Source organism: Vipera berus (genome assembly GCF_964194415.1).
Source record: "Vipera berus genome assembly, chromosome: 4".
NCBI lineage: Eukaryota > Metazoa > Chordata > Lepidosauria > Squamata > Viperidae > Vipera > Vipera berus.
The window spans coordinates 67145945-67290123 of record NC_138206.1 but is presented as its reverse complement, the minus strand read 5'-3'; the positions used below and the strand labels follow the sequence as shown (position 1 = coordinate 67290123).

The 144179-nt window shown below is 40.9% G+C and overlaps 3 protein-coding genes across 5 annotated transcripts; 2 read left to right on the top strand and 1 right to left on the bottom strand.

Annotated features, from left to right (window-relative positions):
* The first annotated feature begins 75130 nt into the window (after positions 1 to 75130).
* On the top strand, positions 75131 to 83394 carry PRDX4 (peroxiredoxin 4). Of its 2 annotated transcripts, none has more exons than XR_014026423.1 (7): positions 75131 to 75498; positions 77673 to 77790; positions 78417 to 78533; positions 78908 to 79030; positions 79377 to 79507; positions 80817 to 80946; positions 83278 to 83394. XR_014026423.1 is itself a non-coding variant. In XM_081327547.1 (7 exons), exons 1-7 carry the CDS (start codon positions 75207 to 75209, stop codon positions 83326 to 83328), a joined length of 867 nt encoding a protein of 288 aa, XP_081183673.1. In that variant the 5' UTR covers positions 75133 to 75206; the 3' UTR covers positions 83329 to 83394. The 2 variants fall into 2 exon arrangements, 1 of the variants encoding a protein (XP_081183673.1); XM_081327547.1 differs by having other exon boundaries at positions 75133 to 75498; positions 80912 to 80946.
* Positions 83395 to 89247: 5853 nt separating this feature from the next.
* ACOT9 (acyl-CoA thioesterase 9) lies at positions 89248 to 114255 on the bottom strand. 2 transcript variants are annotated; one of them, XM_081327200.1, is made up of 16 exons: positions 114104 to 114255; positions 111321 to 111412; positions 110779 to 110805; positions 107385 to 107430; positions 106745 to 106915; positions 106612 to 106649; positions 105085 to 105168; positions 104406 to 104509; positions 103914 to 103987; positions 102310 to 102377; positions 101500 to 101611; positions 100206 to 100296; positions 96919 to 97004; positions 92195 to 92282; positions 90840 to 90990; positions 89248 to 90232 (listed from the first exon to the last, which is right to left on the bottom strand). In XM_081327200.1, exons 1-16 carry the CDS (start codon positions 114115 to 114117, stop codon positions 90168 to 90170), a joined length of 1311 nt encoding a protein of 436 aa, XP_081183326.1. In that variant the 5' UTR covers positions 114118 to 114255; the 3' UTR covers positions 89248 to 90167. The 2 variants fall into 2 exon arrangements, with proteins under 2 accessions (XP_081183326.1, XP_081183327.1); XM_081327201.1 differs by lacking the exon at positions 110779 to 110805.
* Positions 114256 to 123590: 9335 nt separating this feature from the next.
* On the top strand, positions 123591 to 132444 carry SAT1 (spermidine/spermine N1-acetyltransferase 1). Its single transcript, XM_081326338.1, has 6 exons — positions 123591 to 123855; positions 125912 to 125963; positions 128193 to 128276; positions 129820 to 129921; positions 130015 to 130055; positions 131930 to 132444. The coding sequence occupies exons 1-6, from the start codon at positions 123790 to 123792 to the stop codon at positions 132098 to 132100; spliced, it is 516 nt and encodes a 171-aa protein (XP_081182464.1). The 5' UTR covers positions 123591 to 123789; the 3' UTR covers positions 132101 to 132444.
* Positions 132445 to 144179: the final 11735 nt, after the last annotated feature.

Here is a 144179-nt window from a genome sequence, read left to right as displayed (position 1 = left end):
AATTTAGGATTGCATTGGCTTTTTTGGTTGCACTGTTGGCTCATGTTTAATTGATTGTCCACTATGACTCCAAGATCCCTCTCACAGTTGCTGCTGGTTTCACCCAATCTGTATGTGTACTTTTGGCTTTTCTTGCCTAAGTGTAAGACTTTACTTTTATCTACATTGAATTTCATTTTGTCAGATAGGGTCCAGTGTTCAAGTCTGTCAACATCCCTCTGGATCTCCAGCCTATTATCTAGGATGTTGGCTTAGTGTCATCTGCAAATTTGATAAATTCCCTTCTATTCCCTCATTTAGGTTGTTTATGAAGATGTTGAAGTGTACTGGGCGTAGGACAGAACCTTGTGGTACCACACTGGTTACTTCCCTCCATGTAGACATAGTATCATTAAGAACTACTCTTTGAATGTGGTTTGTCAGCCAGTTAAAAATCCGTCTGATGGTGATGCTGTCTATCCCATTATTTTTTAAGCTTTCCAAGAAGTAGGTTTTGGTCTAATTTGTAAAATCCCTTGCTGAATTCCAAGTATAACACTTCCACAGCATTCTGTTGGTCCACCAAATTAGTCACCTGGTTAGAGAATGAAATAAGATTGGTTTGGCATGATCTGTTTTTAACAAACCCGTGCTGGCTTCTAATTATAATTTTGTTTGTGTCTAGATGTTCGCAGATCTGTTTTTTATTATTATTATATTTTCCAGTATCTTCCCAGGTATTGATGTTAGGCTAATTGGTCTGTAGTTTCCTGTGTCTGTTTTTTTCCCTTTTTTGTAGATGGGAACCACATCAGCTCTTTTCCAATCCTCTGGTAGTTCCCCACTGCTCCAGGAGTTTTTAAAGATATGGTACAGTGATTCTGAGATGACATCTGCCAGCTCCTTCAGAACTCTGGAGTGTAGTCTGTCAGGTCCCAGTGATTTATGTTCATTAAGATCAGACAAGTGTTTTCTTACCATTTTTTTAGTTTGTTTATTTTTAGCTTTTGTTTTTAGTCTGTCTTTTTCACTTATGTTTTTGGTGGGTTCAGCTATAATTTCTTTTTGTGTGAAGACCGATGCAAAGAATGAGTTAAGCAGCTCTGCTTTCCCTCTGTTGCCTGTTACTTACTTGCTGTCTTCTCTCTTTAGTGGACCAACCGTTTCCTTGATTTTTTTCTTGTTATTTATATGTTGAAAAAAACTTTATTATCTTTGACTTTTGTTGGAAGTCTTTCTTCATTCTGAGCCTTTGCTTTCCTGACTTCTTTGCAGATTCTGGCTATCTGCTGATATTCTGCCTTAGTTATGTGTCCCTCTTTCCATATTTTGTACTTGTCCTTTTTGTCTCTGAGTTTATCAGAGAGATCTTTGTGCAACCATGCTGGTTTCTTGTTAGATGTCTTGTTTTTCTTTTTCAGTGGCATTGTGCTGGATTGGGCTTTTATTATCATATTTCTCAGAGTTTCACAAGCTTCCTGAGTTGTTTTCCCCTTTAGGACTTTCATCCAAGTAATCTTTCCCAAGTTCTCTCAGAGTTCATTAAAATCAGCTCTTTTAAAATCTAGGACTCTGATATCATTATGTTCTATTACTTGTATTTGCATTATATTGAATTCCAGTATGACATGGTCACACTTGTCCACGGTTCCTGCAGTTTCAACTCTCTCTATCACTTCTTCTCTGTTTGTGAGAATTAAGTCGAGTATGGCTGTTCCTCTAGTTGCCTCCTCTATCTTTTGGGCAACAAAGTTGTCAGCTAGTAAAGAATCTATTCAGTTTCTCACTTGATGCTGAATTAGTCTTACAGTTGATATCAGGGTAACCGAAGTCTCCCATTACTATTGTAGTGTGTTTCCTACATATATTTGTTAATTGGTTAGCAAAAATTACATCTATTTTTTCTGCTTGGTTGGGTGGCCTGTAGTATACTCCTATGGCAATGCCATTCTTTTTTTTCTTTTATATTGACCCATATGCATTCTAGGAGGTTTTCATCTTTGGTCTCGTTCATTTGTGTAGCAATATAGTGGTCTTTTACATATAGTGCAACTCCACCTCCTCTTTTATGCCAGTTGGGTATGGTTTTTTTAACAGTTTGTATCCTTCTATCAGTATCACTCATGTGTTTCATCCCACCAAGTTTCAGTAATTCCAATTATACTGTATCTACCTTCATGCATTAATAATTAATAAGTGCTGGTACTTACCTTTAAAGCCCTACATGGCTTAGGCCCGGAATACTTGCATGACCGTCTGCTACCAGGGACGACTTCCCATCGCCCAGTGCGCTCACACAGAGAGGGCCTCCTCAGGGTGCCGTCGGCCAGACAATGTTGGCTGGCGACCCCCAGGGGGAGGACCTTCTCTGTGGGAGCACCAGCCCTTTGGAACCAACTTCCCCTTGAGCTTCGGATGGCCCCGGACCTCCAGTCCTTTCGCCTCCGGTCCTTTCGCCGCGACCTCAAAACTTTTCTCTTCCATCAGGCTGACCTGGATTGATGATGGGTTTTTAAATATGTTTTAATTTTTAACTGTAGTTAATTTATTTTGGGGCTGTTATTTAATTCTTTTTTAATTTTTGTATTGTTGTTTTTATTGTTGTAAGCCGCCCTGAGTCCTTCGGGAGATAGGGCGGCATATAAGTCCCAAAAATAAATAAATAAATAAATAAATAAATAAATAAATAAATAAATAAATAAATAAATAAATAAATAAATAAATAAATAAATCTAGTTCACCCTGTTTGTTCCCCAAACTTTTTCCATTTATATATAGATATTTGAAATGTCTTTATGTCTGATTCTGGGTATGTTTCCCATGTCTCCTATTTGGTGTTTCAGTTTGTCTTCCTTCCCATCCCTCCTTGCCTCATTATTTGATTTGTTTTCTAGGGGTTTTTGCTTGTAATTAGGTCCTAGAGATCCTAAAGTTTGATCACCCTCCACCCTCAGTTTTAGTTTAAAGCCCTACTGATAAGTTGAGCCAGGCATTTTCCGAAAATATTCTTCCCAGATTTTGTGAGGTTCAACCCGTCCCTTGCCAAAGGTCCATCATGGAGGTACTGCAGACTATGGTGCAGGAATCCAAAGTTCTTTTGATGACACCAATCCTTTAGCCAATGGTTCACTTCTAGAATCCTTTGTTCTCTTACCGGATGTTGATCTTTCATTGGCAGTACAGATGAAAAAATTACTTGTGAACCTAACTTCTTGACCTTCTTGCCTAGCTGTTCGTAATCACTCAATATTGTTTTCAGGTCCATTTTCGTGTCGTTTGTCCCTACGTGTAGTAGTAGAAAAGAGTAGTAATCTGTGGGTTTTATTATTTTGATTAGGTTCTCGGCCACATCTTTGATTCTTGCTCCAGGGAGGCAACATGCCTGGTCTACATGTCTGGTCTACAGATGGCTGATTCTGTTCCCTTGAGAATTGAATCTCCTATTACCAACACTTCTTCCTAAGGAGTTTTCGGGTGCTTTTCTATCTTATCACAGGACCACTTGATTTTGTTACTATTTTAGGAATATTTGATGATGCTTCTTTTCTAGGTGCCTGCTTGTTTTCTTCCAGGGACAGTCTATGAAAATGATTGCTCAGCACCAGTGGGGCTGCATCAAACTGGGCTGGGTTGGACAGGGGCTTTGTTCTAGGTTTGTGTTTTTTTCTATGAGTGACATGTTTCCATCTCTTTTCTTCTTCTAAGGGGTTAATTCTTTTAGAAGTTGTTTGATCATTATTGTGTTCAATTTGGGCGTGTTCTTCTTGCAAGGTTTGGGGTTTCCCATCTTGTGGGTTGAGTTTCAAAGTGGTTAGAGTTTTCTCTAGACCTTTTACTTTATCCTCTAGTAGCACAATTAGTTTACATTTAGTACATTTATGGTTTGGTTCTTCTATGGGCATAAGCGTATGCATGGAACATGTTTTCCAGATCACAATAGTATCAGTTTCTTTTCCCATGAGTCTGCTAGGCCATTGCCATTTGCAGCCACCAGTCTACTGGTCTGCTGCCATTTACAGCCACTGGTCTACTGGTCTGCTGCCATTCGTAGTCACTGGTCTATTGGTCCGCTGTGCCATTGCCGTTCATAGTCACCGGTCTACTGGTCGGCTGCCATTTGCAGTCACCGGTCTACTGGTCTGCTGCCATTCGTAGTCACTGGTCTATTGGTCTGCTGTGCCATTGCTGTTCATAGTCACTGGTCTACTGGTCTGCTGCCATTTACAGCCACTGGTCTACTGGTCTGCTGCCATTCGTAGTCACTGGTTTATTGGTCCGCTGTGCCATTACTGTTCATAGTCACCGGTCTACTGGTCTGCTGCCATTCGTAGTCACTGGTCTATTGGTCCGCTGTGCCATTGCTGTTCATAGTCACTGGTCTACTGGTCTGCTGCCATTCACAGTCACCGGTCTATTGGTCTGCTGCCATTTGTAGTCACTAGTCTATTGGTCCGCTGTGCCATTGCCATTCATAGTCACCGCTCTACTGGTCTGCTGCCATTTACAGCCACTGGTCTACTGGTCTGCTGCCATTCGCAGTCACCAGTCTACTGGTCTGCTGTGCTGCAAAGTTCCACCACCCCCACTGACAGCTCAGCAGCCATGTGGCTCCCACTTGCTAGTCCATTGCACCAGTGTTGTGCTTCCTCCAGCAAACAGGGCTGCCTGGATGGTCCTCAGTAGGCTCCCCTCTCCTCTCCTTGGCTGGCTCTCCTCTGCACTCCACTATCTCTCCGGCTCACCTCTTTCTCTTCTCTGCTGGTCATTGCGCTCTCCTCTCCACCCCACAGTTCTTTAAGACATACTACTTCCACCACCTGTGCTAAAGCCATCAGTGAAAACATTGAAAACAGTGAAAACATTACAGTGAAAACATTTCCGTCATCTGAATTATTTTATTAATAGGACAGGGTTTAAAGAAATGAGGCTTGCCCAGGAAAAGGCTAAACGCTCTATAGTTCCCACTGTTAGAAGCTATGAAATGGATTTTCTGTAGAGGTGTATGCTTAGCCTTGCAACATCCTATCCAAAGATGTTTGTCCATTGCCTCTTAGGCCTTCCTCAGTGGATGCAGTTGGTGAACATTTTGGATTGCAACCAGTGGTAAGTGCTACTCTATTTATTCAAGAATTGATAGTTATAGATCCAAGAGTAATGGTTTATAGTAATATGTGTATAGTTCTGAACTCTTAAAAAAAACTATGAAGCAAAGAGTTATTAACTCTGTAATTCAAAAGAAGAAAAAAGAAGTCCATCATTAATGTATACCAAAGAAATAAGGAGGGACATAAATCCTTACAGAAGTGCATATAAGATTATTGTTCTTAGTGTAGCACAATCAGAGGACATTTGAAAGGGATCATTATTCGGTCAGCATTGATGTGCTTGCATGGTGTTAACTACAGCTCTTTTTCCCTCTCTGCACATCCCAATTCATCAGTGAATGTACTGCTGTCCAGCTATCTTTCCAGCCACCAAGGCAATTCTTTTGGTTGTGCTAAACACTCTCTTTAAAAAAAACATAGTTATATAGTTAAGCAATTGCACTGTTTATATTAAAGGGCCATAAGTGAATAAATAGGGTTGCCATCTTTGGTCCTGGATGGGATTGTACTGTCCCAGACAGACCCAGTGCATAATCTGGGGGTTCACCTGGACTCACAACTCCTGTTCAAGGAGCAGGTGGCAGTTGTGGTCAGGAGGGTCATTGCACAACTACAGCTTATGCACCAATTATACCTTTTCCTGGACCAACAATCCCTACACACAATAACTAATGTTCTATTCACCTCCTGTCTTGAATATTGCAGTGCATTCTATCTGGGGCTGCTCTTGAAAAGTATCCAAAATTTCAATTGGTTCAAAATACAGTGGCCTGCATGGATTTGGTAGGTCTATGTGTGCACTTATGACATATTTCCTGCAGGAACTGATTTGCTTCCAGGTCCAATTCAAGGTACTGGTTGTCACCATTAAAGCCTGACATGGCTTGGGACCAGGTTATTTGAAGGACCATCTTCTCCCAATCACATCTACCCAACCTACCAGAGCGGGAAGACAAGAAATGCTGTGGGTCCCCTCTCTCTACCTCCCTATGAGAAATGTGGTAGCCCAGATAGTCAATTCTATCTTTATGAGAGTTTGGCATACAGTTTAGCAGTGCGGAGCATTTTCAAAACTGCCCTGACTAATTTCACATGTTCTACCTTGGTTTCAGTGTAAATCAGGATATCATTCAAATACATCAGAACACCTTTATATAGGTACTCATGGAGGACCTCATTGATCAGTTGCATGAACATTGCAGGGGCTCCCTGTAACCCAAAAGGGAGCACCCTGAACTGGAAGCAACCTAAATGGCAATTGAAAGCAGTCTTCCATTCATCTCCCTCCTTAATCCTGATGTGGTAATAGGGTTCTCGCAGGTCTAACTTAGAAAAAATTATCCTTTTCACCAGGTGGGCCAACATGTCCTTCATGAGGGGCAAGGCGTACACATTTTCCACTGATACTGCATTCAAACATCTATAATCCATGCAGAGGTGACGAGACTTTTCTTTTCCCTGAATAGAACAGGGACTGCCACTCGGGGACTGGATGAACTCCCAGACTAAGTTCTTGTTGATGAACCTGCAGAGCTCATCTGATTCCCTAGGGATCATTGAATATAGCTTCAGCTTTGGCAACTTAGTTCTGGGATGATCTCAACAGCACAGTCTGTAGGTTGGTAAGGGGGAAGCTCAACCAGCCTCTTCTTACTGAAAACCTCGGCTAGGTCTCGTTACTCTTTTGGAATGTTCTGAAGCTCTTGCTCGCTCAGCAAGGAAGCTAGTTCCTGCTTCAGACCCACTATCTTATTTCCATGCAAACCCGGGGGAGACACTCTCTTCCTTAAGAACTTTAGCCACCCCTCTCTCCAGTTGATTAGGGGGTTCCACATCTTTTATCAAGTTCCATGCCAGGAGCCATGATGAATGCTAAAGTCTCTAAGTAGCTTCCCATGGTCAGTTCCAGGGGATCAGTTACAAAATTGGCTGGGATGCCCCCTGCTATGGACCCATCAAGCTGGCAGAAAGCGATAGTGTCCTTGATTTTTCTTAGGGGAGGCCCCAATTTTCCAACTAGGTTAGGATTTATCAAGCACTGTGTGCAACGTGAGTCCAGCAGAGTGGTTAAGGCCATTTTCCTGCCCGTGCCTGGGATTGTCAGTTCTATGGGCATGTTTATGGGGTCAATCAGCCCACTTATCAATGCATCGTCATTGTAATTGCTCTCTGACATTCCTGACTCGTCGTCCAGTGGGGTCGGAGCTCTACCCCCTCCATCTTTGGGGCTCGGGGGAGCTCCACAACCTCCTAGGACTTCAGGGCTGTATCTTTTGAGTACTGGCTGGATTTTCTGCTTGGTTTCCCCCCAGAGGTGCAATACGACTTCCTAACTGGGGTCTTTCTATGGCACTCCATGGCATGATGCCCTTCTTTGCCACACTTGAAACAGGTGGTAGAACGCTGTTGGGTTGTGGAGGCTTTGTCGGACTCTTCCTTTCTCTTGGGCTAGCTTCGTCTCCCCAGCTTCATGAGATGGTACAGGTTCTGAGTCTAGTCAATTTTCACCTCTTTCACCAGAAGACACCATTCATAGAGGCAAGCATGTGCCCCGCAAGCCACACAGACATTGTATAGGTCATCATTCAGCCCATCCTGGAAACAGCTTATCGTCTTCGAGCCTGCTCAGGTGACAAGCCAAATCTCAAAACTCCTCCATGTACTCGGCTACTGGTTTTCTCATGAAGGGGTGGAGATGGACCCAGAGAAGGTGCAGGATGTTATGGAATAGACACCCCCCCCTCCCTGTACCAGAAAGCAGCTGCAAAGCTTTTGGGGATTTGCCAACTTTTACAGGCAATTTATCCCCGTGTTCACTCAGATTGCACTCCCTATCACGAGCTTATTGAAAACTAAGGGAGGGAGTAAACTGAAGCCTGGCCAGCCACTGAAATGGACAGCTGAATGCCAAGCCACATTTGAGAAACTTAAGATACTTTTTTCTACAGAACCAGTGTTGAAACACTTGGACCTGGAAAAGCCATTTGTGATTCAGGCAGACATTAGCGATGTAGTAGTGGGGGCAATGCTACTGCAGAAAAACCAGCAGGGCCAGTTACAGCTCTGTGCTTACACATCCAAAAAACTGTCAGAGACTGAACAACATTGGGCTGCTTGGGAAAAGGAAGCATACGCAGTAAGATGGGCCCTCTTAACCTGAAGGCATTTCTTAGAAGGAAGTAAAATCCCTTTCCAGGTTTGGACTGATCGTAAGAACCTGGAAGCTCTGAAAACCCTTAGGAGGTTGTCTCCTAAGCAAGGGCACTGGACCAAGCACTTTCATCCTTTTAATTTCTCCATTCACTATTGGCCTGGGTGGAAGAATTTCCTAGCAGACATGCTGTCATGAATGCCACAATATGTAAAGGCAGAAGTGGTTAAACCTCTACTTTCCCCACAGCAAATGGCTGCCCCAGCCACTACAAGAGCACAGGTAAGGAAACCCCCACCTTTAGAAAATGTTGTGGTCGAGGAGTTCAGGAAGGTGCTGGAGAAAGATGTGTAGTTCAGCAGCCATAAAAATCTCTGTTCTGTGCAAGATGGGTTAGCTTGGGTTGGAGGAATGCTGTATCTGCCTGCGAATCAGAGACTGAGAATCATGCAGGCCTATCATAATTCAAAAATGGCAGGACACTTTGGGTTTGTAAAGACTCTTCACCTGCTCAAGAACAATTTTGGTGACCTTCCTTGAAGAAGGACATTGAAAGTTATGTGGCTAGCTGCCTTATTTGTGCCGCTGCTAAACACAGGCAGAGAAAAATGCTTGGCTTCCTGAAGCCTGTAGCAAGCCCTTCAGCACCCTGGAGAGAGATCTCTATGGATTTTATTGTCAAGCTGCCCGAAAGTGCGGGAAACACTGTCGTTTGGGTCGTCACCGACTTATTTTCTAAACAAGCTCATTTTATCCCATGTCAGAAGATCCTGATCACAAAGACTTTGGCTAAGCTGTTTGTGCAACATATCTATCACCTTCATGGTGCTCCAAAATGTATAATATCTGATAAGGTAAAGGTAAAGATTCACCCGCACATGTGTGCTAGTTGTTTCTGACTCTAGGGGCCGGTGCTCATCTCCGTTTCAAAGCCGAAGAGCCAGCATTTGTCTGAGCCAGCAGCAGCACTGTGGTGGCACTGGCAGCACACAGAGTCAGGGAAGCATTTGATGTGGACCGCCGGACATGCCTAGTCTGTCCCATCTCTTTTTGGTTGGACAGCTGGTCACCACTGTTCATCTCCTCAGCCCCCTCAAGGTCTTGCCCTTGGCCCACGGGTGGAATGCATTCCCCTCATGCACCTTGGTACCTACTGTGGCTGCCAGCTGCTCGTGCAAGTCCATTAGGCTGTCACCCAGAGCTGCAGGCCCACCCATCACGAAGGAGGCAAAGTAATCAGCTAGGAAGCCCCACGTAGAGGTGGTAGAGCACGCCCAGGGCCAGCAGGCAAAGGGCCATCCTGAGTGGAGAAAGCCAGATCCCCATCAGCATCAGGGCCACTCAGGTCCAGCAGAGATGGGGGGCAGGCACGCAATCCTAGCTGGGACTAGGGGGCCATGTCGCCAATGGGGATCCAGCTTTCCCTGCTCAGGGTGGGCTTTGGCTTGCTGGGCGTGGGTGTGCTCTACCACCTCTACTTAAGGTTGCTACCCAGTCGTGTTGCCTCCTTTGTGCTGGGGGGCCCCCAAGCATTCTGGGTGGTGGTGGCAGCCTAATGGACCCATGCAAGCTGCTGGCAGTGGGAGCCCAAGGCAGGGCCAAGGTTCATCGGGTATGTGAGGGGAACATGCTCCATGCACGGGCCAAGGGCAAGATCTGTAAAGGGGCTGAGATGTCCAGCAGCAACCTGCTCTCCAACCGCAAGCCAAAAAAGATGGGATGGAGAAAGCGCATCCGGCGGTCTGTATCATGTGCCTTCCCCCTCCCCTACTCCACCTGCTGCTGGCCTGGTATTGGCAGTGGGTTGCGGAGCCTCAGTGCGTGCCAGTCGAGGGGCCAACAGGTTATGTCTGCTTACAGACACCGTTGGCCCTCATGTGCTTACTGGCCTCTGTGTGCGGGGGCCAATGGTGTCAGGCAGCAGCCACCCCAGCCCCTGCCTTGCCTTGCCTTGCCTTGCTCCACAGGAATAGCACTCCCACCCTGCCCCCTGCCTCACTCTGCAGGACAAGCCTCCTACCTACTGCCCTGCTCACCAGAGACCCCCTGGATCTCCCCCAACCCTGCCTGGCCCCCACAGGCATCCCCCCATGAGCAACATTGAAGTGGCCATGCCCACCCCATCCATGGCCACCCAGTCTGCTGTGACCACCGCAGCCACACCCACCCAGTGGGCCATGCCCACCCAGTGGGCCTTGCCCCCCCTAGGGCACCACAATGCTAATGTGGCCCAGGCACTTTGTGATAAAGCAGTGGGCTGATGCCTCCTTAAGTAACACCAGCTGCCTGCAATTAGTGCAGGTTCGAGTCCCACCAGGCTCAAGGTTGACTCAGCCTTCCATCCTTCCGGGGTAGGTAAAATGAGGACCCAGATTGTTGGGGGCAATAAGCTGACTTTGTAATAATGCCGCTTGGGGGTGTGTGTGTGAAAGCCCTAATAAGCAGGCATATACATAGAATGAAGGCTACTGCTAAGCTTGTAAGCCGCCCTGAGTCTTCGGAGAAGGGCGGGATATAAATGGAAATAAAATAAAAAATAAAAATAAAAAAAATAAATAAGTGGGTTTTGGGTTGCAGTTTGGGCACTTGGTTTGCCATCACTGATCTAGTGCAGGAGGAGTTGAAGTCCATGAGTCATAAAGGAGCCAAGGTTCCCTACCCCTGATCTAGTGAAACCAAGAAAAAGGGCTTTCACCATCTTTGCTCCCTCCCATGGATTATCATCCCTGCAGAATTAAGATGGGCCTCCACTTTGACACTCTTTTGCAATGCCCTGAAGACCTGCTTTTGCCAACAGGCCTGGGGAACCCAGAGTAGGATGGAGCCCATCAAGTGGCTTATTTGACTGATAGTTGTCACCAGGGAGGTGGGAATTATCGCATTTTATTGTTTTTATATGAGATTTTTATCTTTGTAAGCATTCCTAGAGTCACTGTGAGTTGGATGGTCATATAAATTTTCTTAAATACCGTAAATAAATCAATAAAATAAGTAATCAAACTCATTTTTAAAGAAAAGTGATGTGTTTTAATATAGCATATTAGTTTTAAATTTTGCCATTCATTTGTTCCCTAATGTTCTTGGCCTAGACCCAATTAAGAGGAGTGTTTCTATCTTCTGACATCATGTTTTTTTAAGGATAAACAAATGGCAATATTGCCCCCAAAATAGCAAAACATAGAAAAATCCATTAGAAAAATCATAAGAAAATAATTACTTCAGTATTCACTTACAATTATATGTTTTAAATATGTATTCCATATGATCCTATTATTTTATCAGAAATATACAAGACATAAAACATGAATTCAAATCTGAATCAAATGGAAGATGTTACCATTTTTTGAGTAATGAAAATCGGTAGGGCTCCAAGAGAGGGATTCCTGGGTTTGATGGCTACTGCTTGTCATAATTTTTCAGCTCTTTTATCTACAATATAAAGTTAATAATATTAACACCCTAAGGGTTACAATAGATAATGCTATAAAGCCTGCTGAAAATAAGAAAATGTTATAAACTTTGATTTTGATATTTCTATCATTCTGGGCCTAAAATTTTTCTACCTATATTATCGAACTGTTCAACATAGCATTCCCACCATATTACATTTTCAGACTGGTTGTGGATACTGAATTGGACCAAGATCAATGGCTCATCCGCACTTCCTGATTGTCCCATCATATTGTGCAGGCAGCTGTTTCTGGATGTCAGAAATAGATGACATGCCCTGTATTAAGCCCACATTTGCTTTCAATATCAGAATTGCTCCACTTTTGCAGTACGCTTTTCCTTATCATGTTGCCTTGAATGTTCACATCTGCTTGAACCAGAGGACTTTAGTTTGTTCCAGACTAACCTCAGCAGTTAATTAGCTATTTTACAGGCTATTTTACCTAACTCTTCAACTGAGCCAGTGTTATTACACATTCTACTCCTTTCCGTACCTCCCTTTACAAGTACAAGTGGAAGCACACAAAAGTTAAGATCTTTGCTTAGCACAGAGAAAGTACCGGTAGCCAGTTCAAAACTAGCAGTTCATTTGGGAGCTGAGTTGAAGACCATACTATCTCAGTTAACTGGAAAAATTGTAAAACTGTAAATCTCTAGACTGATTTTAAAAACAAAATCCCAGAAGGAAAACTATATACTCAAGGAAAGAAAAAAATGTAATAATAATAAAAAATAATGTATTTCAAAACCACACCGGCAGTAATTGATATTGATGGGGCACAGTCAGATTGAACAGAAAGATTTATATAGAGACCATGCAATCCTGTTGGATAGGAGTTGCATATAAGCCCCAGAGGGGGAAAGTAAAATAAATATATTGTCCTATTAACTGAAGATCAAGTTTGTTTGTTTTTTTTAAAAAAAGGATTAAGTTGCTAACAAATCTAATATAGAATCTTTTTTTAAAAAAAAGTATATTATTGTGATGGATACAAAAATTTTATGTGCTGTATTCAAAGAGATAACTAGGAATTTACATCACGCCTGTCAACCTCTGCCTGAATTCCCCACCAAGAAACACACTGGAGTCAACGTGTCCTCTAATGTTATCTTTAATGGGTTGAATCATAGCGGCAAGTTAGAAAGCATAAGCTGGCTCTAACGAAAAGGTGGAAAGCGGTTAATTAAAAGAATAACTGTCCTCCTCTCTCCTCTAACTGGACTGGTCACATTGTCCAATAGAATCATAAATGTTTGTTATGTGAAGCAATCTCAATTCGCCAAAACAGAACTTTCACTTCTCCACTTTCTCACAATGATAAGCCACCTGTGAAGTCTACTCTCTCTCCGCATCCCCCCTCCCTCCCCGCTCTGTAGGCAAGCTAAAGGCATGCAGCAGTCCTTAAAGGCAGCGGGTTCAAAGCTTGACAATGCCATTAGTTGTCTTTTTTTATACGTTCCAGTGACCTTTTCTCATTGACGCTACTCACACCATCAGTGTAAATATTGGATATTTAGCCATAGCTGTGTTGTTAATTTTTTGCTGTTCTCAGACCAGTTTCATAGGTATTTAAATATAAATAAATAAACCTTTATTGTCAAAGTACAACATGTGTACATTGAGATTAACTGAGCCTTCCCCCCCTCATGCTCTCTCCCCCCAACACACAGTGACAACAATTTCATGGGCAGCTGGTGAGTCACTCTGTATACTAGACAGACAGCCATTTACCTCATCGTTTGATTTAAAGTATAGCTACGTGCAGAATATTTTGCAGAATTCTAGCCTTAACATGACAAATACAATAGCAAGCCTGCATTCTAAGATGCACTGCAATCTCTGTAAAAGATTTTTAAAAAAATGAAGAAAGTGTGAGAAAACTGAGAGCCAATATTTTCTGATGGTCTAGAAATCTCAAAGACTGGGTTGTTTTTTTAAAAAAAGAATATACGGTAAATAAATACATCTAAATGAAACAAAAGGAGAAACTTGCCATCAAAACTATTACGTATTCTTCTCCCTCCCTCCCTCCCTCTTCCTTCTCCTAAACTAAAGAGTTTTGTGTATGGGTACTAAATTGACAAATTCTAGAGATTATGAAGTTCAGGTAGAAGTAATTCCCATTTCAGTGTTAGAATCATAGGGCTGAAAGGGACCTTGGAGAATTTTGCATCTAATTTTATAGGCCAAGAGAGGTTGGATTCCAAGGCCAGATTTTATTGCTTGTTGCATCTTCTGTTTTTGCTACAAAACATATTTCAAAAACAAAAAGTTTTAGCTGCTCCCATAACATGGCAGAGGTACCCAAGAACATGTGCATAGAGTTCCAGAGGAGTTTAAGTTGAATTAGATATATTTCTGTTGTAATACTAAGTACAGAGAGTACATTTTAAGAGAGAGATGGGCAATCCTTTCTTTGTTTGGGCGCTTTTCTACAACTCATTGCCCTACCTTTTTTTTATTTCCTTGTGTTTTTAGCAGTGGTATCTGCAAGATCCACTACTTTCATCAAATGATGACAAAAAAGTTGTGATGACATGCCATAAACTCCACCTGTTTTGTGCATACCTGTGATATCATGATGCACGTACAAAAGGGATAGACCTTGCATCATTTGCCCTTTCTATAGACAGTTTTGGTTTTGAGGGATTTAAAAGCTTAAGACATCTAATTTTTCTTCTTAAAATCTCAGATGAGAGGGAAGCTGAATTTTGTGTGGGTTCATATTTTTCTATAATATATATGCCGATTTCTTCTTGATATGTTTGACTTGCAAGTTCATGACATACATGTTGATATACCAGTAGCAGTTACTGATTAAAGTTAAGAAATACTCTCCATAACAACTAGCATCTTTACTAACTTTGTCGGTCATTGTACACTTATTGCAAATAATGTTTAACTGGGGTGGGGGAGGGGGGCAGTCTTGGATGAAAGAATTAAGATTGCCTTGACACTGATACAGCTCATGCAATTGCAATATCATCAGGGACAGATTTTTACTCTGGGGGGAAAGGAGAGGTCAAGAGAAGAAACTTTTGTCATGATGTCACTTACATATTTGAATAGGCATTGAGACAACTTTGAAAGGGCAGGATTTGTGACATGACATCATTGCAGAAATGGTGTCATTTTGACAACCTCAATTTATTGTGTCTCCAAGTCCTCCTTCAAATCCTCATGTATTTTTTATTCACTCAAAGTTCCTACTTCTAAGTATGGATATTAAAGGAGGATTTTCTGTTGTAAGTCAAGGACTACCTATAATGTAGTTAACCAAACTAAGAAAAGTGTTGTGTATTATTTTGGTGTTTCAGACAAAGTACTTCTAAAGGTAAGAGCAAAGGCAACAACGTATCTTCAAGAAACAGGTTTATATTGGAAAAGACAGTTCTTCAAATAGTCATGTCTCCAGCCATTTTCAGATATTAAATGCAATAAATATTATTTAAGTTCACTTGCACTAGTGGACCTCAGGTACCTCAGAAGGATCAGCCAATTAAAATATTCTGTTTCTCACTCTATTGAAATGCAGTTATTAATACAACAAAGTTATATTAATATATAATAATCAGAGTTCCAAATAATGTAAAACTCCAGCTCAAATGAACTGCAGTCAGTAAGAAGGGTAGGAACAAGCCATAATATCTCCTAAACCTGGACCACTGCCATAATAAATACAACCTTGCTTGTATTTATGCAACAGAAAATTTACACCTTGCTAATATTTCTTTATTTAAGATTCCAATAGGGGACATACTACTGAAAAGAATATCAATATTTTATATAGAAGACAGAGAAGATCATTCATCATTGTGTAAATTGATGCAAATGTGTGTATTTCTTCAAATAAATAAATAGGAACAAGTATTCCTATTTTCAGTACGAATTATATGCTTGTGTATACCTATGTCAGTGGTGGCGAACCTATGGCACGCGTGCCAGAGTCGGCACTCAGAGCCATCTCTGTAGGCATGCATGCCATCGCCCCAGTCCTGCTTCCCCCCACAGCCTCCTCCTCACCAGCAGCCCCTCCATAGGAGAGTTGCCCCAGGGCGTGTCCCACATGGAGCAGCTCAGCCAAGGACATGGCAGTCGGGCAGCAGGGACAAGACTCCGCCCTTGTGCCCTGTCGTGCGCAGGTGATGTTGCGGGGTGTGAGCAGAGGGTGTGGCCACCATGGCGCTGCAGGACCACCTGGGCAATGTGCAGTGGGCCCTCGAGGCAGTCGGTGGCCTTGTGGGTAGGGGTGGGGTGGGGGTGTGGCAGTTTTGGGCACTTGGTTTCTAAAAGATTCACCATCACTGACCTATGTGCATGGGGCAAGGATGCCTAAGAATATTTTCTCCATTTATTTTCTAGATGATTATTATTGCACTGCAGAGAAGCAAGCAGATGACATTCTGGAAAGCCCAGTTGAAATCCCACTCTGCTTAGGCATGAAAATTAGCATATAAGCATCTAAAAGTATCCCTGTTATCATTTCTCTGATTAATATCATCTGTTCAGCAAGAAGGAAGGGAGGCAGATTTAGATATTCTGAATCTAAACCCCTAACCATCAGAGGAATTTAAGGCAATATATTTATTTTACTATATAATTGGTGACCCCAAAAACAGATTTAAATTGCTCCCATGTTCTGTTAATCAGCCTGCTAGCTCCAGGACAAATATATCTCTCTGGGTTGGCAATTAATACCTGGAGTTCTGAAGTTTTCTTCTATTGTATAAATTTGGTAGACAAAGCAGTGTCTTATTTCAGTAGTTATTGAATAGTTAGACCTATACTACATACTTTTATGACCACTGCTATGGTACCCATTATTTCTATCCACTATTCCTCTGCAACTCTGAATGATTAAAGAGACTACAGTGTGAAGCATAATGTACGGGTAAAAATGTTGCTATAAATAGGTAACATGCATTCATCTCTGCATGAACACAAATGTCTCAGACAGACTCACAAATTGATAAGCTGTCCTTGAATATCAAGATTTGTGTGCTCTTTTCAGAGTGAAATAAAGGACAAAAGCACTTGCAATTAGTCTAATACCTGGGAATAATTTTATTTATGATACATGCTGCTGCAATACTTTTAGAGGAGTAGAGCAACATCCTAGGTGGTCAACAGGTCACACATTTAGCAAACATTTACCAATGTAACTATCCATTTTTGCTTTTGAATCTTGGGAAAATATCAAATAATGAAAGCAAAAAGCAAGACAGCATCTTTTTTTTCAAATCAATATCATATGAATATATTTTACTTGTACCCAGAAAATTGCACCAAAGTAATTCCTTAAACTGTGAGAATAAAGAAAAAGAACAATTTTTCCTGGGAGGGAGATATGTCACTGATCAAAGAAATCTGCCAATAGTTATACCTGCTCTCCCATCCCAGCTTCACATACCCATCTGCTTCTTCTTCATCCTCTTAATGATTAGGAATGTTTGTACAAAGAGACTAATGGTTTTCACACTCGGGGTGTAATTTCAAATGGTTTCTGGCATACAATTCTGGGCATGAGCCTAGCAAGTGTAACTTCATTCTGCTTTCTTGGATTCAGTGGAAGACTGTAAAAAAGCTCATCTCTACTATTTTGAATTTTCAGCTTTTTTATGGTAAAGTAAAGGTAAAGGTTCCCCTGCATATGCGTGCTAGTCGTTTTCAACTCTAGGGGCCGGTGCTCATCTCTATTTCAAAGCCGAAGATCCAGCGCTTGTCCGAGGACGTCTCCGTGATCATGTGGCCGGCATGACTACATGCCAAAGGCACACAGAATGCTGTTACCTTCCCACCGTAGTGGTCCCTATTTTTCTACTTGCATCTTTACATGCTTTCGAACTGCTAGGTTGGCAGAAGCTGGGACGAGTAATAGGCGCTCACTCTGCTACGCAGCACTCGGGATTCGACCTGCCAAACTGCCGACCATCTGATCGACAAGCTCAGCGTCCTAACCCACTGAGCCACCACGTCCCTTTTTTTTATGGAGTATGCTTTAAATGCTGACATTCTGAATGATAATTAGATTAGTCTGACAACAGGAAGCATTTTAAATAAGAGCATACATACCATTAATAGAACAAAACAAAACCTTTTCTCCTATAACCATAGGGCACAATGGGCCAGAGTTAAGACTTAGGGAAGGAAATCTCCCCCACTTTTTTTGAAAAATAAATCTCCAGCAGTTTATTTTAGAGGAAGTAGAATGTGTGATTTTTATAAAACAATAGCTGGTATCATTTTAGTTATTGCGTCTCAGCTCCATCTTGGGCTTTTGCTGTATTCCTGTTTCCATTCAAATGTATCTTTTTGATTTAAGAACAAATTTGCTTGAGTACAACACACACATTTCAAAAGTTCAAGCTACCTTGTAAGTGTATATTGGGATTTTCAACAAGTCACTGTTTCAACTACATCTACAACTGCAACCCTTTTTCTTTCATTGAGTCATGCATCTTGCCTTTCTATCTACATGTCAAAATGAGAAATGAGATAGGCAGCAACTTCTTTAACCTTTTAGAGACATTCATAAAAAAACCCTATTTTGCTCCAGTTGAGGCAATGTCAGAGGCTCCATTCTGGACCAGACATATTAAAGAATACAGTTCTTCTAGCTTTAATTCTTATCTCTCTAGTTCTTGAACTTGGAATTGTAATAAAGCCATTTTTCTCTTTTCTGGGCAAGAAAGTCACAACTATCCTATTTATTGTGCTTTCACAGGAGGAAAATGAAAGCTTTCCATCACAGTGACTCAATTTCAGAAAAAAATACTTCCAAATGTTTGAAGCATTTCTTAACCTGGGGAGGGGGGGCGAGGGGGCAGGGGAGGGAGATACTAGGGGAGATCAATAAAGGCAAGTCAGGTAGTTTTCTTCCCAAACACTGCATACAAAAATGAATAGAACCGTCCAAATTAAAATTATACAAGAAAATAGAGAACTGAGCATAGAAAAGCTTCTTTAGATATGTAGGTATTAAAACATTCTTGCATACAACATAGCCAGGTATAGTAATTTCTTGTAGAAATTCCAGGTCATATGCATGAAAGGATATACATATGGCTCAAGAATTTTTTCCTCAACTTTTACATCTTGTCAGTCAGAAGTGGAAGAAGTATGCAAAGACATTAGAGTGAATGGAAGCCATCTGTACACCGTCCCCCATCTCTAGCATTCCTCTTTAAGGTATTCATGTTTTTCAAGAATCCCGGTGACAGGTCTGCATAATCCTCTTTGTTCCTGTAAACACCTGGAATGCTTAATGGAATGGAACTTGCATCATACTTCCTGTGTTGAGAAAACCCCTGAAATAGTGATTTCCTGGTATGCATTAAACCACCCATAACAAATTATTGTTTCCAATGCCTTTAGCTACCTCTTAAAGCCATATATCAAAATTTGAATATAGTTTTTTGGGAATTTATCAAAGAAATCTTCATGTGTCAGATAGAGTCCATATTTTATTTATTTTATATATACTGTAGAAGAAGATAAAAAAAATCTTTGGCATTTCCAAACAAGATTTGAAAAATCCGGTCCAAAATCCTGGGGTCAGTGTACTCAACACTGTACTAGGCAGACTGATGGTTGTAATTGGAGCAGGGTTTTTCTTATGTTTCTCAAAATCCAGCAGTTGGAAATAAACCGATCTATTTTCTCAATATCTATTCATCTGTGAGAAAAGAAAACCTTATCCATTAAAACAGCCACATTAATGATATAATCTGCTAAATTAGGGAGATAAAAAGTATTGCATATAAAAGCAATTGGACTTCCATAAAAAAGAGGAGAAATTAACCCTACAGAACTCTAAAACATATTATTTACATTCATTCTTGCAGTCTTCCCGTTAAAACAATAGCTCTGCCAGATCTGGATGGCAGCAATATAGGTGGATACTTTGACAGCAGCAAAGAATTAATGCTTTCAGAAAAATGGTAATTTTCCTGCTACATTGGACAACAAAGATTTTGCTTCCTGAACATCTCTAGAACTATCTTACAAATTTTTGACTGCTAATCATGAAAATAACCTGTAACTTAATCTATCATGTACCGTTTTATAGAAATATTATGTTTTTATACAATGGCAATGTACACGCTTCAATGCCTGTTGGCTATGCTGCAGACATGAAAGAAACATACAGAAACATATGCACCAACTACAACTGAAATATCTGTGGAGATGTGAAAATAGAGATTTTGCTGCTTGGAATTAGTATTAGTAGTAGTATTAGTAGTATTACGTATGTGAATTACATTAAAAAGAAATGGTCACTTTGAAAGAAAATGTGGCACAGAGAATTGGAGAAATGCCACAGAGAGTATCATAACTTACACAGTTCTGATTTTTGTATGTTTAGACACAACAGAGCTTTTGAATATCTTTTTTCAAGGCATGGCTTCTCTACCAACTGCTAAACTGCAATGTATTTCTTTACTATTGATGTTTGATCCTAAAAGACAGAAACTATCCACCACTTCTTCGTCAGTTCTAAGGCCAGTTGCTCCATGTTGTTCTTAGTTTAATCTTCTTTATGTTTAATTGTAATTCCATTTTTCACTATGGCCCTTGACTTTTATTACTAAAGCTTTGCATTACTAAAGTCCCTTTGCATTTTGGGTATCAGGTAGTGTCATCAGCATAGCATGGGTTATAGATGTTTCTTCTCCCAATTTTAAAATCATGCTCATTTTCTTACAATCCAGCTTCCCTTATATTTAATCTTGTAAATTAAATAAACAAAGAGGAAGTATACTATACAACCTTGTTGTGCTCCTTTGCCAACCTGGGGCCAGTCTGTTTCAACATATTGCATCTGTACTATGGCTTCCTGTACATATGTTTCTCATTGAAGAGAATGAGATTCTTTTGGCACTCAGATTTTTCTGAGCGTATTCTACTAGTTTGATATGATCAATACAATCAAAGTTCTTTCTGTAATCAATGAAGCAAATGAAAAATAATGCCAACTGATTGATCAGCAGACTAAATTTGGAAACCAAATTACAATCCTCCTTTGGATGTGTTATATTCCAAGATTTTTGCAATGTATTTCTTAGGTTCAAACATTCACCATTCTTAAAATAAGCATTGTTTAAGGTTGAACACATTTACATAGTTACCAGAATATAGTCTGTGGGTGTATGACTTTTAGTGAATGTGAGCAGAGGCTGAGAAAACCATCTCTTGGCCCATGCAGACAGTGAGAATGAGGGAAAGGTTTGTGTACTATTTGGCTGCCAGCTTGTCCATTTAATTCCTATGAAAACAGCTTTCTTACAAGATCAGACCTGGATCTATCATTCTGGCCTATTGTTAAAAGCTTGTGCCAGGAAAATAGGAGGCAACTGGAAATGGGCAATCCCAATACTACTGAAATATCACTGACATGGGGACATAGGATATGAAATAGGATCCTGACAGATAAGAATATCAGGGCAATGGGTGGCCTCTCTTCTATTCTGGTCTTACCAACTTAAAAATTCTGCTTTTTGTTGCCAGATGAGTTACTGGTAAAACATCAGTTATCTAGAATTAATCCTGAATTGAAATGCTGATAGGTCATATCATAGAGAACTGGCTGGCAAATGAGGAGGGATTTCGTTTATTAGAGTACAGAGTAGTATTAGGATAGGACCTTGCTTTTGATATTTCTTCTTTGGCCATCACCAGAAAATCAGCCTGATTAACTTCTTACAGTTTAGGGTTGTGCATGCTTTAAAAAGTATTAAAAACTGGTTAACTGTACCAGGCAATTATATGAGGCAATATCTTTCTAAAGCAGACATCTTTTTTTCAGATTAATGTTGAAACCCTAATTCTTCAGTTTGCTCAACTTCTAAATGAAACAATTGGGAGAGGTCATCTGGAGTTTGGGGCTTGGTTAGTTCTACTGAAGCTCTATTATTCTTTACCTCTGAGGTCTGAGGGAGACATACTCGGCTGGATGAAAAGGAAAAGGCTGCAATTCAATCCTGGTAAGATGCTGTTAAAATCAGATTCAACTTATTTTTCATGAACTTTTTTCCCCTTAAACAGCAGGTTCACAATGTAATTGTACTCCTTGGTCCTCAGATGTCACTAGATTCACAATAACTGCTGTAACAAAGAGCACTGTTGCACAATTATGCCTAATACACCAGATGTGACCTTTCCTGAGCTGGTTGGATTTATGAAAGTTACTCATGCCTTGGCAACATCTGATTTTGACAATTACAACATGTGGTTATCCTTAAAATTGCATAGACATTTGCTATTGGTATAATGAACCAGTTAGTTGCAGTGTGTAGGAATCATGATACTTCCACTGAAATGTTTGTACTGGTTTACAGTTATTTAATGGGAATAATTTGCTTGAGTCTCATGGCCTAGGGACTGCTAACTCTCCCATTACAAACCTGTTTGGCTCTGAAGATCTCCAGGAGAGAGCCTTTGTCAAAATCCTCCACTGTCAGAGGCTGTTTTTTTGGCATTCTGAAGAGTATCTGCAGAGTATAGACTACAACCTCCTGGGAATTTTATTTTATTTTTTTATTTTAATCCCATTTATATCCCGCCCTTCTCCGAAGACTCAGGGCGGCTTACACTCTAAGCACAAATTGTATTGTCTCACTCTCCGCATTCAGGAAATTTGCAAAAATGCATCTCATTCAGAAGGGTTTTAATTGTTAATCAATTTTAGTATTAATATTAGTGTTAATCTTATGTTTGTTGCTTTCTATATCCTTTTTTGCTTTTAGGTTTTTTTAATTAGCCATCTCAAGTTTTTGCCAATGTGAAAAGTAGGTTAAGAGAGAAAAATCAACTTGGGTGTTGGAAAATGATTAAAGGCAAACATAACATATGGAAAGCAAACAAGAGATGATACATGCAGTAAAAATGTTCCCTCTTACAATCAAACCTGGTTGCTTTATTATAAAATTGAGATAATGTTAATCTTATGCTAATTATATTGGATATGCATCTTTGTTTGTAGTTAACTACAATTTAGGGAGACAGATTGAAAGGGTGCTGCAGCATATTTTTCAATAGGGTGGTGACATGTGAATGGGTTTCACACAGTAATCTTAGACAATACAGTCTGTCCATACCTCACCTTCATCACATTATAGTCTTTCAGGATAAGCAATAATAAGCAACAAATAGAAGATTAAAAGGTAATAAGGAAATTAAACTCAATCAGACACAAAAAAAGAAAAACAAACCTAACCAAATATAATTTACACCAATCTAATTCATGAAACCTCTCCATATTTTTGTCCTTGCAAACCATGCTACAATTCTTTTACCAGAATTTAATTTATTTCATTTACTATATTATGTTTTGTTCTTAATCACCCTCTTTCTAAAGATCTCATTAGTTCCATATCAAGTTGACTCTCTTGGTCTTCCCCATCTCATCATGACTTTTCTGATGTTTCTTTTTTTTACCTTCTTCTAATTTTTCATTTATACATATTTTGTGATTTTACCCTCATACTCTGTTTTGACCAAAACAACCTAATGTAAATTAGCTCATTCTTTTTAGTATTCAATATGTCACTATCATCTATTAGGGTTGGGTCAATGACTCAAGCAACCAGGTGGCATCATAATGCAAGTCCTGCCCCATTCTACATTCCTCACACATTTACAAAGTGGTAATCCTGAAACATGATATCATAATGCTGCTTTTGCCATTCTAATAAAAGCAAAATGAATCTGTGGATACCACTGTAATACACATTCATTCTCAACCCGATTTCTTCTTGTTTCACCTGATACATATAAGTAACACATTATCACTACATTCAACAAACTTTTATGTTTCTTCTCACATTCCCAACTCTTCATTCTAACTCTTACTGCCACATAAAAAACAAGAAGCACCCTTTATACACAGCCAGTTTTGCTTTTTTTCAACAAATATTCTCTTCATTCAACAGAGCATATACTATCTACTACTTTTCTACCAGTATACATGTCTTGCAATTTCTCCATCTATTCTCCTAATATATACAAACTAATTATTTGCTCCAATTTATTGAGCTTTATATATAGCTTGCAATCTCAATGAATCACAATTAATTTGATTTTACATGGGATTTTTAGATAGAATTTTTCCAACAGAATCTTCAGGTTCATACTCCTGTTTCATCATATCATCTAGATAACATTCATTGCAAATAATTCAGATTGTCAAATATTATCTGCATACAAAAATACATGCACATTCACACTGTCAACATCACATGTAATATTACTGCAGATATTGTTATGTCTTCTATCCATAAATACATTCAACTGCCAGTTTGGTGTAGAGATAAAGGCTTCAGTCTAGAAACCAGAAAACTGAGTTTTAGTCCTGCTTTAGTCACAAAGCTAGTTGGGTGACTAAGCCAGTCACTCTCTCCCACTCCGAGGAAGAAGGCAGTTGCAAACCACTAATGAAAATTTTATCAAGAAAATTGCATGGACTTTATGCAGTCACTAGGAGTCAAGCCTGATTCAAAGGCACCAATGCCACAAAAAACACATAAACCTAAGGTTTTTTATTTTTATATTTACCTACAACACTTTAGATGTCTCAAATTAATCCTTTTTGATTAAGTTGTTAGCTTTTTTATTCCATGTATGGATTCACCTCTATTTCATAACAACAAATTATGTTGTTCATAATCTTCAGATCTATTACTTCATTTCATTTCCCTTAGTTTCACAAGTACAGAAAATAATAATAATAATAATAATAATAATAATAATAATAATAATAATAATAATAATAATAATAATAATAAAGTTGGAAGAGACCTTGGAGATCATCTAGTCCAACCCCCTGCTCAGGCAGGAAACCATATACCATTTCAGACAAATGGCTGTCCAGTCTCTTCTTAAAAACTTCCAGTATTGGAGCGTTCACGGCTTCTGGAGGCAGGTTGTTCCACTGATTAATTGTTCTAACTGTCAGGAAATTTCTCCTTAGTTCTAGGTTGCTTCTCTCTTTGGTTAGTTTCCCTCCGTTGCTTCTTGTCCTGCCTTCAGGTGCTTAATATTTATGGTATCATTTATTTAATGTGATAATTCATGCTTTTTAACCACTTTTCAACTATATTCTTCTTACATTCCAAGTCACAATCTCCTATACACCATGGTGATCAATCAACGGGTCCATGAATAGTGACCTCCATCACTCATCACGGTTTGGTAACTAAAGCTTTCACATATTGTTTAAAGAGCAGACTAGGTTCTCAGCCTTAGTCATAACAATGCCATATGGAACATTCTTTCCTAACAGCAGGTTCTGGCACAGTTTTACTGTCAAAACAGTAAAACTGTTTTATCACTCATATTACTCTAGGCAAGCTAGGAAATGTGATCTAGAGATTACCTTGCAAGCCAACATACTGCCCATTATCACATCCCATCAATTGGCCATACATTCAGGAATGTAAACATTTAGATGGAATGCCATATTTAGAATCCAAGTTATTTGGAGTATTTGGAATCCCAACCCTATTTACAAAAAGTGATATGCATCCAGTTTTGGTCAGCACGATGTAAAAAAGATGTTGAGACTCTAGAAAGGGTACAGAGAAGAGCAACAAAGATGATTGGGGGACTGGAGGCTAAATCATATAGGGAACGGTTGCTGGAATTGGGTATGTGTAGTTTAATGAAGAGAAGGGTGAGGGGTGACATGGGCAGAGTCTGACGATCAGGACATGGGCGGTCTTGTCGATGTTATCTGGGAGGAGTTCGATCCTGTGACTCCGGAGGAAGTGGACAGGATCATGGGGAAGCTGAGCTCCACCACGTGTTTATTGGACCCGTGCCCTTCCTGGCTGCTTTATGCGGCTCGGGAGGGGACACGAGGCTGGCTCCAGGCGGTGATATCTGCTTCCTTGAGTGAGGGTAGTTTCCCTGCTTCCTTGAAGGAGGCGGTGGTGAGACCTCTCCTCAAGAAGCCTGCCTTGAACCCAGCTGTATTAAACAACTTTCGTCCGGTCTCCAACCTTCGCTTTCTTGCGAAGGTTGTTGAGAGCGTGGTGGCGCATCAGCTCCCTTTGGTCCTGGAGGAAGCTGACTATCTGGACCCGTACCAATCGGGTTTCAGTCCCGGGCACAGCACGGAGACGGCATTGGTCGCTCTGGTGAATGATCTCTGGAGGGCTCGGGACAGGGGTTGTTCCTCTGTCCTAGTCCTATTAGACCTCTCAGTGGCTTTTGATACCATCGACCATGGTATCCTGCTGCGGCGTCTCAGGGGATTGGAGTGGGAGGCACGGTCCTTCAGTGGTTCTCCTCCTACCTCCTGGGACACTTGCAGTCAGTGTTGGCAGGGGGACAGAGGTCGGCCTCGAGGCCTCTTGTTTGCGGAGTTCCTCAGGGGTCGGTCCTCTTGCCTCTCCTGTTCAACATCTATATGAAGCCTCTGGGTGAGATCATTCGTGGTTTTGGAGTTGGGTATCATCAGTATGCTGATGATACCCAGCTTTTCATTTCGACCCCAAACCACCCCAGTGATGCCCTCGACATGATGTCCCATTGCCTGGAGGCGGTCCGGGTCTGGATGGGGAGGAACAGGCTTCGGCTCAACCCTGACAAGACTGAGTGGCTGTGCGTGCCGGCATCTTGGGAAACTCAGATCATTCCATCTCTTACTATGGGGGGTGAGTTATTACCCCCCGTAGATAGGGCTCACAACTTGGGAGTCCTCCTAGATTCACAGCTTTCTTTAGAAGATCATATAGTAACTGTGACTAGGGGGGCCTTTGCCCAGGTTTGCCTGGTGCGCCAGTTGCGGCCCTATCTAGACCGGGATGCCTTGCGTACAGTCACTCATGCGCTCGTGACCTCTCGGTTAGACTACTGCAACGCTCTCTACATGGGGCTGCCCTTGAGGACCACTCGGAGGCTCCAACTGGTACAGAATACAGCCGCGCGAGTTGTGTTGGGGGTCTCCCGATACTCCCATGTTACACCTCTGCTCCGTGAGCTACATTGGCTTCCAGTTGCCTTCCGGGTGAGATTCAAGGTGCTGATAATGACCTATAAAGCCCTACATGGCATGGGTCCGGAGTACCTTAGGGAGCACCTGCGGCCGGCATCAACTTCCCTCCGCCCAGTGCGCTCCCACACAGAGGGCCTCCTCAGGGTGCCACCGGTCAGAGAATGCCAACTGATGGCCCCCAGGGGGAGGGCGTTCTCTGTGGGTGCACCTGATCTTTGGAACCATTTACCGCTTGAGCTCCGGATGGCTCCCGACCTTTGCTCCTTCCAACGTGATCTAAAAACCTATTTGTTTGAACAAGCCGGCCTGGTCTGATGGGTTTGGGGTTTTAATTATTGTTTTTAAGTAATTTATTTATTGTATTTGGGCACTATGGTTTAATCTATTTTTAATTTTTGTATTTTGGTATTTTGGGTACTTATTGCCCTGTTCACCGCCCTGAGTCCTTCGGGTGAAGGGTGGTATACAAATTAAATTAATTAATTAAATAAATAAATAGCAGTGTTCCAATATCTCAGGGGCTGCCACAAAGAAGAGGGAGCCAAGCTATTCTCCAAAGCACCTGAAAGCAGGACAAGAAGCAATGGATGGAAACTAGTCAAGGAGAGAATCAACCTAGAACTAAGGAGAAACTTCCTAACAGTTAGAACAATTAACCAGTGGAACAACCTTCCTCCAGAAGTGGTGAATGCTCCAACACTGGAAGTTTTTAAGAAGAGACTGGACAGCCATTTGCCTGAAATGGTATAGGGTTTCCTGCCTGAGCAGTGGGTTGGACTAGATGACCTCCAAGGTCCCTTCCAACTTATTATTATTATTATTAGCCGGGAACGACTTCCCATCGCCCAGTGCGCTCACACAGAGAGGGCCTCCTCAGGGTGGTGTCGGCTAGACAATGTCGGCTGGCGACCCCCAGGGGGAGGACCTTCTCTGTGGGAGCGCCAGCCCTATGAAACCAACTCCCCCTTGAGATTCGGATGGCCCCGGATCTCTGGTCCTTTTGCCACGGCCTCAAAACACTCCTTTTCCATCAGGCTGACCTGGACTGACAGGGATTTTAATTATGTTTTTAATTTTTAACTTAATTTTAATTTTAATTTTAATTTATTCTACTGGGGCCATTAATTTAATTTCTTTTTAACTTTTGTATTATTGTATTTTATTGTTGTTAGCTGCCCTGAGTCCTTCGGCATATAAGTCCCAATAATAAATAAATAAATATTATCATTATTTATTATTATTATTATTATTATTATTATTATTATTATTATTATTATTATTATTATTATTATTCCTATTTGTAATTGAAATAAAGAAAGAAAAAGTGAAGCCACCTTTTTTTTCATATACCTGTCTTTCTTCTATCACCCTTGCATACCAATCAACAATCTCTTTCGAGAATAGTCTGTAGTGCTAGGTCTTGTTTCAGTTCTACATATTCACAGTGGTCATGGGAAATAACAGTAGAAACTAAACTATATCTACTGATATTAACAATTATGTTAATCTGAAGTGTCGCTATTTTGAGATGTCCTAGACATGTGAAGTAGTACATGAAACTGAAGAGCAATCATTCCATAGGCTTACTGTATATGATCTTACAATGCTATCAGACAGAGCTATGAAAATTTCTTTTTTCCAGGAATATGCTCTAAAAAGTCTTTTTTTGAAAAAAATAAAAATAAAATATCATTAAAATAATATTTCTACACCTGCCAATGTTTCAGAAGTTAAATGTTTCATATGTGAATTGAAACTCTTCTATTATGTCTGTGTGTGTGTGTGTGTATGTGTGTGTCTGTGTGTTACACAATCATTTGCCAAGTTACTCACCAATAGATAAATTACCTTATAATTAAATTATAGAAATGTTCTATAATAACAAACTACTAGAGGTCTTGATTTTTATAGATTATAAATAGTTAAGAGTCAGAATATCCTGCAGAGTAAGCAAGATTTTGGAATCCTTCACGATTAGTCTTTTTTCAGAGTACTGGAAAGCAGTATAGTGCACATAGATATGTGCTTGCTCCATCCTATACTCTCTTCATGCAATCTGTTTGCTTCTCCTAGTGCTGCAGTAATTCTACAAAGAAAGAAGCTGTTTCCATGACACTACACCCTTAATTTGAAATACGCATATAAACAGGCAGATAAAAAAACAATTGTACAATGTGCAACTGCATTTTCCCCCTCTTCAAGTTGATCTTTGGGCAGAAACAGAGGGTCCTTAGAAAATTAAATGTAAGAATAACTCTGTGCAATAAGCAATCATCACCACCTTGACTTTTGTTTCCTTATTACATTTCTAGCTGGGTTAGATATGCTTTGGCTTATAGAAAACAAGACCATTTTAATGAATTAGACCTGCGTGTATATTTGCCTTTTACCTTTCAGTCAAATTAGTCCCTCCGGTTAATGCAATTTTCTTCTTTATTAGACCTAAGCTCATTCCATTCCCTGTTCTGTTCCTTGTAATCTGTTATGCATATGCCATTTTCCATTTATTGCAAAGGGTAGAGGATGAGTAAGTCCCAAGACATAATTATTTGTTTCTTTCCTTCCTGAATCTTAAAAATGAATGTAATGGAAAATCCCTCTCCAAACAAGAGCTACAGTTGTAATACATAAATATGGTTTATTTCAGCAGCTAGCAAGGAAACATCATTCTATGGCTCAGACCCTATTAAAATCAAACTGGCCAAAGTGACCGTGTAATTTTTAAATCATATTCTCATTTAAATAAAGATAATAGTTATGTCAATTCTGAACAAAATAAAAAAAAATCTCTTTTGTTTAAAGTAGTGCAATAGAGTTAAGATTTAGAAATAAAGATTAATAAACCCGAGGACAGGAAGAGAATTACTTCAAGCCACAAATATTATTCATGTTCTTAGGTTTAGTAGCAAGCCCAAGACTTGATACTATATACACTTCTGCATATATCATATAAACTCCTAATCAAAGAGGAGATTTCCAGATTATCTTGTCTTCTAAATCTGTGTGAATTTTAAGAATTCCTAATCAATACATCTTGAGAGCAACAGGATAGCAAAAGCTGCTGTAATTGTTTAGAAGTGCTAAGATGATCAAATACAAACAATTCAAGTTACAGCACCTTCTTCTGAATCTCTCATTTTTAAAATTAAAAATTAAATAACGTAGGTAATTTGATGGTTTGGGAATTTAAATATACATACATATAAATTCCAAGAATGTGAAAGCAATCCAAAAACTTGTTTACAAAAATAACACCTGACAGCAATACTCATGACAAGAATAGAAAAGTTTCACAGATGTTTTCTGGTAAAATATCTAACATCCTAAAGTTAAGATTATCAGCTTTCCATAGGATGGGTGTCGTCCCAAAGATATCTTTGGCAACTGTCTGTCAATCCTCAAGCAACCCTGAAATCAGAAGAAACCATCCAGATAATGACCAGTACTACCTACCAGGACAGAGTTCTCTCAATGATCTTCAGATATGCGTGCACACAATTGATAGGATAACCAGTTATATGTGATGAAACAGTGAATATAAGGCAATTTCACAGAGCACACTTTTTCCTTCCTGAAATATTGACCTAGTATATTCTCTTGGTAATAATGGAGGCTAATTTTTAATTTAGTTGGGATACCAAAATGGATCGTAGAGCCACAGTGAGAATACTGATTAGAACAGACTTCTATAACTTGATGCCCTCCAATGTGTGAAGACTTTTATTTCCAGAATCTCTTCAGAAAGTTTCATCCAAGCCATCTGGGAATTTGGGGAGGTATAATCTCCATATATCAGGACAATGCCAAGATGAGAAATGCTTGTTGGGCTTAGACCCCCAAACTTAACCCTCCTTCCTCTAGTAAGAATTTCACTGGATGATCTTGTGCCAGTCATTAAGTCTTATCTTAACCTTGTCTTATGATAGATGAAATGAAATAAATATCTAAAATACAAGGACAGAAAGAAGCAGAGCATACCTGAGATAAGCACATGCTTTGCATATAGAAAGAACCACTTTCTCTAACCATTGCCATCTCCATTTGAAAACCTTCAAATAACATAGAATGTTTTTGTTGGTTTCTTTTAAAAAATATCTTTCAGTCAGTATAGATACGGAATCTGGTCATAGAACACCAGACCTTAACTGCATAGCCATAGCTACCAACATAAATCACATAAATAACAAACATGACAGTTGCTATTGCATTACAAGGACAGGATGGACACCCTTAGAATGTCCGAAGGTTCAGTGGGATCCATGGATGGAGTTGAATGGGAATAAATCTCACAGTTAAAAGAAATGCAGAAAAAAGAGAAAAGCAATAATATTTATTCCTTTTTCAAGCCATCACACCCTCAGTGTTAGCAAGCATATAAGCTTTATCAAGATAAATTGTTTTCTTCTTTCCCAACCATAAGGTCAAGGAACAGCTGCTCAACTTTTGAACAATAAATGATATTGATTGACTTTTCTTTACACCAGTTGATCTCTTGAATGGGATGTTGGATTACTTTTCTAGAAAGCAACTGTGACAAAGAAAGCTAGAGGTAGTATTAAAGAAGGCTGAAATTGGACTGTGCTGGATGTTAGATTAAGAATAATCACTGTCAATTATTTTCAAAATGAGATAATCAATTTCCTAAACACAAGGGAGAAGCAAGCAAGCAAGAAATCAAAATTAAAAGTTTTTCTTCCTGTATGAGAAAAATGAGGCAGCAAAATTTTCAGTGGGCAGTGTAAAGGCTTGGTATATGTCAGCATAAAATGTAGGTTCAAATTTTCTCAATGAAGCCACACTTCTTATATTTACACATAATTAATATCTGGAGCAAAGATTTATATGCAATTCATTCATAGAAACTTCCTGAATTTATTCATATCATTATTATTTGAAACATTTAATTAAAAGAAAAATTATAATAAGCATCATCTGTAAGTTTTGACCAACAACATCCAAAAAGTTGAACAGATAATTGAGAGACATACAAGATGACATTTTATGTAGATGATGTAGTACTAACAATTATGAAACCACAAAGCACCATATGACATTTACTTTATCTTATTATAGCCAAAGAAATGTACATTTTTTAAAAAAGAACCTCAAGAGAAACAACCCAAGCCAGGTACTGCTCTTTTTATGGGTATGAGAAGACAGCTCTGCAAAGGACTCAGTAAAAGCTAGAAGAGTCCCAGAGGATTTTAGTCATTGCCGACTATAGGGGGCGGCACTCATCTCCATTTCAAGGCCATTGAGCCAGTGCTGTCTGAAGACATTTCCAAGGTCATGTGGCCAGCATGATGTCAGGGAGTGCTGCAAAGGACTTAGTAGCCCTGTGTTTCCTTTGGGCTCTAGGCAAGCAAATAAACTCTATGCACTAAGGATTCATATCATAGTTCATTCCTTACATATCTTGTCAGAGTAGCATTAAGATATTCTAACATTTTCTGCTGTTCTGATTGGGTAATTGCCAATATTCCAGTACTAGTAATGCAGATACAACTATTTAAGCATGGCTCATGTTAAATAGCGGGTTCTTTGGTGCAGGAATGAAGATGCGAAGCTGAGTACAGGATAACTCATAATTTCATGCTGGAACTGTACTGAGGCAAAAGCTGCCACCAGCCGCAATATATAGTCTAGCCCCTAGGTGGCAGCCAATAGGTTTGAATCAACCATTGCCGCCTGGGAATAGCCAATTGCAGCACAGGAGACTGGTAGTCTGGGTTGCTGGAGAGCCGTTAGCTGCTCCAGCAACCCATGTGGTGCATCACAAGAGCCCAGTACATAACAGCTCACATAGTATATTACACAATATATTTTGCTTCTATCTCTCCCTAGTATCCTATTTTTCAAGCCCTAAAAACCAGAGCAAGACACTTAAATTATTTCTTTACACAGGTAGTCCTCAACGTACGACCACTGATTCAGTGTGTGTTCAAAATTACAATGGCAATGAACAAATGTATTTAGAACCCATGTCTGAAGCTGTGGCCTGTTAGGCAAAAGCAACAGAAACACTTACAAAGAGTCTCAAACAGAGGTTTTATTGCTAGACACCTATGTTACAAGAATCCCATGAGAATGACTGAATTCCTTGCCAATAATAAGATAAGGAAGGGGTCAAGGATTCTGGGGGAGGTCAGGCCTCTGGCACTTTCTGCAGGGCAAAGACTCCAAACTCAGTTCCCTTTTAATATTTCCCTCCAGTCTAGCTAGTGATCCTACCACATGGCAGTTGAAACGCCTTGCAGTCACATGATAAAAATTTGGGTACTCGGCAGCCCAACCACACTTATGGTTGCAGGGCACTGCTTATTTCCCCCCCCCCATATCTACTGAGCAACCTGCACAGCACCATTCAGCAGCAGCTGGGGCTAGGGCGGAAGTCAAGGTCTTGGGCCTTTAGGAGTCTCAGCCAGCTGCAATCATTCCTAGGCCTTGACTTCAGCCCTAGCACAATTCCTGCCACTGAGAATTTCCACCCAATTCTCCACACACCACAGCCAGTCATGTCAGCATCATTCCATCCAGCCTCAGTTGCTCCAAGGATTGTGAGAATGGAGCCCAGTATTACAGTGCTTTGGAAGGTGGATTCAAAACAATTGCAAGAACAGAGCACACTTGGCAAATGGCACAAAGTGGACTCAGTAAGAAGATTTGCAGCCAGGAGCAACCTCAGAAAGGCTGCACCAGCCCTTCAGCAGTGGGAGAAAAACAGTGAAGATGAGTGGCATGCAGCAGTATAGGGCATTGGCTTCCAATTCTCCTCCGGGTGAGATTCAAGGTGCTGGTGATGACCTATAAAGCCCTAAATGGCATGGGTCCAGATTATCTTAGGGAGCACCTGCTGCCAGCATCAGCCTCCCAGCGTCCTGTGCACTCCCACAGGGAGGGCCTTCTTAGGGTTCCGCCAGTTAGGGAATGCCGACGGATGGTTCCAAGGGGGAGGGCATTCTCTGTGGGCGCGCCTGCCCTATGGAATGAACTGCCGGTAGAACTTCGGACTGCCCCAGACCTTCACTTGTTTCACCGGGACCTTAAAACTTGGTTGTTTGATCTTGCTGGCCTGGACTGAGGGGGTTTTAATTTAATTTAATTTTAATTTTAATTTTAATTTTAAAATTAATTTTAATTTTAATTTTAATTTGTTTAATTGTGGGCTAGTCTTATTTACCTAGCAGTTCGAAAGCACGTAAAAAAAATGCAAGTAGAAAAATAGGGACCACTACGGTGGGAAGGTAACAGCGTTCCGTGCGCCTTTGGCGTCTAGTCATGCCGGCCACATGACCACGGAGACGTCCTCGGACAAGCGCTGGCTCTTCGGCTTTGAAACGGAGATGAGCACCGGCCCCTAGAGTCGGAAACGACTAGCACACATGTGCGGGGGAACCTTTACCTTTACCTAGTCTTATTTAATTCTATTTTAAAGTGTACTTATTTGTATTGTTTTAACTCGCCCTGTAAACCGCCCTGAGTCCTTCGGGAATAGGGCGGTATATAAAATCAATTAAATAAATAAATTAAATAAATAAATATGGGGCTGAATGGTGTGGCTGGTAACCAATGGAAACTTTAGGAAATGCATAAATCTGCCTGGTCTCTCCTTCTTAAAGTAGAGACAAACATAATTTGTACAAAAGGTAATATTAATCTCAAACCAACTGCGTAATCTGTACCTCAGAGTTTCATGCACTAGATGAGTTCTTTAATTATTGTTGCAAAATTTCTGGAAATAGAACCAAAAATCTAAAGCATTATAATTCTTCTTTTATTCTTTCCATGAGCAAAGAATAGTGATTCATCAATACAGCTGTCTAACTATAGCATTTGTGTTAAGCCATCCAGAAATCTTCAAGCCAAGTCAGTACTTGTGTCCTAGGTTCAAAAGAAAAGTCACTAATGTCATTGACTTTTATGAATGAACTAGAACACTATAGACAACAATTTCGCTGTTTTTTTAGAATAGTTGAATATCTCTAGCCTCTAGTTTAATAAGTCCAGTATTGTGAAAATAACAATAAAATAATTGCACAGAGAAATTAGTCCTTTGATGAATTAACAGCACATAATATCACAACTATAAAAATGTGTTTATCGATTGTGTTCTTCAGTAAATCGGAGACAAAGTCACAACAATTTATTTAATTTTAGAAAGAAAAATCTAATAGTATGTGTTGGGGGATGTGAGTAAGAAAAATGGCAACAAAATAGCAGTGAATAATGAAGTTTGTAATATTTCTCCTGGTAAACTATTTCTCTTGCTTCAGATTGATGGCTCCATTAGTACCACCAAAGACACTAAGAAAAATATGGTATATGGAAAGAAAAGGCTGAGTTCCATGCATTTTCACTCAAAATAAGTCATGCTTCTCTTAGTGGAGCTTATCTCCAGGTATGTACATGCCAACTAACAAAAGGCATGTGAAAAAGAACTCAGCCTCACCACTCATTGTTTGGTTACCAGAGTCTCCTTTTTATTTGATTGATTGCTTGATTCAACCAGAAACCATGCAACTGACTCAGCTTTCCATCATTCTGAGGTCTGTAAAACAAGGACCCAAATTGTTGGGGGCAATATGCTGGCTCTGTAAACCACTTAGAGAGGGCTATAAAGCACTGTGAAGCAGTATGTAAGTCCAAGTGCTATTGCTATGGCTATGCAGTTCACCTTTGCCTTCTTGATCTTCCTTGCCCTTTTGTCCACCATTTTTGATATTATTACAATTTTTTTTCATTTCAGCTTTTTTTTTTTAACTTCTCCATCTCTTTTCACCAAGTTGCGTTCTTGTCACATTCTTTGGGTTGACTCACAGCTGTGCCCAGAACTGCACTGTTTCTTCTTTCTCAGGTGTTGGCTAGTTCATTTCAGTGTCTCCATTGATGGATTGGTAGAAATGTTTCTAATTCAACTGAAATTGGAGATTCTGCCTGTGGCGTGCAATTTGAGCTTCATATCTGCTGAATGTATGATAAATCATTGATATCATATTTTCTTGATTATAGCTCTTATCTGCTGCTTTATTATTTCCAGTGTTTTCTTGAACTTTCTTGTCTCTAGCTAATACTTCTTGATCAGTTATTCTTTGGTCTTCTTGTTCTTCAGCTTTTTTGTTTCATCTGTTTTAGCTTGGTTGTATCTAATCTTACTCATGCTGATCTTATTTTCCAACCTGCTTTCCTATTTTTGTCATGCGTTGCTTAGCTTTTTTTTTCCCCTGTGGGTTGCTATTGCATCCAAAATCTTCAGTTATAACTGCAGTGTGCTATACATCAGTTGGTTTGTTTCTTGCAGTTTGCTGGTGCTTGTATTTAATATTCCACTACTGGCACTTTTTAAAAATTGTGGTAGCAGATTTCTTTGTAACAAGCTTCAACGTAGGCAACCTTATTCTGCTGGTTTTGTACTGTTTTAGATGCTCACTTATTTTTCACTTCAGTTCCACTTGTTTTTCAGTTAGATGACTTTGTTCTTTCTGGGAAGAAGATAGAGGAAATTGTGCCTGGTTTGGACATTAAAACAGTCAATAGTAATGCTGGCTTCCTCCAATACCAATTCCCTCTTGTTTATCTACCTCTAGCAAGGCTTTGACTTCCTCATCCTGTGTCAACCTTTGCAATTCTACCAGTTCTACTTCTGCCAATACTTTACTTCAGATTTATTTCATTGATCTGCTAGTTTCTGTTCTGTTATTTCTGATTCTGGATGTTGTTCTTTCCAAGACTGGTGCATTCTTGTAGATATCCTATTCTCATTGGACTTGATTTGTAATTACAAATCTTTTCTCCACAATTTCTGCTGTTATGACAAATTCTTTCATTTCAGCTTCTTTTTTATTCTTATCCATCTCCTTTAACCAAGCTGCTTCCTTGTTGTATTTCTTTGGGTTATCTCATATCTACACCTGGTCATCTGTATCTTCTGCCTGCTCAAGTGGCTTGTAAAATGTGAAATTGTATTTCTCTCTCTCTCTCTCTCTCTCTCTCTCTCTCTCTCTCTCTCTCTCTCTCTCTCTCTCTCCTTTTTATTCTTACCCAAATCTTTTAAATAGGAATTTATTACTCTAATTCTTGAATTTTTATGCATTGTTTCCTTTACATTCATTGTAACCCTAACTCTTTCTCTTCAGTTTGTTTCATTTGAATAAATTATAGCCTTCCAGTGCTGTGTGCTAAATATGAGTATTATCTCACTACGTTTCAGTGATACCTGTGACATCATAGTTATCTTCTTGAGTCTTTACCTATCCTCTTACTTATCCCTTTGAACTGTTCTTTATTGGCCCTACTGTAGTCGTTGGTTCTACTGTATATGTAGTGTTGTGTAGCAGGTTCTTTGGCGCAGGGATGAAGATGAGATAATTGAGTACAGGAAAACTCATGGTTTATTTTGTGCAGAGTCAGAACTGGGGAAATGGCTGCAACTAGCCGCAATATACAGTTTAGCCCTTAGGCTGCAGCCAATAGGTTTGAAGCAACCATTGCTGCCTAGGGATAGCCAATAGCAGCACAGGAGACTTGTAGTCTGGGTTGCTGGAGAGCCGTTAGCTGCTCCAGCAACCCACGTGGTATTACTAATGAGCCCAGTACATAACACCCCTCCCCTCTTAGATCAGACAATATTAACACAGGTTAGTCTTAATGCAATTATCAAGACTCATTATCAAAACAAACTTAAATAATAGTAATAGGAAAAAAACAACCCATATAGGTTACAATGTTATTAAACAACGTCTGAATGAATAGGCTTCATTGACAGCACACTAGACAGTTACATCATAGCACCTGAATATGCCTTCATTGACAGTACGCCAGACAGTTAACATCTTAACGCTAGTTCTGTAGTACAGTGGCAAGCTGCAATGCAACAATATTATAGCTCTTTATTTTACAATGTAATCAGCAAGATAAGAAGGAGGCTTGTGTGCCCTCGTGGAATGTCTTGGAGTTCCAGTCACTTTGTGGTCTACCAGCTTACCCAGTGGGCTGGGTAGACCTGTGTCCCTTGGTGCTCCTGAGTCAAGGGGATTAGATGCTCCCTGGCTGGCCTCTCCAGGTTGGCCCACCCCAGAGTCAGACTGATCAGCAGAGTAGGCACAGTGGTTGCTGAAGACCAGTTGGCTTGCTCCTTCAGGGGACCCATGTTGCATTCCTGGACTCCCCACTTCTCCCTCTGGTTCCTCCTCAGTTATGAAGGAAAGTCCTGAGAGTCCACGTGAGGACTGGCTTGGCCGCAAGTTTGAGGACCTTGGGAGGACCTTACTTATGATGCAGTCCTCACTTAGTGGCCTTCTGGAAACCGTTTTCTGAGTTGATCAATGTGGTGTCTGACAACTCGCCCTCCCGGCAACCCCACTTCATAAGTCAGGGGCCCGGATGCTTTGGTAATTTGACCAGGAATCCACAGATTCCCATGACCATAGTTCCTGGCCCAAACCTAATCACCCATTTGCAGCCCCCTAGGGGGTTTTGGTTGAGAGGCTTCCGCTGCCACTCTATCTGGATGCAACCTGTCCAGTTTAGTGATCAAATGCCTCCCCCAACGTAGTTCAGCAGGACTTTTGCCTGTAGCAGTGCAGGGCTTAGAATGCTGGCAGAGTAGGAAATCTGCCAATCTGTGATGCCAGTCACCTGTTACAATGCGCTTGAGTGATTCCTTCATTGTCCTCACCATGCATTCAGCTTGACCATTAGAAGACAGATGAAAAGGCACAGACATTGCATGTCTGATAAGATTAGCTCTAAGGAAGGCCTGAAATTCAGCACCAGTGAATTGGGCCCCATTGTCTGAAACTAAGATATCTGGCAACCCATATGTGGCAAAGAGTTTTCTCAGCACCTGGATGGTCCTAGCAGTAGTCATGTTAGGAACTAGAATTACTTCCAGCCATTTGGTTTTGTTTTTTTATTGAAAAGTTTTACAGTACATTTTTTTTAAAGACAAAACCCCCTCCCAACCCCCTCCCCTCTCCCCAAACCTCCCACCCTTCCCTCCCCACCCCCTCCCCCCTCCCCGACTTCCCAGAGCTAAATACAGGGTATAAAAATACAAACAAACATAATCTACCATATGCAAACAGCAATGAAATATTAAATTCTATCGCACTTTAACTCTTATTAAAATAACTACAAGTAATTTATATATCACTTAAATCCAATACTTATTCAAATGCTAGGTGAAACTTTTTAGTCCCATATTTATTCTGAATGTAATCAATCCATCTTCTCCACTCCACAATATATCTCTGTTGAGACTGGTCTTTCAAATACGCTGAAATCTTTGCCATTTCTGCCAAATTGGAGACTTTTAAGATCCATTCTTCTATAGTCGGCAGTTCTTCCTTCTTCCAATATTGCGCTACTAAAAGTCTCGCTGCCGTAACTAAATTCAACATCAACTTAGTGTCCACAACAGTAGTATCTGTGATAATACCCAGTAAAAACAATTGCGGACAAAACTTTATCCTTTTCTTGAATATTTTTTGCATATTCCACCAAATTTTAATCCAAAAAGCTTTAACTTTTTTACAAGTCCACCATATATGAAAATACATTGCATCCTCACAACCACACCTCCAACATTTGGGCTGACAGTTCGGATACATACCTGCTAATTTTTTAGGATCTAAGTGCCACCTATAAAACATTTTATAAAAGTTCTCTCTTAAATTTTGGGCCTGTGTAAATTTTACATTTCTCACCCAAATCTTTTCCCAAATATCCATTGTAATAACTTCTTGAAAATTCTGAGCCCACTTTATCATACAATCTTTGACAAGTTCCGTCTCTGAATCAATTTCTATCAATGCAAGATATATCCTTTTGATATGTGCTTGACCTTGATCTCTAATTTGCTTTACCAAATTTTCATCAATCATTGAGAAACCAATTTTCTGGTCTTCCTTCCACCTAGCCTGTAATTGCCCATTCTGAAACCAGGTTTGTACAATCTTTTCTTCTTTTAAAATATTATATGGCTTTAATTGCCATACATTCCTCTCAAAACACAAAATTTCCTTATATGTAATCACATCATGTTTAAACCCAACATTTATATTTTCTATTGCGTGTTTAGGTATTGCCCAAATAGGTATCTTATAATTTAACTTGTGTCTGTACTTTTTCCAAACTCGCAACAGAGCATACCTTAAAATATGTATCTTGAACACATTGTCCACCTTCTTATCATACAATAAATATGCATGCCATCCAAATAACAAATCATGGCCCTCAAGATTTAATAATCTCGCTTGTGTTAGATTGAACCAATCACTTATCGCTGACAAAGCAGCAGCTTCATAATATGGAGTGGCTATCCACAACTATAAGGAAGAGCTGTCCCTGAAAGGGTCCAGCGTAGTCTATGTGAATCCTAGACCAGGGAGTGTGCATTTTCTCCCACCTGTGAACTGGAGCCTGTGGCATTTCAGGCCTCAATTGCTGGCATGTATAACAACCATGGACTTGTGCCTCAACGTCCTTATCAAGGCCAGGCCACCAAAGGTAGCTTCTAGCTAAAGCTTTCATTCTGACAATGCCTGGATGGCCTTCATGTAATGATTGTAAAACCTTGTCTTTTAGGGAAGTGGGAATTATGACTCTGTTTCCCCATAATATGCACCCCTTGTGGGCAGATAACTCATGCCTTCTGACACAATAGTTCTGAAATTCAGAACCTGGGCTTTTGTCCAACCAGCCTGTGTATACCCATGACAATACTCTACTAAGTGTTCTATCTGTGGCAGTTTCAGCAGCAATATACCCCACATGGAGGGGAAATTCAGGTAGGTCCTGTATAGACAATATTCTAGCAGCTGGAGCTGGGTCTGTTTCCATTAGTGGGAGTGGTAGTCTGCTGAGGCCATCAGCATGGCCCATTTCTTTGCCCGGTTTGTGAATCAATTTAAAAGTGTATGCAGATAGAAAAATAGACCATCTTAGCATTCTTGGAGATAGTATGTGGAGGGTTTGTTTGTCTGTTGTGAAAGTCCAAACATAGGTTTATGGTCTGTAAAGACAGTGAAGTCCCTGCCATATAAATAGTCATGGAATTTTTTTATTCCAGCAACGATGGCTAGGGCCTCTTTGTCAATCTGAGCATAGTTGCACTCATCAGAGGACAATGTCCTTGAGTAAAATGCTATAGGAACCTGTGTTTCATTTTTTTCTATGTGACGTAAAACTGCCCCCACCCCATAGGGAGATGGATCGCATGCAAGACATACTGGTTTAGACTCTTTGTAGTGAGTTACAGTGGACTTTTCTGACAATAGTGCTTTTAAGTCTTGGAAACTTTTTTCATGTAAGTCAGTCCATTTCTATGGAGCTTTCTTATCTAGAAGCCTGTGGAGGGGCTCTGCTAGTGTGGCTTTATGAGGTAGAAATGTGTGATAGAAGTTTAGGAGACCCAAGAATGCTTGTAGTTCTCCTTTTGATTTGGGCCTAGAAGCCATTTTAATGGCCTTCACTTTAGAATCAGCAGGGTGAATGCCATTAGCATCAATTCGGAAACCCAAGAATTCTGTTGAAGGAACCCCAGTACTACACTTGTTCTTTTTTAATTTGAGGCCTGCTTCGCGAAGCCTCTGCAAACCAGTCCTGAGCCTACTGGCTAGCACTTCTGGGGATTCCCCTGCAATAAGAACATCATCAAAATAAGGGCAGGCACCCTGAATACCCTTAAGTGTACACTCCATGATCCCCTGGAAAATGCCAGGTGCAACACTGACTCCAAACTGTAAGCGTTTAACTTTGAAAGCCCCCCTGTGAGTCACCATTGTCTGAGCCGCGGCTGTGGCCTCATCAACCGGCAATTGCTGATAGGCCTGTGCTAAATCAAGTTTAGCAAAAATAGTACCCCTTTGCAAGGAGGCTAAAAGCGAGAGAGATCCTGTGGCTCAAGAGGTAAATAACACTGCCTAATATGCAATCAGCCCAGGTTCGAATCTCAGAAGGGTATGGCTGACTGATGAAGACTAAAGAGTCAGAAATGCATCTCAGTCTCCTTTAATTCTTTGTTAGTAATTTACACAAATATATGAACTGTCCGGTGTGACTACAGCCTGTTCGATGGCCTTCAAGATAGGCTGAAAACAGGAAATAAAGATTTGCCCCATGTTTGAGGCCTAGCAAGGTAATCTAAATAGTTAACATTTGAAACATATCTCCCCTTGCAGAAAGCTAACAGAGCGAGAGAGATCCTGTGGCTCAAGAGGTAAATAACACTGCCTAATATGCAATCAGCCCAGGTTCGAATCTCAGAAGGGTATGGCTGACTGATGAAGACTAAAGAGTCAGAAATGCATCTCAGTCTCCTTTAATTCTTTGTTAGTAATTTACACATATATATATATATATATATATATATATATATATATATATATATATATATATATATATATATATATATATATATATATATATACATACACACACACACACACTAAAGTATCATTCAAGATAGTACTAAAGAATTTCCAGCATAGCAAAAATGCTTCCTGAACAAAAAAAAGTTTTTCACAAACCCAGTACCCGTCAAATGTGTTTGATTACAACTCTGATACCAATAATACTTAACCAAGCATTGCCCATACTGCCTGAGAATTATAAGGCTGATACTGATATAGATTTTTCTTTTTTACAGTTTTGACCACAGCACAACAAGCAGCAGCACTATAGCAACCTCTGTAGAAGTTCCTATGCTGACAGAATTTCAATGTATCCCCATCTCTCAAGGATGATGCCATCCCGGTGCTGTTTTTCCAGCAGGCTTTGTTTCAAAGGGAAGGTAATTGTTACTTGGATGCTGAAGAAAAAAAAACATACAACACAATGTTGTAAGGGTCACATTTTGAGGGGAAAAACACAGAAAAGCACAGAGGATGAAATCATCTGTAACTCCATTTCTGAAAAATGTGGTCGAATAACATTAAATATTTCATGTCATACATAGAAAAGGTTATTGCATGAAGAAAAATGACAATTAATGTATGGTGATAACCATTATCAGAAGTATCTGTTGCTAAAGAAGCTTCACTGAAAATGTATTTAAATGCAAGTACCAGAGTACAGATGCAGTAAAGCATAATGATGTTTTTCTCTCTCATCTATTACTGTGGTATCGACTTCTGTTACTAGGATGCACCACAAACAGAAAACAAATTATATTACATCTTTTCTAGTCTTTTTTTACCTTGAGAGCATTTTTTTCTGTTAAGCTCATGAAGATAAACCACCTGCATAAAAGGAAAGCATGTCACCGATTAGGTTGATACAGGGCATTAGCAAACACATTGCGTGATTTTTTTTTCTTTCCAGAATTGAAAATGCAACCTCGAATGAATGAAGCTCAGGGAAAGTCAAGAGATGGCTAAAAGGACTTGAAGGGGGGGGGTGTGGTGAGAATCCAGTATAGCTAGTTTTCTGGGGCAAAAAGACCTATCCATAAAGGCTGACTGCAGGATTGAGGACACTTTTTTCTGGGCTCCCCCATCTGTTGTAGGGTTCTTGCAGGTTTATTTGGTGATAGTAGCAACATGAAACAGGTCCAAACAATGGCCAGAATAGTTACCTATCGTTTTATTTTTCTACAATACCTTAAAATGACATCGCGTTCAATATTCAAAGTGTCAATGTACAACCAGTTGAAAGTTCTGAAATTCTCTAAAAGATCTTGCATTTTAAATTGGTAGAAAACTAATCAAATGTTTCCATAGAGCCATGCTCTATGAGGTTCTAAGGGCTCATTGTCATGGCATGAACAGAAACCAATAACTGTTTAGTTTTTGTGTTCTGCCATGCCTTCATGATACTGCTTTTGTCTCATCTTCAGCTCACAACTGAAAGAGCTTAGAGTTCTCCTCGGCCGTTCTACTTTTGAAGTGGTGTTGTCTGTCTTCTCCTGGCTCAATTTGTGCTATGGATACAATCTAGCACACTGTACTGACAATATGTTTGTTGATGTGATCAGAAACAGGACTTGCTCCTCTCATATTGGCCACTTCATGCAGTTGTGGCATGCCCCTCCAGTCTCTGGGAGTCTCTTGTAGATTCAGTAAGTCTAGGCCTCTGGTCTAATCCATTTGGACTTGGGATACCGTATGTTCTCCAGGAATTAGGAGGTGGGCTTTATTTGGAGGTAGCTTCTGTGCTATAATCCCCAGAAATCCCAGTAAATATTTCAGTAAGAACTGGGAGAGGCTGTTATTGTTCTTTGAAACTACTGTATGGTTTATAATTTCAATGCAAGCATTTCCTTCAGTAGTTCAGAGAAACCTTTCTCTGCATAAGCACACATAGCATCTGATTGCTAGGCTACAGTCATCCATAAAATTGAAAAAGTACCGACTTCCGGTGGCGGCGCGGCGCCGGAGACAGCCCTTTCGGGCTGCCCGCGGCTCAGCTGTGTTATTTCCACCCGAAACAGCGCCGATCAGCTGTTCGGGTGGATTTGAAGCCCCCTCCTCAGGAGAAGAGGAGGGGGTGAGCCCCCAGGTAGGGGTTGAGTTCTCCGGGGCCGCCTGAGCTTAAAGCTTGGGCGGCTGAAGGATCGAACTCCCCCGTAGCCTGGGCTGCTCCCAGCTGGTCAGCGTCTCTGCTCCGTGATTTCTGGAGCGGAGCCAGGCGTTTGCGACCACCCCTGCCAGAAGGAAAGACCATGGAATAAAAGGAGCAGGCAGAGCGGTACAGGAGGAAAAGGTGAAGAGGATTTTTATTGCTGCTTTCTAGCTTAATGGATTTTATAAATTTAAAAGTGAAAGTGCGTAGTAAGTGAAAGTAAAGATGGCGGCTAAATCTCTCCCAAAAGCTCTTTGGAGTGCTGGAACTTCTCCGGTGCAGCAGTCATCATTGCAAGCGTTGCTTCTTCCTGATGTATTGACACCGAAGGATTTACAAGATGCTCTTGGAAAATTTGCCCAGGTAATTCTGGAAGCAATGGGTGATAAATTTGCAAAGATGGAGGAGAAGTTGGAGAAATTGGAGGAGAGAATAGAAGAGAGGATGGAAGAGAAGTTCAGAGTGATGAAGGTAGACATTTTGTCTTCAGTGTATAGAGTGGCTGAATGTGTGGAAGATTTGGATGAAAAAGTGGAAGACTTGACTCAAAAAAATGCCATATTAGAAGCAAAAGTACTGGAAAATGAAGATTTAAGAGACAAAATGGACAAAGAATTGAGTCTTGCTCAATATTACCAGATGCAGTACGCTGTTAGAATCAGAGGTTTAAAAGAGAATATTAAGGAAGATCTAAAGCAGCTGATTTCTGAGGCTTTGGAAGTAGTATTGCGGCAGCCAGCATCTGAAATAAAGGGAGGCATGGATAAAGTGTTTCGTGTGAATTCATGGATTGCCAGACAGAGAAAGCTACCTAGAGATGTGGTGGTTTATTTTGCAAAGAGGGAAATTAGAGACGAAGTTATTCAAGCTGCTTATGGTACTAAAGTCGTGATTGCTGATCAAGAAGTTTTGGTTCTAAAAGAAATTCCTCCAAAGATTTTAAGGAGAAGGAAGGATTTTACATTTGTAGTGCAAGAGCTAAAGCAACGAGATATAAGGTTCAGATGGGAGATTCCAGTTGGGTTGATGGTGATGCATGAAGGTAAAAGGTACCGTTTGGCTACTGTGATGCAGGCGCGTGATTTTTACAATAACGTTTTAAAAGCAACCCCACTATCACTTTTGGAAGCTGCAAAGGGATTTGGAGAAGGAGAACACCAAGAGGCTGAAGATGGACAGACAGAGGAGAATGGTGCTGGAGGAGATCAAGCTACAACTTCTTTGGATGATTCTAGAGAGCAGAGGGAGACGCGTGCTGCTTTAAAACGATCAAAAAAAAATAAAAGAATAAGATCAGCAGAAGTCTATGGAATTTCTAAAATGTATTTACAGCCAAGTAGTGGGAGGAGCACGGCCTAAAACAGATAGTCCTATTTAAGCAAAAGATGCTTTTAGTTGGATTATATGCTCCTAATCAACAACAAGTTGACTTTTTTAGTTTATTTCATACAAAGTTTACCTAGTTGGATTATAAAAATTTTATTTTTATGGGGGATTGGAATGGTGTTTTGGATGTACAGATGGACAAGGCTGGAGCTTTTAAGCGCGGCCCAAGTCATGCTAGACTGTCTAAATCCTATTTTGAAATGAAGGATGACTTGGAACTGCGAGATATTTGGCGTGAAAGACATTCGCATGAAAAGGATTATACTTTTTTTTCTGACAGACATCAATCTTTTTTCAGGATCGATTTTATTTTGTTGACTAATGACTTTTTTTTTAAGGATTAAGAAGGTGAAGATATGTGCAAGAACTATTTCTGATCATAGCCCAGTTTGGCTAGAGATTTATAAGGAGAATAGAGATAGGCGCTCGTGGCGCGTAAATGAGAATTTGTTTAGAAACCAGAGAAATGTGGAAGAATGTAAACAGCGGATGAAGGGTGTTTTTTTTTTTTGAAATTTATATGAATAAGGGCACCTCTATGGATATGGTTTGGGATGCTAGCAAGGCCTATTTGAGAGGGGTGTTGATATATATGAACAATAAACATAGATGTGCTGTGGAAGCTAGGAGGGAAGAATTGGAGAATGAAATAAAGGAAAAGAAAAGGCTTTGATTTTGAATTTAGAGGTTGTGAAGTCTAAGGAGGCTATTAAACTGTTAAGAGGAATGGATTGAGTATATCCAGAACAAATATGGGACTAAGAAGTTTCATGTAGTATTTGAATAAGTCTTCCTTTCTTTTTTTTCTGTTTTTTTTTATATATTCTATATTAATAGTGTTTGTAGTTATCCTATGTGAGCTAGAGAGTGATAGATTTTAGAGTCTATGGTTGTTAGCATATGGTTGTTTATGATTCTTTCTTTGTTTTTTTATACCTTGTACTTAGCTCTGGGAAGTCGGGGGGGGTGGGGAGGGGGGAGGGGTAAGGAGGGAGGGACGGGGAGGGGTAGGGGGGACTGTCAAAGATAAAATGTATGATAAAACTTTTCAATTAAAAAAAAAATTGAAAAAGTACCATGTTCACATTTATCCTATTAGTGTCCTTGCCCACAGGGAAGACGCATTATCGTTAGGTGGTTGTGAGCAATTAGGTTGTCAACTGCAGATACCAAAAACATTCAGTTTAATTTATAAGTACATTTACCAACTTTGGGCCATTTTGTTGTCAGTAAGAATTCTAATAAATTGGTATAAGGTAGTGTCGTTTGACCCATGTAACAAATTATTTTATTTTTTGTGGCTGCTTACCACAATCCTCATGTTACCATTGTTCATCCCCAGCCCCCTCCATAAGAAGGAAACATATTGAAATAAGATAAAAGTCAACAATTAAAAATTTAAATGTCAATGAAAAATCACACCATAAGAAAAATTAAACAAACAGCAACAGTTGAAACAGTCTCAATATGCTGCAGTGCAGCCACCAACACTTAACCCTTGCATACACAAAAAGTTCCCCCAGCCCCTTCTGCATCAGTTCTTCAGAATAATACAAACTGAATTTTGGTAATAATGAGTAAATTTAATTAATGTTTAATAATAGATGCTTGCTATATGTTTTGTATATCATCAGGTGTGGATAAAAAAGTACTAGTGAAGTGCTAATAATAGCAACATGATTGCACCCTGTTCAGCTTTGGTAGATTGTTGTGGAGGGAGGAAACAATGCTGAAAATAGTTCCATTGCTATGGCATTGCAAGTAAAAAGTCTTGTTGCCCCCGTTACTATTGTGTAAATTAAACCAGCAGCCAAGTCTGTTGCAAATTCAAACAATAATTTAAGGAAACGCTTCAGCCAAGAAAGCAGGTTGCTTCACTGGTTTCTTTCAAAGAAACTCACATACTTTTTCTGCTTATTATATTTTGAAAATATTTCACTGATTACTCTCACTAAAGACAGAGATTTAAACCACCCCTCCGAGAAAAGAAAATTATTTTTAAAATGAACCTAAAGCACCACCTAGTGGGAGAAGAAATTATTTATACTTTGAAGGAATAGACTAAAACATATACAGGAAAATGCTGCCCTGTTCACATGAGAGTGATAAAAAGGGGTATACATTCTCCATGCATACTGCGTTTAGACCCCCTATAATCAATGCAGAGATGAAGAGACTCATCTTTCTTCTCCCAGAACAGCACTGGGGCTGTTTTTAATCTATGAATTGCCTCAGTTCATCTAACTCCCTGGGAATCATGGAGTATAGTTTAGGCTTTGGAAGTTTGGCTTTGGGGACAATCTTGACAGCACAGTCTGTGGGCCAATGAGGAGGGAGTTCATCTGAGCTCCTTTCACTGAACACTTCAGCCAAATTGTGGTATTCTCTGGGTATTCCTCTCAGCTACTCGCTTTTTGCATCCGCAGCCATTTCTTAATTTGGCTCCCCTTTTTGGCTCTTGCGGATATTAGGCAGAGCTTTCTGTTCCTTTGGGAACCTTAAGTGTCCTTCCTACCAGTTTACCCGTGGGTTCCATTTTTTCAGCCACAAAAAGCACATGTCTTAGATGTAACATGTGGCATTATTTTTGAACTAATTTTTTTACCTCTCCATCCCCTGCTCTTTATACAATCTGTCCTGAATTCTGGAAAACTTGAAGACCTATTGTCAGACCTGCCCCAGTTTGCTCTCTCAGGAAAATAGGACTCGTGACTCCATTTAACTGAAGCAAAGGAACTTTTACTGAAAGAAAATGGTGGGCAAAGTCAGGCAGAATAATACAAAACTATTCTTTCCAACTCCCAATCCTTTCCCCCATGACCAGTCTCCCAGCCAGCCAATTTGATGCCAGTAAGATGTTTTGAGAAACTCTGAGGTGTGAAACTGATAATCTTCCATTCTCAGTGCAAATGACCTTGAAGATCCTGATACAAGCCAGTATGTCTTGCCTTCTTCCGTTGTCACTTCCCCCTCCTCATTCACCACCACCACTCCCTATTTCCCACCATTTGATACACAGGTGTGGATTTCCCCAAACGCCTCCCCCCTCCCCCTTTGATGGCAGTAACCCAGCAAGCTGCCAGCCCAACAATGGAGATCCTGACACCTATGTACTTTTTAGTAAGCATTCTCATTAAGTATTCTAGTAAGACTGCCAGGTTATACATTATTCTCTTAGATTCTTAAGGTTTTTTATTACTGATAATATGACATTGTTATACAAATAGATAGGGCATTGATTTTTGTTGTTATTGTTATTGTTTATTATCTTTGATTTACAGTATATATACAGTATTTACACATAACTTCACTGTTAAAACCAATTAAGAAATTGATTTTGCCTTTAGAAGAAAAATGCCATTACCTTTCTAGATTTTGACTTCCCTTCCAAAAATGATTTTTAAGGGGTGTAGGAAGCCACCATGATGTGGCACAGGGTTATCTGTTGAGGGTCACTGCTGCCAAGTGGGGGAAGATGCACGGGGGGGTCACCACAGTGCATCACAAGTGCAACAAGGACAGGGGAGAGTTCATAGTGGGCCTCAGGAGGCAGAGAGCTGTGGACATGTGAGCACTACAGAGTACAATATTCCCAGGAGCCAATGCCTCAGAACATAAAGCCATGGGAGTGTGATATACAGTAGCAGACCTTTCAGCTTTCCATAAGCAAAATCAACGGGGAAGCCAACGGAATTTCACAAGACGCTCATGTATGTCTCTCCCTGAAGTGTACAAGCCACAGGTGAAAATCAACAATAAACTCTACAAAGGCATATGCATCCTGCAATAGTTTGTAGGATCTCTAAACACTTCAAAGCAGTTCTTGAGATTCTTGTCCTCATTCTAATCTGGTTGTTGAAGACATTATCTTGATGAGAAGCCTTAATCTGCTCTTCCCTAGGTATGCCCTCTAGATGTGTTCACCAAGCTAGATGGAAATATTGGGAACTGTAATCCTATCATATCTGGAGAGCAGCACTAAGCTAGAAAAAGCTTATTGCCTTCAGATTTCCTTTTATTAACCTTCTTTCTCTACCACAATTGTACCTGACAGAACAATAAATGCTATAAAAGAAAATAGGGGTACAATAAGATGACATTAAAGAAATAAACTGTGACTAAATCACAGAATCCTCACATGTAGCCCATATGATTTCATTTCATTTTTCATTTTATTAAATTTGTATACCGCCCTTCTCCCGAAGGATTCAGGGCAGTGAACAGGGCATATATAAATAGCAATACAAAAATTAAAAGAAAATTAAACAAGTGCCCAGATAAAAAACAATAACAATATAAGAAACCCATTAAAAACCCTAACGTCCCCCATCAGGCCAGACCAGCTTGTTCAAATAAATGGGTCTTCAGACCGCGCCGGAAGGAGCGAAGGTCCGGTGCCATCCGGAGCTCAACCGGCAGTTGGTTCCATAGAGCCGGAGCGCCCACAGAGAAGGCCCTCCCCCTGGGGGCCACCAGTCGACATTCTCTGACCGGAGGCACCCTGAGGAGGCCCTCTCTGTGGGAACGCACAGGGCGGAGGGAAGTTGACGCCGGCAGCAGGTGGTCCCCGAGGTACCCCGGACCCATGCCATGTAAGGACTTGAAGATCATAACCAAAACCTTGAATCTCACCCGGAAGACAACTGGTAACCAATGTAGCTCGTGGAGCAAAGGTGTAACATGGGAGTACCGGGAAACTCCCAAGACAACTCTCGCGGCCGCATTCTGTACCAGTTGGAGTCTCCGAGTGGTCTTCAAGGGAAGCCCCATGCAAAGAGCATTGCAGTAGTCCAGGCGAGAGGTCACGAGCGCATGAGTGACCGTACACAGGGCATCCCGGTCCAGATAGGGCCGCAACTGGCGCACCAGGCGAACCTGGGCGAAAGCCCCCCTAGTCACGGCTACTATATGGTCTTCCAGAGTAAGCCGTGAATCTAGGAGGACTCCCAAGTTGCAAGCCCTATCCACGGGGGGTAAAAACTCACACCCCCCCATAGAGATAGGTGGAATATTTTGAATGTCCCGGGATGCCGGAATGCACAGCCACTCAGTCTTGTCAGGGTTGAGCTGAAGTCAGTTCCTCCCCATCCAGACCCGAACCGCCTCCAGGCAATGGGACATCACATCGAGGGCATCACTGGGGTGGTTTGGGGTCAAAATGAAAAGCTGGGTATCATCGGCGTACTGATGATACCCAACTCCAAAACCACGAATGATCTCACCCAGCGGTTTCATGTAGATGTTGAACAGGAGAGGCGAGAGGACCGACCCCTGAGGAACTCCACAAACGAGAGTCCTTGGGGTCGACCTCTGCCCCCCTGCCAACACCGACTGCGAACGTCCCAGGAGATAGAAGGAGAACCACTGCAAAACCATGCCTCCCACTCCCAATCCCCTGAGACGCCGCAGCAGGATACCATGGTCAATGGTATCGAAAGCCGCCGAGAGGTCTAATAGGACAAGGACAGAGGAATGTCCTCTGTCCTGGGCCCTCCAGAGATCATTCACCAGAGCGACCAATGCCGTCTCTGTGCTGTACCCGGGCCTGAAACCCAATTGGAACGGGTCTAGATAATCCGCTTCATCCAGAACCAGGGGGAGCTGATGCGCCACCACACTCTCAACAACCTTCGCAAGAAAGCGAAGGTTGGAGACCAGACGAAAGTTATTCAGAACAGCTGGGTCCAGGGCAGGCTTCTTGAGGAGAGGTCTCACCACCGCCTCCTTCAAGACGGCGGGGAAATTACCCTCACTCAAAGAAGCAGATATAACTGCCTGGAACCAGCCTCGTGTCCTCTCCCGAGCTGCATAGACCAGCCAAGAAGGGCACGGGTCCAATAAACATGTGGTGGAGTTCAACCTCCCCATAATCCTGTCCACTTCCTCAGGGGTCACAGAATCAAACTCCTCCCAGATAACATCGACAAGACCGCCCATGTCCTGATCGTCGGACTCTGCCCAGTTGGAGTCCAGACCGGTCCGAATCCGAGCGATTTTATCCAGCAGATGTTGACCAAACTCCTCGGCACGACCCTGCAAGGGTTCCTCCCTCACCTCCTGATTAAGGAGGGAGCGGGTCACCCTAAACAGGGCGGCCGGGCGATTATCTGCGGACGCGATGAGGGCAGAGAAGTAATTATACCTCGCTGCCCTCATCGCTGCGAGATAAGACCTAATAAAGGTTCTTAGTCGCAACCGGTCGGATTTGGATCGGCTGGACCTCCAACAGCTCTCTAGGCCCCGTTTCCGACGCTTCATCTCCTGGAGCTCTGTAGAGAACCATGGAGCTCGTTGGGATCTGCACCGGGTCAGGGGCCGCAAGGGTACAACTCGGTCAAGTGCCCCAGTGGCCGCCCTTTCCCAGGCTTCCACTAGGGCATCCGCCGAGTTGTGAGCAACGGAGGCAGGTGGGGACCCCAGCGCTGCCTGGAACCTATCAGGATCCATTAAGCGTCTGGGGCGGTATCATCTAGTTGGCTCCGTACCCCCACGGCGGCAGGTGGCGAAAGGGAAGACCAGCCGCAGGAGGTAATGATCGGTCCATGACAGGGGCATAATGAATGGAGAGCCCCCACCAAGATCATCAAACCACTGTCCAGATAAGAAAACCAGGTCAAGGGTGTGGCCTCCCTCATGAGTTGGTTCAGAAATTACTTGCGTCAGGTCCATGGCCGTCATGGAAGCCATGAACTCCCGAGCTAACTCAGATGAACCTCCCAGGGATGGTAGATTGAAGTCACCCAAAACTATAAGTTTGGGGAACTCAATCACCAACCCAGAGAGGACATCGAGTAGCTCAGGCAGGGCTGCCGCTGCGCAACTATGATACAAGATATTACAGATCATGTGTTCCTAATTCACTGGTTCATGCAAAAACTAAATCTGGAACTGATGTTGGATTGAAGATTGGGGGAAGAACCTTAAATAATTTGAGGTATGCAGACAATACAACACTATTGACCAAAAATGAGGAAGACCTGGAAAAAAATGTACTGGATAATCAAGGCTGAAAGTGAAAAAGTAGGACTGAGTCTTAATATCAGGAAAACAAAGATACTGCCAACAGCTGCAGATAGACATTAGATGTTTAAAATCATCAAGGAGAAAATTGAATTAGTTTGAGAATTATCTTCTTGGGTCAAAAATTGTTCATGATCTCAGTTCTACTCCTGAAATCAAACACAGGATAACATTGGGCCACACTGCAATAGTTAACATGAATAAGATCTGGAAAAGCAGAAATATTGATAAAAATACAAAAAAAAGGCTAGTTAGAACAATAATATTCCCTATAATGATATATAGGTGTGAGAGTTGGACACTAAGAATCCCTGATCAAAGAAAAATAGACGCCTTTGAACTGTGGTACTAGCTTAAATTATTGTGTATAAATATACACAAAAATATTGTATATATATTATTGCATATGGACATCCAGAATAACAGAGAGGTGCTGCATTGTATAAAACCAGACCCATCATTCATTAAAAGCCAAATTCACAAGACTATGTCTGATTTACTTTGGCCATGTCATGCATGCAAATTCATTGAAGAAGTCAATAACGTTAGGAATGGTTAGTGGAACAAGAAGGGGCAAGCAAAGAACACACTGGGTTGATAACATCAAAATTGATACAAAGATGAACATCCAACAAAGATGTGTTTGACAGGGTAGCATGGAGAGCACTTGTCTATAAAATCGCCAAGAATTGGACAACTGTATGGTTAAAAGAATTCACTGATATTTGAATAACATCAATCAAATTTGCTTTTGATTACAATAACAAGTCATTTATTTTAGAAATAAAGGGAAATAAAGGGAAGCTGCTAACATGTGTTCTAAAATCACGGTATGTTTCTTTTTTATTTATTTAATTATATGCTCTTTTGTCTGGCCATCTTTGCTATTTTCAGCATAGTAACTCAAGCTGATATTATGCAGTTCAATAAATTCACACTCTTTTGACTTTTCCCATATGCTACTATACTAACTTTACTTTTTAAAAAAAAAAAGAAATAATAGTGAGTTATTTTCTGTTAACCAAAGACTATGAACATTTTTTTTACTTTTTGACTAAATACTATAATGCAGCAAATGAACTATAATTCTTTAAAACCTAAACAGCAAACATTTTAAAATGTAATAAAGCTAGAACTATAGTTGGTAATATTAATAGAGGTTTTTTTTAAGTCTTTGTTAAAAATAATGGGATTTTTTTGCAGTTCATCAGTTGTATAACTATTTTCCCCTTCGGCTAGTTTTAAGTGCTTCCTGGCACTTAAATGAAAAAAATCAAATCCATTTATGTGAGTACACATGTTTTTATTCTTGATAATACAATTGATACATGAGCAAGGGCAACTTTTTCTGTGACATATTGCATGCTTCTTAAAGTGGTTCTTAACGACTACTTATTTTATTATCTGAAATCATAATAAGCAGAATGGAATTATTTCTTTTCAAAAGCAGCTAAAGTTTCATAAATTATCATTCAAGGCAAATTACTTAGAGGATGTATTCTATACAAATGTCTTTTCTCTCTCAGCACCACAAGCAAGTCATGAAACACACTCACACATATGCAGAAGACAAACCAAGATCCCTATACCATAAAACTTTTGTGGGAGGAGTACCATAATTTAATTCTGATTTATACATCAAGAACTATCAGAACAATCAATCATGAGGAGTTTAAATGCCTGTAAGTATCTATAATCTTCCAATCTGCCTGCCACCTAGAATTCAAAAATCTAAGCAAGACAAGACAACATGTTAAGACAGAGACATGTACACAATGTCTTATTCCATGGAGTTATTTGAAATATATCACAATTGCCTTCAATAACTGCTATCCATTTGAAAGGTATAACTTTGCTTTAACTCCCATCTCGGTGTTTAGAAATGGCATAGGTAATTAGAAGTGGTATCAAAACTACTGCAGCATTATGGCATTTACATCACAGGATCCCTAAAAGTCTATTCTATTTCTGTATTCTTCAAGGTTTATACAGTATAAAGATAATTAATGTCTCAAGATGGACATGGATTCTTTTTTTTCAAGATAGCATCTCTGTTTTCTACTGTTAAATAAGGTGAGATAGAATATGTTCCTGTATTTAGAAAGAGAAATGGATTACAGTGAATTAAATAAATTGAAATTTAATCAAGACAGAGTAGCTGACTGGGACAGTATCTGATACTGGAGATAATATATAGATATCATGATTAATAATGACAGAATATACTACTGGCTAGAAATTCTCAGACCATGAATGAATGTAAAACATGCAATTTTTACAAAACTATTATAAAAGAAAAGACTTCAGACAATTGATTTTATGTATATAGACTTGTGCTCTGAATATCTAGATCCTGGGACAAATGGAAGCCAACATAATTCATTTCCTGCAGTCATTTAGATTCAATGAACAAATGTCATCTGGATTTTTATCCCTTAAATGGGGCTTCTACCTTTTGATTTCTGCCAATCATAACTGTACACAGTATTCAGAGGATTCCCAATATAATAGATTGCTAAAGAAGCATTATCAGATTGCCATTTTTATGCAATTTTCAATTCCTTTATTATTGCATTTCTTACAACAGCCTTATTTTGGATCTATATTGTTAAATTATACCCCTACGTTTTTTTTTCATCTGTCCATCCATCTAGTCTGCCAATATTTTTTCCAGAATTACTCTAGTTACAAAAATAGTTTTCAGTGCTCAAGATGATAGCAATCACCAGGATTAACCAGTTGTTACTAAGAAAATATTTGCTGCTCTTAAAAATATTTTTTTTATTTATTATACAAATTTATATGGCTGTCTAACTCACACATAGGCGACAATGGATGGCTTACTACATTAAAAATTCACAATATAAAAATCCATAAAATCTCGCTCCTCCCTTCCATGGCAGCAGCAACAAAATTATTTTTAATTTTATATTTGTATCAATAGGTCATAATGTTTGTAGAATATTGTTTAAGCTTAATGTATTAAAAAGTATGCATTTTCATTTTTAATTAGTAACTTTTGAAGAATAATGTTCAAATGTTGCATTTCATTTTGCACAAATATTAATCACTTGCAACAAAACTAACATAGAAGTAAACTAAGGACCACAACTGTTGTGTATGTAAATAGTTGCTAACAAGTGAATTTGCAGATTGCAATATAGCTGGGTTTAGAGCGGGAGATTCAGGTGCATTCATTGGTTGCAATAAGCAAGAAGCGGGAAAATAAACGCCGTTGATTGGTTACAGTTCAAACAGTTCCACTATAAAAGGTTGCAACATTTGACAGTTGTCAGTTGACTTATGTGTATTCAATAAACACGTTCATTGCAAAAATCACTCTGAGTCCTCGTCTATCAGAACCAAACAATTGGCGACGAAGGTGGGATAGACAGAAGACCAGAGAATTGGCGAATTGTTGCGCAAAGGCGGCAAATTCGAAAGCGTGTCATAGTCAACCGAGCGGCCGCGGCGAAATAGAAAATTCTCCGAATGGCGCAAATAGGGTCATTGAAGGAATTCGACCCAAACTTCCCCGAGGATTGGGAAGAATACATCGGACAAGTTGAAGGGTTCCTGCTAGTGAACGGAATCACTGACGACCGAAAAAAGGCGGCAGCATTATTGACCATTTGTGGCACACCGGTTTACCGAATCGCTGTCGGACTGTGTCAACCGCAGCCAGTCTCAAGCGTGCCATATGCCGACCTCCTAGCCAAGCTAAAGGTCCATTTTACACCCAGGAGATCCGAACTCTTCTGGCGGCGCATTTTTGAGAAAAGAAACCAGAGACCGGGAGAATCCATACAAAAATTTGTCGCTGCCGTCAGGGAAGCCGCAGTTCGTTGTAAATACGATAACTTAGAAATAAGAATTCGGGACCGAGTAGTACTGGGCTTGCGTGATGAGCAGCTACAAAACAGAATAATCGCCAAACCCACCGGCGATCTGCAGGAGGTGATTGATGAACTTTTAACGTATGAGTCTACCGGGTATCGCGACCCCCCCCCCCGCAGTAGCATGGCAGCGTCGTCCGAGATCAACCAAGAGGGCTATGTGGACTGCGGGGAGGTGGATCAGCAGTGGGAAGAAGATATTGCCGAAGTCTCCAGGCAATTCGGAAAATTGGCGCCAAGACCACCCAGAAGTGAGGGGCCTGAACCTAACCGCCGACAACAACCCGCAACTCCGCAAAGACAAGCGACAGGGGCACAACGACCATGGAGGGACACCGCAACCAGACCGCGAGACAACGACAACCAAAACCGGTGTGGCAGCTGCGGAGGCAACCATCCCCGCACATCTTGCCGATTTCGTACTGCAAAGTGCAGGGCGTGCGGAAAAACCGGCCACATCCAGGCCATCTGTAGGAGCCGTGCTCGCGACAACCGCCTTCACGAAGTCGATGTGTGGCCCGAAGGTAAGGTAACCCCTTACTTTAGTGGCAAAGAGACCCCTAGACCCCGGGTTAAAATTCCGAATCTAGGGGAGGTGGCGCGTGTAAATCGCAGGAGGAATGGGAAAAACAGCAATTTTCCAGAAGGAAAATTAAAAATCATAGTCCATCTGCAAGGGGTTCCTTGCAGAATGGAAATAGACTCAGGGGCTTCAGTGTCAATAATTTCCAGTGAAACCCTTGAGAGGATTGAACAAATAAGTGGAAGGAAAATTCCACTTAGTTCAACAAAAATTCAATTAACTGATTTTCAAAAAAGCCCAATAGAAATAAAAGGGAAGATCAGTCTTAGTGTTAAATTTAAGAGATTTAAGGGGGTCTTAGATTTAATAGTTACTGAGGGGCATAGGACTAGTCTAATTGGCCTTAACTGGTTCCCAGCCCTGGGCATTTGGGTCGGGGGAATAAATTCAGTAATTAAAAATAAGACCCTCGAATCAGTCTGCAATGAATTTGCAGACGTATTCGATGGGTCTCTCGGTAAATACAAAGGGCCCCCGATTAAATTTAATCTAGACCCCTCAGTAAAACCTATCAGGCTTAAGGCCCGAAGGGTGCCTTTCGCCCTGAAGGAAAAAATCGAGGCCGAGCTCGACAGGCTTGTAGGCCAAGGAGTATTAGAACCTGTTGAGGGTGGTCTGTGGGAAACGCCGATTGTCACACCCCTCAAACCCAATGGGGATGTGAGAATCTGCGCTGACTACAAGGCCACCCTGAACATTGGAATGAAAAAACATGCTTACCCGGTCCCGACGGTGAAGCAGGTCCTCGCGACGATCCAGGACGGCGCCATGTTTGCCAAGCTAGATTTGGCGCATGCGTACTTACAATTGACTGTTTCTGAAGAGGCTGCAGAAGCACAGACGATCGTTACCCACAAGGGGGCGTTCCGGGTCCACAGACTGCAATTCGGTATTGCAGCAGCTCCAGGCATCTTTCAAGAAGTGATGGAGAGGACCTTAAAGGGCATACCTGGTGTATGCCCTTACTTTGATGATGTCTTGATAGCTGGAAAAAATGAGGAAATGTTAGTAGAGCGGCTGGAACAGGTATTGGGCAGATTTAGGAGGGCTGGACTGAAACTAAAAAAGGAAAAATGTTCCATTGGGGTTAAGTCCACTGATTTTTTGGGATTCAGGATAGACAAGAATGGAATCCATCCTACCCCTGACAAAATTAAAGCAATTAAATGGGCTCCTGAACCAAGGAACAAGGCTGAACTACAAGCCTTCCTTGGTTTAGTCAATTTCTACCATACGTTTGTGCCTCACAAGGCTGCCATTGCAGAACCCCTCCACAGACTCTTAGATAAAAAGGCTCCTTGGCAGTGGCTGAACAAACATAGAGTTAGTTTTCAAACGTTAAAGGACATTCTTTCCAGCCAATCAACTGTAACCCACTTTATAGAAAATAAACCTATTTACCTAGCGTGCGATGCTTCACCTTATGGTGTAGGGGCTGTGATCAGCCATTTAGACAACCAAGGGATACAAAGACCAATCGCATATTATTCCCGGACACTAACCAAAGCCGAGAGGAATTATGCTCAGATAGACAGGGAAGCATTAGCAATTGTGGCAGGAGTAAAAAAGTTCCATGACTACCTTTATGGTAGGAACTTTACCATACTGACTGACCACAAACCCCTGTTGGGACTGTTTACCACGGATAAACAGACTCCCCAAATCATGTCACCCCGAATGCTGAGGTGGTCCATTTTCCTCTCAGCATATTCATTTTCTCTCCAATACAGACCGGGCAAGGACATGGGACATGCTGACGCCCTTAGCAGGCTTCCATTGAACATCACTGAGGATGACCCTGCCCCTGTGGGACAAATAATGTCCCTACAGGACATCCCTGACTGGCCTTTAACCGCTAAAGATATAGCTGTGACAACAAACAATGACCCAACTTTTAAGAGAATAATGGCCTGGGTCCTGAGTGGGTGGCCAAATGCCAATCCGGATGCCAAGTACATTCCCTATTTCAGAAGGAAAGATGAACTGTCAGTTCATTTGGGATGTTTACTGTGGGGGAACCATGTGGTTATTCCTGAAATTCACAGACCAGCCATTTTATTAGAATTACATGAAGGACACCCAGGAATAGTACGTATGAAGGCGTTGGCTAGGAGCCACTTGTGGTGGCCAGGACTGGACAACGACATTGAGGAATGTGTTGCCAATTGCCATCTGTGCCAACGCTCTAGGCCAGAACAACAACACATCCGTACGCATAAGTGGGAGTTAGCTAGAAATCCTTGGTCCAGGATTCATATCGACTTTGCTGGACCCTTCCAAGGGTTAACATTTCTGGTGGTTGTAGACAGCTTCTCTAGATGGCTAGAGGTAGTACCAGTCAGTTCAGTGACTTCAGGTAGAACAATACAGGTATTAAGGGGCCTCTTTGCCACTCATGGGTTACCGGATGTAATAGTGTCAGATAACGGGCCACAATTCACCTCTGTTGAATTCCAGGATTTCCTCAAGGCCAACTCGATTAAGCACAAGACATCAGCACCCTTCCACCCATCCACCAACGGTTTGGCTGAACGAAATGTGAGGACCACGAAAGACGCTTTAAAAAGAATCATCCGAGGTGACTGGCATCAAAGACTGGCCGAATTCTTGCTGACCCAACATACGACCCCATGTACTGCTACCGGCAAAAGTCCAGCTGAAATGAGGTGGGGAAGGAGACTAACCACCAAATTGGACAGATTACACCCTGACAGACTTCTACCAAGTGCTGAACTGGACATTCCTAATAGAACATTTAAAGTGGGGGATTTAATCTGGGCCAGGAACTATGCACAAGGGGACAAATGGATCCCAGGGGTGGTTACTGAAATTTTAGGTCCCCTGTCGTATACTATTGAGGGGGAAGGGAATAGGATCAGGAAGAGACACATAGATCAGTTGAGGAAGAGAACTAGTGGATGCGTACCTGAAGAAGGGGATCAAAGTATATTTGGGGGGAACAGTACATCCTGGTTCAGTGATAACAACATGCCAGATAGTGGGGTAGCAGAATTGCATAATAACTCATCCCCTGGTAACCAACAACAACAATTTAGTCAGTTCAATTGGGAAATACCCCTGCGGAGTAGGCCAGCGACCGCTGATCCTCAAACACAAACAAATCCACAAAACAGTAATAGGGAAGCATCAGAGTCTGGTAACCAAGAGCCCAGGTCCAACAGAGACAATCAGCCAAGCAGACAATCAGGTAAAGGTGTCCCTAGCAGCCAGGGCAATAGATACCCTTCTAGAATCCATAGGCCACCAAAATATTTAAAGGATTTTGTACATAAATAACAACAACTGGGGGGTAAGGGGTGTTGTGTATGTAAATAGTTGCTAACAAGTGAATTTGCAGATTGCAATATAGCTGGGTTTAGAGCGGGAGATTCAGGTGCATTCATTGGTTGCAATAAGCAAGAAGCGGGAAAATAAACGCCGTTGATTGGTTACAGTTCAAACAGTTCCACTATAAAAGGTTGCAACATTTGACAGTTGTCAGTTGACTTATGTGTATTCAATAAACACGTTCATTGCAAAAATCACTCTGAGTCCTCGTCTATCAGAACCAAACAACAACATTCATTTTTACTGTTAGAAAAGGAAAATATTGGTGAAGATCAGAACTCCATAGCAGAGGTCTGAGAGAATTTGTTTAATGTGAGGCCTTTTGGAAAAAAAACCATTCTAAAAGTCCAGAATAATTTCATAACAAGGCAAAGACTGAGTATAATTGACTGCCTGCTAAAATAAGATAAGGAATGAGTAGCTCTTTCTGCTTCTAAGATTTTGATAAAACTTACATTTTATTTTGCCTCTAGAAATACAAATAGAACTTTGTGCTTCTTCTGGCAAATTAGATTAGTTTGAAACAGTGAGGCCTGACCTGTTAAATACAATTGGCTAAACTCTAGGGAAAGTAACAGAAGATTGTTTACTGCACAACTCTATATAAAATACATAATGCAGTAATATTGTAGTGTGATGACAAGATTTTGTTTAATTGTTATGGTTCAAAATACATAATTAATATTTTGAAGCCTGGTAATTCATAGAGAGCTAAAAATATACTACAATATCTGAATATCTAATTGGGGAAAGTATGAATAACCATACTTATTTGACATGTTTACCTCCTATATTCTCCTGTTACCTACAGTTCCTACCATTCAGCAGCCATCTTGGAGGAGGAGCCTCATTTGTTCTACAGGTGAAACTCGAAAAATTAGAATATTGTGCAAAAGTTCTTTTATTTCAGTAATGCAACTTAAAAGGGGAAACTAATATATGAGATAGACTCATTACATGCAAAGCAAGATAGTTCAAGCCATGATTTGTCATAATTGTGATGATTATGGCTTACAGCTCATGAAAACCCCAAATCCACAATCTCAGAAAATTAGAATATTACATGTAATCAATAAAACAAGGAGTGTACATAGAACAATATCAGACCTCTGAAAATATAAGCATGCATATGTACTCAGTACTTGGTTTGGGCCCCTTTTGCAGCAATTACTGCCTCAATGCAGCGTGGCGTGGAAGCTATCAGCCTGTGGCACTGCTGAGGTGTTATGGAAGACCAGGATGCTTCAATAGCAGCCTTCAGCTCTTCTGCATTGTTCGGTCTCATGTCTCTCATCTTTCTCTTGGCAATGCCCCATAGATTCTCTATGGGGTTCAGGTCAGGCGAGTTTGCTGGCCAATCAAGCACAGTAATCCCACGGTCATTGAACCAGGTTTTGGTGCTTTTGGCAGTGTGGGCAGGTGCCAAGTCTTGCTGGAAAATGAAGTCAGCATCCCCATAAAGCTCGTCTGCGGAAGGAAGCATGAAGTGCTCCAAAATCTCCTGGTAGATGGCTGCGTTGACCCTGTACTTAATGAAGCACAGTGGACCAACACCAGCAGATGACATGGCTCCCCAAATCAACACAGACTGTGGAAACTTCACACTGGACTTCAAGCATCTTGCAGTGTGTACCTCTCCATTCCTCCAGACTCTGGGTCCTTGGTTTCCAAATGAGATGCAAAAGTTGCTCTCATCAGAAAAGAGGACTTTGGACCACTGAGCAACAGACCAGGTCTGTTTTTCTTTAGCCCAGGTAAGATGCTTCTGATGTTGTTTGTTGTTCAGGAGCGGCTTGACGAGAGGAATACGACGTTTGAAGCTCATGTCCAGGATCCGTCTGTGTGTGGTGGCTCTTGATGAACTGACTCCAGCCTCAGTCCACTCCTTGTGAAAGTCCCCAACACTTTTGAATGGCCTTTTCCTGACAATCCTCTCCAGGCTGTGGTCATCCCTGATGCTTGTGCACCTTTTTCTTCCACACTTTTCCCTTCCACATGACTTTCTATTAATGTACTTTGATACAGCACTTTGGAAACATCCAACTTCTTTTGCAATTACCTTTTGAGGCTTTCCCTCCTTATGGAGGGTGTCAATGATGGTTCTCTGCACAACTGTCAGGTCAGCAGTCTTCCCCATGATTGTGATTCCTACTGAACCAGACTGAGAGAACATTTGAAGGCTCAGGAACCCTTTACAGGTGTTATGGCTTAATTAGCTGATTCGAGTGGGACACTTTGAGCCTAGAATATTGCACCTTTTCACAATATTCTAATTTTCTGAAATTGTGGATTTGGGGTTTTCATGAGTTGTAAGCCATAATCATCAGAATTATGACAAATCACGGCTTGAACTATCTTGCTTTGCATGTAATGAGTCTATCTCATATATTAGTTTCCCCTTTTAAGTTGCATTACTGAAATAAATGAACTTTTGCACGATATTCTAATTTTTCGAGTTTCACCTGTATATATAGGTAGTCCTTGACTTACAACAGTTCATTTAGTGACCATTTAAAGTTACACCAGCACTGGAAAAAGTGACATAACCATTTTTCACACTTACAACCTTTGAAGCAGCCCCATGATCATGTGATCAAAATTCAGATGCTTGGCAACTGGTTCATACTTATGACCATTGCTGTGTCCCAAGGTCTTGTGATCACCTTTTGCAACCTTTTACCAAGCAAAATCAATAAGGAAGCCAGATTCATTTAACAACGGTGTTACTAACTAATCAACTGCAGTGATTCATTTAACAACTGTGGCAAACAAGGTCGTAAAATGGGGCAAAACTCACAATAAATGTCTTACTTCACACCAGAAATTTAGGTTCAATTGTGGTTGTAAGTCTAGAACTACCTGTAGAAATGCATCTACTTTTAGTACCCACAAAGTCAAACTGAGTCATTGGAACAGAATCATTCTAAATCTAAATGATAAATTTAAACCCATCACAACATTTATTGTCAGAGCTAAAGGTAATCAGCTAACCACCTGTATATGTTTGTGGAATTCCTTTTTTAAAAAACTTTGTAGTCCCTACACATGGCCATATTCCTCCAGTCTGTTTTATTAAAAGTTCTCCCTTTGGTAATTTTAATCACACTCATTCTACTGATATTTTATTACTAAATATTTTTATCCTCTGGCAGATTTTTCAACGTTATGTGTGTGTGTGTGTGTGTGTGTGTGTGTGTGTGTGTGTGTGTGAAATGTTTGTTAAGTATTTAGATTACCTTGCTAGGCCCCAAACATGGGACAAATCTTTATTTCCTGTTTCAGCCTAACCCAAGGCCATCCACAGGCAGTGGTCACAGTAGTGACAGCTCATATTTATGTAATTTTTTTGGATTGCTAACAAAGAATTAAAGGAAGACTGATATGCATTTCAAACTTATTTGTTCTCATCAGTCAGCCATACCCTTCTGAGATTCGAACCTGGGCTCATTGCACATTAGGCAAATTGCCTAATTGGGCCACACTGCAATTTGCTAAATGTTCAATCAGCCCAGGTTCGAATCTCAGAAGGGTATGGCTAACTGATGAGAACAAATAAGTTTGAAATGCATATCAGTCTCCCTTTAATTCTTTGTTAGCAATCCAAAAAATTTACATATATATATATATTCATGTCCCAAAAATGGCACATGAAATAACATTACACCAGCAGTCCCCAACTCTGCGGTTTGGTGGCCCAGCAGAGAGAAAGGGGGGAATGGAGCCGTATGAATGGCATGCGCATGACAGTTGACTTGCCAAGTTGAGTGTGCATGTGCGCCAGCCTGCCACTCATACTCTCATACAAGTGCGTGCACACTTGCCAGTTTCAAATAGGCCAGTGCTCCCCAAATTTTGTGGCTTGGCGGTCCAGCCAGGGGGGAGAGGGGAAATGGGCCACGCAAGCGGCTGAGCAGCGCACGTGTGCACGTGCACGCAGTTCAACTTGTGCAAGTTAAGCTGCGTGTGCATTGCAGTGTATGCCTCCCAGCATACACAAAGGACAGCACAGCAGGAGGCTGATGGTGCAGATCAGCAGAGGGGCTGGACAGCTCCGGGCGATGACTGCTCACTCAGGATAAGCCTAATGACTTAAGCTGTTGACAGCCCCAGGCATGGTCAGCCTGGTGGGAAGCCAGGATCTACACCCATTGTCACCTGCACTGGCAGGAAGCCCAGGTTTGAACTGATTGGATGCCATCCACCTGGGCAGGTACAAATAGACTCCAGGCTTCCCTGTTTCCCCAGTTCGTTCTGTTCAGAATAAACTCATCTTCACCCCAGCTCTGTGTCCGTCTCTATGTGAAGCACGCGACTTTACACTGGCGACGAAGGTGGGATCCTGCTCCGGAAAACGCTAGCCACGGATGAAACCCCATCGGCAGCTCAGGACCCGACGCAGGATGACCCCAACTGAGGTAATGGCACAACTGGGACAATACCCCATCTTCAACAGCAACCGCCCTGAGGAGTGGGAGGCGTTCATAGGTCAGCTCGAGTGCTACCTATGGGCGAATGGGGTCAAGGACGACCGACAGAGAGCGGCGGCGCTACTCTGCAGCTGTGGCATGGAGACGTATCAGCTGGCGGTCGGTCTGTGCGCGCCCGACGACATTCACGCCGTCGGGTACAGCTAGCTGATATCCAAGCTAACGGAACACTTTAAGCCCGAAACATCAGAGATAGCTTGGCGGTACCGTTTCGAGAAATGGGACCAACGTCCAGGCGAGACCACGAAGCAGTACATGGCTGCCCTGCGACAAGCGGCGAGACTCTGCAACTTCGACAACCTCGAAGTCCGTCTGCGGGATCGGATTGTCTGCGGGCTAAGGGACCGGAAGCTGCGGCAGAAGATGTTTGCCAAGCAGAAGCTGACCCTTCGGGACGTCCAGGAGGAGTTCTTAGCCTGGGACGTAGCGGAGGAGTCCGACGCAAGGGAGAACGGGGCCATCCATCAGCTGTCCGGCCACGATGATGCAGAAGGGGGAGACTTCGAGGTAGACGCCATCCACCGCCAACAGCGATCGACCACCTACTCCCGGGACCGCATGAAGGAGCAACGCCCAGCGACAGCCGAGCAGCGGTATCAGGAGTGCGGATGCGGGACGAGCGGCCCCTGGTCTACCCAGCCCTCCGGCGGCAGCGCTCATCACTCCCAGTCTACCCAGCAGTGCGGCAGCGGCCCCAGGCCTACCCAGCCCAGCTCGTTTGGTCAACACCGGTCTACCCCGTGCATCGGCTGCGGGTCTGGAACCTCCAACCGATCTACCCGTTGCGCCAGCTGCAGAGGACAGCACCCCCGGTCTACCTGCCGGTTCAAGTCGGCGAAGTGCAGAGCGTGCGGGAAGACCGGCCACATCGCGGCGGTCTGTCGGAGCCGGCCGAGGGACAGTCTGCATGAGGTGGAGGCGGATTTCCAGCTGGCCACAGGTACAGGGGAGCGGGCGCCGAGGTTTACGGTTAGCCACACGGTGGGACGGTCGGCTGTTTGCGAAACCAGCGGACACCCACCCCTTATTCCAAAAATCAAACTGGAGGTTAAAATTCAAAGGGTCCCCTGCGTAATGGAACTTGACTCTGGGTCAGCCGTATCCATTATCTCCGCGCGGACTTTCAGCGAGATCTGCAAGCAGAGCGGCCAGCGGGTTCCCCTGAGGCCATCCAAACTGACCCTCTCAGACTTCCAGAACTCTCCGATTAAAGTCAGGGGGGAGGCGTCGGTGACGGTCCACTACAAAGGGTTTAAGGGGAAGTTGAGTGTGCTGGTCGTCGAAGGGCAACGGACCAGCCTTGTGGGGCTAGGATGGTTCAGGGCGTTGGGCATTGGGATCACCGGGATCCACCAAACGCAGAGCCACACCTCCCTGGAGGGCATCTGCAGGGAGTTCGCGGATGTCTTCGACGAACGGTTGGGGAAGTACACCGGGCCCCCGATTTCTTTTAAATTAAACCCCCTTGTCCCACCGGTCAGGATGAAGGCGAGGAGAGTTCCCTTTGCGCTCAAGCATAAGATTGAGCAGGAATTGGATAAGTTAGTGGAACAGGGGGTGCTGACGCCGGTAGATGGGAAGGACTGGGAGACCCCCATAGTTACCCCGTTAAAGGCAAATGGGGACATTAGAATCTGCGCAGATTATAAGGGGACAATTAACCGGGCGTTAAGTGCGCATTCGTACCCGGTTCCCGCCGTAAGCAGCATCCTGGCATCCCTGCAAGGTGGGGCGGTATTCGCGAAATTAGATCTTGCCCAGGCTTATCAGCAGCTGCCGGTAGACCCCAAGGCAGCAAGGGCCCAGACCATCATCACTCACAAAGGGGCGTTCCGGGTAAACCGACTGCAATTTGGGGTGAGCGTAGCTCCGGGGATTTTCCAGGAAGTCATGGAAAAAACGCTAAAGGGGATCCCTGGGGTTTGCCCGTATTTTGACGACGTCCTTATAGCGGCCAGCTCGGAGGACATCCTGGCATCACGGCTAAGAGCGGTATTCGGTCGTTTTAGGGATGTGGGTCTAAGACTGAAAAGGGACAAGTGTAAAATTGGGGTTACGGAGACGGAGTTTCTGGGATTCAGGATAGACGCACAGGGCATCCACCCGTCAGCCTCCAAGGTGAGGGCTATCAAGGAAGCCCCAATTCCCAAAAACAAAGCGGAGCTGCAAGCGTTCCTTGGTCTCTTAAATTTTTATCATACATTCCTGCCGCACAAGGCGACCATCGCGGAGCCCTTGCACAGGCTCCTGGACAAACAAACACCCTGGGACTGGACTGCCACACACACAAGCGCGTTCAGGACCCTTAAGAACATGCTAGCCGGGGACGCAACGGTCACTCACTTCAGGGAGGACCAGCCCATCTGCCTAGCGTGCGATGCATCCCCTTATGGGATAGGGGCAGTCCTCAGCCACTTAAGGGAGGACGGCTTGCAGGCTCCCATAGCATACTATTCCCGGACCCTGTCAGCGGCGGAGAGAAACTACACGCAGATAGATAAGGAGGCACTGGCAGTGGTCGCGGGGGTAAAAAAGTTCCACGACTACCTGTACGGGAGGGAGTTCCTCATTTACACAGATCACAAGCCCCTGCTGGGATTATTCACCACGGAGAAGCAAACGCCACAGATCCTTTCACCAAGGATGCTCCGTTGGTCCATTTTTCTTTCAGCATACTCCTGTAAGCTAATCCATAGACCAGGAAAGGAAATGGGACACGCCGACGGACTCAGCAGACTTCCCCTAAGGGAGGCTGGACCGGATCCCGCTCCTGCTAATCAGATATTAGCAATACAGGAGCTGGCTGAGTGCCCATTAGACGCTAGCGATATAGCAGCCAAAACTCCCAGGGATAAGATTCTTAGCAGAATTCAGTCCTGGGTTAGCAGCGGGTGGCAGGACAAGTCACCGGGACCTGAGTTCACAGCATTTTTTACGCGGCGGCACAAGCTCTCAACCCATAAAGGCTGCCTGCTGTGGGGGAGCAGGGTCATCATCCCCACAAAACTTAGGGAGAAAGTCCTTCAGTCCCTTCACGAGGGTCACCCGGGAGTGGTAAGGATGAAGGCTCTGGCCAGGAGTTACCTGTGGTGGCCTGGGTTGGATAAAGAGATAGAGGGGTTGGTAGCAGGATGTTACACATGCCAAAGGTCTCGCCCAGAGCAGGCGCACGCTCCAGTCCACAAGTGGGATCAAACTCACACCCCTGGTCCAGGGTCCATATAGATTATGCGGGGCCATTTCAGGGACACACCTTCTTAGTCATCGTGGATAGTCACTCCAAGTGGTTAGAGGTGGTACCTGTGTCCAACATGACATCAGCGGGCACAATACAGGCACTAAGGGGAGTGTTTGCCACACATGGGCTACCAGATGTAGTAGTATCTGATAACGGAGCGCAATTTACCTCCTCGGATTTCCAAGTGTTCCTGAGGACCTTGGGGATTAGGCATGCCACTTCAGCGCCCTTTCACCCTGCCAGTAACGGGTTGGCAGAGAGGTTCGTGCGGACTACGAAGGATGCAATCAAACGAATAGTACAAGGGGACTGGAAACAGAGACTGGCCACATTCCTCCTCCATCAACACGCAACCCCCTGCACAGCCACAGGAAAGAGCCCAGCGGAGCTCAGGTGGGGCAGACGCCTCATAACTACATTAGACAGACTCCACCCAGACAGGGTATCAGCAGACACAGAACCCCCAACCCTCAAAACCATTTTCAACATAGGGGAGCTGATCTGGGCCAGAAATTACAGCACAGGCCATCCATGGGTGCCAGGTGAAGTGGTGGAACGGACAGGCCCCCTCTCCTACAGAGTAAGGGTGGAGGGGGGACTCCTGTGGAGGAGACACTTAGATCAACTAAGGAAGAGAGCCCCTGAGAGGACGGGTGGAGAATCAATGGAAACAGCAAGGGAGGAGGCAGAGCAAACACAAACACACACACAGCCACAGTCACAGTCACCCAGAAGAACAGCAGGAAGGGTTTTGGGGCATCCATCTGCCTGGCAGGGAGCTGACAAGGAAAGTAGGCAAGAGCCTGAGGGCAGCAGGTCACAAAGAGCCAACACAGAAACACATGCACACACACAAATCAGACCAACACAACCAGACCAAGGAACAGGAAGCAGAACCGAAACCACTACAGAGCCAAGCCTGAGAAGATCAAACAGGACACACAGAGCCCCCAGCTACCTCAGTGATTATGTTCGCTCTTAAACCTGGGGGGAGGAGGAATCTGGAGGGTTAAATGTAAAAATTGTAAATAAACTGTATATAGTTAAGAAGGAACGACAGAGGATCATCCTCACTATGGGGGAAGGGGTGCAGTGTATGCCTCCCAGCATACACAAAGGACAGCACAGCAGGAGGCTGATGGTGCAGATCAGCAGAGGGGCTGGACAGCTCCGGGCAATGACTGCTCACTCAGGATAAGCCTAATGACTTAAGCTGTTGACAGCCCCAGGCATGGTCAGCCTGGTGGGAAGCCAGGATCTACACCCATTGTCACATGCACTGGCAGGAAGCCCAGGTTTGAACTGATTGGATGCCATCCACCTGGGCAGGTACAAATAGACTCCAGGCTTCCCTGTTTCCCCAGTTCGTTCTGTTCAGAATAAACTCATCTTCACCCCAGCTCTGTGTCCGTCTCTATGTGAAGCACGCAACTTTACATGCATGCACGCTGACCCACTGCTCACTTGGCCTGGTTCCAAATAGGCCACAGTCTAATAGTGGGCCGTACCCCCACCTTGCACCAGATATTAAAATTTGATCTATTTGTTTTAGAAAACAAAGATATTACATTTTAAATGTTAGAAAACTCTAATCATATCATCCCATAAATACTTCCAGCAAAGAGCTATTCTAGATTTAGTCTGGAGAGTGGAAAGGTGAGGATTTTTCTACAGAATTTTTACAGAAATTAGTTAATGTTATTTACATTATTAATGAGCTGAATATTCCTTTTTTTTTTGAGACAAAAAGCAAATCTCTCTGTAACTTTATTCAGTTGACGGCCCTTTGGTGATTTCCTTTTCATTCTTACAACAGGAAACTCTTTTCACATTTTGCTTACCATGTGCTTCCCATGCATCGATGCAACATATTCCTACTCTGATGCACAGCCTATATACTTTGCCAAACTACCTACTGAATTTTAGAATATACTTTTCTTTGGGAGATTCTGTTTGATGAAAATCTCTATCATTTCAATTACTTTTACTCAGAATGTGGGGGAGAAAACTTTAATTTAGCCAAATTTTCCTGTCTGCTTCTAGGCTAATTTTATCTTCTTAATTAAGAAAAAGCAAATACTAATTACAGAAAAGAGTATCCATTACCAACCAGCTGAAATCTGTAGGGTTTTGTGGATTGAATAGGTCTTGTGATGGGAAGGTTACATCAGGTCAGGGTCTTTGGGAGGTGAACTGCTGGTGGGAGGGGGGGGCTTGCATGGGTTGCTTGAGGATCAGTACTGTCTCTGGTTGCCTGTGCAATTGATTTGGATTCTAAGGGGTTCGTCGGCTGGTTGTAGGTCAATGTGTCTGTTGATGGAATTGCTTATGGAGTGTCAGACTTCTATGAACTCACAAGAGTGACGGGTGGTAGCGTGGCCAATGGTTTTAGTGTTGCTCCAATCAAAATGCTGTTGTTTGGTGTCGGTGTGGGTAGAGATTAAGGATTTGGGGTCATAGCATTTGAATGCCAGGCGGCGTTTGTGGATCCTGGTATTTAATTGACATAATGTTTGTTCCACATAGAATTGGTTACAATCGTTACAGTTCATTTTGTAGATTACATCGTTTCTTTCATCCTTCTGTATCTTGTCTTTGGTTCTTGATAATTCCTGGCGGAATGTGGCTGTGGATTTGTGGGCTAGTGCTATTCCTAGGGGTTGGAGAATTCTGGCTATCATTTCCGACACCCCTTTTGCATATGGTAGGGTTAGTTTTTGCATGGTGGTCAGCTGTGTGGTGTGTTGTGGTTTGGGTGCTGTGTGTCAGAATATGAAGTTTTTTGGATAGCCATTACAGAGAAAGACATCAAGCAGTCATTTCTCTTCTGCTTTTCTTAGTGTTGTGGTGCTGAAGTTTGTCCTGGTCCCTCTGAAGAGGGTCTGGTCACAGCTTCTTTTGTGTGTGGTAGGGTGGGTGCTTGTGAAGCTGAGGATCTGGTCTATGTGCATAGGTTTGCAGTAGACATGGGTTTCCAGTTTTCCATTGTCCAGTCTCCTTATGTCACTGTCGAGGAATGGGAGTCTGTTGTCTGTTTCCTCTTCTCGTGTAAATTTGATCCCAGGGAATATATTATTAAGTAGGTCGTATGTTTCTTCAATTTGGGAGTGTTTGATGATGAGTCATCGCATGACTGCTTCTGCTATAAGGCCAGATATGGAAGATCCCATCAGGTTACCTTGTATTGTTTGTACATTTTTCCGTTGAACTTGTATGTGTTGAGGCACAGATACAGGAATTTCATGAAACAGAAACCATCATACGGGATCTCCCATATCAGGCCTTATAGCAGAAGCAGTCATGCAGTAACTTAAATCCATAGCTCTACCCACCATTCAACCAAAATTCTGGACACACTTCATCGATGAAACCTTTGTCATCATCAAATGCTGACCCATCACAAAAACCTCACTTGACACACCCAAACCTGAAGCCCTTGTAAACAGAAGAACGCTGCTACTGACATCCCCTAAACTCTGTTGAAGATGTTAGCCTGGTAACGAAACATTCAGAAACCAACCCTCAAGCTTGGAGAATGAACTTTCACCCTCTTCCCTTATTTCTCCATTTTTTAGTGAAACAGATAAAGTCCAGTTTTTTTCAAGTTCCTCAATATCTTGTCTGCTTTTGAGTTATTATTGAATTATTTATACTCCATAAATCAAAGCTGGCTATTGAAGGTAAAGGAAAAGAAAGTGCAACCACAGCATGGAAACAGAATCCATAGAACGTTAATTGAATCGGTGAAATTGGCCAGGCTTGAAGAAAATATGGATTATTTCACTAACAAGACAAGCAGGGACATACAGTATGTCCCTGTGATATTGAAAAGGATTTCCACATTTCTATTTGTGGAAAAGAGATAAAAAATAAAGAGAGATTTCCCCAGAAACATAGGTGGTAGGAGAAACGAAGGATTAAAATGAGCTTCAGACAAAAAAGCTTACGTTTGGAAGAAACACAAAAACACAAGATTGAAATATAACTGTAAATCTAATTTCATAAATGCTCATCAAGCTGCTTAAAATCTGACACCTATATAATTAAAACTGAATTTCTGTCATCTCAAATTAATGCCAAAACAATTCAGTAAAAATTATTACCTAGGCCCATCACAACTTTTAATGAAGAAAGTCATATAATTAATTCAAAAGTTTGAATTTAATATTTTAACATATAATCTCACTTTAATCTTGTGCGATTCAACTGGAACAGCAACAATGTAATTGGTACAGAATAAAACTGTAATAATAAATTTTATGAATCACTGTAGAATGATACAGATAATAACAATCATGTCTAATGTCCACAAGGCTTTCTGAGAAAGTTTTACAAATGTTCAGAAACTCATGAGAGTGGGCATCACCCTTGCTTTGAGGGCAAACAATTATAAAAAAGGGGAGCCCTTATAGAAAATACTTTCTCTTTCTTTTCCTCTCCTCTCCTCTCCTCTCTTCCTTTCTTCCCTTTCCTCCCTTCCTTTCTTCCTTAGAATCATAAGGCTGGAAAGGACCTTGGATATCATCTAATCCAGGGGTCCCCAAAACCCAGTCCGTGGACTGGCACTGGTCCATGACATGCCAGAAACCAGGCTGTACAAACAAGCCAAGCCCCATCTGACTGGCAGCGCACACTCCAGTCTGCAGAAAAATCTCTCTCCATGGAACTGGTCCCTGGTGCCCAAAATGTTGAGGGCCGCTGATCTAGTCCCATGGTTGAAGTCCAAGGTAGAAGTCTTTATAACATCCCAAAGAAATGTTTGTCCACTCTTTTCTTCAAAAACCTTCAGCAATGGAATGCCTACTACTTTGGGAGGTAAGCTGTTCTGCTGATTGACTTCTCGGTTTCAAGAAATTCCTCCTTAATTTGAGGCTGAATCTCTCTCTGACAAGCTTTCACCTATTGCTTCTTGTCCTGCAATCAGGTGCTATGGAGGTAAATACTTGAAGGCCTTCAAGTATTCAAGTCTCCCCTGAACCTTTTCTTCATTGGGCTAATCAAGCAGGCATATACATAGAATGAAGGCTATTGCTAAGCACATTGATTTGTGCTTAGATTGTAAGCCGCCCTGAGTCTTCGGAGAAGGGCGGGATATAAATGGGATTAAAATAAATAAATAAATAAATAAATAAATAAATAAATAAATAAATAAATAAATAAATACCAAATTCCCTTAACGATTCATCATACAATTTAGTCTCCAGACTAAATTATCATCTTTGTTGCTCTTCTCTGCATTCTTTTCATGTCATCAGTATCTTTTTTTTTGTATCATGATGACTAGAACTAGTGTTCCAAATGTGGCCTCACCAGTATAGTGTAGAGAAGTATTATCACTTCCTGTAAGCTTAATTTTATCCCTCTGTTGATGCAGCCTAGGACTGCACTGGCTTTGTTGGCAGCTGCAGCACACTGCTAGCTAATGATCATGAGCCTATATTAGCAATTCCCCACAGCTTTGTATCATCTGCAAATTTGATGAATGCCCCTCAATCTCCTTATCTAGGTCATTTATAAAGATGATGAAGAACACTGGGCCCAACAGAACTTTGAGGTACTGCATACTTCCCTCTATGTAAATGTGCTTCAACTGAGGACCACACTGAGTGCAGTTGGTCAGCCAACTGCAAATACATCTGGTAGCAATATAGATTATCCCATACTGTTCTGTCTTAAAAAGAAGTAGGCTGTGATCTACTTTATCAAATTCTTCACTCCCTTCCCCTCAATAGGCAATTCTCTACTCACTGAGAAAAGTAGGCAAACTGTCTGGGATAAGAAGTCATAAACAATCAAGCTGTGAGCCATGTAGAGTTTTATAGGTGATCACAGGAACCTAGTAATGCATCAAAGTCATACAATAGTTAGTACAGTTCCCACAGCAGAGGACATCCAAGAACAAGACTACCCAGTAAGAACTCAGGCTACTTCATTTTGCACTAGCCGAAGTTTCCAGTGGGTTTGTGGGGTTGTTTTTTGTTTTTGTCATTTTTGTGCTCTCAGCAACTTTTGATACTGTTGATCACAGTAACCTGGACTACCTGTGAAATTGGAAATTTGTGGCATTATATCACATTAGTTCTGCTCATCTTCCCTTAAAATAGCCATTATGTTAGACTTGACAAATGTCTTTCCCCACAGAATGGAATGGAATGGAATGGAATGGAATGGAATGGAATGGAATGGAATGGAATAGAATAGAATAGAATAGAATAGAATAGAATAGAATAGAATAGAATAGAATAGAATAGAATAGAATAGAATAGAATAGAATAGAATAGAATAGAATAGAATAGAATAGAATATTCTTTATTGGCCAAGTGTGATTGGACACACAAGAAATCTGTCTCCAGTGCATAAGCTCTCAGTGTACAAACAACAAAGTGATAGGTCATAGATCATAAATCATAGTTTAGAAAGTTTAAACGTCCAAAAACATCACAAATGTAGTAACTCTTCAACTATAGTGCTGACACTGGAAGGAAAGAGAAGGGCAACCAGTAGGAAAGCGTATGGATTCAGGTGCACCGTTGGAAGATCTACAGGACCAGCTTAGCGTTAGGTCACCACGGAGAAAATCTATGTGGTTCTAAGAGTCGACACTGACTTGATGACATATAATCAAAAGCGCTGATCTATCAGCATTTAGATCTATTCAAAGGCACGGGATTCGCACCATGTAGTTTTAAACAGAACAGGCTTAAAGCTCCTGAACAAGGACTTTAAGAGAACGGGCAAGGCCGATCAACAACCAACATCTCCCCGCCGTCTCCAAAAAAAAACAGCCACGGCCAGCTGCGCGTCCCTGCGAAGCGAAGGGAGGAAGCGCGGCCGTTGCCGTGCTTGCGCGTCTCCCAGAGTGGGACGGCCGTCGGCCCCGCCCCAGAAAGCAGCTCGGTTGGTTGGTTCTTCCTCCTCCGGGCCTGGCCTGCCTGCCTGCCTGCCTGTCCTTGTCCCTGTCGCGCTCTGCCAGCTGGGCCAGCGAGACGTGCGGCTGATCCGTGGGCTATGGCAGTCGGCAGGCTGGCGCGCGGGCCGCCGGGCGAAAGCCAGGAGGCGGCGAGAATGAGCGGGAGGCGCCGGCGGTTGAAACCCGTGGCAGAACCGTTAGCAGTCTGCTGCATGGTTTTGCTGACGTTGGCGGCTACGATGTCCGAGCAGGCGGGGGCCGCTGAGGCTGCTCAGAGCTTCGGCTTCGGCGACGAGAAGTGCCATTACTACGCTGGGGGCGAGGTGTATCCTGGCGAGGCATCGCGGGTGCCCGTCAAAGACCACTCACTCCACCTCAGCAAGGCCAAGAGTAGGTGCACCAAAAAAAAAGGCCGCCGTGCCATGCGGCCGGGAGAAGGGGACGGGGCGAGGCGGAGCTGCCCGAGCCAGCCTCTGCCTTGTCTTTTCAGTCCTGGAGTGACAGAAAGACCCGAAGGCCCCGTCTTCTCCCTGTCGCCTTAGCCGTACCTTTCCTAATTGCAAGCTGGGCTTCCTGTCGTTGCAGCCGTTTGGTCTGCAGAGACCCTGCTTGAAAGGCCATCTTTGTCGCACAGCGCCTGTCCCTTAAGAGCATTTGGTCTTCCTCAGCCAGGCTCCAAGAATGGGTTGCAGTTAGGGTGGGAGGCCGTGGGAAGTCCGACACATCTGGAGTACTATTACCATGGAGAAAGCTGTGTTGTATTGCATTGGTAACACAAAGGCCCATGGTAGAGCTTAAGAGATGTGTATTGTGATGCCAGGGAAAGAGATGTGTATTGTGATGCCAGGGAAAGAGTTGTCACACCAAGTCTCTTTTCTTGCTCACCGTATAATATGACATATAATATAACAACAGCATGGAGATAATGAAAAGGCTTTCTTCAAAAACTCAAAAAAGGATTTAAATGTGAACTTTTCCCAGGCTGCTATGAGCAGAGAAGAAATGGGTTAAATTGAACAGCAATCACTAATACTGTTTGTTGTTCCAAATATCTGCTAAATACAGCTTCAGACAAAGGACACGTCAGGAAAAACTTCTGGTGTAATGAGTCATAGAAAGAAGCAGGAGAATCAGGGCCATTCTTTTAGAAACACTACTTTGGGGCCTGAAATGGTAGAAAAATATTACTACACTTAATACGTTGCTAAAAATTTATAGTTTCTTGGGACATTCTAAAGATGAATTATACTAGCAGTTCATAATAAATTAAATGGCATGACAGGCAAAACTATTCTTTCGTTCTCACATACGCCTACTGGATTTTCTTTGTAAGTTTTATTAGAATTATTTGCAAAGCTGCTTTTCCCCCCTTATATTTTGGGTGCGTGTATTATTAGATTATAAGCAAAGGTTTTAGACTGCTGTTTTTAATAGACTAAAATTTATTATTAATCCATTACAAATAATCCAAAATTATTTCTTGGGAAATAATTTTAAAATATCAGACGTTTTAAAATATCCATACCGCACATATGTTCTAGTACAAGGATGTTCCAATAACAGTTTCAGTTGTCTTTCTAACTTACAATATTATGTACAGTATTATATATTGAGAGATATACTGAGAGTATACAGATCAGTATAAAAAGTAGATATGTATAAAATTGCTCAGTTAAGAATTTAATCTTTCTTTTCTAACCTGAATTTTGGTTATGATCTCAGTCTGAATTTAGTTTAGTTTCAGTGGCATTAGGTACTTGCTTCTGTGTAATTTTACATACTCTGTGTGTGTATAGTAAATGTATCTAATCTATACATATGTGTATGTATAATCTATTTTATATAGAGAGAGATAACTACAGTACACTGAATCATGAAGAATAATATTTTGCAGAAATTTATGTCAGCATATTTTATCACTACGAATATAAACATTTACCTTTTTGTAGCATACAATGTACTGTCAACATAATCCATTTCTACTCATTGCCTTAACAGAAAGGCAACACCCACAGCCTTAATACACAAATATCTTTTATTTTATTTTAGACTTTAAATATTGCCAGCTATTAAAGACACTCAGTGCTTTATAATAAATGTCTGTAATAGTTTTAATAAGCAACTACATTTACATATTTTACTATGCTATTTAAAAAAATAAACTGATTTAAAAATAATTTAACTTTTATTTTATACATTTCAAATAATGCCTCACAGAACAAAGTTTAGCCATAATTCCCAACAATAAAAGCACTAATTCAATCCTTAAATATTTGGGGTGGTATTTCTACATATATCAGTTTTAAAAATTCATGGATTTTAGTAGTTTAACAATTCCTAAGTATATGTTGCTGCAATAAAAAATAAATGCAAAAGTTAATGTTTAATAATTTGACTACTAAATACTCAGTTTTTGAAACAAAATTACATTTTTCTTCATTTACTAGAATGAAAATATTACCCATTCATTTTGAGTGATACCACTATTTATTACTATTTATTTGAAATAAAATCAAAATGTTCATTTAAATGTTTACATCTTTTGTTTGTTGCTGTTGTTTTAGTTTCTAAACCAGCACCTGACTGGGAGGGAACAGCTGTCATCAATGGAGAGTTTAAAGAACTGAAATTAGCAGATTTTGAAGGAAAATACCTTATTTTCTTCTTTTATCCTCTTGATTTGTAAGCAAATGTGTTAGTACATATGTGTTTTTGCAAAATCATGTTTGCTGAGCAGAAATATTTCATAGATATTTCCATGCGTAGACAAAAAAATAGATGAAAGGAATTTAGAGGTTTTTTCCCCCCATGTTGAAAACATTAAAATGGGAGAAAGGATATACAGTACAGAAAACAGCCAGCTTTGAAGACTTTATTTTATTATTGCTGGTTGTCTTAAGCACAGTTAATAATAAATGGAAGATATAAATATGTGATACAGATTTTAGAATATACACAAACATTTTTACTTATTGCAACTGTAAAACTGCATTTTACTAAGTTATATTGAAAAAAGTTCAAAATGTGAAATTGATTTATTTGTGCTACTAAATAAGTGCTTGTTAATATCTTAATGTCATAAAATACATAGTTACATTGGCACTGTAAGTATATGCCCATGCATAGTACTTGTCTGAAATGTTCAGAATAGAATATTAGGTAGCCAATATAATAAGATTACAGTTCAAGAAATTTTCTTAAACACTATGGAAAATATATCCTTGCATTAGCAATATAGCATTTAAAATAATACAGCATTTAAACTATTATTTCAGTTTTTAAAATATCTAATTTTCATCTCTCTTTAGCACATTTGTGTGTCCAACGGAAATAATAGCATTTAGTGACAGAATTGAAGAATTTAGAGCAATTGATGCTGAAGTGGTAGCTTGTTCAGTAGATTCACAGTTCACTCATTTAGCATGGTATGTGCTTTTCCTATCTTTTTACTTATACAAATTATTATTTTACAATCCTGTAAAATTCAAACAAATGTGATGCCTGAAAATTTTATTATAATCCTTATACCATAAATTTTAAATTTATCTGAATTAATTGCATGTATGAGTCACTAAAGTAACATTATTGAGCTATCTCAATATGCTTGAGAACCACAGGGCTGCCTTACTCTTCCATTAAGAATTTTTTCATTTAATTTTATGCACTGGAACGTAATCCTACTTTTTGTGATTAAATATGCTTTGGGAGCATGTTTATGATACTAATTATCTGTACAAGATTAGTGTAAAGTATAAAATAATGCTTTAATTGAATATTTGGCTACTTTTTATTGTAATAGGATAAATACACCTCGAAAACAAGGAGGGCTTGGACCAGTGAAGATACCTCTTCTTTCTGATTTGACACACCAGATTTCAAAAGACTATGGAGTTTATCTAGAGGACCAAGGACATGCTCTTAGGTATAATATTAACTGTTCTGGGTTTTTTAATACATATATTGCAGCAGTGATAAGAGAAATATGGAATGCTTCAACTTTTTTAATCAAATATTTGTTATATCTTATGTCTAATACAGTGGTGCAACCCTTAAATATTAGGTTAATAATTAAAATTATTTCAAGTATCCAAAATCTTTGTATTCAAATAATGATGAAATTAAAAACAGTACAAAGCATTTAGAGAATTTTCAATTATTTTTAACTATTTTGTTCTAGTATACAGTATAAAAAGGGTGTAGCAGATACATCTTTCACTATTTTCAAAAATGAAAAATTATCTTGTTCATTTTTAAAAATCTTTTCACAGAGGTCTGTTTATTATTGATGACAAGAAAACTCTTCGACAAATAACAATGAATGATCTTCCTGTTGGCAGATCGGTAGATGAAAGCCTTCGTCTAGTACAAGCATTCCAATATACTGACAAACATGGAGAAGGTACTTCTATATTCAGTTTGGTGCAGTTGTTTTGGCCTAGAAACCAGGGACTGTGAATTCTATCCTGTCTTTAACAATGAAAACTGGCTGGATGATTTTGGGCCGGTCAGTCTCTCTCAGTCCAACTTACCTCAACAGGATTGTTATGGGAGAAATAGAAGGAAGAAAGAATATTATGTATGTTCGCTGCCTTGAGTTACTTATAAAGTAATAACAGTGGGATAAAAGTCTAATAAATAAATGTTTTGGTAGCAATAGTAATTAAATACAAAGTTATAACACTTGGACTATGGTTCATTATTCCCTCAAAACTCCAAGCTGGAATAATCCTGAAATTGTAGTATCTTTCTCCTGTATATTAGTCGATCACTATACAAAAAAGGAAAGCAGTGGATGTTCCCTTTCTTAATATCGTTATTCAGATTTTTAAAAATCCTATTCAGATTCATACTGTAAATCTGTAATAACCAGAACTATACCATTAACATAACAGCATTCCGTGCACCTTTGGTGTCTAGTCATGCCGGCCACATGACCACGGAGATGTCCTCGGACAAACGCTGGCTCTTCGGCTTTGAAACGGAGATGAGCACCGGCCCCTACAGTCGGAAACGACTAGCACGCATGTGCGGGGGAACCTTTATCTTTTTATACCATTAAACTCTGCTATAATAACTGGATAGATACTGCCACAGATGGTATTGGATCTATATCAAACGTGTAATGTGCTACCCTTTTCACATCTTCATCAAAATTATTCACATTTGATTAGCAGAATGACTTTATCTACTATTTAATCTTTCTGATCTATGTCACCAGAGAATTTGGGATACTTTGTACTGATTGAGAAAATTAATATGTTGTAAAGTGCTATAGATATCCTACTTTTGTTGTCTAAAGTGTACTTTCTGCTTATAAAACATATTACTAATATTCAAACAACATGTTTATCTGTTGAAGTTAAAAATATGTACTAGAAACAAGTAATTGATTTAAGAATTACAGCATAATATGCAGAAGCTAAACTTGAATTTGGTTAAACATTCATCTAGTAAAAAAACAAGATTTGTATACATATGCAGAACAAAAATTAGACTTTCATGTTTATTTATATCACTCTTGATGTTAAACAGGTTTATGAAGAAATAAATGAAACTGTTACTTAGTACTGCCTACATCCTCGCATATATGTTCCAGATACAAAGGGTTAGCTGAAAAACTCAGCCTAGTCTAGGCCTGAGTACTTAGAATTGGGACTTTACAATCAAATTTTTATTTGCAGAAAACCTTTTTTTAATCTTTATAATAGGTATTTGGCCTTAGTAGTCTACAGAAGAAGAAGAAGAAAAAAGTTTGTTTAAATTTTAACCAACATGTTAACGTTGGTCTTCATTATTTTCTCAGTTTGTCCTGCTGGGTGGAAACCAGGCAGTGAAACAGTAAGTTGAATTCTTTAAGCACTATCATTTGAAAAATACCTATTAACACACACAGTCTTAATAGAAAATGTCACATGAGAAAATGTCACCCATATGCCAAAAGCAGTGTGCCAGCAATTTTAGTGCCATTTAACTATCTAGTTTTCTACCCTGCATGAAAATGAAAGTTTGCTGCTATTGCACAGTGACATTTTATGTACCGTACTTTAAGTACATCTCATTACCCTGCCATCTTGCTTGGCATAGTGGCATTTAGGGCCTATGTCAGACCTGAACTACTAATTATTTACATCTATTCAAATGCTGAACTTTCAGGTATGCCTGAAGCAAATAGAAGTAATTCCTTCACCAAATGCAAAGGTTACAATATCAAGAAATTATTGCAGTTTTCAGTTCAGTCAGTCAAGATAGAAATTCATAGGGAGCAAACTGTATTTATTCCCTGTATTTCTAATGCTTTATTTTTCATTGTTTGAATTCTTTGGAAAAATCTATTTCAAAAGGAAGTATACCTCTTATATAAATATTTTCTTGAGAGTTGATATTGTAGATTGAATTAATATTCAAACTTTTCTCTAAAATTCTATAGCACTTCAACAGAAAATGATTTTTGAGTTAGATATAGATTGTGAAAACATTTGGGCCAGTGTGTTTCAGCCATTTTTTTTGTCAGTATCAGCCTATCTTCCTCAAATCTAAATCTAAATCTAATCTTTTACAAAACTCTAAATCTAAATCTAATCTTTTACAAAAAAAATAGCTGTGGCTATTTTTAAAGATAATGTTGTAAGCAGTGCTTTTTTTCTTTAAAAAAAGGTGCCAGAACTCTCACCTTGTTAATCTTTTATTTATATAATTTTATTTATGTTTATTTCTTAATTGGCTTATACTTGTTGGTTGTGCTGTGCCGTTTGCAACTCTGCTACTTACTAAGAGAAAGTTGGTGAAATTGCTTCCTGGGGGCACAAAAAGAGGAAAGATTGCCGAGAAGTGCGCTTACCTGTATACTGGCATTGTGAAGATTCTGGCTTTCCCTCTCAGCCTTCCTATCCTAGGAAGATCCAGCAGAGATTGACCAAAAAGTTCATCTTGGGTCTGAATTCCCATGCAGTGAAAAGGAGAGGGCTTGCAACTTCTGGTTGTAGTTATCCACATTTCTGCACACTGAGATAATCGGCCACAATTTTTTCTCCCCTAAATTTTCAGTTAATGTATCTGTTCCATATAAATATAAAAGCATGATAGGCTCTATATTTGTATAAGTGGCCGATTATCTCAGTGTGCAGAAACGTGGATAACTACAACCAGAAGTTGCAAGCCCTCTCCTTTTCACTGCACTGTTGCTATAGCAACAGCCTCCTCGTTGGAATTCATGGCAGCCGCTGCCATCATGGACCCCGAGAGGGTGTCAAGGCCACACCCTGACAGCGCAGCCATTTGACATAGCTGTGGGCTGGATGCTAAGGTCGAAATTGACATTTAGCCATGCGAGGTTAGGGATTCCTCTTTTTTCCCCCAGCACTCGGGAATCAGCAGTCACGCATTTATACAAAGGTGAGGGAACAAAACACAGTGGAAGTGTGCATCGCGTTGAGGGCCAGGTGCTCCAGGGTGGCCACGTAGGTGTGCAGGACAAGGCGGCAGCGGGGGCGCAGGTCCAGCACCGGGTAGGCCACCAGCCTGGCTGACATGGGTAAGCACAAGGAAGGAGTCCACATGGACTCCGCAGAACCCACCTCCCACTCCTTGTCCTCACCTAGTTGAGATGGTGTAGTTGGACAGCAGGGAGGGGTGCAAAGTTCCTGCCAACTTGCCTTTGCTGCAGACAACTTGCCTGTGCAATGTTTGCCAGCCCGGTCTTTTAGTGCGCTCAGCAGCATTTCCTATTGGCTTTCAAAAGCCAATAGAGGTAGTAGTACAGCTTGTGCAAAAGATTTTTTTTTTCAAAAAAAGGTGCCGGAATGCTGTTCTGTGAGAAAAAAAGCCCTGGTTGTAAGTAATACTTGCAGATACTTATAGTTAGGCTGGAAGGGACTAAATAAAGCAAAGAGCCAAAATTTCTAATTAGGGGACTTCCATTTTTTATAGTAAAGTAGAATTTATGTAAGATCAACAGAATGTAGTGTATTAGTATGTGAATATCTGTATCTGTTTTTAAATCAATCTGAAGATTCTTTGAAAATGTGATAAGGAGAAAGCTGCAAATAATGTTTTCGAAATATGTAATGCAAGACAATAATTTTAGGCTAAAGATTAATAGAGTTTTCAAAACCAATCATTCATGCATATAAAGACTGTCTTTTCATAGCAATACTTTTTTTTCTTTTGCAGATAATTCCAGATCCTGCAGGAAAATTGAAGTATTTTCGTAAAATGAACTGACTGCTTTCTTGTAAACAGATAGCTTACAACTAAAAATTATAAATAAAATTCCATTAATTTTGTTAATTCCCTTTGGATTTGTTGTTCTTTTTATAATTTATTAAAATTATACTTAAAACAGATAAACTAAAACAAAGTTAAAAGAATAAAAAGAAAAATATATATAGAAAAGAAAGCAAGAAAGAAATATAGTAAAAAAATAAATGTATAAAGTCATATATTCTCTTTTCATCACATCAATAATTTTAGTAATACCTTCTTTTAAAGTACGACAAACTCTCTTTTTCCCATATCCCATCTTTTATCTATAAACAAATCTTTAAAGATTGTTCAATCCTAATTGGAAAAAGTTCATTAACTGTTACCGCAGATAATGTATCTATTTTAACCATCAAATAACTACCGTGTTTCCTTGAAAGTTAAGACCCGGTCTTACTTTCTTTTGGGCTCTGAAGTAAGCACTACATTTTACTTTCGAGGAGGGCTTACTTTTTGCCAGTACCAGTAGGCCGCAAGCATGCAGGGGTGGGGCGGGGCCCCTGCATGGGGTGGAGAAGCAAAGCAGCAGCAAGAGCGTGGTGGCAGACCAGATAGGGTACATGGTGGGCGGCGGCCAAACCTGGCATGGAGCAAGCTGGCCAAGATCTGGAGTGCCAGCCTGCCAGGGCCCTTCACCAATGGCCACCGGTGGAAGCAGCTGCCCACACCTCCGCCTTTGGACTGCTTGAGCACCAGCCTACATGCCTACTCGGTGCTGCCGGACTAAGGGTTGAACCTTTAGGGGAAACACGGTATATATTATTTCTTTTTACTTCTAACCATCTTAATCCTTAATCCCTCCAAATGATGTCCTAGAACTAGATTTCATTTTTCTTTGTCCTGTCTAACAAAATTCTTCAAACCTTAAAGAAGTATCTTTTATAAATCCAATAGTGGAAAATTATCCAGGTCACTCTATATTTGTATTTTCTCTTTAATTATTAAGACATCAGGCAGTTTTATTTCTATGTTCATTGTGGCAACTTTTTCCATTTGATTCTTGTAGCCTGTTATTTTTAAAGCCAGACCATAATCAGTTTCAGTCTTGTTTGATAAAACCTGTTCCTCTTCCATAATATCTTTTATATATAGTCTATCTATAGAGATGAACATTCTTAAAATTAAATTCTGGATCCATTGCTAAAAATGTCCTTTAAAGTGTTCAGTATTAAAATATTTTGTTTCATTCTATATTAATAAGTTAAATTTAAGTCTTCTTCTCCTTTAATTGTAACCTTTAGTTTCTTCTGCTTCCTTCTAGTAGCCAACCTTCAAAGTCTTATCCTATTTTTTTTAAAGAGAGTTCAAAAGCACTTTCCCATGGGAAGGATTCTTACAATTAATTCCAAAGTCTTATTTCAGATCCATCTGGGTTCTTAGTTTCCAACTTTCCAAAATCAAAGTTTTAATCATCCTTTTGCTATTTTTTAAATCCTTAAACTTGTATTTAAAACTTCCTTCACTAAAAACTGAAGAAAACTCAACCTGTGCTGTAAAACATGTTGATCCAAAGGCTCTTAATAGTTGAAAACTATTAAGCAATTTCTGAAAATAATCAAAAAAGGAAGTAGATGAATGTCCTTTTAAAAGTACTTGATCAAAGTTTGAGCAAAAAGATGGACCAGGAAGGATGTGGTGAATTGAGGACAACTCGACTAAAAGGAAAACTGATGACTGTGATGGAATGAAGAGCTGGCAAGTAGACTGTTTTGGTTTTGTTTTTGTTTTTGTTTGGTTTTTTTTTTGTAATTCCTCTCCTGATAAGGAGAGGGCTTGAGATCACCTGCAAGGGCTCTGTACAGTTGCTCCTTGCAAGGAGAATGCAAGAAAGCAGTCTCCAGAGGATTTAGAGCTCTGGATGATGATGGAATAGCCATCGTTTTTGTTGTTGTTCTGCTATAAAATGCATGTGTGCATTTTGAACTGGAAGGATGATACTGAATAGTGAAGCACTATGAAGTGGTATATTAAGTTATTTCTAATTAAAGCCATGTGCAAGGCCAAGGACCGACATCTTAATTACCCAAGGTTGAATCCAAGAGATTATCCAACTGAAATAAATTCCAAAGTAAACCCTTGCAGCCCTAATCAGGAATTCAGTACATATGTGTGTTAGGTAATCCCCTTCAGCCTCTCAATTTATGCAGACTCTGAATAATTCTCTTTGACAATATACTGTAGTGATATTAGCTGCTATAAAGACTCATGTGGAGTGCAAGTATCAGCAGCAATAAAGTCTGCACAAGCATAGCGTTCCTGACTAATGAAAAAGGCAATGCAATTTTATTGTTGTAGACATCTGTAATCGACAAGTCAGATGCCTATAGCACCCAGTATAATCCAGGCTTGCCACTCAATTTAACTTAAGGAGTAAATATCCTAAATTTAGTAGAATGATGATACATTTTATAAAGCTTCCACTGGATTATAGAATATGTAATTCAAATTCTCACTATTTTATAACTAGTGCTTATTGTTCTGAAAACTTTTATTTGAATATGTAAGATAATTTGAATACTTTTAAGGATCTTTAAGGGACGCGGTGTGGCTCAGTGGGTTAGGACGCTGAGCTTGTCAATCAGAAGGTCAGCAGTTTGCTGGGTCGAATCCCGAGTGCCGCGTAACAGAGTGAGCACCTGTTACTCGTCCCAGCTTCTGCCAACCTAGCAGTTCGAAAGCACGTAAAAATGCAAGTAGAAAAATAGGGACCACTCCAGTGGGAAGGTAACAGCGTTCCGTGCGCCTTTGGCGTCTAATCATGCTGGCCACATGACCACGGAGACGTCCTTGGACAAGCGCTGGCTCTTCGGCTTTGAAACGGAGATGAGCACCGGCCCCTAGAGTCGGAAACTACTAGCACGCATGTGCAGGGGAACCTTTACCTTTACCTTTTTAAGGATCTTACTGTTTTGAGAATTTTGAAAATGTTTAAGGTGTTAGTGAGCAGAAAATAAGTGTTCAGTTGGAAACCACATACATCTCATATAGATTATTTAGGTGACCCTTGGTAGTTTGAGCTATTGAGTTATTTCCAAATGATTTTCTGGGCAATGCCAAATTTCAATTTCAATTAATCATTTCATAAGGATTATGATTATGCTCTGACTTTCCAGCAGGGGGAGTTGCTCTCTTGGTTTAGAGAATGCAATAGTTAAATATCCCAAACAATAAAGTTTCACTATTAGCCTAATAATGCTAATTATCAATAACTAGCATTAATAAATGAAACTAATTCAAACAATTACAGAATAAAAATGGAGATGGATGTCAAATAGTTTTCTCAGCAAAGGTGTATCTGATTGTTATATATTTATTAGCTTATTATGAAGATACAGAATATTCAGTAGCAGTGTTCTAATGTGCAAGGTCACTCTTATTTTCCCAACCGTGGTTTCTGAAAGCAAGCTTTAACTAGGAAGTCCTGATGAAATAACTTGTAATAAAAGCAAAAATCTTAACAAATATCATGTGTGGGATATTGCAAGGAAATGCTTCTGAAGAAACCAAGTACCGGTATATTAAGAGAACCTGAAGAAGCAATAATTTGTCGTGAATAATAAACCACCATATAAATTACACAGATGCACCTGTCTGCAGTAGAATTGTTGCCCTTTTACTTATGATCAGTTCTGTCTGTGACACTTTCACTTAAGCTAAGCTAAAAATGAGGACCCAGATTGTTGGGGGCAATAAGCTGACTTTGTAATAATGCCGCTTGGGGGGGCCGAAAGCCCTAATAAGCAGGCATATACATAGAATGAAGGCTATTGCTAAGCACATTGGTTTGTGCTTAAATTGTAAGCCGCCCTGAGTCTTCGGAGAAGGGCGGGATATAAATGGGATTAAAAAAAATAATAATAAAAATAAAAAGCTACCCCAACTAGTTTTGTAGAAATTTTGGAAAATAATGCTGTGGATCCCTATACTTGATATGCCACATGCTTATCAACATCTTCACAGTGGTTTTTAGAAGAGAATTGACACTTGAAAACTTGTATAGTTGTGGCCAATATTATTTTGAACTTAGCATACTTTTTATGATTGTGCAATCAAGAAGCATTTTTCATGACCTCAAAATCCAACTAAAAGAAAAATAAGACAGAATATGGTTTCTAAATTATATTAATTCCTAGCTATCTAATTTTTTAAATGCTAAAACTAACATTTGGACCTTTTTATAACAGATATAGTTTTGAGTCTATCATTGATCTATGTATTATTATGATCTCATTTAGTCAAGAAATAGATAATTGCATTTTGCATTAATTGGAGCTTTCAACTCATGAAGACACAGCATTGCACTGAACTTGAGGTTATGGACTAGATTGATCAAGTATACTTGACTCAGACAAAAGATATTACAGTCTTGTCATAAAATCCACTAATTAACATGTTTTGGTTTTAGATACAAATCAGAATCCTTTCTAAAATTATTCAAGGAAACATGAAAAAAATCTAAGAAGCAGAATTAACAAACACTGTCTCACTTGGATGTAGCTTTAAAGCATTTCATTCATACTAAGCATTTTATTAATGACAGGAGAAATATCCTAAAGTAGAAGAGAATAGAAATTGTGAACATAGAGAGCTATTTGTACAGGAAGTTGGAAACAAAATGTTTCAAAATAAATAACTGCGCACCCCTAGCTACTGAAAATTCATTAATGCTTGCTGCAGTCTTACAGCAAAGTACACTCAAGTTTGTTGCCAACACTGTTCAGGTGTTTATTTAATTATTTAATCCTGCTTAAGTAACTGTAATTCAAATATGTGTTTAAAGTTTTATTAAACACTCATTTTACTCAATGTTGGTAATCTTAAGTATAAAAAGGTTATTTAAGAAACTGGAAACTCAGATTTAAAAATTCAGAGTCTATATCTCCCTATAAACTGCAAACATTACTATGATATATATGAAAGATCTCACAGTCTGGTTTAATTCCATGGTTTTCAAACTTTGAAACTTTGCGACACGGTTTTCTGTAATTATTTTTCTCTCAAGAAAGCCCCTGAATATTTCAGATCTTCTCCAAAGTTTCAGGTGATTTTTTTGTCCTACTCTAACAATGCCAGGAAATAATCAGAATCATTGTTTTCTAATTGTCTGGGATCAAATCATCATCTGCACCATCATACTACAGACAGATTTAAATATGATGGCAAGTCAATCTGATTTTCAGAGACGCTGATGTGCTTCTATTAGTTTTCCCTGTGAAAACTCTGTGAAGTTTCAAAAATATCTTCAAGATTCCTTGAACATTAGAAAATCATCTTAATCAAATAATTATCACAGAACTGAAAGGACAGAAGTGAGCCAGTAGCAAATGTATTGTTTCAATCAATATATATACATAAACACAGACATATATACATACATATACATACGTATATCTAGGCTAAAACATATAAGGAACGGCTGCTGGAATTGGTTATCTCTAGTTTAATGAAGAGGACTAGGGGTGACACGATAGCAGTGTTCCAATATCTCAGGGGCTGCCACAAAGAAGAGGGAGTCAAGCTATTCTCCAAAGTGCCTGAAGGCAGGACAAGAAGCAATGGATGGAAACTAACCAAGGAGAGAAGCAACCTAGAACTAAGGAGAAACTTCCTGACAGTTAGAACAATTAACCAGTGGAACAAGCTGCCTCCAGCAGCTGTGAATGCTCCAACACTGGAAGTTTTTAAGAAGAGACTGGACAGCCATTTGTCTGAAATGGTATAGGGTTTCCTGCCTGAGCAGGGGGTTGGACTAGATGATCTCCAAGGTCCCTTCCAACTTTACTATTATGATTATGATGCACACACACACATATATATTTATACACACACACACATACATGCATACTTACACATTTGTTCATAATTTTCAGTATCTCCTAGGAGTGGAGTAAAAACAAGATTCACGAGACATTTATTAATCCAAAAACATTCCTGTGGCAGCAGGAGTTGGTCGTAGTTTATTATTATTATGAAAACAGCACTATTTTCATTTTCTGATTTGTCCCAGTGACAAATCAGCACTTTATATAAGGATCACTATTTACTATCAGTACCGGGACAGGACAGGGGGTTTGTACAAATACAAAGAACCAGGCTTACCAAAACTTTCTAATTAAAAATAACTTTAAAAAAACAACTACCAATCAGCACAATGAGATTTTTTATGAATCCAAAGGGAAAGGGGAAAAATGTCTTAATTGGCCCAATATAGTGTCCCCACTATATGCTGCATATGGGTTTAAATAATGTACAAGTTTTTAAAAGGTATGAAAGATATTCAGGAGCATTATTCCATACTATTTTCTATATTTCCTACTCAAAAGTAGCTTTTTTTGGTTCCTACTAATTATTTATTTGCACAATATTTTGCCCATCCCAATCATAATTGGATCCTCAGCAAGATATTCTATATTTGTTTTATGCTTAAACATATTTTTTATTTTATTTTTTATTTTAATTCCATTTATATCCCGCCCTTCTCCGAAGACTCAGGGCGGCTTACAAACTTAGCAGTAGCCTTCATTCTATGTATATGCCTGCTTATTAGGGCTTTCACACACACCCCAAGCGGCATTATTACAAAGTCAGCTTAATTGCCCCCAACAATCTGAAGAATATATGCAATGAGAACATTAAAATATCTGTATAAATAGTAACAAAAATACCTGAATAGAAATCTAAAATGTTTTATAATATTTCTGTACTGTTTTTGAAGTTTTTGGAGTTGAAATACTTTTGTTCTGATAACCATTATATTTGAAGTTTCCAAGGCCATCCAAAGCTGTAATTCTGTGCTGATCCTATGCTGTGTTTTCTTTCATAACTGAATCAAAGTGCCGTTTTCCATCCAAATACAACATAGATTCTGAAAGAAAAGCAAATATGTCAAGTTCCATAGGATTACATGATCAATTGGATGCTCAGGGCTTTTTTATTTTTCACAATTTTCTTTACATATTTTCTTAATTTTTTTTTAAGCCTGCTTTTTCCAGATAGATAAAACCAGTGTTCGTGTCTTCATCATCATAAGAATGCTTAATTAGTTCTTTAATTTAAAATAATTTGTATAATACAAACTCAAAAAACTGAAGATCAGTACTAATAGAGGACATGAAATATGATTTAGATCAGGAGTCTTCAAACTTGGCCCCTTTATGACTTGTGGACTTCAGCTCCCAGAATTCCTCAGCCAGGCATGCTGGCTGAGGAATTCTGGGAGTTGAAGTCCACAAGTCATAAAAGGGCCAAGTTTGAAGACCCCTGATTTAGATACAGATGAAAGACTGAAAGTAATCTGAAAACTGATGGCATAGATTAGTATGCTATAGCACCAGATAAATGAAGCTACTGTATGAGAGAGAGAGAGAACAAGCAAGCTCATATTTCTAAAAATCACTACTTTTAATGTTAGAATTCATTACAAATTATTTTTTTATTGACATAGACAGTGAGATATTGAAATGATTACTCACCACCATATGTCTTGGGAACAACATCTGGTATTTCCCTCTCTATCATAAATGTGAAATGGAAGACATTGGTTGTATGGTGGACCCTGGTGTCTGGATCATAAACTTCACTGTGCACCCGAACCTGAATGTTATTTTTTTCAGTGTAACATACCTTTCGAAATTAAAAATTAGGATCAACTGATTATCAGGTATAGATATTCAAAAATGAATAAAATATGCAGGACATTTTATTACAGGTAGTCCTCATCTACAACAATTTGTTCAGCAATGGTTAAAAGTTATGAGGATTGCTTACAACTAGTCATTGAAGTTCCACCCATCCCAGCGCCCCACTGGTCATGTGATCACAATCTAGACACTTGGCAACTAGTTCACACTTCCAACATGTTGCCAAGCTTATTATTATGTAACTGCCATCCAGAAGTCAATAGAGAAGCCATCAGGGTGTCAACGCTGCTAACATCGGATGTTCTTGCTTTGACAACAGATGGAAATTCAGCCATTTTACTCTTTCGCTTTTAGAGTTAGTTGATGCTGGGAGGGGGATGTGGATGAGAGACCAGTTAGTCATAAAATAATAACTCAGCCATGGGAATCCAAGGTGATTGCACTCAGAGTTAATAAAGATTTGGTGGGCTGGAGAGCTGGGAAGAAAGCCCACGCTTCAAGCTAATTGGGGAATGTGATTTATGGCTGTTATTTGGAGAAGAGAATTGTGCTTTGCTACTTTGTGCCCAGGGAAGGGGAATTCAGTTTTTGGCTTTAACTATGTAGTGCCGATACTTTGTTTCTTGAATAAAAGATTCTTTAAGGTAAAACAATGCCTCGAAGTTCTTTTGAAGAGTTTCACCTGTCAGAACCATGACACAGGGAAGGTTGCAAGTCACTGGGGAATTCTTCCCCACCCATGTAGTCTCTACCAGAACCTCTGTGCTTGCATTGTGCCGGCCATTTGCACACACCCTGCTCCCTCACACACCCTCTCCCATAATTCTTGTTCCCTCCCCAAACTCCCAGTCATTTACCAGCCAGCCAGCCTGCGATTTACAACTTCCTCCTGGCTTCCCCATTGACTTTGGTTATGGAAAGCCAGCAGGAAGTTAGTTACCTTGCCTAACAATTATGTGCAGATTAGTTAACGACTGCAACCATGATTGCAGAGATTACTAGCAAAGCAGTCCCACTTTACAACCACATCACTTAGCAAATGAAATTTCAGTCCCAATTCCCATTTTAAGTCAAGGACTATCCATATTTTAAAAAGATTAATATTTATCCAACTTCTTAATGTTCAAAGGTGGAGTAATCCAAACATTTTAAATTAGTTTGATCTATTAATATGTTTAGTCTATTACCTGGGAAGAAAGTAATAGTAAGGATCCAATTTCAACTGGTTTTTGAAACATAATATCATCTACAGCTACCACATAAGGTCTGGAGTTTCTGGTGTAAGAAAAAAAAATGCATATTTACACATACATGTACTTTTAAAAGATGGACATGGATTGTTTTATATGTTAAATTATATTCCATGTTAGAAACTTCTTATGATCCTGAAATTTGTTAATAAATGATATAAAATATTAGTATATCAAACAAATCTAATTATGCATATTTTGCAAACTCATTGGAATATAGATTTTCAGGTGTACATGACAATCCAGTAAAAAAAAATCTTAAGGAATCCTCTTGATTACTGCACAAATTCTAACAAACTCAGGTTCATAACTGGTTATTGTAGTATACTACACTCACACTAGCAAGTATAAAGACTTTATTATTGCATTAAGCTAAAATCAACAAGCATTCAAGCAGTTGATTTTACAGTTCATAAGCTATTACTAGAAGATAACTACAAGTAAAATAACTCACATTTGTTATTTAAGAACAAGGTGAACTATTATGTGGAATTCCACAGCCATTCAAGTGTAACATGGTCTTCAAATAAAAATGATGTTATTTGATTTATACTGCTTTTCCTTTCCACCAGTGCCAAGAGCATACATCCCTACATTTGAATATAACAATACATAACTGATAACATCAGATATGAACTTAATAATTTCCTTTGAACAAGTGCTAAAGGGTACACCTAAAACCAAAATGCCTCCAGGGAGCACAAGATCTTTGCAACTTTGTCAGATAACGTCGAATCAAACTAAAATGTGTTTGATTTCCTATGTTGTGCCATACATTTATGAAGTTTCGCTTCCCCAATGTACAGATCTGCACATGGCTCACTGCACTGTACTGCATATACCACGTTGCTTAGTTTGTGTCTGGTTGTTTTATCCTTGGGGTGGACAAGCTCCTACCCTAGTGTATTCTTGGGTTTGAAGTGTGAACATACATTTTATTGGTTGAAGATCCTCCTGAGCTTTTCCAATATTCCTGCAACATATGGAATGACTACGTTGCTTCGTTTATTGTTTTCTTGGTCTGTTATGGAGGAGTTACTGCTGGGTCTTCTTTGAGATTTGATGAAGGCCTACTTGGGATAACTGCATGTTCTGCAAATTAACCTTTGTCCTATCTTTTCTCTACTGCAGCTCCCTATAGCTAGCAGTAAACTCTTCACCTTCTTCTCCCTCTCTTCTCTGAACTGTTGATACCTATTCCTTTCATGCTGTCTAGTAACATCATCAATAGCTATTGACTTGAATTTAGTGCAACAATACGTCTATTTATTAAAGAAATATTGTTCCTTACAGCTGCTACAATCTTGAATCCATAACTGCTCAGTGAACCCAATACAGGCAGTCTTCAACTTACAACCATTCATTAAGTGACCATTCAAAGTTACAACAGCATTGAAAAAAAGGGATTTATGTCTGTTTTTCAAACGAACATTGTAGCATCCCCATGGACATGTGATCAAAATTTGGACACTTGGCAACTGGCATATATTTATGACGGTTGCAGTGTCCCAGGGTCATGTGATCACTTTTTGCAACCTTCTGACAAGCAAAGTCAATGGGGAAGCCAGATTCACTTAACAACTGTAGCAAGAAAATGGGGTAAAACTCACAATAAGAGTCTTGCTTAGCAGTAGAAATTTTGGGTTCAGTTGTGGTCATAAGTCTGTATCCTACTCAGAATGAGATGGTTGTTATCTCAACAAACTGATTTCTGCCGCACAGGGTTAACAGATGAATAAAATCTCAGTTCCTGCATTCTTAAGTTACATCCATATTCACTGTCATCTGACACAGCATTTAATTAGTATTGAAAAATTAATCATAACCACACTGGGCCAACCTAAAATATGTGAAAACATTATATCAGGCAATACAGTTGCAATTGTATAATCAGATAGTGACTTAAAATTAAGTGGTTTTTGTGAAAATGAAAAGCCAAAAAGGCATGGTAAATATAATTTAATAAAGTGTTATTGATTTATTTTCCTATGCATCTGCTCAACAACAGTTTTCTGTGAGAGGGACCTTGGAGACTTAGTGGACGATCACTTAAATATGAGCCAGCAGTGTGTGGCAGCAGCCAAAAAAGCTAATACAATCCTGGGTTGTATAAACAGGCATAGAATTAAAATCACGTGAAGTATTAGTACCGCTTTATAAAGCCTTAATAAGGCCACACCTGGAATACTGCATCCAGTTTTGGTCACCACATTACAAAAAAGAAAAAGGGCAAAGAAGGGCAACTAAGATGATTAAAAGTCTGGAGACTAAAACATTGTTCTGTTCCAGCCTACAACCGGTCCTGCAGAAATGTCAGGGACAACCCCTTTGTTATATTCAATAGGCTGGAATTAAGCCAACCAAATTTATTTGCAAAAACTAAACGAAACAGTTCAAAACAGAGTAAAACAAATACAGACCGAGACTATATCAGAAGCTCTGCAAACGGTTGCCTTCAGCAACCAACACCTCCCACACATTCCCCTTTTAAACAACAGTCTCAGGGCGTGGCTTCTCTTTGCCTCCTCCTGAGGTGCCTCATTGCTTTTCTTTGTTCACTTCTGCTTGTCTGCCTCCTACTTCGAGCATCCTTGAACAAAGCCAGCTGTGGATCGTCTTCGTCTAATCTTTCAGGCTCACACAGCTGGGTCTGAGGAGAAACAAGACGGGAGGGGCCTGGCTGAGAGCTCTGCGATGCATCTGCAACCAAAGGCTCTCCAAACCCCTCCTCCTCCTCCTCAGAATTGTCTGATTCAGTTGCCGAAACCACAGGCTGACGCTGAATCACAACAAACATAAGAACGGTTGCAGGATTTAGATCTGGCTGGTCTAGAGAAAAGAAGGACTAGAGGGGACATGATAGTATTCCGATATTTGAGAAGTTGTCACAAAGAGGAGGGGGTCAAGTTATTTTCCAAAGCACCAGAGGGCAGGTCCAGAAACAATGGATGGAAACTAATGAAGGAGAGAAGCAACCTGGAATTAAGGAGAAACTTCCTAACAGTGAGGACAATTAATCAGTGGAACAGCTTGCCGTCAGACGTTGTGGGTGCTTCATCACTGGAGGTTTTTAAGAAGAGACTGGACAGTCACTTGTGTGAAATGGTATAGGGTCTCCTGCTTGAGCAGGGGGTTGGTCTAGAAGACTTCCAAGGTCCCTTCCAGCTCTATTCTGATTGATTGATCTTAAATTTTCCCTCACTACCAAGGCTTATGCTTTGTATATTAGTACGTATAAAATTAGGCCAAATACATCTGCATCCAGTGCAGGAATGCTGTAGAAAAAAATCATTCACAGCAGGGCTGTTATTTAATTAAGCAGCAAAAAGGTTCTAAGTTCACCCCCTCCCCGTTCCAATCTTCCAAAAATCTTTCCATGGCTACTATTTTTGCTAGCCATTCCTCTTTTCAGCATCTTCCCACCAACTTGCCTATCCCAATGGTTTCAGCATTTTCCCATTCCCATATAGCCCAGTGGCCCTCTTCCCAATCTTCCCAATATCTTCCTGCTATTGCTTCCAATCTTCCCGCCAGCCTGCTCCCTCATTTTCTATTGTATGCTTCTACAGGTAGTCCTCAACCTACAATAGTTCGTTTAGTGACCATTCCAAATTACAACAGGACTTGAAAAAACTGACTTATGATCATTTTTCACAGCATCCCCATGATCACGTGATCAAAATGCCTTGGGTCCGGATTATCTAAGGGAACACCTGCTGCCGGCATCAACTTCCCATCGTCCTGTGCGCTCCCACAGGGAGGGCCTTCTCAGGGTACTGCCGGTTAAGGAATGCCGGCGGGTTATTCCCAGGGGAAGGGCGTTCTCTGTGGGCGCGCCGGCCCTATGGAACCAACTTCCCACGGAACTCAGGACTGCCCCCAACCTTCGCTCACTTTGCCAGGACTTGAAAACCTGGTTCTTCAAGCTGTTTGGCCCAGACTGAGGGGTTTTAACTAATTTAATTTAATTGGGTTTTAGTTTAATTTCAGGGACTGTAATTTAATTATAGTTTTTAATTGCTTTTAATTTTTGTATGCTATGTATTTTAATTCTCCCTGTAAACCGCCCTGAGTCCTACGAGAATAGGGCGGTATATAGATTTAAATAATAAATAAATAAATAATAAATAAAATTCAGATGCTTGGCAGCTGATTCAATGATGGCTGTAGTGTCCCAAGGTCATGTGATCATCTTTTGCGACCTTCTGACAAACCATGTCAATGGGGAAGCCAGATTCACTTAACGACGGTATTACTAACTTAACTGCTGCAATAGCTCACTTGCCAACTGTGGCAAGAAAGGTCGTAAAATGGGGCAAAACTCACCTAACAAGTGTCTCAACAAGAGAAATTTTGGGCTCGTGGTCGTAAGTTGTGGACTATTTGTAACATTTTAAACAGTGTACATTTTTGTTCAGTTCAATTCAGTTTCAGAATGAGAAAAGATGAGACGTGACTGAGAAAAACATTTAATAACTAGTTAACATCTACTTAAAGTGCATTATGCTTCTTGCTCAGATTGCGCAAAGTGACCAAGCAAAGGAAGAAGGGAACTTTAAGAGAGCTGCTAGGTGAGAAGGAAGATTGACATCGCCCTTCCCTAATGTTCTGGCAATGTTATATTTCAAGTGACAGGAAGAGAGACATAGCCTAGTACTTACCCATAGCTGTAGGCAGTAGCCCATCCAAGTTCATATGCTTTTCTCATGAGAAAGCCTCCAAAGATTCTGTTGAAAATGTTACGTTCCTATATTCACAAATATCCATAGGACTAATGAATTTTGAGCATTTATACAGAAATTATTAAAGACAGGAGTTATCAAAACCTCTACTGTAGTACAGTTACTCCCTAAAATGATAAATATTTCTTAATATGATTTCATTGGGGCTAGAGTTGAGCAAGAAATAAATATACCACTTGCTTTTAATAATTACAAATTATGTATTAAAGGGATTTTTAAACTTTATAAAACTGAAATTGTCCACAGGGTGCAGACAAAGCCCAGGGAAGACTGACAGAATTCCCATTCTCTTTGTGCAAACAAATTAAGTTTTAAAAAAAAGTGACACCCTCTCCCACGGCTATTACGACCAACACACACACACACACACACACACACACAGAGAGAGAGAGAGAGAGAGAGAGAAATCCCAAGACATAGACTGAAAAATCCTGACTTAGTATACACCTACATGCATACATCCTCATCTCTTTAAAATTAAGAGCAATTTGTATTATTAGAATATTCCATAAGAAAAAGTTCAAAGTGCAGAATCATGGACTCTCTGAAAAGACAGAACCACAATAACCTAGTCACCAGTTGTATATTATAAAACAAGATGAGATATTCCGTCTATCCACTGAAGTGCTACTTTTGCTTTAAGAGGATTACATATTTGTCATTACTCTGTGCAGAATCCCAAAATCAGCAGAACGTATACAGGTGAAACTCGAAAAATTAGAATATCGTGGAAAAGTTCATTTATTTCAGTAATGCAACTTAAAAGGGGAAAGTAATATATGAGATAGACTCATTACACGCAAAGAAAGATAGTTCAAGCCGTGATTTGTCATAATTGTGATGATTATGGCTTACAGCTCATGAAAACCCCAAATCCACAATCTCAGAAAATTAGAATATTGTGAAAAGGTGCAATATTCTAGGCTCAAAGTGTCCCACTCTAATCAGCTAATTAAGCCATAACACCTGCAAAGGGTTCCTGAGCCTTTAAATGGTCTCTCACTCTGATTCAGAGTGAGGAAGACTGCTGACCTGACAGTTGTGCAGAAAACCATCATTGACACCCTCCATAAGGAGGGAAAGCCTCAAAAGGTAATTGCAAAAGAAGTTGGATGTTCCCAAAGTGCTGTATCAAAGCACATTAATAGAAAGTTATGTGGAAGGGAAAAGTGTGGAAGAAAAAGGTGCACAAGCAGCAGGGATGACCGCAGCCTGGAGAGGATTGTCAGGAAAAGGCCATTCAAAAGTGTTGGGGACTTTCACAAGGAGTGGACTGAGGCTGGAGTCAGTGCATCAAGAGCTACCACACACAGACGGATCCTGGACATGGGCTTCAAATGTCGTATTCCTCTAGTCAAGCCGCTCCTGAACAACAAACAATGTCAGAAGCGTCTTACCTGGTCTAAAGAAAAACAGACCTGGTCTGTTGCTCAGTGGTCCAAAGTCCTCTTTTCTGATGAGAGCAACTTTTGCATCTCATTTGGAAACCAAGGACCCAGAGTCTGGAGGAAGAATGGAGAGGCACACACTGCAAGATGCTTGAAGTCCAGTGTGAAGTTTCCACAGTCTGTGTTGATTTGGGGAGCCATGTCATCTGCTGGTGTTGGTCCACTGTGCTTCATTAAGTCCAGTGTCAACGCAGCCATCTACCAGGAGATTTTGGAGCACTTCATGCTTCCTTCCGCAGACGAGCTTTATGGGGATGCTGACTTCATTTTCCAGCAGGACTTGGCACCTGCCCACACTGCCAAAAGCACCAAAACCTGGTTCAATGACCGTGGGATTACTGTGCTTGATTGGCCAGCAAACTCGCCTGACCTGAACCCCATAGAGAATCTATGGGGCATTGCCAAGAGAAAGATGAGAGACATGAGACCGAACAATGCAGAAGAGCTGAAGGCCGCTGTTGAAGCATCCTGGTCTTCCATAACACCTCAGCAGTGCCACAGGCTGATAGCTTCCATGCCACGCCACACTGAGGCAGTAATTGCTGCAAAAGGGGCCCAAACCAAGTACTGAGTACATATGCATGCTTATACTTTTCAGAGGTCCGATATTGTTCTATGTACACTCCTTGTTTTATTGATTGCATGTAATATTCTAATTTTCTGAGATTGTGGATTTGGGATTTTCATGAGCTATACACCACAATCATCACAATTATGACAAATCACAGCTTGAACTATCTTGCTTTGCATGTAATGAGTCTATCTCATATATTAGTTTCCCCTTTTAAGTTGCATTACTGAAATAAATGAACTTTTGCAAGATATTCTAATTTTTCGAGTTTCACCTGTAGACAGAACAAGCTAGAAGCTATTTAGTCAAATTTCCAGAAAGTTCTGTTAAAACCAATGTGGAAGCATATGAAGTATATAATTATGTTCTGGAAGAGGGAAGAATCACTGATAAGATCCAGAGATCCAGTAACTATGCCTGATTCAAGTGCTTTTTGTTTTTTTGCTAATAAGCAAGTCATTGCTTAAGAGCCACTTTGGTATAGTGGTTAAAGCATCCAGTTAAAAACTGGGTAACTGTGAATTCTAGTTCTGTCTTAGGTGTGAAACCAGCTGGGTGACCTTGGGCCAGTCACTCTCAGCCCTGGAAATGGCAAACTACTTCCAAGAAGCCTTGCCAAGAAAACTGCAGTGTCTTGTCCATGCAGTCACCAGGAATCAACCCTGAGTTAAAGACACACACAAAGACACAAAAACTGTTGCTTAAAAATGCTGCTTGCTCCAAATAAGTTGCAGTATATAGGAAGTGATGCATATAATGTATATAATTTTGTTTTATAAAAAGTGCTTGTCCGCTTTAATGTAAACTTTTGTTATATTCTAAAAGAGAATGCCTCAGGGCCATAGATTAATAAAACTGCAAAATTGTTTAGCTTTGTTGCAGTTAATTGAAATTAAAGAAAATTCCCTCCAAACGGCTACCAGTCAGAGCTACAAGCACAAACATGCAATGGCAGTTATATATTTGGTGTGTATTTCTTGAGGAATATAGCTGCAAAGTCTTCTTTAAATATTAAGGGTACAGAGCAATTAAATTTCTGAAGATGTTTCATGACTTTATGGCTATGAATATTTATCAAGAAACCAAACTGCCAAATAGCTATTATAGAAAGTACCATATCGTGTACCAATCTGAAGCAAGAGTCAAGCCTAAGGATTAGTCTACATCAGCTATAGCTCAGTAAATACCTGTGGATGACAGATCTCCAAACCCTTTAATTTTGTGTCTTCCATCCATACTGAATTGGGTGGCAATAGCCGACTACGAAAAGTTACTGTCCTAAAAAATGAAGAAAGACATGTGAAATTGTCAAGAACACTGTTCTATTCCAATATTGTGAATTTCAACCTTTAGCTAAAACTATATGGATACCACTTCGTCCACATGCTGAGCATGGAAATAGGACCTTAACTTCCCCTACATATCTTAGCTTGTCTTCTCTGAGACCTAAGCAGGATGGTCAACGATAAGGATTGATGGTACCACAGGACAATATCTGGAGACTCCATATTTGATATAGATGTTGGAGAATCCAAGAACATCTTGTTATTCTTTCCCAATACTATGCTATAAACATATGTTTTCAAACTGTCCCTCCTCCAATTCTTTTCTATAACAACCTTCTTGTGAAGTAGGTTAGTCTGATAAACTGGCTCACAGTTACCTACTGTGCACTTATTACTGAGAATAAATTTAAACCTGACTCTATCTATGCACAGTCCAGCAGCTTAACTACTGCACCATGCTCTCTGGGAGTCCTCCAAACTGCGGGCTGCAGCCCGGTAGTGGGCCATGGGCTGCTGGCCACCGGGCCATGAGACAGGATGGCCACTGCGCATACGTGTATGCGCACACCCCCACGCACGCTAGCGCTGCAAGCCGTGGGATACAAAAACAACGCCATGCCACGTGGTGCAAAAATGGGCCACTGCTACACCTCAAGGTGTGAAAACGGGATGCTACCGCGCCTTGGGGTGTGAAAGTGGGCCTATGTCGTGCCTCGGGGCGCAAAAACAAGCCACCACACCACAGAATACAAAAACAGGCCGCCACCGCACTGTGGGGCGCAAAAACAATGCCAGCGCACCACAGGGCACAAAAACAGGACGTTGCACTGCCATGCTGTGCAAAAACAGGCCAATGCCACGCCTCAGGGTGCAAAAATGGGATGCTGCCACGCCTTGGTGCACGAAAAGAGGCCGACACCGCACCTCAGGGCACAGAAACAGGGCACTGTGCACAAGAATGGGGCAGGACTAGTATCACACAAGCGCTAACCCGCCCCATTTGCGTCACACGCATGCTCGCAGCCCCGTGCACGTAAGCGCATGCGCCCGTGCATAAAATGATTTCCCCGCCCTTTTCTTCCGGTCCGCCAACCAAGAAAGGTTGGTGAACTCTGCTCCAAATTGTTATCCTAATATACATGAAATGCATCAAGTTTGAAAAATGGTGACAAATGTTTATAACTGAACTGCCTACCTTGAATCCAGAGTATTCAGGAATATATTGTGGATAACGTTTCTTTCATCTTCAGTAGGAGCAACCTTCAATAAGGAAGCCCTACTAGATTCAAGCCGCCTGACCTTGTTCTCTGATCAATGGAATGAAACATGTAAAATGAATGACAATCGCTTCCAACAGCTGTATTTCACCCCTTTTTCAAAACTGATGAATAATTTATTTATTTATTTATTTATTTATTTTTGGGACTTATATGCCGCCCTATCTCCCGCAGGACTCAGGGCGGCTTACAACAATAAAAACAACAATACAAAAATTAAAAAAGAATTAAATAACAGCCCCAAAATAAATTAACTACAGTTAAAAATTAAAACATATTTAAAAACCCATCATCAATCCAGGTCAGCCTGATGGAAGAGAAAAGTTTTGAGGTCGTGGCGAAAGGACCGGAGGTCCGGGGCCATCCGAAGCTCAAGGGGAAGTTGGTTCCAAAGGGCTGGTGCTCCCACAGAGAAGGCCCTCCCCCTGGGGGTCGCCAGCCGACATTGTCTGGCCGACGGCACCCTGAGGAGGCCCTCTCTGTGTGAGCGCACTGGGCGATGGGAAGTCGTCCCCGGTAGCAGACGGTCCTGCAAGTATCCCGGGCCTAAGCCATAATAATACTTTTCTGAAATCTGTAAGCATGCTTTAGGCTACTGTAGGTACCAAATTATTTCACTCCCAAAGAACCTATGTTTCCCCCAATTATTTAGGAATGGCCACAAAACAATATTTCTCCATCGTTCCCCTCCCAAAAAAAAAATTTAAGCGGACTAGGAGAGTACTTACTTTCTCCTTCCCTGAAGATTTTTTCCTCCTCTGGGGTTTCAGCAATTAATGGATTGACAAATGCTGGTCTGAGGATATATTTTAAAAAAACAATATACATAACAGAGGGAAAATGAAATGTTTGGGGCTACAAACCAACATAGTTACTTATGTACAAGTTCATTTGCAATGAGAAATCTGTGTGTCTATTTTTGTGTTTTAATACAACTTTTTTTCTTATTTTTACTCAACAACACAAATGATTTAACTTGAAAAGACAATTAACTAAAGAGGACAGTCAATGCAGTCCACTAGGACAGCGTAGCACTTCAGATCTGAAGCCAAAACATGCTCCAGAGCATGCAGGGAAATGAAAACAGAACACCTGTCTGGAGTTAAATATGTCTATGGATCCTACAATAGCTGAAAAATTGACAATAAGGCCCAGCTGCTATAAGGAATTGTAAACAGGAGCTACATTCATTACCTGTGCACTCTAAAACTCCTTTTTGCCTTCAATATAAAATACCGTACAGCCACACAGTCTGACAAAATTTGGAATTTTGAACCATTCATTTTGTTGCTGCCTTATAGGTTTTATTGCCATTAATATTGATGCTCCTAGTTTTTATTTTATATCCATCTCTCTTCTGCTATTTTCCTTTTTCTTTTTGAACTGATTTATTTTGTTTCATACATTTTAACTGACCAGCTGCTACTCAGAAAACTCTAGTTATGGCGAAATAAATAGTATACGAAGTAAACAAATAAGACACCAATACTAATATAATAGGTCATTACCCCTAGCATATTCTTTGAGCCTAGGACTCAAATAAATAAAATAATAAAATAAGCAATAAACTATTTTCAGACACATGTATGTTTAACACCAAAAATGCAATCCTATACCTTTGAACATAAGAGTTTTTTGCTACAGCTTTAAGCCAATTTCAAAACTAGAAAACTAAACCAATAACATTGAATGAAAGGCAAAAATAGGACCTGAGAAGGAGGATGGGTGACACAGAAATCAGAGCTGCACTTTACAGCTATTCACAATACAGGGAATCCTCGCTTAAAAACAACATACTTAGTGACTGTTCAAATTACAATGGGCTGAAAAAAATGACTTATGGCCCGTCCTCCCAGTTACAACTGTTGTAGCATCTCCATGGCCATGTGATCGCAATTCAGGCTCTTGGCAACTGTTGCACATTTACAATTGTTGCAGCATCCCACAGTCAGGGGTTCCCATTTGGAACCTTCCTAGTTGGATTCCAACAAGCAAGGTCAATGGGGAAGCCAGCAGGAAATTGCAACTCGTGGTCACATGATGTCTCACTTAACAACCACTTTAGTTAGCAAAAATTGCAATGGGGATCATTACGTGCGGACTACCTGTAATTGGAAAGTTACAGAAAAAAATGGAAACATCTCTATCTGGCTGAACACAGTGGAGAACCTATGATATTGCCGAACTAGAACCCTCAGCTTCCCTCTGGTCATGCACCCAGGGGCTGATAGTGGTTGAAGATCCACAATACTTGAAGGTCAACATGTTCATCATCTCTGACCATCATTTGCATTCCTCACTGATTTCTTAAATAAACTGCTAGGAATATTACCTTTTATTTTCTGGATCACGGGCCACCATCACAAAAGTTGCATCTAACATAGGGCAATAGATTCCATCAAGTAACTAAAATAAAAGAATATGAGAGGGGAAAAACATGATTAGAATCTGTATGCAGTGATAATTCAATTAAAACTTGATACACTGTTTCAAAACAACTAATTTTTCTATGGATGCCAAAAAGAAAAAAGTAAGTTAATTTAAGTAGAATACATACTGCCAATATTTATTAAAAAGGGTTTATAAGATTCTCCTTGTCAATTTAATTTTGCTAGTCAAAAATCACATTCTCTTTAAGCAGACCAAAATACACTTTAATAAACATGGATGTTACATTCCAGTTTGCACTTACTCCTTTTAAATACTGTCTTACTCTATGGCTAACCTGCCACAGGATTTTGTTACAGGATGCAGTGTTGCTTGCCAAATGTAAGAATCTAAATTCAAAAACTCTTATGGGCAAATGAGGTTCACTGTCATTAACCTGAAGCATGTGTATCTTCACTTCCATTGAAGTTTTTCCAACCCAGGAAACATTCCCAGTAAACTTGATATCACAATCCGGATGAATATGCTGCTTCCATAAACCTAAAAGGGTAGAAGAAAGGAGTCAGAGCACAGATTCTAAGGATGGATAATCAACATTTATCCAAGGGCGGACAGTACTACTTCTAAGAGATCAATTTGGGGTCAGCAACCTTTTCAGGCAACAGGAGCTTCATGCAACATTATAGTATCAATTATTTTCCACGGCAACCTAAGCAAGAACATTGACATTCTTGGTAATCTTGCAAGAATTTGGTCTTTTAAAATGTTAAACACCATTATTTAATTTTTCCAGAAAAAAGTAATAACACATCTGGCTGTCTTTCCTGTTTCTATAATACAGTGTCTGGGATATAATGTCTTGCCTATGAAGTCATATATTTATTCAGTTGGACATTCGAGCAAAATGGAGAGGCTAGATTCAAAAATGGCATGTTGGCAACAAATGTATATTCATCAGAACATGTAGTTATTTCTGAAAAAGTTCATCTAAAAATGTCAGGAGAGCTTTGTCTTCTTTTTTGCACCTTCCCCCCAACATCAGGTTTAAATCTTAGCTGTTTTTTCAGTGTGAACTTCCCAGAAAGATATTAACCCATTAATAATTAAACACCTACCAATTTTATCCACGAGTGCTGTAACAATTGATAAAGGAGATTTCAAAGTAGCTTCATGTTTTGTGTGAGTATAACAAATAAGAACTGTAAACAAATAAACAGAGATGCTATATTAATTACTCTTAGAACTTAGGCATTTTTAAATGTACAAAGTTTATAGACTTAAAGAGAGTTCAGTCTGCCAAATTAAGACTAGTAGGGGTAATTTATTTATTTATTACAACATGCAGTGCTTTTTTTGTAAAACAAAAAGGTGCCGGAACTCACACATGTCATACAACCCGCCTTGCCTACCCTACAAGGTTCCATCCAAAAACGGTGCCGGAACTCCGTTCTGAGCGTTCTATGACAAAAAAAGCCCTGACAACATGTAATATTGTACAACGGCTTGTTCTGTCACTATTGGTGAGGCTGTTTTCTCCTTTGTACTTCCTTGATCAGGCTGTTCTTTATTTCTTCATTGTCTGAATTAGTAGTTCCTCAATTAGGGGATTAGGGTACACTGTACCCTGATAAGTCAGGCTATTATTTATAAACAAAAAGCAAACCCCATTCCCTTCTAGCATTGAAGATGTTACCTAGTTGGGTAATGAAACATCTACAAATGAACAATCAAGTTCGGAAAGCACCAAGGACTTGACAGTTCAACCCTATGTATGTATGTGTATAAATGTATATGTGTATGTGTGTATGTATGTAGTTCTTTACTAAGAGAAGATATTATATATACACATACATACATACATACATACATACATACATACATACATATATATATATATATATATATATATATATATATATATATATATATATATATAATCTTCTATTAGTAAAGAACTACCTTGAAAGACTTAAAATAACATAGCAGGAAAATAACAAAAGCTGCTGCCAAACTTTTAACAGTTAATTGGTTATACTGTTCTTTAATCTGGATTACATACAACTTAATATTAAGTTTTCAGTTTATATGAGTTTATATAAATAAAAACTTTATAAGTAATGAATTAATAAAGCAAAAACTGGCAGTGGAAAGCACACAACACACATTCCAGAAGCATTTTTCATTGCTACAAAAAATACATTAAGCAGGAAGGCACAATAACGTTATCTGCACTTTTAAAGGAGTTCTAAATAATTAATTCAATTTAATTCATTAAGCATAATAACTGCTTTCAGAATAGATGGGGACAAAAAAATTCAAAAGATGAACGAATTTTTCTACCTTCCTTCACTGATCCCACGGAAGCAGTTCATTACCAATTTTCATCTTACCCAAGCAACCACAGTCATTAAGAACAATGCTAATTGTAGTATCAGTTCAGTGGTTCCAAAAGAGAGTAGCCAGTTTTAAAGCTATCCCTATGCTATATGTTTAATTAATAATGATATAGATGTTATAAATATATAATTATATATAAATATATAATTATATATAATTATATAACTATATAATCCAAATGTGTTCAAATGTTTCCAACCTATTAGATCACTAGAAGAAAATGAAATTATATAAGTACCACATACCTCCTAAGCTGTCAAGGTCTTCAAGAATTCGACCAAACCTAAAATATTATACAGCAATTAACCTGTATGCATGTTACAGCACCAACAACCAAGTGTTTTATTTTACTGAACAATAAAAGTAGTCTACCTTTACCTGACAGTGTTTTGCATATTGAGATATTTTTCTCTTATTTCGGGCTGACTTCCTAAAGGCAAGATGACTTCTATATAGCTGTCTTTCATTTTCCTAGGGGGCAGGTCAGCTTGGGTTTTAGCAAGGAGTGTATGTAAGGCTTTTCTTTCATTCATTGCTTGCACATGGTCTCTGGAGGAAGGAAAAAGCAAAATCAGATTATGCCATATGGGTAAAAATCAGAACGTTAAACCTGACCAGATGAAGGTGCTGAGAAATAATAGTTAATCTTTGCCAATGGCAATTTCAGGATGTTTTTTAAGGATGATAGCAACAATGCTGGGTTTTCCCAAAGACATGTGATTTATTTAGAAAATAATATATGTATGATCAAGTCCACCGCCAAACCTCAGTTTATCAGACTTCAGATGCAATGGACAAAATCCAATGGATAGTTTAGGCATGTATAAAATCTCATTTGTACTTAATTGGCATTCTAGTCTCACACACTATCTTTCCCCCATTAGTCAGTTAAATTATAGGTTTACTCTATTAAGCAGCTACAGGCCATTATTAATCTGCAAGAATATATTGTAATGCCCTCTTTCACCTCTAAGAAATGCAGCTGTACCATGGTTTATATATATATATAGCACCATACCTCCAATTGGTGGATGCTCCCACTATCTCTCTCAATTTATTTCGCACTGAAACAAAATAAAACCCAGTCAGAAGTATTTAATGGGATAAATCTGACCAAGGACCTCTACAGTATTGCACTTTTGAAAAGCAGAATTGTAAGCAGAAGGCATGCAAAAAATGACTGAAAAGCAAAAGCTGGTCAGGTTCACTGAGGTTCCAATGAATGGCATGCTTTCTCGTTTCTATAACATTTTAATTTTCAAAAAATCCAGTTATCTAGGAGACTTATTCATTTCTTTTGAATTTAAATTTCAGGCTGCCTACTCCTTCACAACCCTGAATGGCATACAGGAATTCAAAAAGAACAAAACAATACCGTTAAAAACCATGAAGGATCATACAAGAATATTTGGATATCGTGGCCTACTCTTGAGTGTTACCCAGCAAGACAGGTTTGACATTCCAAAATAAATATTCAAATCAGGTCACTGTATGTACATATCCATACTCAGTTGTCCTAAAACTGCAAGGAAAATTTAAACAAGGAGCAGGTTTACCTTTACATAACTAATAGGACACCAATACACATCTGAAAATTCACATCTAGATTCTGTAAACAAACCAGATGCATTTTCTGACACATCTCAATCATAGCCATCAGCATTTGTGCTTTAGCCAAAATGTCACACTCCAATAGAAAAGGAACGTTACAAATTGATGACGGGAATAGCACCTATGGAAATGTGGAGTTAGATGAGAGTTGGAATCTTTTTTAAAAAAAAATTATATTATACAGATAGTCCTTGACTTCCACAGTTCAGTTAGTGACCGTTTGAAGTTACAACAGTATTGAAAAAAGTGACTTATGACCATTTTTCACATTTATGACCATTGCAGCATCCCCATAGTCATGAAATCAAAATTTGGATGCTTGGCAGCTGACTCTTATTTAGGACGATTGCAGTGTCCTGGGATCATGTGATCTCCTTCTGCAACTTTCTAACAAGCAAAGTCAATGGAGAAGGCAGATTCACTTAACAATCATTAACTTAACAACTGCAGCGATTCACTTAACAAGTGTGGCAAGAAAGGTCATAAAATGGGGGGAAACTCACTTAACAAATGTCTTGCTTAGCAACAGAAATGTTGGGCTCGATTGTGGTCATAAGTGAGAACTACCTGTAGATTGATCCAAATTATTTCTTTGTACCTTGATTCCTATTTCATTCCACCTGCACTGTGTGTCTGTGTGTGCACCTGTGCATACATGCACACACAAACATCACACCTAGAAGATAACTGGGTTAAACCCAAAGGTTCTGTCAGATTTTCTTTTCCTTTATATTACTGTCTTCAGGTCTCAATTAACTCAACATTAATTGCATAATTCTTCATTTGTGTCAGAAGCACCTTCAAAGTAGAAACATGGGGACTAGGGGGGTGCTGCAATGGTTATAAATATGAAAAATGGTCATTCAGCACTGAGCAAAAAGATAGGTATAAAATAAATCATAAAAATATAGCAAATGTAAAAAGTATGTAAAATAAGTATGATTGAAAATAAATGCATAATAAACTTCTACACTATTCTGAAATCTACAGTCTCTTTCTGAAAATGACTGTAACCTATCACTCTGTTCCTTACAGAATGCTAAAAATGTGTTTCACCGATCTTTTCCAAGTAAAAATACAAAAAGAGTTTTCTCTTGGATATTGTATTGTTTAATAACTTGGATATTAATTTGTTTATGTTTTTACTATTATTATGTTTACTTTTATTTTGCTTGTATTTATGTTAAAGGGGAGTTAAAGCGCATTATGAACTTGGTTATTTATATAGTTGGTTAATGTTAGTTAGATTATGATTATTATATTTGTAACACTGTACTCAGCTCTGGGAAGTGGGAGAGGGAGAGGGAGGTTTTTAGGGTGGGTTGGTTTTGGGGATTATATTGTAACTTTTATAAAACTTTTCAATAAAAAAAGAGTTTTCTCTATTGAAAAATAGTGGAGGCAGCAACCCTCCCACTGAGACTGTGGGAGCGAGCAATAGTAGGAATTGTAAACTCCCATGTAGCAATTGTGGGCACCTACTTAAAGCAGCTGCATCTTTCCAAGGACTGTGCAAGAAAAGCACTCTGTTTAAGGTATTTGTGATAGATGCTACATGTAGATGTACCTGAAGCACCTATTTTCCTTTCAATATAAAGCATTGCATAGCCTTAATATTTTTACTGTGGAGAAATACAAGAATATTTCAAATGGAAAATGAAATTATCTGATCTCCCCGTTAACACTGATGAAGAAGGGCAAATAGAGGATAAGGCCCTTTTTTAGAAGCACCCTTGGCTGCTTTGCTTTGGCCAAAAACATGAGTGAGATATAAGATGTCCTGAGGAAGAAAAAAAGAAAATAAGACCAAGGTAAGAAGTGGAATAAATCATCTAAAGCAGACATGTCAAACACAAGGCCCGGGGGCCGGATCCGGCCCACGAAGTGGTTTCATGTGGCCCGCAAAGCCATCCTGGAAACAGTGAGGGAACGGCCCCCACTGCCTTGGCCCTGGCCCAGAGACCCTCCTTCTGCCAGAGACCCTCAGATCTGTCCCACTCCTGCCCAGGCCCCCATAGGCACCCTTGATGTGAACGATGTAGAGCTGGCCACACCCACCCAGTAGGCCATACGCATTCTAGCCACGCCCACCCAGTAGGCCACGCCCACCTAGGTCATACCCACCCGGCCCCCTGAGGGCAACCGCAATGCTGATGCGGCCCTCAGTGACATTGAGTTTGACACCCCTGATCTAAAGAAAGTACAAATAAGATGGATGGATGAAATAATATACTGTTGGCCTTACTTTTATTTCCGAACATTTCATACCTGCCAGAGAGGGTCTGTCATTTGCTTAGATTGGTCAGCAAAGAAGGGAATGAATTCCACTGGCAGAAAGCAGGTAAGTGCCTAAAAACTTTGGATGGATGACAAACCAGGGTACTAAGATTTAGAGTTCAAGTTCCCATCTAAATACGATATTGTGGGACAGCCACCTTTTTTTAGCCCAGAAGAAAGTAAGGAGGACATAGCTTTTGGAGTGCTCAGAGATAGAAATATAAATGTAATAAATAAATAAATTGCAAGCATAGGCCAAGAAGGCAAGGAGGATATAAAAGTGCAGATGATTAACTAGCTATAGGTTAATTATGAAAAACAGCACACACATATAATTTGCATTTTGGATAGTAAGACGGATTTCATTTGCTTAATAATATAAACCCATTTAGTATCATTAAGAGGAATGTCAGAAATGCCCCAAAATATGAACTTAAGTGTTTCATTAAACCTCCAATAAAGACAGAAGAAGCATAACAGAGCAGACAGTCATATTAAAAAGCATACAGGTTACCACAACACACCATTATTCACATGAATGGGGAAATGTCCTGTGAAAGAAAAAACAATTAGACTATCAGGGAAACTTTTATAAAAAGGGGAAAGGAAAAATAACTGTATTATTTTTCAAGTCAATCACACAAGATGGTATGCTCAAGTACATATATTCTGCAGTACTGATAACCTACTTCTGCCCCCAAATTAAAATTAATTAATTTTCCAGCCAAATACAGCATGGCAGAAGATCAACGTGGATGAGTTTATTTTTTTTCTTCAGTTTCATATTCCCATATTTATTTATTTATTTCATCTAGATCTCTGTTGGGGGAAAAAGTTTTTAATTACCCAGTAAGATGTGCCCAAAATATATTTGGTATAAAAAGCTTTGCCACTCACAGAAAACTAAAAAAGAATCCTGATTATTTTACTCTTCTAATTAATTCTACAGCTTCTAAAAAATAGACAAATCACTAAACCCAATATATTGCTAGTTTTATTCCTGAGGAAAAGGAACAACACAGACAATTATAGATTTCTGAATTTACTATTACAGTAGTTACATTACCTTCTTCCATGTTCTGAATAACCTGGGAGCCACTGCTGGATGATGTCAGCATCCTAAACAGGATAGGATGGGCCTTGCTTAATGAAAACCATCTGTATCAAAAGAAAATACAGAATTGTCAATAATACAGCGTAGCATTGAACTCCTTAATCCTATATTCAAGGTCAATACATTGAATGGACTATCTTCCTCTATTTTAATGTCTTCCAGATATGTTAGGGTTACAGCCCCAAAATTCTTATCCAGAGTCACCCCTGGAATGCCTTAAACTGGCAATATGCAAAATAAGTTGCCATAAAACAGATATGAATTGTGTCTGCTTGCTGCCTTGAGTTATTTACAAAAATAATAAAGATGAGATATCAATAAACAAACACATCCTATACAATAGCATAACAGTTTCAAAAGGGTGATCATCCTCACACTTATGCAGAATCCCATAATCTATTTAATCTACATCAACATATAATCATATGTACAAAGAATTTGCTTTCCAAAGAGGGGGGAAATATTTCCAAAGTTATCCAGGCAAGAATAATTATTAAACATATCAAAATCATTTTTTCATTTGCAAATGGAGAAAGAAATGAGATGAGACAGCATATTGCACAGGGCTGTGTCTCCCTAGCTTCATATGACACATGCTTGGAATTTACAAGAATCTTTGCACAAAGAGGCTGTTTCCAGAGTACTCCTAGGAACTTGTGCATTACTCTTTCCAGAATGATTATAAATAAGCCTGCTCTAAGATTTCATCTGACATCAAACTTCATTCCAGTATTTAAGACTGTTAGCCCAAAGCAATCGACATAGTTGAATAGGGTATAAACTTTGACTATTTCCACTAGCCATATGCCATTTTGTAGCTATTTTCCACTATTGGATTAAATCTTAGCCTATCTTCCTTGAGTTGACCAAAAATATTGCTATTCCAAATTTTTCCAAATTATTTCCTCCATGCTGGTCCTGTAATATCTATGGTGGCTTTGTGCCCAACATTGTTGTCCTCACTAGTCCAGTATGCTTATATGCCATTCCATTTGCCTCTCTTTCTCTGTGGTGTTGTCATCCATCTATTCTATCAGCCTCGTAGCTTGAGAAAAATATGTAAAAATCAGGATTCTGTAACAAGTAAAATTAGAGCTGCTTTGTTTACCCTGATCCCATGTCGGTCTTTAAACAAGTCCATTTCACCTTCAATTCTTCTCTCCTTTTCCTAAGGTTACTTTTGAAGAGTGTAGTATGAGATATTTTTAAAGAGTATTTAGTTGAAAGTTGAAACTTGATAGATTGCAATGAAGAAAACTATTAAAATGTACAAAGAGGCTTGGGCATTTTTAAATATTTCTCTAAGCCTATCCCTACATTAATCACTTTTTTAAATCATCACTTTTTAGACAAGGGCAACAATCAAAAGAAAAATAACAGTGGTGGAGTTGAACAGTGAGCAAAAGCTTTGGGGCATGGTCAATCTTCTAAATACATCTGACATTTATGTCAACATCCAGAGGCTGGTCACTTGATCCCCTTAAAAGAGGATGAAAGCTAGCAAATATTAATACACTCAGTTGTCTACAGTAGGACTCTTGTCTGAGGTTTCAGGAGAATAATAGAATAGAGTAGAGTAGAGTAGAGTAGAGTAGAGTAGAGTAGAGTAGAATAGAATAGAATAGAATAGAATAGAATAGAATAGAATAGAATAGAATAGAATAGAATAGAATAGAATAGAATAGAATGATAGCAGACTGGTTCCATATTGGGTTGGGATCTGACTAAGGCTCTCTTTGTGGTCAAAGTGGGGCACTGGGATATAGGATGTGAAATTAAACTACAAAGACCAGTATCTTGTCTGAAATACATCGTACCTATTTTCTGCTACCCAGGGCCTTGCAGCTCTACTTCGAAAGCAGCATGGTAAGCAAAGGAAAATTTGCAACTTTCATTTCCAAATATGGAAAAATGTTTCTAAATATCCCAGAACACACTAAACTCTTAAGTAACAAACTGTGCTAATCCAAAATAAATCAACTACACTGGAGTTTAACATAAAACCCCGATTCACCCAATACACTTAAGGCTTTATGTGGCTGTTTGGTATTGCCTTGGCCACACAGTGGGCTGTAAACCATAGTTTACGGAATTATATCAGATTTCACAGAGACGGTAAAGCTTCCTACAACTCAAGGAAGCAAGATTGGGGGAAGCGACGTTGCAGAGTACGATCTTCATTTGCGGACGGGGCAGCCACAAATCTAACTCTCCAGCATGCAGCCAATCCTACTGCGCTGCGCTTATCGGTGGGCGAAAAGAAAGCGCAGATCCAAAACAGCAACAGTTCAAGATCCAGGCGGTGGCTTGTCTCCACCCAAGTCTTTTTTTTTTTTCCTCACACTGCGCAAGTCGAAGGGCTCTAGGCCCACGGAGCAGAGAGAGGGCGGGCTTTGCCCTTAGGAAACGATTCGTTTCGCGAGGGGATTGTACAAAGAAAACCGGCGCCTTAAATCCCCTACACCAGGGGTAGGCAACCTCGGCTCTTTTATGACTCATGGACTTCAACTCCCAGAATGCCTGAGCCAGCTTGGCTGGCTCAGGCATTCTGGGAGTTGAAGTCCATGAGTCATAAAAGAGCCAAGGTTTCCTACCCCTGCCCTGTACCCGCCTCAACCAACAGAAGCCTGTTCCGCTCCTGACTCGTTACTCTTTTTTTTTGCCACTCAGGGCCCACGTAGCTTGTTGCAAAGGCAGGATCGGGGAAAGTGCTGAAGTTGCTATAAATCACTTACCCGCGCGACAGCATTTTGTTCCCAGAGATCGCTAAAACGCCTGGCGCCGAGACTTAAAAAACCGCTTGCTTCGGCCCCGCTCCGTTACAGCCTCACGGCTAAGTCGCTTGTGCCGCCTGCCAAACGACCACGCCTGGAACAGGAACTTGGCTGTGCTGGCTAGACTGGCTCAGACTTTCCCAATTCTTCAGGAAGGCTTCAGTGGTCTTTCCCGCCTACCAGATATATTGGCGCGCCCCTTTCCTACAAGGAAGCTGCGCTCGGTTCTTACTCGAATTTCGAAGTCCAGCTCTTGATTTCATTGATCGACTGCCCAGTGATCTTTGATCAAATGGGGCGGCGGGGGGGAAATCACTGCGTGAGGGGGAAAACAGCTCTTTTTCATCAGTCGTGCTTCAGCTGCACAAGCCGTTACGGGGGAGGAATGATCGTCTCCGATGACTGGGCTCGGTTTCCTTTTTGCAAACCGCTAGTCTTTAAAACAGGGGTCTTCAAACTTGGCCCTTTTATGACTTGTGGACTTCAACTCCCAGAATTCCTCAGCCAGCTTTGCTGGCTGAAGAATTCTGGGAGTTGAAGTCCACAAGTCATAAAAGGGCCAAGTTTGAAGACCCCCCCTGCTTTAAAATCTCCTATCCAAAAAGCATCTGCCTGCTGCACGCATAATCGAGGGGGATGGTATCCTTGATGTAACAATAATTACTGTGTGGGGTAAACATAGATTCTCAGAAAAAACTGCCAATCATCAGCCAGCTAACCCATTTAATGGGAAGAAAGTGTCAAAGACAGCCAAATTAAGTAGATGTAATAAATTGCTGTGTGAAACTCAGCGATGGACAAAAGGTTTTAGATGGGGGGGGGAGAACCAAACACGGGGGGGGGGGGGAGGGCAGAGGCTGATACTGGCATGATGTCATGGGAAAGTGGGACAAATACTTTAGGGGATGAAATGTCTTAAGCCTTGCAAAAGGTCAAGTCTTTGGGGTGGGGGGGGCTTGGTCATTACAAAGTGTCTCTAAGAATTCTCACAACTTTTATGAGATTGAAGGCATCTATTTTTACCTTCGATACCTCAAAAAGAACATAAGTAAGTAAAACTGGCCTTGTTTACTTGGGGGAGATTTGGGAGGAGGGTACAAAAAGGATGCGACAAGGTTGCAGCCCACGAATCCCTGATTGCTCTCATCTTATAAATTTGCCCACAAAACTGACCTTGTTTTCAAACAAAATGTTAAAATAAACTCATTTTTCACAATTATGTATTGATCATCATTTTCATTTGGAAGAAGGATCAATGTGAAAATTGGTTTCACTACTGCATTGTTAATTTGTTTTGCAGGCTACATTCAATTGGAGATATAATTGATTGGGGGAGAAGCAATAATGTAATTGAAGAGTTTGGTTTTCTCTATGTTGTTTTAAACCTGTAAAGCTATTTACTTTTTCACCATATAAACATTTGTATGTATAAAATGTACTGTTTACATTATTTTTAAAAACAAAATATCTTATTACTCATGAACAACACTTAGTCATGCATAACTTCTAACAATCAAATAGGTTAAGTATGCCCCAACCTTACCCTTTTGGCTTTCTGACTGGCATTTCCTGAATCATAATCTAGGGGCTTTCCAATTTTTTCAGATCCTGTTAGCTTAAGAACAAAAAAAATCTCAGGACCCATGTTGGCTGTGTTTACATGATGTGTGTGTGTGTGTGTGTGTGTGTGTGTGTGTGTCATTAGTCCCTCACAGAAATTCATCGAGTTCTCTTGGAACCATGCATTTTATGGAGCATTATTTGAAAAATTCTGTCAGAGACAATATACCTTAAGTATTTTTATTTATTTATTTATTTTATTTTATTTGTATACCGCCCTTCTCCCGAAGGACTCAGGGTGGTGAACAGGGCAATAAATACCAAAATACAAAAATTAAGAACAGATTAAACCATAGTGCCCAATACAATAAATAATTACTTAAAAACAATAATTAAAACCCAAACCCATCAGATCAGGCCGGCTTGTTCAAACAAATAGGTTTTTAGATCACGTCGGAAGGAGCAAAGGTCGGAAGCCATCCGGAGCTCAACCGGTAAACGGTTCCATAGGTCAGGCGCACCCACAGAGAACGCCCTCCCCCTGGGGGCCACCAGTCGGCATTCTCTGACTGGTGGCACCCTGAGGAGGTCCTCTCTGTGGGAGCGCACTGGGCGGAGGGAGGTTGATGCCGGCCGCAGGTGCTCCCTAAGGTACTCCGGACCCATGCCATGTAGGGCTTTGTAGGTCATTACCAGCACCTTGAATCTCACCCGGAAGGCAACTGGAAGCCAATGCAGCTCACGGAGCAGAGGTGTAACATGGGAGTATCGGGAGACCCCCAACACAACTCTCGCGGATGCATTGTGCACCAGTTGGAGCCTCCGAGTGGTCCTCAAGGGCAGCCCCATGTAGAGAGCGTTGCAGTAGTCTAACCTAGAGGTCACGAGCGCATGAGTGACTGTACGCAAGGCATCCCGGTCTAGATAGGGCCGCAACTGGCGCACCAGGCGAACCTGGGCGAAGGCCCCCCTAGTCACAGTTACTATATGATCTTCTAAAGAAAGCTGTGAATCTAGGAGGACTCCCAAGTTGCGAGCCCTATCTACGGGGGGTAATAACTCACCCCCCATAGTAAGAGATGGAATGATCTGAGTTTCCCAAGATGCCGGCACACACAGCCACTCAGTCTTGTCAGGGTTGAGCCGAAGCCTGTTCCTCCCCATCCAGACCCGAACCGCCTCCAGGCAACGGGACATCACGTCGAGGCATCACTGGGGTGGTTTGGGGTCAAAATAAAAAGCTGGGTATCATCAGCATACTGATGATACCCAACTCCAAAACCACGAAGTATAACTGGGATGGAGGGTATCCTTTTCCAATTGAGGTTTGTGAGTTTCACAGTGCATTCAGTGCCACAATGCTAGACTATAAAGGCCTGATACTGTACTATAAGACTCATAAAACAAAACAACCCAGCTGGATGTTTCTTCCCAGTGTTTTCCCACAAGTACAGAAGCTGCTTTTTTTTAATCAACCAAAGCATTTTGGTTTTGGCTGTGACAGCGTAGATAATTAGTCTTTTTTATCTTCATCCAAATCCCAATACATCTGTTAGCCAGGAATCCTGCATAGGATTGTTGTTGTTAGTTGCGAAGTCATGTCCGACCCATCGCGACCCTATGGACAGCGTTCCTCCAGGCCTTCCTGTCCTCTACCATCTTCTGGAGTCCATTTAAGCTGCATAGGATAGAAGGATAGAAAAGAAAGATTGGAGGAGCAGGAGGCCGGTTCTTTGCTTCAATCCCAAACTTGTGGAAGCTGCTGGAAGATCAGAGAAAGAAAGTCTCAGAAAAATTCAAGAATGAACTGAGACACATTTGAGGGTAATCCACAACACTGACTAAAAAGGCACCATCAGGAGAGTCCTACACTCACCATATGTCCAGCAGTGAGCAAGCCAAGAAGAATTTCAAGTTCTGCCAAATGGTCAAGCATTGGCCAAAGAGAAAATCTTCTACCAGGGCCTTGGGGAGAATTACCAAGGCTAGAAGTTCAAATTGGTTCTGCATCAATAGGGACCATGAGTGAAAGTTGATATAGCAAGAGTAATGAGAAAGTCCCAAAAGAAACTGAGAGGAGCTAATGAATGATCCTTTATTATCAAAGCACAACATGTATACAATGAGATTGGCTGAGCCTCCCTTTGAGCCCCCACCACCGCAACTCGCAGTGACAACAAACCCACCATCTTGTTATACCATGTGAGCTAATTGCACAACGCGCTGACCTTGCAAGTCTATCATACATAGAGTTATTTCCCGTTCAAGAGCCTGACAGCCCATGGATAGAAACTGTTGCTGTGGCTGGCTATACTTCTATATCTCCTACCCAATGGTAGGAGAATAAAGAGGTACCGACCAGGGTGTGAGTCATCCCTGAGAATTTTCCTCACTCTTTCAAGGCAGCAGACCCTGGTGATGTCATCCAGTGTTGTCAGAACACAGCCCACGACGTTTTGTGCTATGCTCACCACCCTCTGTAATATCTTCCTATCCACGGCTGTCAAGCCAGCATACCAAACCACAATACAGTGTGAGAGGACGCTTTCTATAGTAGACCAGTAAAAGGTCATTAGTCGTTGTTCTACCCCACGGGTCGGCAACCCGCGGCTCCGGAGCCGCATGCGGCTCTTTGAGCCGTCTCCTGCGGCTCCCAGCCGCCCGGTGTGCGCGCACATCTTCGAACGGGCAGTGGTGCGCGCGCACCTCTCCAAATGGAGAGTGGCACCGCCCGTTTGGAGAGGTGCGCGTGCACCTCTCCGAATGGGCGGAGGTGCGCACGCACCTCCGCGTGAACGGGCAGCGGCGCCACTCTTTGGGAAAGCTGCCGTGGCACGTTTGCAGGCTGCCGAAAGCGACAGCTCTGCAAACGGGCCGCGGCAGCTTTTCCAACAAGCGGCGCCGCTGCCCATTCCGAGAGGTGCGCGCGAACCTCTCCGAATGAGCGGAGGTGCGCACGCACCTCCCCAAACCTTTGGAGAGGTGCGCGCGCACCTCCGTGCGAACGGGCAGCGGCGCCGCTCTTTGCGAAAGCTGCCGCGGCACGTTTGCATGCTGCCGAAAGCGGCAGCTCTGCAAACGGGCCGCGGCAGCTTTCCCAACAAGCGGCGCCGCTGCCCATTCCGAGAGGTGCGCACGCACTTCTCCGAACGAGCGGAGGTGCGCGCGCACCTCCCCAAACCTTTGGAGAGGTGCGCGCGCACCTCCGCGCGAACGGGCAGCGGCGCCGCTCTTTGCGAAAGCTGCCGCGGCACGTTTGCAGGCTGCCGAAGGCGGTAGCTCTGCAAACAGGCCGTCGCCGTCACGCAACCGGGAACCGGTTCCATCACACATAAACAAAAATGGCAACCGCGCGCGTCTGTGCATGCGCAAGAAAAACGTTTTGTGCATGCACAGTGTTTTTTGCGCATGCGCATGCATGGACGCACGCACGCGGCTCTCACTTTTTTTATGTGTGATGGAACTGGTTCCCAGTGGCTCTTTTCCTTTTTCAGGTTGCCGACCCCTGTTCTACCCTGTTCTTCCACAAGACCCTGAGGAAGTGGAGTCTCTGTTGGGCCTTTCTGGCCACCTGGGTTGTATTGATTTTCCAGGTAAGATCTTCACAGAGGTAGACTCCAAGGAATTTAAAGGAGAAAACTCTCTCCACACAGCCCCCTCCCCCGATGTAAAGTGGGGCAGGTTCCTCTCTTTTCCTCCGGAAGTCTAGCAGCATCTCCTTTGTCTTGCTGATGTTCACGTGCAAGTTGTTCTCTAGACACCATGAGGGTAGTTTTTGTACCTCCCCCCTGTACGCTGTTTCATCTCCACCTGTAATAAGACCCATTACAGTGGTATCATCTGCGAACTTGTAAGCCGCCCTGAGTCTTCGGAGAAGGGCGGGATATAAATGGAATTAAAATAATAAATAATAAATAATACACAATCATGTGTACAGTGAATACAGGTAAGGGCTAAGCACACAGCGCTGTGGTGAGCCAGTGCAAGGCTTCAGAGAGGTGGATGAAACAGACCCAACCCTGTTTATAGCTGGTCCCTAAGAAAGTCTTTAATCCAATCACAGATGGAGGGGGGAAAATTCAAGTCAGCTTTTCAATAAGGATGCTCGACAGAATAGTGTTGAATGAAAAGCATCCTGACATAGCTTCCAGGTTTCTCCAGATGGCTTGCTACAGAGTGTAAAGCAGTAGCTATGGCATCATCTGTCGACCTATTCCCCCTGTAAGCAAACTGATGTTTGTCAAAGTCCAGTGGGAGGCTTGTCCTAAGATGTTGGAAAATCAATCTTTCAAAGCATTTCATCACTACAGACGTTAATGCAATAGGTCTGTAGTCGTTTAGGCAATTAATTGCTGTTTTTTTCGGGACTGGGACAATGGTAGCTGCTTTCAAACGTGATGGTACACAGGCCGTTTGCAAGGAGATGTTAAAGATCCTCGTCAGGACCCCTGCACAATTCTTTACCAGTATCCCCAGCATCCCATCTGGGCCTGCAGCTTTGCTGGGATTCACAGCCTTCAATAGAGCTTTCACTTGATGTTCATACAGGGTGACTGGCTAAGAATCAGAAGGCTAGCCAGCAGAAGCTACGGGGTCTGGTCTTTTCACCTCGTAGCAAGCGAGGAAGATATTCAGCTCCTCTACCAATGAGGCATCGGTATTAACCGTGTTCCTCGTGTTGCCCTTATGGTTGGTTAGGTGCTGCAGTCCCTGCCACACTTGCTTCAGGTTGTTATCTGCTAGGTCAGGGGTGTCAAACTCAATTTCATTGAGGGCCGCATCAGCATTGCGGTTGCCCTCAGGGAGCTGGGTGGGTATGGCCAGGGTGGGCGTGGCCTACTGGGTGGGCGTGGCTAGAGTGCATATGGCCTACTGGGTGGGCATGGCCAGCTCTACATCTTTCATGTCAAGGGTGCCTATGGGGGCCTGGGCAGGAGTGGGACAGATCTGAGGGTCTCTGGCAGAAGGAGGGTCTCTGGGCCAAGGCAGTGGGGGCCGTTCCCTCACTGTTTCCAGGATGGCTTCGCGGGCCACATGAAATCACTTCGTGGTCTGGTCTAAAGTATTCTTCCCTCTGGTGGAAAATTGCACATACTGCACAGACTTGGGGAGAACTGTCTTTAGACAGGCTTGATTGAAGTCCCCAGCTATGACAAGAGCACCCTCTGGGTGAGTTTGCTGCTGCCTGGAGATGACATCATATAGCTTAGAAAGCGTTGCACTGACATTGGCATCAGGTGGAATAAAGGTAGCTATAATAATTACCACAATAATTTCTCTAGGAAGATAAAATGGCCTACATGTGACATTCATCAGTTCCACATCTGGGGAGCAATACATGTGAACTACTCAGCTGTTAGCACACCAATCACTATGTATATAGACACAAAGTCTTCCTCCCTTGCTCTTACCGGAATCGCCATTTCTGTTGGAGTGATGAATGACTCCACTGCCGCATCAGGTACAGCTGTGTGTAGCCAGGTCTCCATAACAATCATCACACAACTTTCACGGAGAAGCCTGCTTGCTGCCATCTGCAGCTGTAACTGGTCAATTTTGTGGACGAGGGATCTTTCGTTGATCAAAAAAACACTTGGCAGTGCTGGTCTGTGGAGCTGCTTCCTAAGCCGAACCAACAGACTGGCTCTGCAGCCGCGCTTTTGTTTCCGCTCCTTTTGCTTTCACTTACGTCGGCACCTCCCCGACCCGATGACAATCCATGGAGATCCTGGAGGCCTTGCTATGCAGTTCGGACTGCTGAAAATCGCTGGTAATCCCGGATTGCCTTGCAAACCCGATGTTTAGCAGCTCTACGCATTTGTAGGCAAATTTAGCCCCTTGCGCTACACCAGGGGTGTCAAACTCAATTTCATTGAGGACCGCATCAGCATTGCGGTTGCCCTCAGGGAGCTGGGTGGGTATGGCCAGGGTGGGCGTGGCCTACTGGGTGGGCGTGGCTAGAGTGCATATGGCCTACTGGGTGGGCATGGCCAGCTCTACATCTTTCATGTCAAGGGTGCCTATGGGGGCCTGGGCAGGAGTGGGACAGATCTGAGGGTCTCTGGCAGAAGGAGGGTCTCTGGGCCAGGGCCAAGGCAGTGGGGGCCGTTCCCTCACTGTTTCCAGGATGGCTTCGCGGGCCACATGAAATCACTTCGTGGGCCGGATCTGGCCCCCGGGCCTTGTGTTTGACATGTCTGCGCTACACTGTGCACACACATCCATACACACATTATTCTAATCACCACACACCAGTATCGGGAGCTCAGGGCCACTGCATGTGAACGCGCCACCATCTTGGAAAAGAAAATAGCAACAATGGCCTTAACTGACCCTCAAGTGAGTCCAAATACTTGGAAAGAAATCAGATAACAGCAACAAATCTGGTGGGTATATAGTGATCTACATCTGACAGGACTTTTGCTGTCCAAGGGAATCAACAGTTGTATTAAAGTATTTAATAGGTGCTACCATATCTGATTCGAAAGCATGTAAAAATGCAAGTAGAAAAATAGAGACCACTACGGTGGGAAGGTAACAGTGTTCCGTGCGCCTTTGGTGTCTAGTCATGCCGGCCCCATGACCACGGAGATGTCCTCGGACAAGCGCTGGCTCTTCGGCTTTGAAACGGAGATGAGCACCGGCCCCTAGAGTTGGAAACGACTAGCACACATGTGCGGGGGAACCTTTACCTTTACCTTTTACCATATCTGAAAATATGAGTTTATGTAAAATTGTTGTATAAGGGTATCAACTGTCAGTCCTGTCAGCACAGTCAATAATACAAATTAAGGATAGATAAATTAATTATAATGAAAGCTATAACCCCTGATTGGACTGATGATGCTGGATGGAAGGAGAAAGGGTGGCAGGAAATGTACCAATAACTACCTTCAAATTAATTTGTGAAAGAATACAACACTGCCGACCTTTATTGCTGCTGCACATAAAGGTAAGGTGCAGAGGCAGCACTAGTTACTTTATACAGTATATTCAAGTTATTTGCCACCTGTCTCACTGTTGAGCAATTCTTTATATTGTTTTAAAAATTATTATATATACGTTCCTCCCGATTCAAATGTGGCCTCTCAGAAACCCATGATGGAAGGCAGTTTTTCTGGAAATTCCTCCTTATGGTATTTCTGCTTTGGAGCAGTGCTAACAGGAGTTTTTGTTTGTTTGAGGAATTGGCATATGGAGTGGGGAATTAATTTGCAAACCTCTTCTATAATACATTACAAGCTGCTGTGGCAGCCTCTGCACTGAGCATCAGTTTTCGTTATTTCCCTGATCCGTGCCCCATTCTGATGCTGCAAAATAAAAACTGGCTTGCAGTTGCCCTAAGTATGGGGACCTTTTGAAAGAACATCTGCTACAGAATTGAAAGAGATTGTTTGAAAGAGGATTACAGTAGAATGGTTTACGGTAAAGATAAGCAGCCTGGTTTCCGTCCAGATGTTTTGGACTGATCCACATTTCCAAACTGCTTGGAACTGATCAGAACCGAACTCCAAAAGCATCTAGAAATCCTAGGTCAGGGGTCTTCAAACTTGGCCCTTTGATGACTTGTGGACTTCAACTCCCAGAATTCCTTAGCTAGGCACGCTGACTGAGGAATTCTGGGAGCTGAAGTCCACAAGTCATCAAAGGGCCAAGTTTGAAGACCCCTGTCCTAGGTGCTCGTTCCCACGAAAAAATGAGCTGCTCCATGAGATGGTGCTCTCAGCGCAGCCCAAAGCTTGCCTGAGTCATTGTTTAGGCAACCTCAGGGCATCATTTCCTAAAAAGATGAGGTAATCTGTAGGAGGATGAAAGGGAGGAACGATGCGTCAAGTGGCGTTTCTGATTGGCCGAGAGGGCTGCGCTGGGCTATAAATAGAGGCTAGACGGAAGAGACCTAGGCAGAAAGTGCTACGTGCGCTCTTCTTTCGGCCTTTGCTTTGTTCTCGGTGCCCAAGGGAATGCTGCCTGCCTGACTGTGCCGCCAACGCCGCGCCCGGGACGCGAATGAAGAAACTTCTTCTCTTGCTCTTCAACTATCGGGGACTCGCGAGAGGCGGGAGACGCAAGGGAAAACGTCGCCGAAAATGGCCTCCTTCCATATCCGAGCCGCGCGGCCCGAGGACTGCGCTGATATTCTGCGCCTCATAAAGGTATACTTGTACCTCGCTTCGTGCCGGCCCCGGAGACTCGCCCGGCCGCCGCACCCAGCCCCGCCTGTTGTGGAAAAACCTTAATAAAGTTGAACTCCAATGCCGTCCGGTTCGCCTCCTTTTGTTCTGATTTAAGCAGCCGTAAAAAGTTTTGCCTAATATAAAATACGGGGGAAGAGCGAAGGGTTATCGCAGGAACCAGAAAGGCGGTGCGGTTCCCCACGGATCCCGGCTACTTTTATCAACAGCCTTCCAGAGGCCATGAGACTGTCAGGAGACATCAACAAGGGCGACAGCAAAAACCCACTAGAGTAGCATTAATACCCAGGGTCCTGACTACCGTTTGTCTCGCTCTTCTTTACGTGCAATTTCTCCTTTTTAAGAAAACGAGGTTTCCTGGCCTTTTAAGGCTCGACATTTTGGTTATGCCACGTTTTCACGTGCTGAACTCGACAAAAGCTTCAGCTTTTTGCCTTTAATGTGTTATAAAATTAAAGTTGTAGTGATTAATTATAGATAATGTGCATTGTATTTATGTTCTGTTTAATTTCCCTCCAGCTTTTGCTGGTTTTTTTCCCCCTGTTCCAACTATGAAACTAGATATATTTTATCATATTATTCCCTTTTCGGTGGTTGTTGTTGTTGAGTCCTTCGGGAGAAGGGCGGTATATAAATAAAATTATTATTATTATTATTATTATTATTATTATTATTATTATTATTATTATTATTATTATTATTATTATTATTAATAATAATTTTATTTGTATACCGCCCTTCTCCCGAAGGACTCAGGGCGATGAACAGGGCAATACATATTAAAAAAAACAAGATACAAAAATTAAAAACGATTAAACAAAATGCCCACGAATAAGTTAAAACACATTAAAAAGTAGGTTAAAACAGATTAGTAAAACCCAACCCCATCCCATCAGGCCAGGCCAGCTTGTTCGAAAAGGTAGGTTTTGAGATAATGTGGATTATGACAATAATTTAATTATAGATGTATTTGTGCTTAAGGTGAGATCAAACTGATGTTTTTAAGGCAATAAAGTAATAGAGCAGACGATATTTTACTTCCACAGAGATTGAACAATCTCCACCTGAAGTAGATTTACCTTTGCCCTAAAGCGATATGCTACAGTACGTTTTTTTAAAAAGGAAATTAAACAAGTTAAATCTAGCATTTCAGTTAGGAGCAAAGTCCTAGGGTGGGGGTGGAGATTGTTTTGACAACCCTGAACAACTTTTCTTCCCTTTGGACACACATCTTTGCCTTCATGAGTTGGCAAAGAATTCCTTCCTCTTAGGAGGAGGAGGAGTCTTTATGATAATTAATCTGTGTGATACAATTAAAAATAAGACTTAAGTTGCAATTGATTCTACAGGGGTAGGCAACCTTGCCTGTTTTATGACTCGTGGACTTCAACTCCCAGAATTCTGGGCGTTGGAAGTCCACAAGTCATAAAAGAGCCAAGGTTGCCTACGCCTGTATCTACAATATCCAATCTGATTCTTTTGTCCAAAGACAAGATACTGAGAGCCAGACATACATGAAACTGCATCCAATGTGAAATTGGATACTGGGATCTATTACTCTACAAAACTAAACCCTAGTGTTCAGTTGAGTCCTTATTAAAAATAAATTTATGGGATGATATAGTAATATAATTTTCCTTATGACATTTTTAGTATTTGTGGAATAGCCACAGAGAGTTCAAATCCAGGAATACTACTTTGGAAGTATGTCCCATGGTACTCCATCAGTCTTGCTTTCAGATAGGCTTACACGGTACTGCTGTTTCATAATGCAGTTCTGTGTCCAGTTGTTCAGATACCACTATGATTACTTTGTACCTTTAGAAATTATTAGAGGATTCCCTCAAGATTGTCACTAAGACTTTGCACAGGAGATAACACTTTCAGAAACATTTTTCCTGATATAAATAGATAGTAGAATAAAAAACATAACTTTCCAAATAAAAATAAATGAACTTGTAGTTCTTTCAGTCTAATGGAATAGAAAATTAGCCATAATATGTTTTGTTTTTGACAGGAGCTTGCTAAATACGAAGATATGGAGGAGCAAGTGGTACTGACTGAAAAAGGTAATGGTATACTTTAGAATAAATCTGGTTAATTTAGGCGATCGCGGCGCCAGAGGACGGGCAGGGAGAGTGCTCTCTCTGCTGCCTGGTTTTCCTTTGTTGGGAGACCCTGAAAAGGGTCAAAAGTCGCCCTGGAGGGGCGACGACCGTGAGGAGGACCTCCGACTGATCGCGGAAGGGCAGCAGCCCCTCCGTTTGATCCAGAGCAGCTCCTTTGGACTGACGAAGAAAGGATCAGCCATCAACATGGCCGATCACTAAGCCATTACCAGCTGAAAGCCAAAATCACCAAGCACAACGAAAGCAACACAGAGGAATTGGGTGAGACCTTACCTTTACCTTTCTTATATCCTCAACTACTTTCCTGTGGGAGCGTTTTGAAAATTTATTTCTCCCCTCCCCCTTTGGAATGGCAGTGTTTGCCTACCTGGCGAATTAAAGCTTCGAAAAGAAAACTAAACTACTAAATAATTGGACTTGCAACTTTTGGATATTTGGAGTCCCAAAAAGTTCTTATTTCTACGGGGACCTATTACCTTATCTACTTGTTAAGCTGGGGCGGGGGGAGAAGTAAACTGGATAAAAGCCTAATTTGAGTTTGGAAAAAGACTTTATATGCTATCGGGGACATCTTGTGGCAAAGCCTGGTATAGCAAGTGATTTATTTTTTTTACTGAGACCTGCTTACTGCCTAGATTTGTCCTTGGTACTATCTAAAAAAGATAAGAACTTGAAACAGCTGGGTGGTGAAAACAACTTCTAGGAATAGTGGAGGTGGAAATTCACTGACTTCTATCAAAAATAGCCTCCACTAAAGGACTATCTGTAAACACCTTAGAAATGGAAGAATACTACCCACAACTTAATTATAAGGTTATACTTGAAAAAATCCTTGAAGCTACTGAGCTAATGAATTCCTGACTGAAAGACAAAGGTGCTAGCCTAAATTTACAAAATGAAGCCCTGATTTCAACTGATGAACTTACAATCCAAAAAGCAACAGAGGAGGAAGAAACCAATATCAAGACAGAAAGCTTTAAAGAACAACAAGTACAATCTATTGAGAACTTTGATAGTCAAACCATGATTTCAACCAAAAAATCTACAATTCAAAAACCAACAGAAGCTGAAGAAAGCAACACTAGGATGGAGGGTGCTAAAGATCAACAAGTACACCTTATTGAGAATCTAGACAACCAAACAACAACCACAACATTGGACATGACTTCTTACCCAAGCCAGATGAAACCGGAAGAAGAAGAAGACCAGATTGAATTGACAACAAATATACTAAACCAAACATGGAGATTTGAACTATTAGGGCAACAATTCAATGATTACAAAGGGGCCAGTTCCTTTGAAAAATTGACAACTGGATGGTCTCCCTTGATTCAAATAATATGTGTAGGAATGAAGGGAGATCCACTTGAGGATTTAAAGGCACTGATATGGAAGCCTGCTTGGCACAAAAAGACAGCCAGACTTACAGTTAAAAAATGGGATTTCTTGATTTATAATGGAAGAGCCTAAAATTTCACTTAATGGGCTAAGGGGAGACTTTAAAAGATATTAATTGATTTAATATTTAGGACTTTGATGTACGAGGGAAATGAAAATTAGCTATTAGAATATAGTTTTGAATTATAATACGGAAGTTGGATTGAGACAATAAAGGATACTTTATTAGTAAGTGATGAGGTACTAGGACGAGAAATAGAATATATTTGTGAAATAAAATAATGTATTTAAGTAAGCAATGTGTGTATTTTAGATATGACAACTACTATGTAATGAAATAAGGGAAATTTGGGTTACCCGAAATCTAAATATTATGGATTTTAAAGGCCAAATTGGAACACTGTAATTGAAATTAGGTAAAATTTAAAAACAAGACATGGATATGTATAAGTAAAAATATATTGATAAAATGTCTTAACTAATTGTGCTATAATTAGAAATGTACTAACTTGAATGTGATATAGTAATTAAGGGAAATAGAGAGGGAATTTTTGATGATGTAACCTGAGACATGTACAAAAGATCATGTTATTGGACTATTGATTACCCAATCACCACGCTGCTTCCTAAATATTTGGATGTAAAACTGGAAAATTAATAAAACTTGTTTTTGTTTTTGTTTTGTTTTTTAAAAAAAAGAATAAATCTGGTTAATTTACATGGGAGATTGGGAAATGGTAGTTAAATCATCCATATGTTCTCATTCTGTAGATCTTCTTGAGGATGGTTTTGGAGAACATCCTTTCTATCGCTGCCTCGTTGCAGAAGTGCCAAAAGAACACTCGGCACCTGAAGGTGAAACTTAAACATTGTAATGTCTTTATTAGAAAAACTAAGATTTAAACACCTTTAATAGAATTATACATAAATATTGCAAGGTTAATACTTAAAACATGAAAATATATCTTGGATTCAGACCTTGTCTTCCATGAATGGAAGGGTTTTTTTTTAAATCTTAATTCATCAGTTCTGCTGGCAGGGAAAGGGAGGAGACATCCGCATAAATATCTACTCTGGAGAATCTAAGGACCATCCAGAATAGCTGACAGTGGAGGGAAGGCTACAGGGGACGATTGGAGAATCATCTCACTACTTCCCTGCTTGCTGGATTCTACAGAGCATTTCATTTAAGGAATGCTCCTATTGGCAAGAGCAAACTCTGAATCCAATTTGATGTCTTTTTTGTTGTGGCTTTTAAAAAAATGTGCTTAATTATCCTGAAGACCATGGAGAACCAGGTATAACAGTAGAAGAAGAAAAAGTGTAATTCCACTTGGTTTCATGGTTATTCTTGTTTGACCCTAACTTATCGCAATGCAAGTCTGTTAAATCACGTTTTCTTTAATTTGTCCCAATCTTCAGGTTACAGTCTCTAGCTTCGCCATGTACATGGCCCTTCCGTGTACATGGATGGGCGGGGAGGTAACTAAAAGATCCGTTACACAATAAAGTAGATGATCATGATATATGAGGTAAGGTCTCCAGGGACAAATACTATTCCCAAACATTTACCTCAAGTAAGAAGAAAGTATAAAAGCACTCGGTAGATCAGAAATCATATATGTAATTTCTGTTTTCAGAAATTTATGAAGCATAGGGGAATATAAAATCAAATTGGAGTCAGTAATGTCTTATACAGATGTAACTGGAAAGGGCCAAAAATTGAAAAGTGAACACTTGCTCCTTTTTACAAGTGCTAGTGAAAAACACTGGTAGCAATTAGCATGGCTGCTGCAATTCAACTGAAGAATATAGCTGCTCTTAATGTTTAGATATCACAGATGAAACAATGCAGTTGCCTCCTTTAAAGCACCTTTGCATTGTAAACAAACCTTCAGAATTTTTTTAGAAGATAAATACCAAAGGCTTTGATCTGGGAAAAATCTTGTGGGCATAAATGTAAGAACAGTCAATTACTACAGCATTCTGATCTGCCGTTGTGAATTTGTTGAAGTTTGTATTGTTCCAACATGGTATCAATAGGATATGAAAAGAGTATTTTTAACAAAAAATTCTAATTTTAATGACAAACTGACACAACTGGCTGTGTATTTGAGCTGTATAGTTACTGGGCTTGTGCAAGCTCAGTTAACTGCATCTTATTAATATGACATTTCCTTTGACCAGTTTTTACTTGATGGGGATCTGTACTCTAATAGAACTGTTGCTTCTTATTGCATCTATTGAATTATAAATGTTTACTTTTGCAGCATAACAAATTAATTTTGCATGATTACAATGCCTATTCTGACAGATGCATGTAAAACTTAAAATACACTAAGTTGTTTTGTTTTAATGATATTCTACCTATGTAAAATAAAAATAACTTTCATTGCAGGTTATGGTATTGTGGGCTTTGCCATGTATTATTTCACTTATGATCCATGGATTGGAAAATTGCTGTATCTTGAAGATTTCTTTGTGATGAATGAATTCAGAGGTATCTTAGATATTAAACATTAATATTTTAGAATCATGTTATATAAGCCTTATACAGATTTGATTTATAAAATTAAATATTTCCCATCTTTAGGTTCCGGTATTGGTTCAGAAATTCTGAAGAATCTAAGTCAAGTAAGTAGATGATTATGACTTTCCATTGTATAGGGGGAAAAAGTAACCGATCAGTTATCTTCAATACAAATGGAAATTTCATCTGATCAATTATTCCAGTCATACTTTGTTTTACTCATTGATGACTATCTAATGCAGACATGTCATACACAAGGCCCGTGGGCCAGATCTGGCCCACCTGGCCCTTTGAGGGCAACCATAATGCTGATGCTGAGCTTGTCGATCAGAAGGTTGGCATGGCAATTTGGTGGGTCGAATCCTGAGTGCCACGTAACAGAGTGAGCGCCTGTTACTCATCCCAGCTTCTGCCAACCTAGCAGTTCGAAAGCACATAAAAATGCAAGTAGAAAAATAGGGACCACTACGATGGGAAGGTAACAGCGTTCTGTGCGCCTTTGGCGTCTAGTCATGCCGGCCACATGACCACAGAGACGTCCTCGGACAAGCGCTGGCTCTTTGGCTTTGAAACGGAGATGAGCACCGGCCCCTAGAGTTGGAAACGACTAGCACGCATGTGCGGGGGAACCTTTACCTTTACCTTATAATGCTGATGCAGCCCTCAGTGAAATTGAGTTTGACACCCCTGATCTAATGGGTCTCTTAGAACAATTTTCAAAGATCTTTATGTTTCCAGGAAATAATTTTAGAAGATGTATATAAATACTAACATGTAATTCCGTTTTGCGCTAAGCAGAGTTATATAAAACAGAAATTAGAAATAGTAAGCCAACAAATATTAAAGGCATGAAATAAGAAAAACATAGTTAAAACTACTTTTCCCCAAACCATTTCCTTACTTCTCCATATTTTCCAAACGTGTAAATCATACTTCCACACATGTGCACTTAATTTTGTATATTACTTTTTGTTCAGTTATTTGAAAATAATTTAATGATAAATGTGGTGCACATTTTAAAGGTTCACTTTTAATTAGGATTCTTTCATAGAATCTATAAAAACATTTTTTTGCTCATAGCAAGATAGCTGTAACTACAGTATGCTATATTCAAAATATATTTCTGCATTGAAGTTTGATACCCTTTCCTCAGCAAGAAAAGTATTACATGATTTTAATTCAATCTGCATTTGAGATCTTCATGGTATCACACTGAATCATAGGTCTAAAAACTCTTCGTAAAATTATTTTTAAATACAATTGAAGCAGTAAGGGATTCTCAGTCCCATGAAGCCAATATTATTGAAATGCTATTGTTGGAATAGTATAGGTAGTTCTCACCTAACTATGGCAATTGGGACTAGGATTTCCATTGATAAGTAATGCAGCTGTAAAACATAACACCACTTGACTATGCTGCTTAGTAATGGAAATTTTGGTTGCAATTTCCATTCTTCAAACCATCTAACCAGGGAAGTCACATAGTTGCCATTTGCCTGCTTCCCTATTGATTCTGCTTCTAAGGAAGCCAGCAAAGAAGGTTGTAAGTGACAATCGTGTAACCATGGGATGCTGTGACATTGCAATCGTGAACTAGGTGCCAAGCCCTGATCGTAATCATGTGACGGGACAATGCACCAGCTGTAAATACAAGGACTGGTTGTTGAAATAGTATAGGTAGTTCCACTACCATTTGTTCAGCACTATCTTTAAGTTTGAACAGTCGCTGAACAAATGGTCATTAAATGAGGAACACATGTATGTTAAATGTGTGTATTGCAGTGTTCATCCAGTTTTTCAGTTACTTTATACCTTCATTGTGAGGGTTTTTAAAAATTGTTATTGAGGTAAACCTATAAAATGCTCATATCTTGGGTTGCAAAGCAATCAAAAATATATTCGGAATATAAACATTTAGAGGTACCAAAAACATACTACCACTTTTACCTATGTTCGTGTTCTGTTTCGCTTTCCCCAGATTGCTGTCAAATGCCGTTGCAGCAGTATGCACTTTTTAGTAGCAGAATGGAATGAACCTTCCATTAGATTTTACAAAAGACGGGGAGCTTCTGATCTGTCATCTGAGGAAGGATGGAGACTCTTCAAAATAGACAAGGAGTATTTGATTAAGATGGCAACTGAAGAATAAGTGTTGTCAACCCAATAACCCAAATACAAATTAAATGTGTAATTTCTCAATTTGCTATTCCCGTATTGCTTTTCTTTCATTTTAATATTGAAATAGTTAATATGTATCTTAATCCTAAAGCTCTAATACTAATAGTGTGGATGTTACTGTGTTGTAGACTTCTGAGATTCCAATGTAGCAGCAGTTTACTGTTAGTACATCTATGATCCTAAAATGTCTATTATGTGTAACTTCATTGTAAGTATCCTTCTAATGTGTACAGTGTACACACTGGTATGGGTTTTTTTGTTTTCAATTATTTACATTTATGATGAAATAAATGTTTTCTTATTAGTGATCACAAATGCTTGTATCAATTTTTATTTATTGGCCTTCTTCTCTAATTGTTTATATCCATTACAGTTTTGCTGCCTTTTTGCAATCTCATAACACATATTATCACTACCTTGTATCCCTTTTATTCCATCACCAGTTTGAAGAGCCCTCAAGGTACTGCTAGATATTTAATTCTTTGGGAAGTTTCCTACAGATTTAAGATAAGTCAACCTAGGAAAACTAAATTTCCAGTAGGGTGCTGCATTTTTTAAGGACCTTTAACCTTGACACTAGAGCACACAAGGTACATAAAGGGGAAAAAGTATGAAATAAATTAGGGGAGAAGTCTTTCCACTGATTTCTTTCTCTTCAAAAAAGCTTTTAAATCAGGTTGTAGATAAACACATGATTCATTGGTTCAACAACTGTAGGCAATCCACTAAAACATTTTCCCCTGTTGTAATGCCAGGCAGAAAACTGCTTCTGACCAAAGCAGTTCATTACCTTGATAGTTTCCCTTCTACATTATTTTCCGTTATTATTATTCAAAACACACATTAACCTGCAATCCTATAATGCATTTAACCTTTCTTGCCTATTGATATATTCTGGATATATATAGCTACTTAAAAGTTCTGCTTTCCCATGGACATGCAAAGGTGATCTGAAATGGGCCAAAACTCTAAAAGGTTTTGCCAAATGATGCTGTTCAGTCTTGTTTGATTTGTATTCTGCCATCTTTAATGCCCCTATTGTAATACACTCATAATTAGACCTTTGGAAAGGGTATTTTCTCCTATTTTGAAATTAACTACAGATATATATATTTGTAGTTCAGGGTTGAAGTGAGGGGCCCTTGGTACTGTTTCTTGCGGATGTTTCGTTACCCAAACTACCGTAGGTAAAATCCGTGTCTAGCTGGTGATTTTACCTAGTTTGGCTGATGAAATGTCTGCACAAAAACAAACAAGCTCAGAGAATACCAAGGATACCTCTGTTAATTAGTTTGATCATTTTTTGATAATTTCACTATCACCTGGAAAAGCAACAGATAAGATCTTTTGAAATAACGGCACCAGTCTGAACATGGTTGTTACAATCCCTCTTTGAAGAAAATTTCTGGCAAGAATCCAGTGTTTCTTCATCTTGATAATGGTTGGCTTCTGATCTGTAGATGGGATGACATGGTGGATCATCCAAACAAAGAATGACAAAATTGTGCACTCCTCCCAGGATAAATTCCAGCAGGAAAGAGGAACTTAAGAAAGGGATCTTGGGTGGACAGGTCAGAGCAAGGGTCAGAATCTGAGCCTCAGAAAAGCTCTCTCCTGTCAGGGAGACGGTGTTAGAAATCATTTTTAGGCCAGGCTGGGATGGTATTGATTAGATATTTGTAGAAAGGTGAATCTGCTTTAAAATACATTTTAACAAACGTTCATATATATGAGCTATCCTGTATCTTCCCTGTATTCCATACAGTTACTTTACTTTCAAGACTTAAAACTTTCTAAACCCTCAAAAGGTTATAGTGGTGGTAGCAGAAAAAATATATAATAAAAGGCTTCCAGAACAAGGAGATTGTGTGACAGTAGCTTATTCATGATTATGTTCAATGAGTTTCAGTGGTATGGAAGGCCTCTATAGATTCTTCCATGGACCTTTCAATTGCCTTTTTTATCCTTAAAACCTTTTCCTTCTTCATTTATTTTAAGAAAATTTCTTGCCACACAGGTGAACATATTTCACAACCTGAATACCAAGAGTGTGCAAGAACCCTGCAAGTGTGACATCAGCTGTCCTCAAGCAAAAAAAAAACAACTTCTGCAAGTTAACAGTTTCCTCAGAGGTCTTGATATTGCAGTTTCTAAATTAAATGAATCCTCTTCCCATTTCAAGTCCTTACCTACAAACTATTTTCATAGCATCAAACTGATTCAAACATGTCAGCAGCATAAGTAGAGAACAGCAATAGGGCAGAGGAAAAAAACCTCAGTAAATGTTCATATTTACCCCCAAGTTACTTTTCAGAGTAATTCTATGCAAAAAAAAAATCTTGTTTGCACTGTCCAGAAAATAGAATATTTGTCTCCTGCTCTCACACGCCCAGCTGCAAATTTAAACTTTGCAATACAGATGGATTGAAAAGTTAGATACTTGGTCTTTTAAGGAAGTGATATCACTTGCTTAAGTATGTTTTGGCACTGGGTATCATATTTAAGTAAGAGACGCGGTGGCTCAGTGGGTTAGGACGCTGAGCTTGTCGATCAGAAGGTTGGCAGTTTGGCGGGTCAAATCCCGAGTGCCGCGTAACAGTGAGCGCCTGTTACTCGTCCCAGCTTCTGCCAACCTAGCAGTTGAAAAGCACGTAAAAATGCAAGTAGAAAAATAGGGACCACTACAGTGGGAAGGTAACAGCATTCCATGCGCCTTTGGCGTCTAGTCATGCTGGCCACATGACCACGGAGATGTCCTCGGACAAGCGCTGGCTCTTCGGCTTTGAAACGGAGATGAGCACCGGCCCCTAGAGTTGGAAACGACTAGCACGCATGTGCGGGGGAACCTTTACCTTTACCTTATCATATTTAAATGTGTCTTGTATTCTCATGATGCATTGATCCAAACAAAAATCCTGACATCTCATTGAGATTATCTTTTCAAAATTTGACTATATGAGGATGGTCCAAGATTAATTTAGGGCAAGTTTATTCAGTTTGTTTTATTAAGTGTTTGAAAGCAGGGCCAGTAGTAATTTTGTAGCAATTTACAGAAAATACAAAACACACTCAGGTTTTTGCGTTTTTCTCACCCATTCATGCACATTTCAATGCAACTTCATTGGGTTGTTTTACCTTATTGTGTAAAGTTTGTTTTTGTTTTGTAACTTTGAGTCAGACTTGATTCCTGGCAGCAGGTCTATGCAGTTTACTTAGCAAGATTTCAGTGGTAGTTTACCATTATCTTCTTCCTAGGCTGAGATAAAGTGACTGGTCCAAAGACATTCAGCTGGCTTCCATGTCTAAGGCGGGACTACCCATCAAGTTTCCCTACTCCTGGTTGCCTTAGCATCAAACTTTCTCTGGTTTTGCAGAATATTTATTATTTATTGATTCTATTGTTACCACTATTGGCTGGCCTATAGGCTAAATACATGCAATATATAAATAAACAAGATAAATTGTGAAGATGAAAGAGTCCACAAATGTACATGTTCCAGAAATACATGCTTTCCTACATTTGCACGAACCCATCTAGTTGAGATTTTTTTTCTTCCTTTAGAGTTTTCTACAAAATATTTGAGAAAGTGATGCACTTTTTAAAAATTAACCAGCTGTTTTCCTGGAAAATTCAGAAAAAAGGGATAAATGATTAAAAGCAGGGCTTTTTTTCTCATAGAACGCTCAGAACGGAGTTCCGGCACCTTTTTTTGTCCTATGTTCAACTGCAAATGGAAAAAATGGATGCCAAACAATTCTTCAGGGGCAATATACAGCTCATGTTCAATAGATTATCTGCTAATATTAAGATTCTGGAAACTCAGTTGTCACTGTATTTTTAACAGCATTCAACAGGCAAATATAATACACAGCTTGATAATTCAGCCAAACTGCTATATTATGACAATAATATAGAACAATCTATCTCCTTATTACAATTTAGTAGTCAAGTATAAGTCATATTTTTTCAGTCTTTATAGAATCTATAGACTTTACAGTCAGTTTGGTCTATGGTTAAGGCACCAGAATAGAAAGCAGAAGTCCATGAGCAATAGGTGGGCTAAAATAAATAATAATAAATAATTTTATTACTATATCATCTGATTACATTTTAATGAGTCACCTAGGACTACTGAAATTGGATGGCATATAAATTTGTTAACTAAATAAATGACATTAAAACTTTTGGTATCAAATCCATGGCATTGTTCTGGAGGAATATTTAAACTAAACAACAGGGACAATGAGTTAATTGATACACAACATCCCTGTCCCCAGCAATCTAAGAAAACAGGAGAACTCAGGCACCACACAGGTTACGTAGAAAGTAAACATAGGATCAGTCATAAAGGACTCAAATGTCTATACACCAATGCACAGAGTATGAACAGCAAACAGGGTGAACTAGAAATTCAGGTTAATGAGGGCAGATATGATATTGTTGCCATTACAGAAACATGGTGGGAACACACAGCTAGAGGGATTTAAATTATTTAAAAGAAACAGACCAAACAAAAGAGGAGGTGGAGTTGCTCTTTATATAAGAAATAACTATATCTCCACAGAAATAGAGCGCAACAATGAAAACTGTAATCTTGAATGCATTTGGGTCAATATAAAAGGGGGGGGATGACATTGCCATAGGTGTATGTTATAGGCTGCCAAACCAAACAGAGGAAATAGATGAACTTTTTCCTAGTCAGCTAACTAAGGTATGTAGGAAGCACATCACAATAGTAATGGGGGACTTTAATTACCCTGACATCAACTGGGAGACAAACTCTGCACCAAGTGGAAGATCAAACAGATTCCTGACAAACCTAGCAGACAACATTGTCTCCCAAAAAGTAGAGAAGAGAACTAGGGGATTATTCATATTGGATCTAATCCTCACTAACAGAGATGAAATGATAGAAGGTGTTGAAGCCACAGGAACCTTGGGGGGAAGTCATCATGCAATATTGGAATTCAATATTCTGGAAGCACAAGCAATAGAAAACAGTCAAACTAGAGTCTTAGACTTTAAATGAGTTAATTTCAATAAACTTAGAGCTTGGGAAGGATTAGATGGATGAGAATCCTAAAGGGGGAAACAACTCAAGAAGCTTGGGAAATTTTGAAAAGCAAGATAATAAAAGCCCAGTCTAGCACAATACCAACAAAGAAGAAAAATAACAGCTCTCAAAAGAAACCAGCATGGCTGCATAAAGAGCTCTCTGATAAATTGAAAGATAAAAAGGACAAGTATAAAAAGTGGAAAGAGTGGCACATAACTAAGGCAGAATATCAATCAGCAAATAGCCCATGCCTGCAAAGATGAAGTGGTGGTGTCGCCCTCGGGCCGTTTTGGCGGTGGAGAGGGCGACTATTATTACTTACCTTGGCGACGATGGTTGACCTATACCCTTGCTTCAGGCCGCCTCTTATGGCGACGGCGTCTTCGGACCGCTTGGGTGGCGAAGAGGACGACCGGGAGTTATCTTACCGGAGCAAGGACGACATGGGGCTCCTGCATCGTGTATCATCTTTGGACTGCTCTTGCAGTGACGCCGGTGATTCAGACTATTTTTATTCTGGCCTGCCTACCCTCCTTGCCTTGGATACACTTTTTACCATCTGCCTGCCTATCCTCTCCCCTCTCCCTTTGGACTTTCGACATACCTGGGTATCGGCCACGGTGGGAGAGTGGCTGGACCTCTCCATTTGCAACCTCATAGAGGTGGGAGCTCTATGGGGTTTGCCTACCCAGAGGAGACCTGGTCCACCCCCAGGAATGGAGTCTCTACCCGTTGTGAGAGAACGGGCTGCGGCCTGTCTTGGGGGCCACCCAACTGAGTGGCAGTGAAGTTGGGTGGGGATCCAGACTTCTGTCATGTTCAATCCTCCCATGGACAACTCAGGGATGCCTATCCTGGACTGTTTGGACTTTTTTATACTTATGCGGCAATATACGAGCACGCGTTTGTACGCCCTCAGGGGTGCCCCCCTCTCCTGGGTGCGACCTGCCTCCTTAAACGTTGATAACCTTGATGACGGGCCCGAGTTTTTGGTCTCTGAGAGATGGCTGGGCAGGGGCAGGGGCTGTTCATGTAAATCTAGAAAGCCTCTGATTATTTTTTTATCCAAATTGTTTATAGGGCTAGGGAGCGGGGTGGGAGATACCGGTTGTTTGGCTATGGGGGGTGGCCGATCTACCATGGTTCAGACCAGCCTTGGGTCTGATAGCACGGGGGGAGAACGGGGTGGCGTTGTCGCCGGGGCTCATGAGCGGGTCGTGGGATTATCAATTCCCACGACGGGGAATGGCAGCAGGCGGATAGACAGGGGGCCGTATCGCTACCGGGAGGGCCGTCCCCGCTATTTGCAAGCGGTGAGGCGCTCCGACCCTCTGCTTCTTCCCCGAGATCCCGGGAGCGAGGATGTGCAGCCTCCTGAGCTCCGGCTGGTGTACCTGAATGCCAGGTCCGTGGTTAATAAAGCTCCCCTCGTTAGGGATTTAGTTGAGGGTGAGCATGCGGACCTGGCTTGCATCACGGAGACTTGGTTGGGCCCAGAGGGTGGGGTCCCTTTGGTTGACCTCTGCCCACCAGGCTTCCGGGTGCTACACCGGCCACGAGCTCATGGTAGGGGTGGGGGAGTGGCGGTTACTATTAGGGAGACCTTATGTCCGCGGGAGGCCACCGTTTCTCAGATAGTCGGGTGTGAGTCTCTCTTTATGAGATTTGGTCCTGGGGCGCAGTTGGGCTTGCTGCTGGTGTACATTTCGCCTAGTCACACAGCGGCAGCCCTTCCCGAGCTGCTCGATATCCTCTCGGGCTTGGTGGTTGAGTTTCCCAAACTTATAGTTTTGGGAGACTTCAATCTACCATCCCTGGGAGGTTCATCGGAGCTAGCTCGGGAGTTCATGGCTTCCATGGCGGCCATGGACCTGACGCAAGTAATTTCAGAGCCAACTCATGAGGGAGGCCACACCCTTGACCTGATTTTTTTATCTAGACGGTGGTTGGATGATCTAGGTGGGGGCTCTCCATTTATTATGCCCCTGTCATGGACCGATCATCATCTCCTGCGGCTGGTCTTCCGTTTTGCCACCCCCCGCCGTGGGGGCACGGAGCCAATTAGATGGTACCGCCCCAGACGCTTAATGGATCCTGATAGATTCCAAGCGGCGCTGGGGTCCCCACCTGCCTCCACTGCTCACAGCTCGGCGGATGCCTTAGTGGAAGCCTGGGAAAGGGCAGCCACTGAGGCACTTGACCGGGTTGTACCCTTGCGGCCCCTGACCCGGCGCAGATCCCAGCGAGCTCCATGGTTTTCCGCGGAGCTCCGGGAGATGAAGCGTCGGAAACGGGGCCTAGAGAGCTGCTGGAGGTCTAGCCGATCCGAACCCGACCGGTTGCGGTTAAGAACCTACATTAGGTCTTATCTCGCAGCGATGAGGGTGGCGAGGTGCAATTACTTCTCCACCCTCATCGCGTCCGCAGATAATCGCCCGGCCGCCTTGTTTAGGGTGACTCGCTCACTTCTTAATCAGGAGGTGAGGGAGGATCCCTTGCAGGGTCGTGCCGAGGAATTTAGCCAACATCTGTCGGATAAAATCGCTCGGATTCGGACCGGTTTGGACTCCAGCTGGGCAGAGTCAGGCGATCAGGACACGGGCGGTCTTGTCAATGTTACCTGGGAAGAGTTTGATTCTGTGACCCCTGATGAAGTGGACAGGATTATGGGGAGGCTGAGCTCCTCCACATGTTTGTTGGACCCGTGCCCTTCCTGGCTGGTTTATGCAGCTAGGGAGAGGACACGAGGCTGGCTCCAGGCGGTTATATCTGCTTCTTTGAGTGAGGGTTATTTCCCCACCGTCTTGAAGGAGGCGGTGGTGAGACCTCTCCTCAAGAAGCCTGCCTTGGACCCAGCTGTTTTGAACAACTTTCGTCCAGTCTCCAACCTTCGCTTTCTTGCGAAGGTTGTCGAGAGTGTGGTGGCGCATCAGCTCCCTCTGGTCCTGGATGAAGCGGATTATCTGGACCCCTACCAATCGGGTTTCAGGCCCGGGTACAGCACGGAGACGGCATTGGTCGCTCTGGTGAATGATCTCTGGAGGGCTCGGGATAGGGGATATTCCTCTGTCCTAGTCCTATTAGACCTCTCGGCGGCTTTCGATACCATCGACCATGGTATCCTGCTGCGGCGTCTCAGGGGATTGGGAGTGGGAGGCACAGTTCTTCAGTGGTTCTCCTCCTATCTCCTGGGACGCTCGCAGTCGGTGTTGGCAGGGGGGCAGAGATCGGCCCCTAGGTCTCTCGTTTGTGGAGTTCCTCAGGGGTCGGTTCTCTCGCCTCTCCTGTTCAACATCTACATGAAACCGCTGGGTGAGATCATTCGTGGTTTTGGAGTTGGGTATCATCAATATGCTGATGATACCCAACTTTTCTTTTCGACCCCAAACCACCCCAGTGATGCCCTCGCTGTGATGTCCCGTTGCCTGGAGGCGGTTCGGGTCTGGATGGGGAGGAACAGACTTCAACTCAACCCTGACAAGACTGAGTGGCTGTACATTCCGGCATCCCGGGACATTCAAAATGTTCCATCTCTTTCTATGGGGGGTGAGCTCTTACCCCCCGTGGATAGGGCTTGCAACTTGGGAGTCCTCCTAGATTCACGGCTTACCTTGGAAGATCATATAGTGGCCGTGACTAGGGGGGCTTTCGCCCAGGTTCGCCTGGTGCGCCAGTTGCGGCCCTATCTGAACCGGGATGCCCTGTGTACGGTCACTCATGCGCTCGTGACCTCTCGCCTTGACTACTGTAATGCTCTCTACATGGGGCTTCCCTTGAAGACCACTCGGAGGCTCCAACTGGTACAGAATGCGGCCGCGAGAGTTGTCTTGGGAGTTTCCCGGTACTCCCATGTTACACCTTTGCTCCGCGAGCTGCATTGGTTACCAGTTGTCTTTCGGGTGAGGTTCAAGGTTTTGGTTACGATCTTTAAGTCCCTACATGGCATGGGTCCGGGATATCTCAGGGACCACCTGCTGCCGGCATCAACTCCCCTCCGCCCTGTGCGTTCCCACAGAGAGGGCCTCCTCAGGGTGCCGCCAGTCAAGGAATGCCGACTGGTGGCCCCCAGGGGGAGGGCCTTCTCTGTGGGCGCTCCGGCATTATGGAACCAACTGCCGGTAGAGCTCCGGACGGCATCAGACCTCCGAACTTTCCGTCGTGGCCTGAAGACCCACCTATTTGAAATGGCTGGTCTGGCCTGACGGGGGATTATGGGTTTTAATTTGTTGTTTTAGATTTGTTTTACTGTTTTAACTGGGCATGGGTTTAATCTTTTTTAATTTTTGTATTGTCTTTTTTATATATGCCCTGTGAACCGCCCTGAGTCCCTACCAAGGAGAAGGGCGGTATACAAATTAAATAAAACTTAAACTTAAACTTAAGTGAGGAAAGCTAAGGCTCAAAATGAACTAAGACTTGTGACCAAAGTCAAAAATAACAAAAAAAACGTTTGTCAACATGTAAAAAACAAGAAAAAAGTTAAGGAAATGATTGGTGAAATGATCTATAGCAGACATGTCAAACACAAGGCCCGGGGGCCGGATCCGGCCTGCAAAGTGGTTTCATGTGGCCCGCGAAGCCATCCTGGAAACAGTGAGGGAACGGCCTCCACTGCCTTGGCCCTGGCCCAGAGACCCTCCTTCTGCCAGAGACCCTCAGATCTGTCCCACTCCTGCCCAGGTCCCCATAGGTACCCTTGATGCGAACAATGTAGAGCTGGCCACGCCCACCCAGTAGGCCATATGCACTCTAGCCACGCCCACCCAGTAGGCCACGCCCACCCTGGCCATACCCACCCGGCCCCCTGAGGGCAACCGCAATGCTGATGCGGCCCTCAATGAAATTGAGTTTGACACCCCTGATCTATAGAGTGGGAGAAAGTGGCAAGAAGGTGACAAGCAACAGGGAGAAAGCAGAACTATTTAACTCATTTTTTGCATCTGTCTTTACACAAAGGGGAAAAACAGTCCAACCTATCAAAAACTGCCATAAAAAACAGAATAGAAACACAAGTTAAGATAGGCAAGAAAATGGTAAGTGAGCACCTGACCAGCCTAGACGAGTTCAAATCACCAGGACCAGATGGATTACACCCCAAGGTTCTCAAAGAAGTGGCAGGTGTGATCTCAGAGCCACTGAACTATATTTTTCAATGATCCTGGAGTACTGGGGAGCTACCAGAGGACTGGAAAAGAGCTGATGTAGTTCCCTTCAAAAAAGGGGAAAAATAGATCCAGGAAACTACAGACCTATCAGCTTGACCTCAATACCTGGGAAGATTCTGGAAAAGATAATCAAACAACGAATCAGCGAACACCTAGATGCAAACAAAGTCATTACTAAAAGCCAACATGGGTTTGTCAAAAACAGATCATGCCAGACAAATATTATTGCATTCTTTGACCAAGTGAGAAAATTAGTGGACCAGAGGAATGCTGTGAATATAATTTACTTGGACTTCAGTAAGGCATTTGATAAAGTAGATCACAACCTACTACTTGATAAGATAGAAAAATGTGGGTTAGACAGCATCACCACCAGATGGATTTGTAGCTGGCTGACCAGCCATACTCAGCATGTGGTCCTCAATGGAACTGCAACTATATGGAAGGAAGTGTGTAGTGGGGTGCCCTGGGGCTCTGTTCTGGGCCCAGTGCTCTTCAACATCTTCATCAATGATTTGGACAAGGGGATAGATGGGGAACTCATCAAATTTGCAGATGACATCAAGCTGGCAGGAATAGCCAATACTCCAGAAGATAGGCTTAAGATACAGGAGGATCTGGACAGACTTGAACACTGAGCGCTATCTATCAAAATGAAATTCAGTGGTGAAAAAAGTAAGGTTCTACATTTAGGCAAGAAAAACCAAATCCACAGGTATAGTATAGGTGGTACCTTGCTCAATAGTAGTAACTGTGAGACGGATCTTGGACTCCTAGTGGAGAATCACTTAAATATGAGCCAGCAGTGTGCTGCAGCTGCCAAAAAAGCCAACACAGTGCTAGGCTGCATTAACAGAGGGATAGAATCAAGATCACGTGAAGTATTAATACCACTTTACAATGCCTTGGTAAGGCCACACTTGGAATACCGCATCCAGTTTTGGTCACCACAATGTAAAAAAGATGTTGAGACTCTAGAAAGAGTACAGAGAAGAGCAACAAAGATGATTAGGGAACTGGAGGCTAAAACATATAAGGAACGGTTGGTGGAATTGGGTATGTGTAGTTTAATGAAGAGAAGGACGTGGGGGGGCATGATAGCAGTGTTCCAATATCTCAGGGGCTGCCACAAAGAAGAGGGAATCAAGCTATTCTCCAAAGCGCCTGAAGGCAGGACAAGAAGCAATGGATGGAAAATAGTCAAGGAGAGAAGCAACCTAGAACTAAGGAGAAACTTCCTGACAGTTAGAACAATTAATCAGTGGAACAACCTGCCTCCAGAAGTGGTGAATGTTCCAACACTGGAGGTTTTTAAGAAGAGACTGGAAAGCCACTTGTCTGAAATGGTAGAGGGTTTCCTGCCTGGGCAGGGGATTGGACTAGATGACCTCCAAGGTCCCTTCCAACTTTTATTATATTATTATTATTATTATTATTATTATTATTATTATTATTATTATTATTATTATTATTATTATTATTAGTAGTAGTAGTAGTAGTAGTAGTAGTAGTAGTAGTAGTATTATAGAAGTTTACATTCATATTAACTGAATTAGCATCAATAATCATGTTGGCTGCAATGATCTGATGAGCATGAAATAATATTGGAAAAAAAATCTATTGAGCTTAACTGAAGAGATGCAACAATACATTTTGGTTTGAGTCTACTATTTCTTCATTACAGTATTGCGTAAATTGGAAAATACATATTATATGCACAGCCTTTTAGCAGGAAATTCAGCTTGTGTGGTTTTGCTGTAAGAGGAAATGAAACTAGCTTTTGGTGTCTTAACATGTATCAGTTTTCAAAAATAGAAAATACCTCAAA

Coding starts and splice junctions, on each gene's coding strand:
- SAT1 (XM_081326338.1), top strand. CDS start 123,790: ATGGCCTCCTTCCATATCCGAGCCGCGCGGCCCGAGGACTGCGCTGAT. Junction 123,856..125,911: donor ATATTCTGCGCCTCATAAAG/GTATACTTGTAC, acceptor TGTTTTTGACAG/GAGCTTGCTAAATACGAAGA. Junction 125,964..128,192: donor AGTGGTACTGACTGAAAAAG/GTAATGGTATAC, acceptor CTCATTCTGTAG/ATCTTCTTGAGGATGGTTTT.
- ACOT9 (XM_081327200.1), bottom strand. Junction 107,431..110,778: donor CCCCATTCATGTGAATAATG/GTGTGTTGTGGT, acceptor ATTTTGTTTCAG/TGCGAAATAAATTGAGAGAG. Junction 106,916..107,384: donor GGAGCATCCACCAATTGGAG/GTATGGTGCTAT, acceptor TCCTTCCTCCAG/AGACCATGTGCAAGCAATGA.
- PRDX4 (XM_081327547.1), top strand. CDS start 75,207: ATGGCAGTCGGCAGGCTGGCGCGCGGGCCGCCGGGCGAAAGCCAGGAG. Junction 75,499..77,672: donor CCACCTCAGCAAGGCCAAGA/GTAGGTGCACCA, acceptor CTGTTGTTTTAG/TTTCTAAACCAGCACCTGAC. Junction 78,534..78,907: donor CAGTTCACTCATTTAGCATG/GTATGTGCTTTT, acceptor TTATTGTAATAG/GATAAATACACCTCGAAAAC.